This window comes from Salvelinus fontinalis, chromosome 10, assembly GCF_029448725.1.
Source record: "Salvelinus fontinalis isolate EN_2023a chromosome 10, ASM2944872v1, whole genome shotgun sequence".
Lineage (NCBI taxonomy): Eukaryota > Metazoa > Chordata > Actinopteri > Salmoniformes > Salmonidae > Salvelinus > Salvelinus fontinalis.
Window position 1 is genome coordinate 30,428,068 of NC_074674.1, and position 144,179 is coordinate 30,572,246.

Sequence of the window (144,179 nt, forward strand, 5' to 3'; positions counted from 1 at the left end):
ATCGCCGCTGGAACTGTGCTATCGACCTGCTTTCAGACTCTATGCCTCAGCGCAGTCGCGTCTAACCCTGACATCCTGATCTACAAGGCCACCTTGGAGGATCACATTGCCCACGTCCGGGTAGTTCTGTGATGCCTCCTGGAGAACCATCTCTATGTCAAAGCGGAGAAGTGCCAGTTCCATCAGGCCGCTGTCTCCTTCTTGGGATATCGGATCAGCCCGCAGGGAGTGGTTATGGAGGAAAGGAAGGTCGAGGCAGTCAGATCATGGCCAGTCCCAACCACCATAAAAGGACTACAACGATTTTCTACCACCGCTTCATTAAAAACTTCAGCTCCATCGCCTCTCCTCTCACCTCTCTCCTCAAGGGTGGCCCCTGTCATTTGGTGTGGAGTCCTGCAGCTGATGAGGCCTTCCGCCTACTGAAGGGGCGTTTCACCTATGCTGCCCTTCGTGGTGGAGGTGGACGCCTCAGAAGTGGGGCGTCCGTCCACCGGAGGGTCAATGAGGTAACATACCGATTATAGCTTCCCACTAACTACCGGATCTCACCCTCTTTTCACGTTTCCCTCTTCAGGTCTGTAGTTCCTGGTTCCCTGGCTGATGCCGTCTCCCACGACAACCCTCCGTCTCCCCTGGACATTGAGAGAAGCCCCGCCTATGCCGTCAGATCCCTCCTGGACTCTCGACGTCGTGAGGGTCGGCTCCAGTACCTGGTTGACTGGGAGGGGTATGGTCCAGAGGAGCGGTGTTGGGTTCTTGTGGATGACATTCTAGATCCCAACATCATCCGAGATTTCCATCTTCGCCATCCAAATCGGCCCGCTCCTTGCCCTCGGGGCCGTCTCCCAGGCCGGCATCGTCCTGCGGCCGGAGCCGTGCGTCATGGGGGGTACTGTCACGTCTACTCCCGCTCTGGCGCTCTACGTCGTCGGTCTACTAACCACCTGTCCTGGCAACCCATCATTACACACACCTGGCAACCATCATTAGGCACAGCTGCGCCCCATCATTAGGCACACCTTGACTTCATCACTACCCTTTATCTACCAATCTGTTGTATTACCCACCAGTCAGTATTGTTATTGTTTTCTTGTTCAGACACTACTCCTGTTTTTGTATTCACTCTATGCTCCTCAACGACTGCACCTGCTTCCTGACTCCATGCGTCTTCGTTACAGCTGTTATAATTTGCCATGAAGATGAAACAGGTAAATGTATAAAACAGGCAATTGGATCAGAAAGTTATTTGATTTCCATGTTTATTAAGATCTGTAGGCATTAGGACACCTCACAGCTAGTCTGGGTACCAGAGACAGCAACCAGGCTACCTTAGGCTCTGAGACACCTGCTTCATGTTAGTTATGACTATAGTGTTACCAAATATACTAAATAGATGCTTATCTCTAAAGGTTTGATACATACCATGTTACATGTGTGCCAATTACCATTGCCTATAGTGTGTACCTGTAGCTTTTGTTTTACAGTAGTTTGTTTTACAGTAGTATTTCTCCAGAGAAGTAACCAAGATCTCCTCTCTTTCTTCTTACCGTTATATCTGATATGCATTACATAACCCGTTGCCATCTCGTATGTAAAACACGTGTCTTGGTGCCAAGTCACTGGTTAAAGTGTTAATCTTTAACCAGTGTTCAGAGTCTGTCTGCCATAAAGGCCTGTTTGTTAAGTACATCCCCAGTGTTACCAAAATACACAGTCTTACTCTGAAAACTTTTGAAAGGATGTGATAGGGTAACAGAGATCATGGGCCGAACATTAGAAAGGGTTCCATAATCAAACGGCAAAAACATTTATTTGCAGCTATCCAAAACTATTTAAAAAGTGACTTGTCACATTACTAGTAATGTAGCATTAGTCTTTTGTTGATTATTTCATAGCAACAATACAAGTAGAATATAAAGTGTCAGTAATCATTGACGGTTATTATTACATTCATCGTATAGCTGTGTATTAGTCATGGCCAGTCTACAACACCAGTTTCTAGATGGGATATTACAGAAAATGGACCATTACAAAACATGCCCCAAAAAATATGCAAAACCATTAGGTGTATAGCAGACACACGTACACAAATTTGACCCTAGAACAATAAATAAAGTGCAAATGATAAAACGACAGGAAAACAAGAAGAATGCACTTCAAGGTAATAGCATAGACAAAGTTTCTCAACCCCTATCTAAAAGTGTTTTCTCCCATCTGTCAAAGATGTTCTAATGGCTATCAGACAGTTCTCAGTAGTGCTTCTCAGCCTCCATCTTTAGTCAAGCACCTATCTCAAACCTTCAGCTGAACTAAGCTGAACAAATACAAACAAGAACAGTTTTCTGACCATTTTATGTTTGACCATCATTTTAGTATTCTTCTGTCCAGACACGATCATTGAAGAACTGGGATACTGTCTGTTGTAAGACAAAGATGCTTCTGAGCAGACAGTCTTTGAGGGGTGTTTTTGCAGCAGGGGCTGGAGGTTGGGGGCTCAGTAGGTGGTGTCTATAACGTTGCCCTCCATCCGATGTCTGTAGGCCACTCTTGCCTTGTGGGAAAAGTAGACAACTCCTCCTCCAGCACCATCACTGGCATAGGTTGGCGGGGCAAACTGGGGCTCTGTCTCAATGGATGGAACTGGAAGAGAGGAGAGAGGACATAATTAAAAACCCATTAACTTGACATTAATACTGACATTAATCTATCTTGGTAAGTCACATCCCCATATTGTACTACTACTGATGTTGATGAACTGTCAAAGGGTTTTCAGTCCAACATTACATTCCAAATAACATAGTGTTCCGCTTTTTGAAAATAGTGCCTCTGAAAAAACCTAAATAAACAAGCATCCCACTCCAGCAAAAACTGTAGCTGGTGTTCCTACCCTCTTTAGGGACGCAGTCTCTGCTCTTGCCCTTGTCTTTACACCTCTTGTACCAGGGAAAACACTGGAGAACCTTCACACCCATTGGTGCAGCAGCTAGGGGAGCCAGTCTGAAAAGAGAGAACAAGGATTCTGTTATTTAAAAGAAGCATTAACACTAGGTACACCATAACTCAGCAGGATTTGAACAAGAACAATCACTTGAACAATCATATTGCATTATGTGCTCTGTTTCTCACAAAATAAATGACGTGCCTTGTTCAGGGAATGTCCTCCCTATGTCATCCCTCTTCTGAATTGCACAAGCAAAATTGAGTTATTATCCATTTCTAAAACTACACACTCCAAACTTGCCCTAAATGTGTAATTGTGGTTTGGGTGTAGGACTATCATTTTTCTGTTTGAGAGAGAGAGAGACAGTAGCTAAAGGGTATTATCTTCCTTGTCCTTATTTTTTGGGGCCCTGGAGGCGGTGAACCATTTAGATTATTACTTCCAGGTATGACAGAAGACCAAATAGATGCATGTTAAAAACAGGCACTTCATCAAAGGGAGCTTTTATATTATGTAAGTTACCTATTCACAATCAGTGACCCAAATCTCTGTCTGGCTTTGTGCTGGAGACACAGGCCCAAAAAGTCCCATCTAACAGACATAATCTATCCAGTGCCTACTTATACAGTCTCATTCTACTTTTCTGTTTACATTATGCAACTATGTTGTGACAGCAAGAAGTCAATGTCACAGAGCAAATATCGAGTTTATGCATCTTCTTATGAAAGTTGATTTGCAATAGTAAAGTTAGTTGTATCCTAAGCTTCAGGTCTGCTTAGGTCAGTGTTTCTGGTTGTTATAATGCCAGGACGCTTAACATGTCTCTCGGGAATTGTGAGAACAAACCAACAAGCTGATCTAATTATAGATCTGTCTCCTTTACAGTATAGGACTTCTATGTCACCTGCTGGGTAAAAGGTAACCCCAGACATGGTAACCCCAGTCATGGTAAGCCCAGACATGGTAACTAGAGGTCGAACGATTAATCGGAATGGCCGATTAATTAGGGCCGATTTCAAGTTTTCATAACAATCGGATATCGGTATTTTTGGACGCCGATTTTGCCGATTACATTTTTTATTTATTTTATTTTTTACAATTTTAGGGATTCAATCTTTATTTTTTATTTTTTTTACAACTTTAGGGATTCAATCTTGCAAACTTACGGTTAACTAGTCCAACACTCGGTTAACTGCTCCAACGTGTACCTAACCATAAACATCAATGCCTTTCTTAAAATCAATACACAGAACTATATATTTTTAAACCTGCATATTTAGCTAAAAGAAAGGTTAGCAGGCAGTATTAACCAGGTGAAATTGTGTGACTTCTCTTGCGTTCATTGCACGCAGAGTCACGGTATGTGCAACAGTTTGGGCCGCCTGGCTCATTGCGAACTAATTTGCCAGAGTTTTACGTAATTATGACATAACATTGAAGGTTGTGCAATGTAACAGCAATATTTAGACTTAGGGATGCCATCCGTTAAAATACGGAACAGTTCCATATTTATTTATTTTTTATTTTTTTTATTTTTTTTTATTTTTTTTATCCCCTTTTCTCCCCAATTTTCGTGGTATCCAATCGCTAGTAATTACTATCTTGTCTCATCGCTACAACTCCCGTACGGGCTCGGGAGAGACGAAGGTCGAAAGCCATGCGTCCTCCGAAGCACAACCCAAACTAGCCGCACTGCTTCTTTAACACAGCGCGCCTCCAACCCGGAAGCCAGCCGCACCAATGTGTCGGAGGAAACACCGTGCACCTGGCCCCCTTGGTTAGCACGCACTGTGCCCGGCCCGCCACAGGAGTCGCTGGAGCGCGATGAGACAAGGATATCCCTACCGGCCAAACCCACCCTAACCCGGACGACGCTAGCCCAATTGTGCGTCGCCCCACGGACCTCCCGGTCGCGGCCGGCTGCGACAGAGCCTGGGCGCGAACCCAGAGACTCTGGTGGCGCAGTTAGCACTGCGATGCAGTGCCCTAGACCACTGCGCCACCCGGGAGGCCCCACAGTTCCATATTTCACTGAAAGAATAAACGTTTTGTTTTCGAAATGATAGCTTCCGGATTCGACCATATTAATGACTTAAGGCTCGTATTTCTGTGTGTTATTATGTTATAATTAAGTCTATGATTTGATAGAGCAGTCTGACTGAGCGATGCTAGGCACCAGCAGGCTCGTAAGCATTCATTCAAACAGCACTTTCGTGCGTTTTGCCAGCAGCTCTTCGCTGTTTATGACTTCAAGCCTATCAACTCCCGAGATTAGGCTGGTGTAACCGATGTGAAATGGCTAGCTAGTTAGCGGGGTGCGCGCTAATAGCGTTTCAAACGTCACTCGCTCTGAGACTTGGAGTAGTTGTTCCCCTTGCTCGGCATGGGTAACGCTGCTTCGAGGGTGGCTGTTGTTGATGTGTTCCTGGTTCGAGCCCAGGTAGCGGCGAGGAGAGGGATGGAAGCTATACTGTTACACTGGCAATACTAAAGTGCCTATAAGAACATCCAATAGTCAAAGGTATATGAAATAGAAATCATATAGAGAGAAATAGTCCTATAATTCCTATAATAACTACAACCTCAAACTTCTTAACTGGGAATATTGAAGACTCATGTTAAAAGGAACCATCAGCTTTCATATGTTCTCATGTTCTGAGCAAGGAACTTAAATGTTAGCTTTCTTACATGGCACATATTGCACTTTTACTTTCTTCTCCAACACTTTGTTTTTGCATTATTTAAATCTAATTGAACATGTTTAATTATTAATTTGAGGCTAAATTGATTTTATTGAAGTATTATATTAAGTTAAAATAAGTGTTCATTCAGTATTGTTGTAATTGTCATTATTACAAATATAAAAAATAAAAATCGTCCGATTAATCGGTATCGTCTTTTTTTGGTCCTCCAATAATCGGTATCGGCGTTGAAAAATCATAATCAGTCGACCTCTAATGGTAACCCCAGTCATGGTAAGCACAGACATGGTAACCCCAGTCATGGTGACCCATACATGCCCAACTAAGCTGTTATTGCATGTGTAAAAAAGGCCACTACCTAACTTCCCCTCACAGTCCCTTCAGTTTCCCTTAAGTCCCGTTAGTTTGGCTGCTCAGTCTACCTAAGATATCACTTACCCATTATAGCCCTGCAATTCCCAACCAATCAGAGTGCTTGGAAATGCGCATCTGGACTCCGCACCCGCCCACTCAGTGTTATTGTCATCAGAAGGGAGAAGACCCATGTTTCTGAGGACTTTTTGTTGTCCACAGTAACACTAATGTCTAAATGTTGTGCGTGCATCAAAATGTAAGTTGCAGGGGGGTTATTGGGGTTTTTACATGCTGTGTAATAATAGGTAATTACCACTAATTACTTGCTGTTACTTTGATAGCTTTTAGACATATGTTCTACAGTATGGCTGTTACTATTCTTTAATGTCAGAGTTGCCAATACTACTTTGCCTATTGTTTATCATATGTAGTATTATTCCATACTATTAGTGCTATTGCATTGGTTGCACAAGTACTTTTGCAGAAGTGGTTTAATTGTTGTATTGGTAAAGTCTTTTGCATGCACACGCTACCACAGCGTTTTCCATAGTGGCCTTTATTAAGGTGTGTTATTGCGTTGCCATGGGTGAGCTTCTAGAGTCATCTTAGACAGTTCTTGGAGATTGCTCATGCGCAGAATAATTTAGGACCCTGTGGCGCCAGGGCAGAACTGATAAGGTTGTAGATTTGCACACGAGGCTGGAGAGAGGGTGCCATAAATTCTGACCCTTTGTCAATCCAAATTATTGGTTTCTCTCTCTCCAAGAGGGGACTGTTTAAGTTTGTGTTTATATTGATGCTGTCTTTATGGCCCTTTATAGACATGTTATAAGTATAATGCCATTTGCCATTTATTCATGTACATACAGTGCCTTCGGAAAGTATTCAGACCCCTTGACTTTTTCCACATTTTGTTATGTTACAGCATTATTTTAAAATGGATTAAATCGTTTTTTCTCTCATAAATCTACACACAATACCCCATAATGGCAAAGCAAAGTTTTTTTGTTGTTGAAATTCCTGCTAATTTATAATAATAAAAAAAAGAAATATCACATTTACATAAGTATTGAGACCCTTTACTCAGTACTTTGTTGAAGCACCTTTGGCAGCGATTACAGCCTCGTGTCTTCTTGGGTATGACGCTACAAGCTTGGCACACCTGTATTTGGGGAGTTACTCCCATTTTTCTCTGCAGATCCTCTGAAAGGTCTGTCAGGTTAGATGGGGAACGTTGCTGCACAGCTATTTTCAGGTCTCTCCAGAGATGTTAGAACGGGTTCAAGTCCGGGCTCTGGCTGTGCAACTCAAGGATATTCAGAGACTTGTCCCGAAGCCACTCCTGCGTTGTCTTAGTTGTGTGCTTAGGGTCGTTGTCCTGTTGGAAGATGAACCATTGTCCCAGTCTGAGGTCCTGAGTGCTATGGAGCAGGTTTTCATCAAGGATCTCTCTGTACTTTGCTCCGTTCATCTTTGCGTCAATCCTGACTAGTCTCCCAGTCCCTGCCGCTGAAAAACATCCCCACAGCATGATGCTGCCACCTCCATGCTTCACTGTAGGGATGGTGCCAGGTTTCCTCCAGACGTGACGCTTGGCAGTCAGGCCAAAGAGTTCAATCTTGGTTTCATCAGACCAGAGAATCTTGTTTCTCATGGTCTGAGAGTCTTTAGGTGCCTTTTGGCAAACTCCAATTATCATGTGTCTTTTACAGAGGAGTGGCTTCCATCTGGCCACTCTACCATAAAGGCCTGATTGGCAGAGTGCTGCAGAGATGGTTGTCTTTTTGGAATGTTCTCCTATCTCCACAGAGGAACTCTAGAGCTCTGTCAGAGTGACCATCGGGTTCTTGGTCACCTCCCTGACTAAAGCCCTTCTCCCCTGATTGCTCAGTTTGGCCGGGCGGCCAGATCTAGGAAGAGTCTCGGTGGCTTCAAACTTTTTCCATTTAAGAATGATGGAGGCTACTTGATCTTGGGGGACCTTCAATGCTGCAGACATTTTTTGGTACCCTTCCCCAGATCGGTGCCTCGATACAATCCTGTCTCGGAGCTCTACGGACATTTGTGTGCCTTTCCAAATCATGTCCAATCAATTGAATTTTCCACAGGTGGAGGCCAATCAAGTTGTAGAAACATCTCAAGGATGATCAATGGAAACAGGACGCACCGGTGCTCAATTTCGAGTCTCATAGCAAAGGGTCTGAATACTTATGTAAGTAAGGTATTTCAGATTTTTTTTTTTTTATCAATTTGCAAAAATGTCTAAAAACATGTTTTCGCTTTGTCATTGCAGGATATTGTGTGTTGATTGCTGAGGATTTAATAAAAATAAAAAAATCAATTTTAGAATAAGGCTATAAGATAACAAAATGTGGAAAAAGTCAAGGGGTCTGAATACTTTCCGAAGGCACTAATATGTGTATTGCATAGTTATAACCCTTAAATAATACTGTTTACATGTGTGCATATCTTTGTCTTATAGAACCACAACAATAAGATTCCAAGTAAATCACATTACCAGAATCATATAAACATCTTCAAAGGAAACAGCTGTGTCTGTGAGTGGTGGTGACTATCAAAAGTACAGTGATAGGTCTCAACACCATGTTCTAACTGGACAGCACTATAGAGGACAGAACCAAACCAATCAGTTATACAGTGGCTTCCGAAAGTGTTTACCCCCCTTGGCATTTTTCCTATTTTGTTGCCTTACAACCAGGAATTAAAATAGATTTTTGGGGGGTTTGTATCATTTGATTTACACAACATGCCTACCACTTTGAAGATGCAAAATATTTTTTATTGTGAAACAAGCAAAAAATAAGACAAAAAAGCTGAAAACTTGAGCGTGCATAACTATTCACGTCCCCATAGTCAATACTTTGTAGAGACACCTTTTGCAGCAATTACACCTGCCAGTCTCTTGGGGTATGTCTCTATAAGCTTGGCACATCTAGCCACTGGGATTTTTGCCCATTATTCAAGGCAAAACTGCTCCAGCTCATTCAAGTTGGATGGGGTCCACTGGTGTACAGCAATTTTTAAAAGTGTGGGCTTTGACTAGACATTTAAATGTTTCCCCTTAAACCACTCGAGTGTTGCTTTAGCAGTATGCTTAGGGTTATTGTCCTGCTGGAAGGTGAACCTCCATCCCAGTCTCAAATCTCTGGACGACTGAAACAGGATTCCCTCAAGAATTTCCCTGTATTTAGCGCCATCCATCATTCCTTCAATTCTAACCAGTTTCCCAGTCCCTGCCAATGAAAAACATCTCCACAGCATGATGCTGCCACCACCATGCTTCACTGTGGGGATGGTGGCGTTCTCGGGGTGATGAGAGGTGTTGGGTTTGCGCCAGACATAGCGTTTTCCTTAATGGCCAAAAAGCTACATTTTAGTTTAATCTGACCAGAGTACCTTCTTCCATATGTTTGGGGAGTCTCCCACATGCCTTATGCCAAACACCAAACATGTTTGCTTATTTTTTTCTTTAAGCAATGGCTTTTTCTGGTCACTCTTCTGTAAAGCTCAGCTCTGTGGAGTGTACGGCTTAAAGTGGTCCTATGGACAGATACTCCAATCTTCGCTGTGGAGCTTTGCAGCTCCTTCAGGGTTATCTTTGGTCTCTTTGTTGCCTCTCTGATTAATGACCTCCTTGCCTGATCCTTGAGTTTTTGTGGGCGGCCCTCACTTGGCAGGTTTGCTGTGGTGCCATATTCTTTCCATTTTTAAATAATGGATGTAATGGTGCTCCGTAGGATGTTCAAAGTTTCTGATATTTTTTTATAACCCAACCCTGATCTGTACTTCTCCACAACTTTGTCCCTGACCTGTTGGAGAGCTCCTTGGTCTTCATGGTGCCGCTTGCTTGGTGGTGCCCCTTGCTTAGTGGTGTTGCAGACTCTGGGGCCTTTCAGAACAGGTATATATATACTGAGATCATGTGACAGATCATATGACACTTAGATTGCACACATGTGGATTTTATTTAACTAATTATGTGACTTCTGAAGGTAATTTGTTGCACCAGATCTTATTACATGAATTACATAAAATCCCAAACATGAAATCCATTACATGAAATCCATTCAAATTGCAGGTTGTAAAGCAACAAAATAGAAAAAACGCCAAGGGAGATGAATACTTTTGCAAGGCACTGTAAGTATATAGCGGGTGAGGGCATCCACAGCCAACAGCTCAGACGGGAGAGGGCAAACAAGCCAACCGTTTTTACGTGGTCCTTTTAGCCGGATTTAGTGACCAACAGGGTATCATGGTCCTTCATTTCTCCGGATTTAGCGACCAATAGTTTTTACAGCGTGTGTGTTTTCCTACATCCATTTCAGTTTGTGCCCTCAATTCTGACATAATTTTGGCCTAAGGAGGCTACAAAGTGGGTTCCATATCAACGACTTCACATAGGCCAATCAATACAAAACGTTATAACAACACAATACTAAATGTGAAAACTAAATATTGAAAACGCCATGGACGTCTTGGTGCTATTGAATAGTAAAAGTGCTTATAACTCACCTGGAAATTAAAGATCAAAACGGTATGAATTTATATTGTAGTGAGTTTGTTTCCTTAGAATTCTCCTAGAAATTGTATAATTGCTTCCGGTTTGATGTCTCGAGGCAGTCAGAGCTCATTCCCCTGACAAATGATGGTGTATAAGCAACCTGCCTTGTTGCGCGCCTGTCACTCTCCCTTTGATACAGCAAGAGCATGGAAATTTTCCACTGTCGACTCCGCGTCTTTAAATAGCTAATCCTTCAGTGTGTGGCCACAACACAAAACATGCCTCCCTTGCCCTCTGACCCCGCCCCTGCATTTACTGTATGCGTGTGTTGGCAACTTGGCATGGAAGTTAATAGATTTCCAGTGAATTGTTGCTGTGTTCTCTTACAGTGTTGGTGTATGGAAAGCCGATTTAACATATATTCATTGAATATTTGATATCAATAGTTGTATTTTTTTTATACCAATACTTGTATTTTTTATATGAATAATTTGAATTGTTGATATACGATATTCTTGCCTACTTCACCCATATTTTTTTTGATTTGAGCAAAAAAGTAAAGTGTGTAGTTCCAGTAGTCCTAGTTAGCTACACCACTACATGTAATTCACTACTGAAAACACTACCAAGATTTTAGTTTAGTTCTACCACCAACAACAAGCTACTGCAAAATGTAGTTAAAAATGTAAATACATGTATTTCACTACTCCCCAACACTGTTCCCTTATTAACTGTTAAACAAGGACATGGTGATCCAATTGGCAAGGGATGCAATGTTAGTCAGTCAAGATGATGTGTTTACCCACACTATTTAAAACATTTTATTATGCATCTTGTACCTCCACATGGTAAAATATTACATGAAGTGCTTTTATTAAAGGTTGTGTATGCTATTATTATCCTGTCAACCATCAACACAAGGTGACAATAGATGTAACCAACACAATAGTCAACCATAGTTGATCAGTTTTGAAACGTGGCCTTACCTAATCTGACACCCAGTCCAACCTAATTTGACTGATGGGCAGAACACTGACTTTTTGTGACCTTGAGCAGTGAACTTTCAGTAGCGTAAATATTTGTTTTGATTTTCAAACAGCTGACTTAGAGCACAACAGCGGGCAGGGAGAAAATAAGTTGTTTTGTAGTTTATATGAAACTGACATTGCTTTAATAAAAAAAAATCTGTTTTGGATTTTCCATTCAATACTATTCTATTGCCATAATGGGCAGTTAGGATGCCTGGAATATATTCAAAATATTCACAATTACATTACAACAGCTGCTTATTCACAGGTCATGACTATAAACATGACAGAAGTAGATTGTTTTATCTTACTTTAAATGTTTTAATTAGCAAGTTACTCATGTATTTATTACTTTATGACAACTGTTTTTGTTATCCACAAAATATGATTATAGGTTGTCAACAGTTTTCTAAGAATGTCATCATTCTATTCAAGCCAGACAAGTGAATACAAGCAAAGTGTCAGAGACGTGTGTATAGGTGGCAGGGAAGTCAGGCGCAGGAGAGTCAAACGGAGTGTAAAATGGAGTCTTTTAATAAATGTCCAAGGAACATGCTCCATAACACTCATAAGAAAATGAATAATAAACAAATATGGGTACGAAGACCCGTCGCTCACCTATACAAAATAAACACTACACTGACAACAAACAATCTCTGACAAAGACATGAGGGGAAACAGAGGGTTAAATACACAACAGGTAATGGATGGGATTGAAAACAGGTGTGTGGGAAGACAAGACAAAACCAATGGAAAATGAAAAATGGATCGATGATGGCTAGAAGACCGGTGACGTCGACCGCCGAGCACCGCCCGAACAAGGAGAGGCAACGACTTCGGCAGAAGTCGTGACACAAAGCCTTCCAGTTACTGAGTGAAGTGATGCTATAAAAGTGTTTTGATTCTGTATAACATATTTCTATGATGTTCTTACTTGGAATTAATATGTCATTAAAACTTTGATGAAAGAGTCAACATTTGACAGCTGTCATATGGCATCAGAGATAGTAGCCTTGGTAACCCACATTGTTTGTGAGGTGATGTAATGGCAGTTGGAATCTCGTGCTCCACTAGAGGGACATGTTGTCATTTCATGCCAGACAGAAACTGATTCACTTGTAGTTATTTCTATAAGACAAAACACCTTTTCTGATATAATGGAAATATTTTATTCTAAACAAACATAATTTACTAATAGTACAGGATAATTCAACATAAAAAACAAACATAATGACAAATAATTGCAGTGTAGTTACAGTGGTATTTGATAGTACTTCATGTAGCATACTTGTGTTTTTACAGCTTCACCTTTGCTCTCTGCAATCTACAAACCAGTGTATTGTAAGATCCACCTCCACACCACCCCCACCAAAAGACTCATAGGCATATTATAACTGTGTCCATAAACAACATCTCCACGAGTCCACACCTCAACTTTCCCTACTACCCTCATGCCCTGTTCTCTCCCTTCCTTCACATTCCTTCCCTCCCTGCTCAAGGTAGAAGTTGCCTCTATCTACAGATCTAGGATCAGATTACTTGATCCCCAATCCTAACCGTAACCTTAAGAGGCAAGAAAATGTTATCTGACCCTGCATCAGTGGTTAGGGTCAACATATCCCTCCCCTCACACCCACACACTGCCTTTGCCCTCCCCCTCTGAGGCCCCCTGCTGGCCACAGCAGCCTCCTCCACGTTGACGCGAGGCAGGCAGGTTCTTGTAGACGGCCCTGCTGTAGGGGATGAAACAGAGGCCCAGTTGGAGGTGGCGGGCCAGGCGGCAGTAAGCAGCCAGAGCCAGGACCAGGAGAGGGGTGACCAGGATGAAGCCCACCACCAGCAGGGCCACACAGCCACCGTCATCCAGCAGGTCTGAACAGTACAGGGACGTGCCATTGGGTTGCACCTGGGGACGACAGGGAGGAGAGGGAGGAGAAATGGTTAATGGTGTGCAACCAACACAAACACACACACACACACACACACACACACACACACACACACACACACACACACACACACACACACACACACACACACACACACACACACACACACACACACACACACACACACACACACACACACATTTTAAAACTACTCATCATGTGCTCAGGAATGCTCAGGTCAGGACTCATGCTCTCTCTCCCTGTATGTCTCTGACTCTCCCCTCTCTGTCTCTATCTTTTTCTGATACACACAGACTTTCTTCCTGGATGTCAGTCTTACCGTAGAGTGACATAGGAAGCCAAACACGACCATGACCAGCGCTGGGGTCATGATGGTGCCGAACACAATACTGACCAGCGTACTGTTGACCAGGGCAATGATCAGGTTCTGAGCCGTCACCAGTACTGAGCACGCCCAGCAGTCCAGAGAGCCTCTCAGCTCCAGAGTGGCGTCCGTAGCCCCCGCCACACTGCCCGCTACTGAGTACGGGGGTGGCACCACCACCACCCCTGACCCCCCCGTGGGCGACCCTGGCACAGAGGTCACAGAGCCTGTGTGCTGGAGGTGGAACTGCAGTGAAGACAGAGGTTCCCCATTGTTAATGTGATGCAGCTTGGTGATGCCGTTCTCCAGGGTCTGGTTCCTCGGCAGACTCATCCTCCCTAGGCCTTCGGGAAACAAAATGATTAGTGTTATTAATTCAGTAATTTATGTGTCTGTCATACAATTTCATAATCATCATTACTAGTGGTAGTGCAGTTAATAATGGGCCAAGTGATAGCGCAGGCCTGTTACTGCTCTTCTGTTCGGGAGCCTTATAGGGCTTGCAGTTACAGTGCCTTCAGAAAGAACTCACACCCCTTGACTTTTTCCACGTTGTTGTTTTACAAAGTGGGATTCAAATGGATTTAATTGTCATCTTTTGTCAATGATTGTCACGCCCTGACCATAGAGCGACTTTTTATTCTCTATTTTGGTTAGGTCGGGGTGTGACTAGGGTGGGTGATCAAGTGCATTTATTTCTATGTTGGCCTGGTATGGTTCCCAATCAGAGGCAGCTGTTTATACCCCACTGGTTTTTGTGGGATCTTTTTTTCGTGTTGATGCCTGTGAGCTCTACAGAACGTCACATTTCGTTGCTCTTTATTGTGTTTGTTAGTTTCAAATAATAAACATGTGGAACTCTACGTACGCTCCGCCTTGGTCCGAGTATGATTACCACGACGATCGTGACAGAAGATCGCACCACAACAGGACCAAGCAGCGTGCCTTGGATCCCACCACAACAGGACCAAGCAGCGTGCCTTATCTCCTCCCAAGGAGGCTTGGGAGGAGATAAAGGAGGAGAAGACATCCTGGACTTGGGAGGAAATTATGGCTGGAGACAAAAGCTTTCCATGGAAGCAGACGCAGGGAGAGAAGGGAAGACAGCGACGATGCCGGGTTTCGCGGCCACAGAATAAGCCCAAAAGACAGCCCAAATTTTTGGGGGGAGGGGGCACACGGGGTGGTCGGTGCAGCCGAGGAATGAGCCAGAGACCGTCAGGGAGTCGAAGGAGGAACTCGACGAAAGATTCCGGAGAGAGGTGGTGGCGATGAGAGTGCTGCAGAGCGGGCGTGCAGTCCGGTGTCATCTGCACCAGTTTCACGCATCTGGCCTCCAGTGCGCCTCCCCAGTCCGGTAAGTCCTGTGTCTCCTCCACGCACTCGCCCTGAAGTGTGTGTCACCGTTCCGGTACAACTTGTGCTGGTTCTACGCACCAGGTCTCCAGTGCGCATACACAGCCCAGTACGTCCTGTGCCAGTCCCCCGCACTCGCTGTGCGAAGTGTGTCATTGTTCCGGCACCATCTCTGCCAGCTCTATGCACCAGGTCTTCAGTGTGCCTCCACAGCCCAGTACGTCCTGTGCCTCCTCCTCGCACTCTCCTTGAAGTGCGTGTCCCCAGTCCGGTACGTCCTGTGCTTGCTCCTCGCACTCTCCCTCAAGTGCGCCTTCCCAGTCAGGTATGTCCTGTGCCTGCTCTCCGCACTCGCCCTGAAGTGCGTGTCACCAGTCCGGTGCCACCTGTACCGGCCCCACGCATCAGGCCTCCAGTGCGCCTCCCCAGTCCGGTACGTCCTGTGCCTGCTCCTCGCGCTCGCCCTGAGGTGCATGTCACCAGTCCAGTACCACCAGTGCCGGCCCCACACACCAGGCTTCCTGCGACGATCCCCAGTCCAGAGCTTCCGACGACAGTTCCCAGTCCAGAGCTTCCGGCGACGGTTCCCAGTCCAGAGCTTCCGGCGACGGTTCCCAGTCCAGAGCTTCCGGCGACGGTTCCCAGTCCAGAGCTTCCGGCGTCAGTTTCCAGTCCAGAGCTTCCGGTGACGGTCCCCAGTCCAGAGCTTCCGGCGACGATTCCCAGTCCAAAGCTTCCGCGACGGTTCACAGTCCAGCACTTCCGGCGACGTTTCACAGTCCGGAACCCCCAACGACGGTCCACGGTCCGGAACCTCCTGCAACGGTCCACGGTCCAGAACCTCCTGCGACGGTCAGCGGTCCGGAATCTCCAGCTCCAGGGCAGGAGCCTACCTCTGCAACGATGCCCAGTCCAGGCACAGCGTCCAGTCCCGCTCCATGGCAGGAGCCTTCCTCTGCGCCGATGTCCAGTCCAGGCACGGCGTCCAGTCCCGCTCCAAGGCCGGAGTCTTCCTCTGCGCCGGTGCTCAGTCCAGGCACGGCGTTCGGTCCTGCTCCATGGCAGGAGCCTTCCTCTGTGCCGATGTCCAGTCCAGGCACGGCATCCTGTCCCGCTCCATGGCAGGAGCCTTCCTCTGCGCCGATGTCCAGTCCAGGCACGGCGTCCAGTCCCGATCCATGGCAGGAGCCTTCCTCTGCGCCGGTGCCCAGTCCAGGCACGGTGGTAAACTCAGCTCCATGGCCGGAGCCTTCTTCGGCGCCGGTGCCCAGTCCGTGTGCGGCGTACAACCCGGCGTTCTACCTGGCTCCATGGCCAGACCCGTGGTCTGGGCGGGGGCAAAGTACTCAGTGATGTGTTATGTTTAGGGCAAATCCAACAGGGTATTCAGGGCATAAAGTTCCTTTCTTTGCCACATTTTTTTGCAGTTTTACTTTAATGCCTTATTGCAAACAGGATGCATGTTTTATTCTGTACAGGCGTCCTTCTTTTCACTCTGTCAATTAGGTTAGTATTGTGGAGTAACTACAATGTTGTTGATCCATCCTGAGTTTTTCCTATCACAGCCATTAAACTCTTCAACTGTTTTAAAGTCAACATTGACGTCATGGTGAAATCGTTGAGAGGTTTCCATCCTCTCCGGCAACTGAGTTAGGTAGGCCACCTGTATCTTTGTAGTGACTGGGTGTATTGATACACCATCCAAAGTTTAATTAATAACTTCATCATGCTCAAACAGATATTCAATGTCTGCTTTTTTTAAACCCATCTACCAATAGGTGCCCTTCTTTGTGAGGCATTGGAAAACCTCCCTGGTCTTTGTGGTTGAATCTGTGTTTGAAATTCAGTGTTCAACTGAGGGACCTTACAGATAATTAAAACTTCTCACGAGTCACCATCCCGGATCCGGGAGCACCCTCATCAGTAAAAAAGCTGACTAGCATAGCCTAGCATAGCGCCACAAGTAAATACTAGCATCTAAATATCATTAAATCACAAGTCCAAGACACCAGATTAAAGATACACATCTTGTGAATCCAGCCATCATTTCTGATTTTTTAAATGTTTTACAGGGAAGACACAATATGTATTTCTATTAGCTAACCACGATAGCAAAAGACACAACTTTTTTTTCACAACTTTTTTTTCCTGAATAGGTAGCTATCACAAATTCGAACAAATAAAGATATAAATAGTCACTAACCAAGAAACAACTTAATCAGATGACAGTCTGATAACATATTTATTGTATAGCATATGTTTTGTTAGAAAAATGTGCATATTTCAGGTATAAATCATAGTTTTACATTGCAGCCACCATCACAACTCTCACCAAAGCAACTAGAATAATTACAGAGACCAACGTGAATTACCTAAATATGTGTGGGGTACAGAGATGAGGAGGTCATTCAAAAATCATGTTAAACACTATTATTGCACACAGAGTGAGTCCATGCAATTTTGTATATGACTTGTTAAGCACATTTTTACTCCTGAACTAATTTAGGCTTGCCATAACAAAGGGGATGAACACTTATTGACTCAAGACATTTCAGCTTTACATTTTTAATTCATTTGTAAAAATGTTTAAAAACACAATTCCACTTTGACATTATGGGGTATTGTGTGTAGGCCATTTAATCAATTTTAAATTCAGGCTGTAACACAACAAAATGTGGAAAAAGTCAAAGGGTATGAATACTTTCTGAAGGCACTGTACAGTCGTGGCCAAAAGTTTTGAGAGTGACACAAATATTAATTTTCACAAAGTCTGCTGCCTCAGTTTGTATGATGGAAATTTGCATATACTCCAGAATGTTATGAGGAGTGATCAGATGAATTGCAATTAATTTCAAAGTCCCTCTTTGCCATGCAAATGAACTGAATCCCCCAAAAACATTTCCACTGCATTTCAGCCCTGCTACAAAAGGACCAGCAGACATCATGTCAGTGATTCTCTCGTTAACACAGGTGTGAGTGTTGACAAGGACAAGGTTGGAGATCACTCTGTCATGCTGAATGAGTTCAAATAACAGACTGGAAGCTTCAAAAGGAGGGTGGTGCTTGGAATCATTGTTCTTCCTCTGTCAACCATGGTTACCTGCAAGGAAACATGTGCCGTCATCATTGCTTTGCACAAAAAGGGCTTCACAGGCAATGATATTGCTGCCAGTAAGATTGCACCTAAATCAACCATTTATCGGATCATTAAGAACTTCAAGGAGAGCAGTTCAATTGTTGTGAAGAAGGCTTCAGGGCGCCCAAGAAAGTCCAGCAAGCGCCAGGACCGTCTCCTAAAGTTGACTCAGCTGCGGGATCGGGGCACCACCAGTACAGAGCTTGCTCAGGAATGGCAGCAGGCAGGTGTGAGTGCATCTGCACGCACAGTGAGGCGAAGACTTGTGGAGGATGGCCTGGTGTCAAGAAGGGCAGCAAAGAAGCCACTTCTCTCCATGAAAAACATCAGAAAAACGGATATTCTGCAAAAGGTACAGGGGTTGGACTGCTGAGGACTGGGGTAAAGTCATTTTCTCTGATGAATCCCCTTTCCAATTGTTTGGGGCATCCGGGAAAAAAGCTTGTCAGGAGAAGACAAGGTGAGCTCTACTATCAGTCCTGTGTCATGCCAACAGTAAAGCATCCTGAAACCATTCATGTGTGGGGTTGCTTCTCAGCCAAGGGAGTGGGCTCACTCACAATTTTGCCTAAGAACACAGACACAAATAAAGAATGGTACCAACACATCCTCCGAGAGCAACTTCTTCCAACCACCCAGGAACAGTTTGGTGACGAACAATGCCTTTTCCAGCATGATGGAGCACCTTGCCATAAGGCAAAAGTGATAACTAAGTGGCTCGGGGAACAAAACATTGATATTTTGGGTCCATGGCCAGGAAACTCCCCAGACCTTAATCCCATTGAGAACTAGTGGTCATTCCTCAAGAGGCGAGCGGACAAACAAAAACCCACAAATTCTGACAAACTCCAAGCATTGATTATGCAAGAATGGGCTGCCATCAGTCAGGATGTGGCCCAGAAGTTAATTGATAGCATGCCAGGGCGGATTGCAGAGGTCTTGAAAAAGAAGTGTCAACACTGCAAATTTTGACTCTTTGCATCAACTTCATGTAATTGTCAATAAAAGCCTTTGACACTTATGAAATGCTTGTAACTATACTTCAGAATTCCATAGTAACATCTGACAAAAATATCTAAAGACACTGAAGCGGCAAACTTTGTGAAAATTAATATTTGTGTCATTCTCAAAACTTTTGGCCACGACTGTAGATAGATGGGGAGGCTGATAATGGATCCCCTTTACACACAGGAATCTGTTTGGCATGCCCCTATTTCAATAGTAGATTGAAAAAAAGCCTATGAATGTCATTGCGTTAAAGTGAGGGTAGCTAAGTTTCCTAAAGTACAGTGGTGAGAGGTGCAGACAGTAAACACAGATAACTACATAACTCTGGGCGGGAGGAAATGGACTTCCCTTGGCCCCACCCCTAGTCTCCTGGATGACTAAAGACCCAGAACAATGAGACCCCCCCCAACCCCACCCTCTTCAAAACCCCATTCTAAGAAACCTTCTTCCACTAATTTTAAACGTCAACAACCTTTTGTTGATTGGATTTTAACTGAAACCTGATCATTGTAATGGGTTATTTAATTTATTTCACCAAACTTTCATCAATGTTCAGTTGACTTTAGCAGTGGGGTGGGACCTCAGGCACAATGTGTCATATTCACATGTCCTCAGATCACATCTGATACTATAACTGTTGGTATTAAGATGAAGGTAGCATGTGCAGGTATGACCAGCATGTATAACCTCTCATAGAACATCATGGGAAAAAGGGTTCATGGATTGAAATAGTTACTTTCCATTCAGTCTTCATATGAACCAAGCAAAGAAGGGGGTGGATTAAAAACCTTCCAATAAAGTATTTTTATTTCATTTATTTAATTAGGCAAGTCAGTTAACAACAAATTCTTATTAACAATGATGGCCTACCCCGGCCAAACCCTAACTCAGACGACGCTGGGCCAATTGTGCGCCGCCCTATGGGACTCCCAATCACAACCTGTTGTGATACAGCCTGGAATTGAACCAGGGTCTGTAGTGATGCCTCTAGCACTGAGGTGCAGTGCCTTAGACTGCTGCGCCACTCAGGAGCCCAAAAGATTATTAAACGGTCTTGGTAATACAATACAAAATGCTAAACTTCTCATCACACCCAAACTTCAATTGAACATGCTCTAGAAGCATAAACCCTATGAGCTGGAAAAAAGTTGACTATGATCTTTGTTAGGATGTTTAGTTTGAGTTTCCATGTCCCTCCATCCCTGGATTCCCATAATGATTACAATGAGATGTGTTTACTCACTGTGTGATTGGTGGAGCAGTTCTGAGGATTTGTCTCTCTGTCGCTCACCTCTCACACTAACAGTAAGAGAAGATGTGAATACACTCTATTCTTTAACCTGTCTTCCTTCTCTGAGAATGCGCGTCGAGAGAAGAAGAGGTAGGTCTCCACGACATGAACATCCAGATCCTGAGGTCAGACAGAAGACATTGACCAGGTGGAGGTTTATACCCTGATGATGAGAGTTTAGACCTTTGTCATTCTCTGATATATCCTGGTGTTTCTGAAACTCCAGGTATTCAGCAGATGCTTTGTGTCTGCAAAGGTCTCAGTCGGTGTCACTCCCTTTCCCCTTTGCTTTGTGTTAAATTCTACACTCTGCACAGTTAAGGCAAATATTGCTTTTCTGCTTGGCTCTGACTCTTCCTTTCCTGCCGTGCTGTTTCCTCACTTTCATTCCAGTTTGGTTAGTCACTGAGTCTCCCCTCTGTCTCCTGTCTGTCTCCTGTCTGTCTCCCCTCTGTTTCCTATCTGTCTCCTCTCTGCTGGGTGTGTGTCTGTGGGCTGCTGTGGTGCTGGTGGGTACAGAGAGGCAGCTGGGGAGTGTTAGACGTTGGTGATGGTATTTGGAAAGGGCGGGGACACAGGAGGGATTACACTGATAACCCTTGGACCCAGTGGGGAGCGAAGGGGTAGGGAGGGGAGGGAAGGGGGGAGCGAGGGGGTAGGGAGGGGAGAGAAGGGGGAGCGAGGGGGTAGGGAGGGAAGAGAGGGAAGGGAGGAGAGAGGGGGAAAAAGTGTTTATCTGAATAGATAAGGAGACGGGTGAGAGTTGCCAAAACTCTTGCAGTCACTACAACCCCTAACCACTACCTTCTGCTGCAGTTACTACAACCACTACCTCCTGCTGCAGTCACCACAACCACTAACCACTACCTTCTGCTGCAGTCACTACAACCACTAACCACTACCTTCTGCTGCAGTCACTACAACCACTAGCTACTACCTTCTGCTGTAGTCACTACAACCACTAACCACTGCCTTCTGCTGCAGTCACTACAACCACTAACCACTGCCTTCTGCTGCAGTCACTACAACCACTAACCACTGCCTTCTGCTGCAGTCACTACAACCACTAACCACTACCTTCTGCTGCAGTTACTACAACCACTACCTTCTGCTGCAGTTACTATAACCGTTAACCACAACCTTCTGCTGCAGTCACTACAACCACTCACCACTACCTTCTGCTGCAGTCACTACAACCACTAACCACTACCTTCTGCTGGAGTCACTATAACCACTAACCTCCTGCTGCAGTCACTACAACCACTAACCACTACCTTCTGCTGCAGTCACTACAACCCCTAACCACTGCCTTCTGCTGTAGTCACTACAACCTCTAACCACTACCTTCTGCTGTAGTCACTACAACCACTAACCACTACCTTCTGCTGGAGTCACTATAACCACTAACCTCCTGCTGCAGTCACTACAACCTCTAACCACTACCTTCTGCTGCAGTCACTACAACCCCTAACCACTGCCTTCTGCTGTAGTCACTACAACCTCTAACCACTACCTTCTGCTGTAGTCACTACAACCTCTAACCACTGCCTTCTGCTGTAGTCACTACAACCTCTAACCACTACCTTCTGCTGTAGTCACTACAACCTCTAACCACTACCTTCTGCTGCAGTCACTACAACCAACAACCACAACCTTCTGCTGTAGTCACTACAACCACTAACCACTACCTTCTGCTGCAGTCACTACAACCACTCACCACTACATTCTGCTGTAGTCATTACAACCACTAACCACTACCTTCTGCTGCAGTCACTGCAACCACTAACCACTACCTTCTGCTGCAGTCACTAAAACCACTAACCACTACCTTCTGCTGCAGTCACTAAAACCACTCACACTACCTTCTGCTGTAGTCACTACAACCACTAGCCACTACCTTCTGTTGCAGTCACTACAACCACTAACCACTACATTCTGCTGCAGTTACTACAACCACCAGCTACCTTCTGCTGCAGTCACTACAACCACTAACCACTACCTTCTGCTGCAGTTACTACAACCACTAACCACTACCTTCTGCTGTAGTCACTACAACCACTAACCACTACCTTCTGCTGCAGTTACTACAACCAGTAACCACTACCTTCTTCTGCAGTCACTACAACCGTTAACCACTACCTTCTGCTGCAGTCACTACAACCACTAGCTACTATCTTCTGCTCCAGTTACTACAACCACTACCTTCTGCTGTAGTCACTACAACCACTAACCACAACCTTCTGCTGTAGTCACTACAACCACTAACCACAACCTTCTGCTGCAGTCACTACAACCACTAACCACTACCTTCTGCTGCAGTCACTACAACCACTAACCACAACCTTCTGCTGTAGTTACTACAACCACTAACCACAACCTTCTGCTGCAGTCACTACAACCACTAACCACTACCTTCTGCTGCAGTCACTACAACCACTAGCTACTATCTTCTGCTCCAGTTACTACAACCACTACCTTCTGCTGTAGTCACTACAACCACTAACCACAACCTTCTGCTGTAGTCACTACAACCACTAACCACTACATTCTGCTGCAGTTACTACAACCACCAGCTACCTTCTGCTGCAGTCACTACAACCACTAACCACTACCTTCTGCTGCAGTTACTACAACCACTAACCACTACCTTCTGCTGTAGTCACTACAACCACTAACCACTACCTTCTGCTGCAGTTACTACAACCACTACCTTCTGCTGTAGTCACTACAACCACTAACCACAACCTTCTGCTGTAGTCACTACAACCACTAACCACAACCTTCTGCTGCAGTCACTACAACCACTAACCACTATCTTCTGCTGCAGTCACTACAACCACTAGCTACTATCTTCTGCTCCAGTTACTACAACCACTACCTTCTGCTGTAGTCACTACAACCACTAACCACAACCTTCTGCTGCAGTCACTACAACCACTAACCACTATCTTCTGCTGCAGTCACTACAACCTCTAACCACTACCTTCTGCTGTAGTCACTACATCCACTAACCACAACCTTCTGCTGCAGTCACTACAACCACTAACCACTACCTTCTGCTGTAGTCACTACAACCACTAACCACTACCTTCTGCTGCAGTCACTACAACCACTACCTTCTGCTGCAGTCACTACAACCACTAACCACTATCTTCTGCTGCAGTCACTACAACCACTAACCACTACCTTCTGCTGCAGTCACTACAACCACTACCTTCTGCTGCAGTCACTACATCCACTAACCACAACCTTCTGCTGCAGTCACTACAACCACTAACCACTACCTTCTGCTGTAGTCACTACAACCACTAACCACTACCTTCTGCTGCAGTCACTACAACCACTAACCACTATCTTCTGCTGCAGTCACTACAACCACTAACCACTACCTTCTGCTGCAGTCACTACAACCACTAACCACTATCTTCTGCTGCAGTCACTACAACCACTAACCACTACCATCTGCTGTAGTCACTACAACCACTAACCACTACCTTCTGCTGCAGTCACTAAAAATCAAATCAAATCAAGTTTATTTTATATAGCCCTTCGTACATCAGCTAATATCTCGAAGTGCTGTACAGAAACCCAGCCTAAAACCCCAAACAGCAAGCAATGCAGGTGTAGAAGCACGGCGGCTAGGAAAAACTCCCTAGAAAGGCCAAAACCTAGGAAGAAAGCTAGAGCGGAACCAGGCTATGAGGGGTGGCCAGTCCTCTTCTGGCTGTGCCGGGTGGAGATTATAACAGAACATGGCCAAGATGTTCAAATGTACACAAATGACCAGCATGGTCAAATAATAATCAGGAGTAAATCTCAGTTGGCTTTTCATAGCCGATAATTAAGAGTATCTCTACCGCTCCTGCGGTCTCTAGAGAGTTGAAAACAGCAGTTCTGGGACAGGTAGCACGTCCGGTGGACAGGTCAGGGTTCCATAGCCGCAGGCAGAACAGTTGAAACTGGAACAGCAGCAAGGCCAGGTGGACTGGGGACAGCAAGGAGTCATCATGCCCGGTAGTCCTGACGCATGGTCCTAGGGCTCAGGTCCTCCGAGAGAGAAAAAGAAAGAGAGAAGGAGAGAACTAGAGAGAGCATACTTAAATTCACACAGGACACCGGATAAGACAGGAAAAGTACTCCAGATATAACCAACTGACCCTAGCCCCCCGACACAAACTACTACAGCATAAATACTGGAGGCTGAGACAGGAGCGGTCAGGAGACACTGTGGCCCCATCCGATGATACCCCCGGACAGGGCCAAACAGGAAGGATATAACCCCACCCACTTTGCCAAACCACAGCCCCCACACCACTAGAGGGATAACTTCAACCACCAACTTACCATCCTGAGACAAGGCCGAGTATAGCCCACAAAGATTTCCGCCACGGCACAAACCAAGGGGGGCGCCAACCCAGACAGGAAGATCACGTCAGTAACTCAACCCACTCAAGTGACGCACCCCTCCTAGGGACGGCATGAAGGAGCACTAGTAAGCCAGCGACTCAGCCCCTGTAATAGGGTTAGAGGCAGAGAATCCCAGTGGAGAGAGGGGAACCGGCCAGGCAGAGACAGCAAGGGCGGTTCGACCACTACAACCACTAACCACTACCTTCTGCTGCAGTCACTACAACCACTAACCACTACCTTCTGCTGCAGTCACTACAACCACTAACCACTACCTTCTGCTGCAGTTACTACAACCACTAGCTACTACCTTCTGCTGCAGTTAGTACAACCACTAAACACAAGAGAACAAACAGAGTGGAGCATTCTGAACCTAAATGTTGGTAAATGTAAGCATTTCAAATAATGTATTTGTAATATTGTGAGATGGTAATAAGATGGAAAGAGAAAGGGGGATACCTAGTCAATTGTACAACTGAATGCATTCAACTGAAATGTGCATTCCGCATTTAACCCAAACCCTCTGAATCAGAGAGGTGCGGGGGGCTTCCATTATCGACATCCACATCTAATGTACTGTCTCTCCATTGCAAGATAAACCGATACAGAACGTGTATTTTATACTTGCTATACATGTTCGGAACATGGATACATTTTTTCTGGGCTACTTCTTACATAAGACAGATCTGTACATTCCTATCTGATAATGAGTGAGATCTAGAAGATGGGGAGTGAACACACTGACTGCACAAAGATAAGACACACACATTCCCATGGTGCTACAGCAAACAGACCCCAAGACACAACAGAACTAAACAAATGAACAGAGAGCTGTGTAGAAAGTAGGGGCAGTGGCTGGGTCATATAAGACATGGTTGCTTTAAAGGTTGAGAAGGAAAGGGGACTGGCCCTCCTGATGAAGAACAGAACACCAGGTTCAGAAAACAAAGTGGACATGTGGATGGGGAGGAACAAAGTGATGTTACAGGAGAAGGAGAGGATCGCCAGACTGATAAGAGACCAGTGGGGGTTTAGTTCAAAGGGGGAAAATGTGTATTTTCTTTGGGTTTTCCCCCCTGTTTTTTTATCACAGTCAGGGCAAGTGTGTTTATTTACTTATTTCTTCAGAGGGCAGATAGGCGCTCTCTCTGGAGATAGAGGGAGTGATTGGATGAAGGAGGGACTGGAGAAGAAGTAGAAAGAGGGGTGATTAAAAAAAGCCTTTAGGAGTGTGGAAGACCAGCCAGACCAGGAATGTTAGGGGGAAATCCTTAGAGGATTCAGAGAATAATGGAGATATATGTTTTCCCTCTGTTCGATGTGTAGCTGCTATTACCTCAGTGCTGCAGCCCTCCTAGAGGAGTGTGTGTGTGTGTGTGTGTGTGTGTGTGTGTGTGTGTGTGTGTGTGTGTGTGTGTGTGTGTGTGTGTGTGTGTGTGTGTGTGTGTGTGTGTGTGTGTGTGTGTGTGTATCTGTGACTGTGTCTGTGTCAGAGAGAGAAAAAGAGATACAGTGGAACCGAAATAATTGACACCCTTAATAAAGATGAGCAATAATGACTGTATAAAATAAATAATTTAAATATTGAGCTATATTGTATGCTATAAAAATAACAGACAAGGGCCCCAGGACCAGTGAAAGCAAATAGCCCCATAACATCAAAGATCCTCCACCATATTTTACAGTAGGTCTGTGGTTATTGTCTGCTCCTGTATTCTGATTTTGTGGCCAAAGAGCATCATTTTCATGTCATCCAACAAATCTAAATGCCTGAAGTTTGCTAAAATGCATTGACACAGATTGGAAACGGTGTGTTGGTCAGAGGAGGTGAAAACACAGCTCTTCAGCCACACACACCAGTGGTGGGTTTGGCATTGAAATGAGAATGCATAAACAGAGAAGAACCCAATATACCTACTGTAAATGGTGGTGGATCTTTAATGTTATGGGGCGATTTTGGTTCCACTGGTCCTGGGGTTCTTGCTAAGGTCAACGGCATCATGAACTCTACCAAGCTTCTCACAGGAGGCTGAAATTTGGCCTCAAGTGGATCTTCCAGCAAGACAATAACCACAATACACGCATCAAAATCCACAAAGAAATGTTTAAATGGTCACAAAATCTAAATGTTACAATGGGAATCTCAGTCTCTGGACTTGAAACCCATTAAAAACACGTGGTTTGGTTTTAAGAGGATGGTCCATAAGCACAGACAAAAGATATCAAGGACCTATAAAGACTCTGTATGGAGGAATAGTCTAAGATCATCCCAATGTGTTCTCCAAAAGGCTCAGTACTGTTATCCTCGCAAGGTGAGGTATTGAAAGGTATTTAAAACAGGGGTGTCAATCATTTTTACCCCTATATTATTTCGAAAAAATGTGATTACTTGTTAAACAAAATCTCTTTGAGTATAAAATAATAACATTTCCAAATATTTGTGAGCATACAATATAGCTTAGTATTTAAGTTATTTATTTTATACTGTCATTTTTGCTCATCTTTATCAAGGGAGTTAATCATTTTGGGCCCTACTGTATGTGTATGATGAGGAACTAGAGCAGGGGTGTCAAACTCATTCCATGATGGGCCTAGAGCCTTCAGGTTTTGGCTTTTCCTTTCAACTAAGACGACCAGGTGTGGGGAGTTGTGACCTTAATTCATCAGTCAAGTGCAACAGAGGAATGAAAACCTGCAGACACCCGGCCCTCCGTGGAATGAGTTTGACACCTGTGGTTTAGAGGGTTGTTAGAGGAGGAAGGCCAGTCTTCCTATCCTTGGATATTCACTGCTCTATCCATTTGTCTAGGATGAGGTGTCCCTGCATCCTCTTTAAACTAGAGGTGTTTTATTCCCATGCCCTCAACAAAGAAAAAAATGGACATTGGCAAAACACAGCAGGATTAGAGGGGGAGAGATAAATCATTACCAGTATGTTAGTAACATTCTCTTCCTTAGTAACTGGGAGTAAACCCTTTAAAGTTACTCTAAAGTCACTAGTAATCCAAACACTAACATTCTGTGTGTAATGAAGGACATTCTGGTTGATGTACTGTATTAAAACAGGCAAAGTGCAGGAAGAAAATAGTGATATGACAGAAACAATGATGGGTGGCATTAACATCAGCAGGGAATGAAGAGTGGGTAGATTCTAGGGATGAAATAAATCTCCCTTCATAAGATAAGTTATAATCAGCTCAGACATAATACTCAAAAACTATCCAGGCCTCTCATCAAGGCCGCGACACAAATTCGATGACAATAAACCTTTCTCAAAACATTTTATTTTATTGTATCAATAATACTCACAATAATGTCACAGAAAAATCACAGAGTGTTTAAGACAGGTCTGGTCTATGTAAGATATTTTTTATTTTGTTTTAAAACAGCACAGCTTAAAATAAAAACAGTCAGTGGATGAGGAGCAAGATTACAACCTTGAAATTATACTCATGAGGACAGAACACTGAAGGAACCCAAACCTCACTACACATCAGTCTATTTTAAATGTGGCTAAAACTACAACTACTGCCAATCACAAATGCTTCACAATTTTATGAATTTCGTACAATGCAAAAAAGTTGAAAAAGGTATTGTGTTTATCAGTTAGATACAGTACAAAGACATCATTCTATTCATTTACCGGTAATTGTAATGACGCGGTTCTAAGCACCAACCTGTCGGTTGAAGTTATATTCCTTGCCTTATATTCATAGATAATTTATACACAGTTAATGAGGAGGTGACGAGGCAAGAGGGGGTTGAGCACCATGAAAATCCAACCTCCCTCTGTTTGCTCTTCCCCGTCCACCCACAATAGGAAAACTTACAAATATCTGGTGTCCCCAGAGAAGCACCATCAATATGCAATAAATACATTTAAGAAAACAAACATATACAATTATAAATTAAGACACAATTTACAATTCTTCGTTTTCTCTGTAATCCAGAAAAGGAGATAGCAACCAGAAAAGAGGTATAAAACCGGGAGAATGATCCCATTAGAAAAAGAAAAAGGTTAAGGGGATCTTCTTTCGGGCGAATTGTAGCAATCACATCTCTCTCTACCAAACATTATTTAGGATTATTATGCAAAAACTAAAATCACATTAAAACACACCAGATTTCCAACAAAGAGTGAAACCAGATTAGTCCTCTAGTTCTAGTTAACCCGTATTTCAGATATATTTTTACAATTTCTTAAATTAATATTCCTAATGCTTTAGAAAGTTGTGCCTGCATGTTTGATTTTCTAATTTGCTTTCATCTAAATACAGTTCACAAGGCCAATGTGGTGTACTTTTAGGCTGGTAAAACTTTTGAAATATCTAGGTCAGAATAAATACAATGGAAATAGCACCCCAAAGAGTATACAGACAAGAATGACAAATGTCAGCGTTCACCTGAATAGAAAACCAAACCAAAACAATGGGATTTCAATGAGACTATCAGCTACTTTGCTTGTGAAGCAATTCCCCTGCTGTTACCATAGCAACACGGTAAATTCATGGACATAGAATAACTAGATTGGTGTAAAAAAGTTCCATTGGATTTGCATAAAAGTACCTGAATTAATGCACCATATACCGGCTACTTGACGCTTTTGAATCACAGCAGTGTCCGTTTTAAATAAGACCTGATTTCCAGTGCTAACAATGTTCACATTTTCTGTAGTTGTCTGACATGTTTTAACAAATAGTAGTACCAGTCTAGTCATTCTATCTCAAGACTCAAGTCCAATCAGCAGCTGGTAGGAGGGGAAGACAACAGTGAGCTGGAATTCAATTGGCTGATGGCTGATGGCTGATGGCCGATATCTTATTGTGATGTAAACAAAACTGAGTAAACATGGTTGGCTGTTCACCAAGTGTTAGCAGTAGTAGTATTCCTTGAAGACAACGTCTGTGCTGCCACTAAGTAGGAGCTTTGGTTATGGCTGCCAGACAACAGGGAGGATGCCTCACTTGGAGCAGGGTGATGGAGTCTGGAGAGAGAAAGAGGAAGAAAAAGACAGACAGAAAGGGGGGTAAATATGATGGACATAACTTCACAGCACATAGAAAAATTGTGTGTTTGTGTGTGTGTGTGTGTGTGTGTATGTGTATATGTCTCACCACACAGATGCTGTCATAGGTTCTCATCAGCTCCTCCATGCAGTACTGCTCCAGCACCACTACTCCTGCCAGCGAGGGGCTCTTGGACACAGTCCGGGCACAGTCCTCACAGTGCACCATGTAGGTCTTCCTGCTGCCAGACTCACTAGTTACAAACAGCAGGTCAAACACCTCCACCTGCACACAGACACAACACAATCACTCACTGCAGAAATAACCAAAGGCATACACCAACACTCTGTTGGTAAGATGCTCGGGTCATGGTAGTTCATAGCAGGTCTGATACAGGCATACACGACTTACGTCACACTCGTTGCAGTAGTAGGCTGGTTCGTCCTTCACACGGCTCTGATAAGAGATCTTCTTCCCTGCAGCAACCAGCTGGTCTCTCAGAACCTGAATGTGCTTAATGGACTGTAGGAGACAATGTCTGAGAGAGAGAGAGAGAGACAGAGACAGAGAGAGACAGAGAGAGACAGAGAGACAGAGAGGTAAGGTGTAGCAAGAAACAAACATTCATACTAGATAGATGACGAGGGACACACACACACACACACACTTGACCATCTTGTAGGTTTCTTGGTCGGTGATCTTGATAGTGCGGGCTACATTCCAGGTGACATGGATCATCGGAACGATGGACTTGACCTTCTTGACCTCATTCCACTCAAAGCGCTCCAGAGCCACTTGATACTGGTATGCTGCAAGGGCAAAGACGACACACACATACTTTACAGTAGAAAAGCACACAAAAGGATTTTGATATGAATATGACTGAGGTAAAGGATAGTGTAGATGCAGTAGCTGCACTGTGTATGACCCAGCTCCCATTTCCTATCTATGTCCTGCTGGACACTGCTAGTAACTCACAGTTGAGAGGTCCCACGTTCCAGGCGATGTTGTTGCACCAGCCCACAGCCTGCACCCAGTGGACGGACCCTGCGTTGATCCACACCAGGTCACCTGGTCTCTGGATGAAGCGGTACACTGGGATGTTGGAGCGGTACAGGTCCTCCAGAACAGGCCACCAGGACCCAGTCAGGTAGTCTACTCCATACCTGAAGGAGGGAGGAGAGATGGTAACAAAGTGGTGGTTTCTGGTTCAAATCCCCTTTGAGTCACTGTTGTTATGCCTTTCAATGAGTAGAACAGCTCAAAATGCTTAACTAATTTGAAGACAGACCCTCACACGAAAAAACAACCATGACTCACTTCTCACAGAAATTGTTGATGTGCTCCCAGTAGTGTTCATGGACTGCAAACCACTCACAATCTCCCGGCCCAATGTTGATGTTCACAGAGCAAAAGTTATTATTCTCCTGGTGGCCTGAAAACAGACAAATAGAGCTATTTAAGCCAATGGACAGAGGCATGTAATATGCCTATAAACACACACCAATATAACTCAGACACTGACCAGGTGTACGGCTGCCGGGGACCTTCATGTAGAGCTGGACGGTGTTCATGCCCAGGATGGTGTGTCCCACGTGGCTCAGCATGTTTCCATTGTATTCCACACGCATGAAGGCTGGTAGCTTCAGCAGCTCCTGCAGCTGGGGCTTCCACCTGGTAACACATGTCAAACACATGTTAACACTCTACTTCCTCTCTAAGGGTGTCCTTAGCCCTGTCTAAAACAATCAACCACATGTAAAGCTAATCTCACCTCTTAGGATCAGAGATGTCGATGTTGGTGCCGAATTTGATAATCTTCCCAGTTGATTTCGCCTCCGGCCTATAGGAAAGAGGAAGTGTCTTTAATAACGGCAGAACATTTTGTTTTGATTAAAAGTATTGTATTTGATTTCATAAGGAGTCGACTGCACAGTATGCTGTGGATACTATGAGGTGACCTGAGTGTGTTAGCAATAGGGGTAGGGGCAACTTTGGTAGGAGTTGCTTTGCTAGTAACCACAGTAGGGCTGGTTTTGCTGGGGCCAGATGCAGGGTTGGTTGATGGGTCAGAAGACAGAGTCTTCTTCTCTTCTTCTTCTTCCTCATCCTCACTGTCCTTCTCTTCCTGTAGACACATTTAGGCACATGAACTTAGCTGGGCAAAGAGAGGAAGTGGGGGGGGGGGGGGGTATATGTAAGCATTATGTGTTTCTGTGTGTGATATTTGTGTGTGTGTGTTCATCCACAACCTGGAGGCTCTCCTGGAAGCTGGAGGCCTGGTACGCGGCGTACTTGGCGATGGTGGTGTGTGAGCGGCTGCTCTCGCAGGGCCAGGTCTGAGCTGAACCAGTGGCGTCCCAGTTCTCATCAGCAGGCTGCTGTACCTGGGTCCTCACCTCCACAGCATGCTCTGCATTGGCCTCCACCAGAGACTTAGTGGAGAACAGACCCAGGTCTGACAGAGAGGGAGGGAGAGGAAAGAGAGACAAAAGTATAGTGAGTAGATGATAAATTATGTTGCTGTTTTAACTTTTAGCCCTGAGAAAAATAGAAATGGGCAAACTCACTGAGTCGTAGTGATCCAGCCAGGCCTCTGATGACAGTGACAGGGTTCTTGGGGTCGGTACAGAATTGGAGGAGGACTGGGGAGAAGGCATCTCTCTTACTCTCCAACTGGACACAGACACACAGGACAACACAGGAATACATCAACTAGGCATTGCACAAATACAGAACTGATACATGAGTAATGGATATGAGAATGAAGAAGAAAAGAGGGGGGGAAAGAAGAAGAAGATTACTTTATGGTCTATTGTCATAAGACACAGAGCTGCATGTTTTTTTTGCTTAACCCCCCCAAGACACCCACACAGACAGGTTGGTGCATAGGGTCAGCCGCAGTGCAGCGCCCCTAGAATGTGAACTCACATAGATGCTTGGTGTGGGGGGGTTGAGCTTCTCTCGTGGGATGGGTGTGTTGGTGCTAAGGACAGGCTTGACAGAGAAAGCAGGGAGCAGATAGGACTCTCGAAACTTCCCGTTCACCTTCGCCCCCCTAAACAGACAGAGAAAGAGACAAATGAAGTGGGAGAATTCAATAAGATTTAATTTAATACACTTTTCATTGTTTTGTGCCACAACCTCTCTTCCTCCAATGAAATGTCTTGGTAGTAAATATACAGTACCGGTCAAAAGTTTGGACACAACTAATCATTCAAGGGTTTTTCTTTATTTTTGACTATTTTCTACATTTTAGAATAATACTGTGAAGACATCAAAACTATGAAATAACACATATGGAATCATGTAGTAACCAAAAAAGTGTTAAACAAATCAAAATATATTTTATATTTTAGATACTTCAAAGTAGCCACCCTTTGCCTTGATGACAGCTTTGCACACTCTTGGCATTCTCACAACCAGCTTCATGAGGTAGTCACCTGGAATGCATGTCAATTAACAGGTGTGCCTTGTTGAAAGTTAATTTGTGGAATTTCTTTCCTTCTTAATGCGTTTGAGCCAATCTGTTGCGTTGTGACAAGGTAGGGGTAGTATTCAGAAGACAGCCCTACTTGGTAAAAGACCAAGTCATATTATGGCAAGGACAGCTCAAATAAGCAAAGAGAAACGACAGTCCATCATTACTTTAAGACATGAAGGTCAGTCAATATGGAAAATTTCAAGAGCTTTGGAAGTTTCTTCAAGTGCAGTCGCAAAAACCATCAAGCGCTATGATGAAACTGGCTCTCACGAGGACCGCCACAGGAAAGGAAGACCCAGAGTTACCTCTGCTGCAGAGGGTAAGTTCATTACAGTTAACTGCACCTCAGATTGCAGCCCAAATAAATGCTTCACATAGTTCAAGTAACAGACACATCTCAACATCAACTATTCAGAGGAGACTGCGTGAATCAGGCCTTCATGGTTGTATTGCTGCAAAGAAACCACTACTAAAGGACACCAATAAGAAGAAGAGACTTGCTTGGGCCAAGAAACACTAGCAATGGACATTAGACTGGTGGAAATCTGTCCTTTGGTCTAATGAGTCAAATTATACATTTTTGGTTCCAACCTCCGGGTTTTGTGAGACGCAGAGTAGGTGAATGGATGATCTCCGCATGTGTGGTTCCCACCGTGAAGCATGGAGGTGGTGGTGTGATGGTGCTTTGCTGGTGACACTGTCAGTAATTTATTTAGAATTCAAGGCGTACTTAACCAGTATGGCTACCGCAGCATTCTGCAGTGATACGCCATCCCATCTGGTTTGCACTTAGTGGGACTATCATTTGTTTTTCAGCAGGACAATGACCCAACGCACCTCCAGGAGGTGTAAGGGCTATTTGACCTAGAAGGAGAGTGATGGAGTGCTGCATCAGATGACCTGGTCTCCACAATCACCCTACCTCAACCCAATTGACATGGTTTGTAATGAGTTGGACCGAAGAGTGAAGGAAAAGCAGCCAACAAGTGCTCAGCATCTGTGGGAACTACTTCAAGACTTGGAAAATCATTCCTCATGAATCTCGTTGGGAGAATGCTAAGAGTGTGCAAAGCTGTCATCAAGGCAAAGGGTGGCTACTTTGAAGAATCTAAAATCTTAAATATTTTTTGATTTGTTTAACACTTTTTTGGTTACTACATGATTCCATATGTGTTATTTCATAGTTTTGATGTATTCACTATGATTCTACAAGGTAGAAAATTGTAAAAATTAAGAAAAACCCTTGAATGAGTAGGTGTGTCCAAACTTTTGACTGGTACTGTACATCACATGTACCATGTACTCACTTGCAGGACCTGACGACCTCGCTGGCTGTGTGTCTGATGCTGACCTCTCCTAGTGGGATCCTGCGCTCCTCGACCTCGGAGGCGATGAACGTCTCTCGGTTTCCACTCTCCACCTTGATCAGACGGATCTTCAGCTCCTTGGGAGAGCCCATGGACAGAGCCTTCAGCTTGAGGAAATCAGCAGCAGCCAGGGGACAGGGGGTCCTCCTCACTGGGGCAGCAGAGGCAGCCGGGGTGGGGGAAGGGGAGGAGGTGTTGATAAAGCTGGTGGTGGATGCTGTTGCCAATATGTCTGGGTTGCTGCCTGGTGTGGACGTCTTGGTTTGAGGCTCACTGCGCCTCTCATTCTTCATCTCTGTTGATTGTGCCCCCTGCTCAGAGTTTCCTGTGTGCGTCTTGTCTTTCTGTCCCTGGATGTCTTTGCTCTGGAGGCCAAGGTTCCCCTGAATGGGACGGCTCTTCTTAGTGTCTTTGTGCTGCTTGGCTGGGCGACTGGGGTGAGGTGTAGATGAGGACAGCGTTATAGAGGCTGATTTTCTGTCACACTTTTCTTCCACGTTCTTCTTTTCATTTCCTCCACTCCTCTGATGACTGCTGACGCTGTTATCTTGTTTTCTTCTCTTCCTCTTCCCTTCCCCATCTCTGTTTCCATTCGCACCGCTTGGCTCCCTCTTTCTGTCTGTCTGCCTGCGTGCCTCCCTCTGTCCCCGCTCCTCCTTGATGGTGGCAGGCAGCCGGTGTGTGGTGGTCAGTCTAAACTCAGCGCTCAGAGACCCGGTCGTCTCCCCACTGTCTACACCCTTAGTCTTCTCTTTCTTTCTCTCATTCAGAATCTCCTCCAATCTCGCGTGCTTCTGTTTTGTGCGCTCCCCCACGGAGAGCTGTGGTTGGTCGAGGTTTAAAGGAGGGCGGGGTTTGGAAGGCGGATCTGAGGTAGTGTGAGTGGATGATTGGCTAGTGAGTCTTGGGGGCGTGGTGGAGTTGGATGTGGGGGAGGGGTTCTGCTGGTCCTGACAATTGGTTTCTGGATCCATGGCGAGGGATGAAGAGTACTTCACTCCTCCCATGGAGCTAGGAGGAGGACGCCCAAACGGACCGCCGCGATATGTGTACCTCTGGCCCCCCAGGAACGAGGCCAAAGACTTGAAGACATCAGCAACTCCTGTCTGGTGAAGGTGTGGCCGACGGGGAGGCAGAGAGCTGGACGATGTGTCGCCACCACTGTCCTCCTCTTCCTCCTCCTCGTCTTCCTCCACTCCGTTGGGAGTATCAGGCAAGCCATAGAGCTTGGCCAGGTCGCTATGGCGAAGGTCATCAGCACCCCTCCCCTCACCGACACCCTCGGCCTTCTCATTGAGCCCCTCTGAGTTCCCATGGTGGGGTGAGAGGGGCGGGCCGTGGGTTGGGCTGGGCTGCAGGACAGGTCTCCTCATCACTCCTCCCTCCTCTTCCTCTTCCTCACTCAGCGCTGATGCTGGGGAGCCTTGCCAGCTGAGAACAGGGGGGCTGGCAGGGGGGTTGTCTCCCATCTCCTCCACACTGCCCACCCCCGCCGCAGGTTGGAGATCTGGGGCCCGCAGGACCCCGCCTTCTGGACTAACACCCCATATCTCTGTCTGGCTCTGGATGGATCCCCCTGACCCAGCCATAGGGGGAGCTGCTGGGGTTTTGGATGAGAGTGTGGAGGGGGTCAAATCAGCCTTCCTCCCTGGGCTGCATTTAGAATATGTTGAAGGGCTGGTGGGCTGAGGACTGGTATTACGGGTCTTATTGGTCGTGTTGGTGCTGATGTTGTTGTTGGTGGTGGTAGTGTGAGTGGTGGTGAGTGGAGGACAGGCTGGTAGTGGTGAGTCCTTGACTGGGAATTTGGGTTGAGTTGGGTTTGACTTGTTCAGGGTCCCTCCCCTCTCTGACTTTTTGTGTTTGGGTGGATGTGCGGAGGGTGTGGGTTGGCTGGGATGGGCTGCAGGCGGGCCAAAAAGTGGGATTGTCTCTGAGCTATTTGGAGAGCTGTGCTCATGGGACTTTCCACCTCTTTCTTGGGCCTTCTCCCTGTGTATGTGTTTGCCAGGGGTGGATGGTGTCTGGGAGGGTTGGCCTGGCTTCCTTGGCGTCCCTGGAACCATAGATCCAGACTTAGGGGAGGAAGGCCATACTGACAGAGGGAGGGATGATTTACGTAGGGACTTTGAGGATCTCCTCTCTGCTTTTTCCATCTTTTTATCCCTAAGGCTCTTCTCCCTTTTCTCTGTCTTCCTCTCTTCCTCTTTCTTTTTCCTTTCCACTTTGTCCCTCCCCTCTTCTACTTTATGGGTTTTATTCTTTACCCCATCCCCACTTTTCTCTTCTTTTTCCTTTCTCCTTGTCCTCTCCTCCATCTTCCTCTCCATCTTCCTCTTCTGTTCCCTCTTTCCCTCCTCACCTCTTTCTGCTCTCCTTTCCTTATGTTTCCTTTCTGTCTGTTTGTGTCTGTGAGGCTGCAGCTCTGGCCTGTTGCCAGTAGGTCTGTTGTTGTTGACAGTAGGAGAGCTGGGTGGGGTCTGAGGCTCTGAGGCCCTGCTAGGCTTCATCTCTGACCTCTGAGCGCCTGAGCCTAGCCATGTGGGGGAGGCAGAGTGAGGGGGAGGTGTGGGACTGGGCGAGGGTGTCCTTGGTCCCCGTTTGTGGGGTGTGCAAGTGCCAATGTCAGGGCTCCTCTGATTGGGAGGAGGATCTTTCTTCCCACTGGCCTTACTAGGAGTGGTGGAGCTGGAGAGGCCAGAGGGGCTGGAGGAGCTCAGGGTGGTGCAGCATCCATCTCTGTGGTTGCTGTTGCGGTGGGGAGGCTCTGTAGCAGAGGGCTGGGAGGGGGTCTGATCCCTTTGCTGTCTGTGGGAGCGTGGAGCTGGGGGGCTGTGCTGAGGTACTGAGGGGGGTGATGTGGGATGCTGGTGGTGGAGGTGCTGGCTGTAAGGCACACTGGTGCGGTCTGCTGGTGAGGAGGGGTGCTGGGCCTGGTCATCCACCTCCACTCTGGATCCATGGTGGGGGGGTCTTCTGTTGCCACTGGGCTGGGCTGGAGAAGGGTGGCGGGGATAGGAGGAAGGAGGGGGGTCTTGACCATTGAAGAGGGCCTGGGGAACTGGAGAATGGGTAGAATGATGTGTTCTGTATTTGAGACTCCCTAATCCTGACTTGGTGGATTCCTGAAATAACGAGAGAGAGAGGATGGTTCATAGTCTTTAATAAAGCATGGCTTTCTTGAAGTTCATTGGCTGTTAACTGACTTACTTGTAACTCTATAGACAAGCTCCTCCTGTCAGCATGGGTGCGAGGACCAGGTCTGTCATATGATTGTTTCCAGAAGCCTTGTTTGGAAGGGGGGTAGTGGGGTGGTGATTGCTGCTGGTCTGGGCCGGGTAGATGCATTGATCCACGATGAGAGGGCTGGTGAGAGAGAACAGTAATAACAGCCGGTATCCTGGTGATGTATACTTGATCCCTGTCAGAAGGTGGTGCTATTGTATACATTTCACAGCTACACTTAGAGTTGCTTCAAACCACTGTTCCAGGATCAGATAGACACAGTGGTGACACATCATTCAGGGCAGGTGGGGCAGCTTTCTACTCCAAAATGCAGGTGTTTCAGCCTAGCTCAGTGCTTTCTGTGGTGGTGGGGCAGGCCAGCAGAAAATAGGAGCATTGCACCGTGATTGGCTCAGTGTTCTGTCACTCATGGGGACACTACGTCACCAGCCTTGAGTAAGGGTAGACATCGAGAATGTGAGCCCTTTGGGTCCTGCATAGACTTAGATTAGAAATCCCCTTCCAAGAGGGCTCAAGGTCATTGGCCACAGATAAAATGACATCAAATCACATTATATCTACAGTAGCTTGGATTGGACTGATCATGTCAACATCATACTTTCTAAATCTTAGCTAGCAATCATCATCATGAATCAAGTCGACAATCTACTGACAAATCCTTTTAAATCCTTGTCATATGAAGAGAAATAATGAAGAGAAATTATAGATAAAACATATCGGTGCTTATCGGACATAAACATTACACAACAAGTTGGAAATCGTAAATTCAACAATGAGTTGTTTGGAAGGAATCGATGACAGTGGCTAACCGCAAGCATTGCAACTGGGAAGTCAGACTGGAAAATACATTTTGAACTGTCATCCAACTTTTTGGATTGTAAATCTTTCTCTTATGACAAAATTCACCAATGAAGTACCGCCACGCACAACAAAGTGAGTCCAAAAATGTCTTATATTCTGCTGCATAAATTATGTAATATGCCAGGGAGATATGGTCAGCCATATTAGCTATGTTTTAAAAAAAAGTCAGTAAACAAGGCTGAATTAACTGTTTCGCTGCCAGACAAGGCTCCTCTGATAGCCAGGTGTAACAGTGGTAAGGATTCACTCCATGGTGCTGAAAAGAAAGCTCTGCTGTTAGCTTTATGTAGGCCCTAATAGCTTTATGTAGGCCCTAACAGGGATAGCTTTATGTAGGCCCTAACAGTTTGTGGGTACCGCTTGTCACCGTTATAGTGAAATGTATGTATTGTTTAGTATTGTGATGTGTAGTGGCTTTGCTGGCATGCATCAAAACATATGTTTTTTGAGGGGGGGCGGGGGGGGGGGGGGGGGGGGGGTTGCCCCACCTTCCACTCCTGGAAAACACAGACACAGGGAGAACGGCCAAGGAAGAGATGTAATGTCACGATCACTAGTTCAGGTGGCGACTAATCTCCCCTGGGCAGATTCTGTGTGTAGACTGAAGAATCTGACGAGACTCAATGGGATGCGTGAGATAACGAGCTGCAGTAATTTCGGTCTTTGGGTTTTTAATACTGGTTATATGGACGTATCAGGTTGGGCCAAGGCAGTGCTTATTGGCACTGCATAAGCACTGCCTTGGCCCAAAGTATTTTTAAAAGATATGCGAAGAAAAAGATGTAAAAAGATATATACAAGGGACACGGGACACGACAGTGTAGACGTCTTTGTCCTGTCATGTCCCTTGTATATATCTTTTTACATCTTTTTCTTCGCATATCTTTTAAAAATACTTTCTTAAACCTCAACTTCTAAATACTCTCCTGCAACCCGCCTCACCCAATGTGGCGTGGATCTGCTTTTTTCTAAAGTATTTCTATTTACTTCTGATCTGGAATCCATCTACTGAAGATAGCCAGCTAACTGCCTACCAGCTATCAGTTAGCAAACCATTGCTAGCGGTCATCAGCTAACCTTTAGCTCGGAAAGCTCTCGCTAGTTCGAACAACGTGACTAAAACCAGAGCATAACGGACCTATTTCTCTCCATATCCCCGGATTCCTACCGCAAACTCTGAACATTTTCATCTGGATCTTCGCAACTAGCTAACCACAATCCCGGGTGACCACTCCTGGCTAGCGTTTCCATCCCGGAGCAAGCACCAATTAGCATGAAGCTAGCCCGGCTAGGGCTCCTGTGCTACCACTGAAGCCCACTCCTGGGCTACAATATCCGGACCCCTTTACTGCCGGTACGGAGCACGGAACCCCGCCGATCCTCTACGACTGGAATACCGACATAATCTGCCCGAGGACTCCAACAGGCCCCTCAGGCGTGACGCCCGCTGAAGGCCCATTCTGCTAACCTACTAGGCCTGTTAGCTACCTAGAGCTACCTGGAACCCTACTAATTCCACGACTGGTCTATCGACGTCACCGCACGAAGAGGCAAAAACAGACTTCCCCCCCATCGCGACGTCCCCCAAAGGTTAACTTGCCTGCCCCGGTCTGCTAACTGCTAGCTTATCTTGCAGCCAGGAAGCTAGCACCAGTTAGCAAACACAATTCTACAATTCACAACCTCTCTTTCGCCATCGCTATCCGGCTTGGATTCTCTGTCGACACGACCACGTCTGGTCTGCAGACGTGCCCTCAACCGGTGCCCTCAACCGGCCTCCGTCTGAGCAGACCCCCTCCGTCTGAGCAGACCACCCCCCGGGCTACTAACTTTAAACGCGTGCTAGCTTAGTGGAGGACTCACTGCTCCATCTACGGCTGCCCCCTGGACACTATGATCACTTGGCTACATAGCTGATGCCTGCTTGACTGTCCATTAATTCATGGTACTCCATTCTGTTTACTTGTGTTTTATCTGTCGGCTCTGTGCCTTAACTCAGGATCTGTGTGTAGTTAATCCGACCCTCTCTGCCCAGTCGTCGCCATTTTTACCTTCTGTTGCTGTGTTAGCTGACTAGCTGCTGTTATCTCACCTGTTGTTTTAGCTAGCTCTCCCAATCATGACCTGCAATCACTTTATGCCTTATTGTATGTCTCTCTCAAATATCAATATGCCTTGCATACTGTTGTTAAGGCTAGTTATCATTGTTTTGGTTTGCAATGGACCCCGTAGTTCCACTCTCCGTACCTCTGATACCTCCTTTGTCCCACCCCCCACACATGCGGTGACCTCACCCATTGAGACCAGCATGTCCAGAGATACAACCTCTCTTATCATCACCCAGTGCCTGGGCTTGCCTCCGCTGTACCCGTGCCCCACCATACCCTGGTCTGCACATTATGCCCAGAATCTATTCTACCACGCCCATAAATCTGCTCCTTTTATTCCTTGTCCCCAACGCTCTAGGCGACCAGTTTTGATAGCCTTTAGCCGCACCCTCATCCTACTACTCCTCTGTTCCTCGGGTGATGTGGAGGTAAACCCAGGCCCTGCATGTCCCCAGTCACCCTCATTTGTTGACTTCTGTGATCGAAAAAGCCTTGGCCTCATGCATGTCAACATCAGAAGCCTCCTCCCTAAGTTTGCCTTACTCACCGCTTTAGCACACTCTGCCAACCCTGATGTCCTTGCCGTGTCTGAATCCTGGCTTAGGAAGGCCACCAAAAACTCTGAGATTTCCATACCCAACTATAACACTTTCCGTCAAGATAGAACTGCCAAAGGGGGAGGAGTTGCAATCTACTGCAGAGATAGCCTGCAAAGTTCTGTCATACTTTCCAAGTCTATGCCCAAACAGTTCGAACTTCTAATTTTAAAAATTAATCTCTCCAGAAATAAGTCTCTCACTGTTGCCGCCTGCTACCGACCCCCCTCAGCTCCCAGCTGTGCCCTGGACACCATCTGTGAATTGATCGCTCCCCATCTAGCTTCAGAGTTTGTTCTGTTAGGTGACCTAAACTGGGATATGCTTAACACCCCGGCAGTCCTACAATCTAAGCTTGATGCCCTCAATCTCACACAAATCATCAAGGAACCCACCAGGTACAACCCTAAATCCGTAAACATGGGCACCGTAATAGACATTATCCTGACCAACTTGCCCTCCAAATACACCTCTGCTGTCTTCAATCAAGATCTCAGCAATCACTGCCTCATTGCCTGTATCCGCCACGGGTCCACGGTCAAACGACCACCCCTCATCACTGTCAAACGCTCCCTAAAACACTTCTGCGAGCAGGCCTTTCTAATCGACGTGGCCCGGGTACCCTGGAAGGATATTGACCTCATCCCGTCAGTTGAGGATGCCTGGTCATTCTTTAAAAGTTACTTCCTCACCATATTAGACAAGCATGCTCCGTTCAAAAAATGCAGAACCAAGAACAGATATAGCCCTTGGTTCACTCCAGACCTGACTGCCCTCGACCAGCACAAAAACATCCTGTGGCGAACTGCAATAGCATCGAAGAGCCCCCGCGATATGCAACTGTTCAGGGAAGTCAGGAACCAATACACGCAGTCAGTCAGGAAAGCAAAGGCCAGCTTTTTCAAGCAGAAATTAGCTCTAACTCCAAAAAGTTCTGGGATACTGTAAAGTCCATGGAAAACAAGAGCACCTCCTCCCAGCTGCCCACTGCACTGAGGCTAGATAACACGGTCACCACTGATAAGTCCGTGATAATCGAAAACTTCAACAAACATTTCTCAATGGCTGGCCATGCCTTCCACCTGGCGACTCCAACCTTGGCCAACAGCCCCGCCCCCCCCCCCCGCTGCTACTCGCCCAAGCCTCCCCAGCTTCTCCTTTACCCATATCCAGATAGCAGATGTTCTGAAAGAGCTGGAAAACCTGGACCCATACAAATCAGCTGGGCTTGACAATCTGGACCCCCTATTTCTGAAACTGTCCGCCGCCATTGTCGCACCCCTTATTACCAGCCTGTTCAACCTCTCCTTCGTATCATCTGAGATCCCCAAGGATTGGAAAGCTGCCGCTGTCATCCCCCTCTTCAAAGGGGGAGACACCCTGGACCCAAACTGTTACAGACCTATATCCATCCTGCCCTGCCTAGCTAAAGTCTTCGAAAGCCAAGTCAACAAACAGATCACTGACCATCTCGAATCCCACCGTACCTTCTCCGCTGTGCAATCCGGTTTCCGAGCCGGTCACGGGTGCACCTCAGCCACGCTCAAGGTACTAAACGATGTCATAACCGCCATCGATAAAAGACATCACTGTGCAGCCATCTTCATCGACCTGGCCAAGGCTTTCGACTCTGTCAATCACCATATTCTTATCGGCAGACTCAATAGCCTCGGTTTTTCTAATGACTGCCTTGCCTGGTTCACCAACTACTTTGCAGACAGAGTTCAGTGTGTCAAATCGGAGGACATGTTGTCCGGTCCTCTGGCAGTCTCTATGGGGGTACCACAGGGTTCAATTCTCGGGCCGACTCTTTTCTCTGTATACATCAATGATGTTGCTCTTGCTGCGGGCGATTCCCTGATCCACCTCTACGCAGACGACACCATTCTGTACACTTCCGGCCCTTCCCTGGACACTGTGCTATCTAACCTCCAAACGAGCTTCAATGCCATACAACACTCCTTCCGTGGCCTCCAACTGCTCTTAAACGCTAGTAAAACCAAATGCATGCTTTTCAACCGTTCGCTGCCTGCACCCGCACGCCCGACTAGCATCACCACCCTGGACGGTTCCGACCTAGAATATGTGGACATCTATAAGTACCTAGGTGTCTGGCTAGACTGCAAACTCTCCTTCCAGACTCATATCAAACATCTCCAATCCAAAATCAAATCTAGAGTCGGCTATCTATTCCGCAACAAAGCCTCCTTCACTCACGCCGCCAAACTTACCCTAGTAAAACTGACTATCCTACCGATCCTCGACTTCGGCGATGTCATCTACAAAATAGCTTCCAATACTCTACTCAGCAAACTGGATGCAGTTTATCACAGTGCCATCCGTTTTGTTACTAAAGCACCTTATACGACCCACCACTGCGACCTGTATGCCCTAGTCGGCTGGCCCTCGCTACATGTTCGTCGTCAGACCCACTGGCTCCAGGTCATCTACAAGGCTATGCTAGGTAAAGTGCCGCCTTATCTCAGTTCACTGGTCACGATGGCTACACCCACCCGTAGCACGCGCTCCAGCAGGTGTATCTCACTGATCATCCCTAAAGCCAAAACCTCATTTGGACGCCTTTCCTTCCAGTTCTCTGCTGCCTGCGACTGGAACGAATTGCAAAAATCTCTGAAGTTGGAGACTTTTATCTCCCTCAACAACTTTAAAAATCTGCTATCCGAGCAGCTAACCGATCGCTGCAGCTGTACATAGTCCATCTGTAAACTACCCACCCAATTTACCTACCTCACCCCCATACTGCTTTATTTATTTACTTTTCTGCTCTTTTGCACACCAGTATCTCTTCTTGCACATGATCATCTGATGATTTATCACTCCAGTGTTAATCTGCTAAATTGTAATTATTCGATTTATTGCCTACCTGATGCCTTTTGCACACATTGTATATAGATTCTCTTTTTTCTACCATGTTATTGACTTGTTTATTGTTTACTCCATGTGTAACTCTGTGTTGTTGTCTGTTCACACTGCTATGCTTTATCTTGGCCAGGTCGCAGTTGCAAATGAGAACTTGTTCTCAACTAGCCTACAAGGTTAAATAAAGGTGAAATAAAAAAATAAAATTAAACTGCTTCGCTTCGAGTGCCTTGCACGAGTACCCACATGGATCCTTTTGCTAGGGTGGAGACTTCGATTTTGTTTATTTTTGTATTCTACCCCCTTTTCCTCCCCAATGTCAATCTTGTCTCATCGGGCTCGGGAGGCGAAAGTTGAGTCATGCGTCCTGGAAACATGACCCGCCAAACTGCGCTTCTTAACACCCTCCCGCTTAATCCAGAAGCCAGCCACACCAAAGTGTCGGAGCAAACACCGTTCAACTGACGACCGAGTTCAGCCTGCATGTGCCCAGCCCGCCACAAGGAGTCGCTAGAGCGCGATGAGCCAAGTAAAGCCCCCGGCCAAATCCTCCCTAACCCGGATGACTCTGGGCCAATTGTGCGCCGCCCTATGGGACTCCCGATCACTGCCGGTTGTGATACAGCCCGGGTTCGGTCTTAGACCACTGCGCTACTCGGGAGGCCCAGAACTCTTGATTTCTAATACGTATAGACCAAGAAGTTAATCACACAGCTGACCAAATTAACATATTACGGAAGATTTTACTTCTGGGTTAACAGAGAATAGGTGGTGACTGACCTGCTCAGGACCAGAGCTCCTGCTCCTTTTGGCAAGGCAGTCTTCCCTGGGAGGGAGGGGATCCTGTGAGGGTGGGGAGCGGTGTTGAAGTTGGTCACGGTGGTGGTTGTGATGGTGGGAGGCCTGGCGCTTCCATAGTCCTAGTTCCTGGTCCATCATCCTGCCTGGGAAGGCCCTGGAGTGATCTGAAGGTGCCCACCTCTCTGCTGGGGAGTGCAGGTCTCTTGGGGGGTCTCTGGGCAGTTGGTGCTGGTGGGGACCCCCATACTGGGAGAGACAATTATCATTATTAAAGTCATGCAATCAATCATTAAAACAATGTAATATATTTAAGCAATAAGGCACGAGGGGGTGTGGTATATGGCCAATGTACCGCGGATAAGGGCTGTTCTTAAGCACGACGCAACGCGGAGTGTCTGGATACAGCCCTTAACCGTGGTATATTGGCCATATGCCACAAACCCCTGAGGTGCCTTATTGCTATTATAAACTGGTTACCAACGTACACTACCGTTCAAAAGTTTGGGGTCACTTAAAATAACATCAAAATGATCAGAAATACAGTGTAGACATTGTTAATTAGTAGAAAGAGGAGGAAGGGAAGCGCTACTAAGGTACACTATAGTATATTTTGGTAGACAGAAGGTGCTCTTTGGTAAAAGGGGTAAATTGGTCATCAAAAAGAAAGGAGGACCAAGGCACTCTTCATATAATTAATTAAAATGCCTTTATTAGTATGGCATGTTCAATAGAAACAAAGTTGTTTAAAAACCGACGCGTTTCGGCTGCATGGCCTTCGTCAGGGAGTAAAAAAAAAGGAATACAATGTCCTCTTTTGAACAGCTTTTCCAATTAGCCCTAATTGGAAGAGGGAGTGGTTACAAAATTGATTGGACACACCTAGTAAGCAATACTATACACATTAAAAGGTGAAATACTGTAGCTATGTTATCATAAAAATACAACTCCAAGCTAAAAGTATCAGAACACTAAAAGGTAGTTCTAACCTTAAATATGAGAACACTAAATGAATGTTAATGTTGTAATTTACTATTGTAGCTGGAAACGGCAGATTTTTTTATGAAATAGTTACATAGCTACACGTTGTGTTAGCTAATCCAAATGTATCATTTTAAAAGGCTAATTGATCATTAGAAAACCCTTTTGCAATTATGTTAGCACAGCTGAAAATTGTGTTATGATTAAAGAAGCAATAAAACTGCCTTCTTTAGACTAGTTGAGTATCTGGAGCATTAGAATTTGTGGGTTCGATTACAGGCTCAAAATGGCCAGAAACAAATAACTTTCTTCTGAAACTCGTCAGTCTATTCAAGTTCTGAGAAATGAAGGCTATTCCATGCGATAAATTGCCAAGAAACTGAAGATCTCGTACAACGATGTGTACTACTCCCTTCACAGAACAGCTCAAACTGGCTCTAACCAGAATAGAAAGAGGACTGGGAAGCCCCGGTGCACAACTGAGCAAGAGGAAAATTACATTAGAGTGTCTAGTTTGAGAAACAGATGCCTCACAAGTCCTCAACTGGCAGCTTCAATAAATAGTACCCGCAAAACACCCATCTCAATGTCATCAGTGAAGAGGCGACTCCGGAATGCTGGCCTTCTAGACAGAGTTGCAAAGAAAAAGCTATATCTCAGATTGGCCAGTAAAAAGAAAAGATTAAGATAGGCAAAAGAACACAGACACTGGACAGAGGACAGAGGAAGACTGGAAAAAAGTGTTATGGACAGACTAATCTAAGTTTGAGGTGTTCAGATCACAAAGAAGAACATTCGTGAGACGCAGAAAAAATGAAAAGATGCTGGAGGAGTGCTTGACGCCATCTGTCAAGCATGGTGGAGGCAATGGGATGGTCTGGGGGTGCTTTGGTGGTGGTAAAGTGGGAGATTTGTACAGGTTAAAAGGGATCTTGAAGAAAGAAGGCTATTACTCCATTTTGCAACGCCATGAAATACCCTGTGGACGGCGCCTAATTGGTGCCAATTTCCTCCTACAACAGGAGGAAATTGGTGCCAATTTCCTCCTACAACCAAAAGCACAGTGCCAAACTATGCAAGAACTATTTAGGGAAGAAGCAGTCAGCTGGTATTCTGTCTATATTGGAGTGGCCAGCACAGTCAACGGATCTCAACCCTATTGAGTTGTTGTGGGAGCAGCTTGACCGTATGGTACGTAAGAAGTGCCCATCAAGCCAATCCAACTTGTGGGAGGTGCTTCAGGAAGCATGGGGTGAAATCTCTTCAGATTACCTCAACAAATTGACAAATAGAATGTCGAAGGTCTGCAAGGCTGTAATTGCTGCAAATGGAGGATTCTTTGACGAAAGCAAAGTTTGAAGGACACAATTATTATTTCAATTAAAAATCATTATTTATAACCTTGTCAACGTCTTGACTATATTTCCTATTTATTTTGCAACTCATTTCATGTATGTTTTAATAGAAAACAAGGACATTTCGAAGGGACCCCAAACTTTTGAACGGTAGTCTAATTAGAGCAGTAAAAATACATGTTTTGTCATACCGGTGGTATGTGGTCTGATATACAACGGCTGTCAGCCAATCAGCATTCAGGGCTCGAATCGCCCAGTTTATAAAAAGAGTTATGTACAGTATTTATAGAGTGCTGCCCTCTTCCCATCTCACCCTGGTAGGCTGGTTTTTGTAGGAGTCCCAGCTGGTGAAGGGTTCCTCAGGTCCTGCTTGGTAGCCCCCTTGGTTGCGACCATGGTTGTGAAATGACCGTGGAGAGTCCTGGTGCCAGCCATGGGTCTCATAAGCCTGGTCCTTCTGGTCCCAGGGTCGTGGTGCTAATCTCTGGTCCTGCTGAGGGCCCCTTCCCTGGGCATGGAAGGGTGGCCTGCCCCCCCTATGTTCCAGAGAGAAAGAAGGAATCACTACATTAAGGTGACTGTGGACTTTCTACACACAATGTAAGATCTGAACGATTGAGATGTTTCACTCACCTGTCTGAATAAATCTTGTTTAGGTGGTGAGATTGGTTGATTCCTCCATTGAACCTACAGTAGAGAAAGGAGGGTTACCATTGGCTACGCACAGACTACAGAACAGGAAGAAGGGTTGTGATTGGGTCAGTAGGCAGTGGTGCAAGAAGAGAGCTCACCTATTTGGAGCGCCCCAGGGGCGACTGTTGACGCGGGCCCATGTTCCTCTGGAAGGTCCTCCAGCAGGGTAGGAGTCCCTGGTGTTACGGTCAGAATACTGCTCTGCTGGGTGATACATCCAGCCTGGGAAAGGACAAGCACACACTTAACACACACCATGCATACATAATATACACCCACACAACTGCTTTAGGAACTTCAGGGAACAGATTTTCAGAAGTTAATAATTGGAAATAGTATATCTATAAACACAGCAATGAATCTACATAATAATGGGTTAAGATAGAACATGAGAAAACATACATGAACACACACTTTAATATACAAGCAAGACGAATGGTTGCCATGGATACAAACAGTAAAAAAACAACTGTAAAATAAACAATAACGTACAATTGTTTTTTCCTACTAGCACTGACTTTATTGAGAAAAAATGTACTTACTAGCTGTGATATGTGGTATGTGGTTGTCTCACCTAGCTATCTTAAAATGAATATACTAACTGTAAGACGCTCTGGATAAGTGTCTGCTAAATGAATAAAATGTACTATACACAGAGGTAGAAATACCCCCCACACTTGGTCTGTGTCTGTAAAGCCCTCCACTATAAAACTGAGGGTTACACAACCTGTCTGTCTTTATTTTACTAACTCTAATTCACAACCTAGAGAGAGAGAGAAAAAGGGTGAGAGACTGTTCAGTGTTCAGTTGCTAAACTACAAAATAATGTTCAGTTTCTAAACCACAAAAACAACATGTAGAAATCAACCACTAGCCACATCATGCTTGACATTCACAGTCTCTGTACAGAGTCTCTACACCAGGGGTACTCAACTCTTACCCTACGATGTCCGGAGCCTGCTGGTTTTCTGTTCTACCTAATATTTAATTGCATACACCTGGTGTCCCAGGTTTAAAGCAGTCCCTGATTAGAGGGGAACAATGGAAAAATGCAGTGCAACTGGCTTCGAGGTCCAGAGTTGAGTTTGAGGGCTCTACACTGTCAATGGTGGGAAAAGCACCCAATTGTCATACTTGAGTAAAAGTAAAGATACCTTAATAAAAAAAGTGAAAGCAACCCTATAAAATACTAATTGAGTAAAAGTCTAAATGTATTTGGTTTTAAATATACTTAAGTATCAAAAGTAAAAGTATAAATCATTTCAAATTTCAAAAACCAAACGGTACGTTTTTTTTTTTTTTTTCAATTTACAGATAGCCAGCGGCAAACTCCAATACGCATAATTTACAAACAAAGAATTTGTGTTTATTGAGTCCGCCAGATCAGAGGCAGTAAGAATGACCAGGGGTGTTGCCTTGATAAGTGCGTGAAAAGCATAAAAAATGTAACGAGCATTCAAAATGTAACGAGTACTTTTGCGTGTCAGGGAAAATGCATGGAGTAAAAAGTACATAATTTTCTTTAGGAATGTAGCGAAGTAAAAGTAAAAGTAGTCGAAAATATAAATAGTAATTGTGGAAGGACCAAGCTAACCCGTCGTCAGCCAACGACAAAGCCCAGGATGTGGAAACGTACCAATCTACATGGGAGCTGTTAAAAGGGGACGAAGAGGACCGGAAGGACTCTGCCAAGCCCGTTCCCCGACTAACCCCGGCATGTCCGCCACCAAAACAACCGAACCCACTCCGGAAGAGGGAGAAGTCACACAACAGGGTCGGTGCTATAAATGCCAGTCGCCGGACCATTACGACCCACAATGTCCCAGAAAGGACGAGTCCATGGCCACTGAGTCAGCGCTGGCCGTCCCTGCGCATCCTGGTCCGAGAGGGCAGGATTACCCCTGTTGGTTAGCAGAAATAGCCCCAGCCCCAAAGATTCCGGTTCGAATAGAAGGACGAGACGTGGTAGCCATTCTCGACTTGGGAAGTATGGTTACGTTAGTGGAGGAGCAGGTGACCATAGCAACACTGCTACCAGACAAAGTAGCCGTGTCCTGTATCCATGGAGACACCCACTATTACCCCACCGTGAGTCTGTCCATTCTCACCCAAAAAGGAAGGTGTACAGTCAGTGCGGGGAAAGTACCCCAGCTGAAAGTTCCATTATTGATCGGGAGAGACTGTCCCCTATATAAGGAGCTTCGGCAGGTGACGTTACGCACCGGACAAAGGGGATCAGGTCTTCCTATCACACTCCAAGAGCCGGGCCACCGCAGGGGGGCAGGAATGCAGAGAAAGAACAAAACCAAGTCCAAGCCTGAAGTGGTAGTCCTACAAGGAAACCTAGCCTTAGCCTCGTCCTCTGGAGCAGAGGAATAAATACAGACACAATGCCTCCGACAGGAAACCTCCGAAGAAGACACCTGCGAAGGGTTATACACAACGAAGGAAGGAGCCACCAGAGGCTAAGGGGTATATTTGAAGCCCCATCAAAGGAAGGAACATAGAAATGATTTTCCACCGGCACCCCCGACGGGGATGGGGAACAACCTCCACACCCCTCTACCGAGGTCGACCTGCCCCAAGAATTAAAGGGATAGTTTGGTACCTCTCAGCATAGAGACCCAGACCTACGGGATGCCATGAGGAAGATGAAGGTGATCGACGGGAGGAATGTCGACGGATCAGGTGAGCCCTCTCTTCCCTACTATGCAATCAGGAGGGGCCTCTCGTGCAACAAAGGGGGGGAAAACAGGAATGACTAATGGTGCCTAGGCCTAGGAGGACACCTGACATGGGACAAAATGATCAACAGAATCATGCAGAGGTTCTATTGGCTCCGTGTCACCCGAGATGTGGCCAGATATTGTAGGACGTGTGATCAATGTCAGCGTACGGCCCCATGGCCACATCTGCGTAATCCTTTGATTCCTCTACCCATTATAGAGACTCCCCCCTCCCGAAATTCCACCAGAGGACATGAGTACATCCTGGTCGTAGATCACGCTACCAAGTTCCCAGAGGCCATACTCCTTCGCAACATGTCGTCAAAGGGAATTGCCAAGGAATTGTTTATGCGTTTCTCCCGTGTGGGCCTTCCCAATACGATTCTAACCGGCCTTGGGAACCCCGTTCATGTCCTGGTTGATGAAGGACTTGTGTCGGTTATGCCAGGTTCAACAGATACACACAAGCATATTCCACCCGCAGACAGACGGTTTGTGCGAACGCCTGAACAAAACGATTAAAAGCATGTTGAGAAGAGTGGTGTCCAGAGACGGGAAAAACTGGGACATGCTTCTGCCCCACTTAATGTTTGCCCTGCGAGAAGTACCCCAGGCATCCACTGGGTTCTCCCCATTCTAATTGCTCTATGGCAGGCCATGTCGAGGGATCCTCGACTTAGCCAAGGAGACCTGGGAGGCCGAACCATGCATGTTCCGGTTGACGATAGAACATGTTACATGTCGGCAGTCTGGCCCATAGTAAAGGAGCATATCGATAAGGTGCAACGGACTCAAGGACGGGTCTACGATAAGTCAAGCGACACCCAGGGTGTTAACAGTGGGAGACAAAGTGATGGTACTCGTGCCCACGGCCGAACACCACTTGCTGGAGCAGTGGAGGGGGTCCTATGAGGTAACGGAAAGGGTCTCACCGGTCAATTACCTCATCAAGCAACCGGACAGGAGGAAGAAGGTCCAACTCTATCATATCAACCTGCTGAAGAAGTACCATGGGAGAGAGGATGGTGTGACTTTGATGGCCGTGGAGGACAAGGAAAAAGAGGAGGCCCTGCTACAGGTGCGCCGGTCGAACTCTCCTGCCGGAGCAGTCGAGACAACTAGACAAGCTGATTATGCAATTCGGCAGGGTATTCTCACCCTTTCCAGGACAAACAGATGTCCTGTTTCATCATATCCACACTGATAACGGGATATTATCGCTGTTTCATCCCTGGATATGCAACCATTGCCAACCCCCTCACAAACCTCATCAAGAAAAACCTGCCAAACCGGTTAGTGTGGAAGGACGAGACGGAAGACGCCTTCCAGTTGCTAAAAGATAGCATGTGCTCTGATCCCGTCCCGCAGGCTCATGACTTCTCCCAAGAGTTCATTGTGCAGGTAGACGCCTCAGATACGGGGCTTGGCGCCATCTTAGCGTAGGGTGAAGGCGAAGCAGAGAGTCCTATTCTCTTCATAAGTAGGAAGCTCAGTGATCAGGAACAGAGATATGCTACCGTAGAGAAAGAGGCCCTAGCCATTAAGTGGGCCCTCGATTATCTCCAGTACTACCTACTCGGGCGTAGGTTTGCCCTCGTTACTGACCATGCTCCCCTCACGTGGATGGCCGGTAAGAGAAACAATAACAACAGAATAGCCAGATGGTTTCTTGCTTTACAACCGTGCTCTTTCCATGTCTTCCACAGGGCTGGATCGAGGAACGGGAATTCGGACGCGCTGGCCCGACGTGACCAAGACAGTGTGTCTGGTGCCCGACCCTCCAGTCCGGTCCTGAGGGGGGAGGTATGTGGAAGGACCACCAGAGGGCAGGCTGCTCCTACAGCCCGGCATGTGAGTCAAGGTGATCAGAGGCAATTAAGCACAGCTGATGGTACTAATGAGCTATTCCCTTTCCCCTACAAGAGAGAGGAGGGAACCGGCAGGGGGGGAGAAAGAAAAGAGTGTTTGCTTCTCCAAGGGAGAGGACGTACCTTTCGGAAGGGAGACGAACGGGACAAACTACCTCTTGGGAATGGCCACCACGGATCCGGACCACCACCCGAAGGGACCTCTCCATGGACGGATCGTTAAGGCGGTGACACACCCATGATTTGTGTTATAGTTTAAAGATACTCTCCTTATATTCCTTGTTCTTGTAAAGAAGATTTGTGTTTTCCTTGGAAGATAATCCTTGATTGTGTTGGAGTGTTTAAGAAGAAAGAAATACCTCAATAGAGAACTTTGTTCAATTAAGAAAACCTGTTCCTGACTCGTTTATTCCACCTTTCCGCTTTAGAGCAACCTCAAGGTACTTGGTCCGCTTACATAATGTAAAGTATAGATACCCCAAAAATATACTTAAGTAAAAGTAATTTTACTTAAGTAATTTACACCACTGTACATGTTAATGCACCTCCAACACTGCACTACAACTCCCTACAATGGTACACATTATAACTGCTATCGCCCACACGCCTACTTACCTTTAGGCACTGGTCCAAGATCAGCTTTACTTAAATAACAACAAAGAAATGCATTGCAGCTACACACACACAACACTATCCTCTCCTCTCTCCTTTTCTGTTTCACTTTCTATCCGTGTCTGCCTCCTAATCTGCTGGAACAGTAGTTTGTTTGGGGTGAGCAAGCAGGCAGTTTATCACCAGTCAACCAGACCTGCACCCTGCATCCAGCCCCTCTCTGATCACCAACTCCCAGCAGCAACTGCAGCCTGTGGCCATCCACTGATAAAGGCCTGCCTGCCTGGTTCTCTGAAGAGGACGGATCATAGCAACCGCTTTAGTCTCCAACCATTCTAGTCTGGGCATAAAGAAGGCCACAGAGATAGCAGGGAGGGAGAGAGAAAAGGGGGCAGAGCTGATTTGCAATTTATAGATGGACTATGCATGGGTGAGACAGCAACAGAAATGGAGAACGTGTGTGTGTATGAATGTACTTTATCTGACAGTGAAAAAGGACTTTCCCATTTTTCCCACCATTTTCCCACCTTTATTTAACCAGGTAGGCCAGTTGAGAACAAGTTCTCATTTACAACTGCGACCTGGCCAAGATAGAGCAAACAGTGCGACACAAACACAGAGTTACACATGGGATAAACAAACATACAGTCAATAACACAATAGAAAAGTCAATATACAGTGTGTGCAAATATAGTAAGATTATGAAGGTAAGGCAATAAATAGGCCATAGTGGTGAAATAATTACAATTTAGCAATTAAACACTGGAGATGTGCAGAAGATGCATGTGCAAGAAGAGATACGGGGGTGCAAAGGAGCAAAATAAATAACAATATGGGGATGAGGTATTTGGGTGGGCTATTTACAGATGGGTTATGTACAGGTGCAATGATCGGTAAGCTGCTCTGACAGCTGATGCTTAAAGTTAGAGAGGGTCTTCAGCTTCTGTGATTTTTGCAATTCGTTCCAGTCATTGGCAGCAGAGAACTGGAAGGAAATGCGACCAAAGGAGAAGTTGGCTTTGGGGGTGACCAGTGAAATATACCTGCTGGAGCGCGTGCTACGGGTGGGTGCTGCTATGGTGACCAGTGAGCTGAGATAAGGTGGGGCTTAACCTAGCAAAGACTTATAGATGACCTGGAGCCAGTGAGTTTTAGTGACGAATATGAAGCCAGGGCCAGCCAACGAGAGCATACAGGTCGCAGTGGTGGGTAGTATATGGGGCTTTGGTGACAAAACGGATGGCACTGTGATAGACTACATCCGATTTGCTGAGTAGAGTGTTGGAGGCTATTTTGTAAATGACATCGCCGAAGTCAAGGATCAGTAGGATAGTCAGTTTTATGAGGGTATGTTCGGCAGCATGAGTGAAGGATGTTTTGTTGCGAAATAGGAAGCCGTTTCCTGATTTAATTTTGGATTGGAGATGCTTAATGTGAGTCTGGAAGGAGAGTTTACAGTCTAACCAAACACCTAGGTATTTGTAGTTGTCCACATATTCTAAGTCAGAACCGTGCAGAATAGTGATGCTAGACGGGCGGGCGGGTGCGGGCAGCGATCGGTTGAAGAGCATGCATTTAATTTTACATGCATTTAACCTGTTGAGGATGGGGGCGCTGTTGAGACTATTTATGCTAATTGGGTAATTTTTGAAACGGCTTCCCACAAAATACTTGATCGTACAATATGCATATTATTATTATTATTGGATAGAAAACAGTCTATAGTTTCTATAGGAGTTGAAATTTTGTCTCTAAGTGGAACAGAGCCCATTCTACAGCAATTTCCCTGACATGGAGTCAGATTTCAGAAATGTTGGCCACTGTTCTGAAGTCAGTTAAAAGGGCACTGTTATTGCTATGACTATACGGACACTTCTTACGTCTTCCCCTGGATGCCTTTACGTGATGACGATTCCAATGGGGTCGATTGCGCATTCACAGGCCCTACAAATTAAAAAACCCTGTAGCTAGCAAGTCTTTTCTTGGTGCGTAACGCGCGTGGAGGACACCGACCGCTCCTGTTCCAAGCATTAGTTTAGCCTGTTATATTTCTCCGGTCATCTTTTCACTCGTTATAGGAGTTAAAAACATCATAAGGTAGTTAATTTAAAGCGTTTTATAGCAATTTATATCCGTTTAGTGCGATTTTGGGACATTTATTTTTGAAACGATGTGAATAGCTGGGCACGCTTTTCAGTTCATCCCGAACGCAGTTGGCATTTCCACATGGCAAGAGGACAGCTTTCCACCAAAAGACGATTACTCCCAAGAAAGGATCCTTTGCCCAAGATACTGATGGAAGAACAGCTCAAAGTAGGACATTTTTATTATGATAAATCGTGTTTCTGTCGAAACATTTTAGTGGCTTAGGACACCATGTTTTTTGACGTAGCTTCGCTTGGCGCAAACTGTATTGAAAAGTAAGGATAAATTAAAAAATGTAATTCCGCAATTGTATTAAGAATTAAATTGTCTATCAATCCCTGTCCACCCTATATTTTTTAGTCACGTTTATGAGTATTTATGTATAAGAGTAGATCACTGTCTAAGTGGCGCAAGGACATTTTCTGACCAGCTGAGCTACATTTCACATTGTCAAACCATGATTTTGGTGGCTAAATATAAACGTTTTCGATCAAACTCTATATGGAATGTGTAATATGATGTTACAGGAGTGTCATCTGAAGAATTCTGAGAAGGTTAGTGAAAAAATTAATATATTTTTGGCGATGTTGACGTTATCGCTCACTTTGGCTAGAATCAATGCTGGGCTGCTATGTGCTATGTGCTATGCTAATATAACGATTTATTGTGTTTTCGCTGTAAGACACTTAGAAAATCTGAAATATTGTCTGTATTCACAGGATCTGTGTCTTTCGATTCGTGTATGCTGTGTATTTTTACGAAATGTTTGATGATTAGTAAGTAGGTAAACACGTTGCTCTAAGTAGTTTTTCTATTCCATTTGTGACGGTGGGTGCAATTGTAACCTATGCCATCTACCTGAAATATGCACTTTTTTCTAACAAAACCTATCCCATACCATAAATATGTTATCAGACTGTCATCTGATGAGTTTTTTTGTTGGTTAGGGGCTATAAATATCTTAGTTTAGCCGAATTGGTGATGGCTACTGGTGTTGGTGGACAAATAAAAGATGGTGGATTATGCTAATGTGTTTTTAGGTAATAGATGTACATCTTTACATATTGTGTCTTCCCTGTAAAACATTTTAAAAATCGGACATGTTGACTGGATTCACAAGATCTGTGTCTTTCATTAGCTGTATTGGACTTTAATGTGTGAAAGTTAAATATTTAAAAAAAAATTTTTTTTGAATTTCGCGGCACTGGTTTTTCAGTGGGGGGGGGGGGGGGGGTGTGCCGCTAGCGCCACGCTGATCCTAGACAGGTTAAGAGCAGTTGGAGGCCACGGAAGGAGTGTTGTATGGCATTGAAGCTCTATGATGTTATTATGTTTATAATAATGATAATACTACTCTGTACTAAAGTACAATCCAAACCCACATGCACATAAGGAAAGACACCTCTTATATGTTCCATATGGACAGATGTACATTGCAAGTTATTACATGCCCTAAATTATCTCTCTGTAATAAATTGTGGTTTGCAAACCAGCTCCATTCCATTCAGCTGTTTGGTACAGTAGTTGCAGTGACAAGGGAAAACAAGGCCAGCCAGCTATGTGTGGCCATGCCCATGTCTGACCTACCTTTGAATGAGTCTCTCCTTTCTCTCTCTTAATCCTCATCCTTCTCTCTTATCCCTAGATACTATGATGCTAAACTGATACGCCAGTTTCGCCTGTTAGGGTTTCACTACTTTTCTTATACACTGAATAAATAACTTCAAGCGCTGTCCATCCATAGGATCTGCTCAATTAATACAATTGTGTGTGCGAGTGTGTGTGTATGCTTGCATGCGTGTGTGTGTTTGGAATCAAGTCAAATTGAGGTAAACATGCCGCCTTATTTTCAGTAAAACCTAATATTTCTGACCCAGGGGACTGGCCTGTGACCCAGTGAATCAGAGTAAACACACATTGTACTCATTGTGTAAAGCAGCCAAAAACACTAATTCCTTCTTTCCCTCTCCACTGCTCCTTCACTTGTCTGGTCACTCAATCAGCCACACCCCTCCCCCATCCTCTGTGCACTTCATTCTGATGAATGGACAATCGCTCTTTCAAACAGGGGTTATGGATGGGGGGGGGGGGGACTGCTCAAAGTAGCCCTTGTGCATAGAGTTGTACGGTTTGTTAAACTCTGAAATCAATGGTTTTTGTTTGACATACATTTTAAAGTGAAAGATCTGAGTCAAAGTGTAATTCCGTTACCGTCGAATTGACCAAAGCGATATAGACTTTAGGTAGAACAAGAATTCAGAACATTTTATGGGACAAAGTTAGCAAATATATGGTCAGAGATGTTTGTGAGGGCTGCAACTATGCATTATAATATCTTGATTCTATAGTGTTCTTCCAAGTTACATATCCAATAATCTAGCACTTCTAGAGATCTATGCTCCATGGATGCATGCTTCACCATAATGTATGTCAGATCTAGTAAGTCTACAGGTACATGTCTGGCTCCAGGCTTGTGCCATTAATGAATTAGGACAACAAAGGAGGACAGGTGAGAGGGGCTTCAAGAGTGGTAACATGATATCAGCCCTGTGTGTGTTTTTTTGTGTAAAAAGAAAAATGTAACCTACATTTAACTAGGCAAGTTAGTTTAGAACAAATTCTTATTTACAATGACGGGCTACCGGGGAACTGCCTTGTTCAGGGGCAGAACGACATATTTTTACCTTGTCAGCTCAGGGATTCGATCCAGCAACCTTTTGGTTACTGGCCCAATGCTCTAACCACTAGGCTACCTGCTGCCCCAATGTTTGTCCATGGAGTGTGTGTGTGCACGTGTGTGCATACGTGCGCATGTGCGTGTGTGTGTGTGTGTGTGTGTGTGTGAGACCGCAGAGGGATTATAGTATGTCAGCACACAGGAAATCTCTCTAATTCAGGGGGTGATAGGGTGTAGGGAAAAAATAGCTATTTTTACATCCTCCTTGAGTCCACAGGCAGAGAATAGACTTTTGCTTACTCATCTACTGTAGCTCTCAATATACAGCAAACACGGTATACACACATACACTAACCCTCTCTCCACAGATACCAGTATGCAGCACTGTGCTTTGTCTCGCACACAAACATTATGCACACACACACACACACACACACACACACACACACACACACACACACACACACACACACACACACACACACACACACACACACACACACACACACACACATACACACACACACACACACACACACACACACACACACACACACACACACTTAGAATAATAAAGAATGTATTGTTCATGCAAAATACATGATAGATAGACCGCCCATACAGTGTATATACAAAAGTATGTGGACACCCCTTCAAATTAGTGGATTTCGACTATTTCAGCCACACCTGTTGCTAACAGTTGAATAAAATCGAGCACAGAGCCATACACTCTCCATAGACAAACATTGGCAGTAGAATGGCCTTACAAAAGAGCTCAGTGACTTTCAACATGGCACTGTCATAGGATGCCACCTTTCCAACAAGTCAGTCCGTCAAATGTCTGCCCTGCTAAAGCTGCCCCGGTCAACTGTAAGTGCTGTTATTGTGAAGTGGAAACCTTTAGAAGCAACAACGGCTCAGCCGCGAAATGGTAGGCCACACAAGCTCACAGAATGGGACCGCCCAGTGCTGAAGAGCGTAGCGTGTAAAAATTGTCTGTCCTCGGTTGCAACACTCACTACGGAGTACAGCGTCAGCACAATAACTGTTTGTCTGGAGCGTCATGAAATGTGACGCGTTTCAGGAAACTAGGTGCATGTCGCGGGTCACTACTTCACTTTCTTTTTAACCAAAATGTGTTTTTTGGCAGAAATGCCTTCTGGAACATATGAACTTTCATATGCCTTATAAACAGACTTGTATGCCATCTGTAAATACGAATAATATTGTTCAATTACGAGCCTAGTTGGTTTAGCCACAGAAAAAGACAACAATCTTCCCGCTAGCCATGATTGGCTGAAATAATGAATGGGCTGGACATGCCGAGAGATTAGTTCAGATTGGTCTGCCATATAACACACTTCTGTCTATTTGAGCTGATCAGACCAATGTGTAGGTAATCCTGTCTAACACAGCTTTTTTTTTAAAGTATTGCATAGTAGAACTGTATAAGTGTTGCTCTCCACTTTCTGGAGGACCAAGTTTTGAAATCAGTGGAATTAGAGCTAAGGAGACGGAGAAAACAACTGTCTCTGGATTACATCTTCAAACTAAGGGCAGCCGTGGCATTTGTGACAGGGAGAGGCGTCCATCCATGGTGTATAAGGGTAAGTTAGTCTAGCAAGCTACATTGTCAGATATTAGACATTTCTAATTTTGACAGAAAGTTGTTTTCATTTCAAGTTAGTGTACTGTTAGCTAGCTAGCTAACGTTAGCTGGCTGGCTCACAAGCTAACATTACATGTATGATCTTATTATTCGTATCTCAGAGCCATTTGCTTTGCTAGTTATAGCCTAATGCTAGCTAGCTAACATTGAACCTGGTTGGTTAGCTACATGCAGATTAATGCAGGGTAGTAACATTATCAATTGGGATTATGGTTCATTGTTGACCTAGCAAGCTAGCTACATGTCTTAACAAAAGACACCACTATGCAAGTAACCATTTCGATAGACTGTCACTGCGACAACTGTTGATCGACGTAGCTGGTAAATTTGCTCTGGCTATCTACTCCGATTTCAGAGCACTCTTATCTGAGTGTGCCAGAGTGCAGAATAACTGATGAATTTACGAATGCTCAACACCCGTTGAATATGGCCGGTGTCAGTAAACGTTGGCAAAAAAGCGTAAATTGCTGCCAGTAGCACAGTTGCAGTCACCAACACTCTGGATAACATAAAAACAGCCTAACCAGCTCTGCAAGGGCGAGTAAAAAGGTCAGGTAGCTGTTCTCTCATTTGTATCTGGAATATTGTTAGACTGTTGTTGTTAGGACAGAACGCTCGGATCAACCCTTAAAGAGATGGGTGGGGCTAAAGCTTAAGAGGGTGTAAACGATGCTGAATGTTGTACCAAAACATTCAAAGGCCCTTTTCTCAAAAGTGAGGTTATAAATTTATAAACTTTCGAAGCAGAATTACTTTCCCATTGTTCCTAAAATGCAGTGTATGATAAACCATTTTGTATCTCTGTGTCTCTGATTTTATCCAATGCAAAAAACACAATTTCAAATTTTGCTACATAAGACCAAATCAAGTCGGTTGGTCACAAACGGGTTTCCATGGCCGAGCAGCCTTACACAAGACCAAAAACACCATGTGCAATGCCAAGCGTCGGCTGGAGTGGTGTAAAGCTCACCGCCATTGGACTCTGGAGCAGTGGAAACACGTTCTCTGGAGTGATGAATCACGCTTCACCATCTGGCAGTCCGATGGACAAATCTGAGTTTGGCAGATGCCAGGAGAAAGCTACCTGCCCCAATGCATAGCGCCAACTGTAAAGTATGGTGGAGGAGAAATAATGGTCTGGGGCTGTTTTTCATGTTTCGGGCTAGGCCCCTTAGTTCCAGTGAAGGCAAATCTTCACGCTACAGCATACCATGACATTCTAGACGATTCCGTGCTTCCAACTTTGTGGCAACAGTTTGGGGAAGGCCCTTTTCTGTTTCAGTATGATAATGCCTCTGTGCACAAAGCAAGGTCCGTACATAAATGGTTTGTCGAGATTGGTGTGGAAGAACTTGACTGGCCAGGACAGAGCCCTGACCTCAACCCCATCAAACACCTTTGGGTTGAATTGGAACACCGACTGCGAGCCAGACCTGATCACCCAACATCAGTGCCCAACCTCACTAATGCTTTTGTGGCTGAATGGAAGCAAGTCCCCGCAGCAATGTTCTAACATCTAGTGGAAAGCCTTCCCAGAAGAGTGGAGGCTGTTATAGCAGCACAGGAGGGGACCAACTCCATATTAATGCCCATGATTTTGGAATGAGATGTTCAACAAGCAGGTGTCCACATACTTTTGGTCATGTAGTGTATCTCATCTCTGTCTAGTTCACATCACACACACAATACAGTATACAGAGTTGCAATGGTCAGCGTGTCTCTAGTGCTGCGTGCCTGGTGCCTGAGATCACCATAGCAATCAATAATGATTCCATTTCCTCCACAAATGCCTCTATCTGTACCCTCCCACTACGATTCTACCCCAAGCTGTGTCTCACACATGACCTCTAACACACACATGCAGGAAGTATGTTTCCAATGCACAGAGAGGGAGTAGAAGGAGAGTCAGAGAGAGACAGCGAGAGAGAGAATGGGCATTTCATAAGACAAATGGAGAACTGTACTGTATAGCTGAGTGAGTGGAGGGTGGAGGAAGGGGGTGGCTCCACATTTCATCTTTAGTATCTCCAGCAGCACAACGAGAGGGACAGTCAGTCAGTCAGTCGCTTCAGTCTGCAGCCCTCCATCTGTCTCTGTCACCAAGAAGACTGGTGTCTCCATCCATGACACTCTGTCACCAGAGAAATCACTCACCTCAAACCTGACTATATCTCCATGGTAACCGGTGTCTCTGTCACCAGAGAAATGCATATCCCTCTCCGGGGCAACCTCGGTCTCTTACTGTGACCCCCTGCCAGTGTGTGTATGTGAGAGAGGAGAAGGAGCATTCAAGTCTTACCTTGCTGCTGAGTGCTGTGAGAGAGAGAGAGAGAGAGGGAGAGACAGTCTCTCTGGTCCCAGCTGTGTGAAGATGCCACTCACTCAGGGAGAGCGAGACAGCAGCCCACTTCAGCTTCAGCCTGACGTCCCGTTAAGCAGAACGGGCATCCACTACCTCTGCTAGCCGGCACACACATACACGCACAGGAGAGAGGGAGGAGAAACCACTGTCAGGTAGGACACAGATGTGAGGACATGAAAGGGGTTATTGTCTGAAAATAAGGTATGTATTGCCATTCCATTCTTCCATCTTGTCATTCCTCTCTTGTCCTCCCCTCTCCCCCCTCTCTTTCCCTCTTTCTCTCTCGCCCCTCTCTGTCACAAACACTGTTTTCTCTGGCGTTTCTCCCCTCAGTAGACAGACAAAGAAAGGGAAGGAATGGCTCAGTAGAGAAGGCAGAGAGGAAGAGAGAGAGAAGCGAGAGTGAGGATTGCCCTGCCCCCTTTGACCAACCAGTCGGATTTCATTTATTTTTGCCTTCCTTTCTCTGGCCACTCCCATAACGCCTCATCACATCTCCTATTCCAGCCCCATTCAACAAGACTGATTCCTGTCTACCTCACTCCTTCTCTCATTCTATCTCTCCACATGTATGCCTCTCTCTCTCTCTCTCTCTCTCTCTCTCTCTCTCTCTCTCTCTCTCTCTCTCGCTCTCTCTCTCTCTCTCTCTCTCTCTCTCTCTCTCTCCACATGTCTGCCTCTCTCTCTCCACATGTATGCCTCTCTCGCTCTCTCTCTCTCTCTCTCTCTCTCTCTCTCTCTCTCTCTCTCCACATGTCTGTCTTTCTCTCTCTCCACATGTCTGCCTCTCTCTCTCTCCACGTCTGCCTCTCTCTCTCTACATGTCTGCCTCTCTCTCTCCACATGTATGCCTCTCTCTCTCTCTCTCTCTCTCCACATGTCTGTCTCTCTCTCTCTCTCTCTACATGTCTCTCTCTCTCTCTCTCCACATGTATGCCTCTCTCTCTCTCTCTCTACATGTCTGCCTCTCTCTCTCCACATGTATGCCTCTCTCTCTCTCTCCACATGTCTGTCTCTCACTCTCTCTCTCTCTCTCTCCACATGTCTGTCTCTCTCTCTCTCCACATGTCTGCCTCTCTCTCTCCACATGTCTGCCTCTCTCTCTCTCTCTCTCTACATGTCTGCCTCTCACTCTCTCTCTCTCTCTCTCCACATGTCTGTCTCTCTCTCTCTCCACATGTCTGCCTCTCTCTCTCCACATGTCTGCCTCTCTCTCTCCACATGTATGCCTCTCTCTCTCGCTCCACATGTCTGTCTCTCACTCTCTCTCTCTCTCTCTCCACATGTCTGTCTCTCTCTCTCTCCACATGTCTGCCTCTCTCTCTCCACATGTATGCCTCTCTCTCTCTCTCTCTCTACATGTCTGCCTCTCACTCTCTCTCCACATGTCTGTCTCTCACTCTCTCTCTCTCTCTCTCCACATGTCTGTCTCTCTCTCTCTCCACATGTCTGCCTCTCTCTCTCCACATGTCTGCCTCTCTCTCTCTCCACATGTATGCCTCTCTCTCTCTCTCTCCACATGTCTGCCTCTCTCTCTCCACATGTATGCCTCTCTCTCTCTCTCTCTCTACATGTCTGCCTCTCACTCTCTCTCCACATGTCTGTCTCTCACTCTCTCTCTCTCTCTCTCCACATGTCTGTCTCTCTCTCTCTCCACATGTCTGCCTCTCTCTCTCCACATGTCTGCCTCTCTCTCTCTCCACATGTATGCCTCTCTCTCTCTCTCTCCACATGTCTGTCTCTCTCTCTCTCCACATGTCTGCCTCTCTCTCTCCACATGTCTGCCTCTCTCTATCCACATGTATGCCTCTCTCTCTCTCTCTCTCCACATGTCTGTCTCTCTCTCTCTCCACATGTCTGCCTCTCTCTCTCCACATGTCTGCCTCTCTCTATCCACATGTATGCCTCTCTCTCTCTCTCTCTCCACATGTCTGTCTTTCTCTCTCTCCACATGTCTGCCTCTCTCTCTCTCCACATGTCTGCCTCTCTCTATCCACATGTATGCCTCTCTCTCTCCACATGTATGCCTCTCTCTCTCTCTCTCTCCACATGTATGCCTCTCTCTCTCTCTCTCTACATGTCTCTCTCTCTCTCTCCACATGTATGCCTCTCTCTCTCTCTCTCTCCACATGTCTGCCTCTCTCTCTCCACATGTATGCCTCTCTCGCTCTCTCTCTCTCTCTCTCTCTCTCTCTCTCTCTCTCTCTCTCTCTCTCTCCACATGTCTGTCTTTCTCTCTCTCCACATGTCTGCCTCTCTCTCTCTCCACGTCTGCCTCTCTCTCTCTACATGTCTGCCTCTCTCTCTCCACATGTATGCCTCTCTCTCTCTCTCTCTCCACATGTCTGTCTCTCTCTCTCTCTCTCTACATGTCTCTCTCTCTCTCTCTCCACATGTATGCCTCTCTCTCTCTCTCTCTACATGTCTGCCTCTCTCTCTCCACATGTATGCCTCTCTCTCTCTCTCTCCACATGTCTGTCTCTCTCTATCCACATGTCTGTCTCTCTCTCTACATGTCTGCCTCTCTCACTCTCTCTCTCGTCCTGTATCCTTGGCAACAAATGATATAATTTACCCCAGAGTCAAGATCAAGACTCTGCCTTACAGAGACACCTTTCCTTCACTGTGTGCTTGTGTGTGTGTGTGTGTGTGTGTGTGTGTGTGTGTGTGTGTGTGTGTGTGTGTCTGTGAGGGCTGCACCTGACTGTCTGCATCCCTCTGCTATTTGTGTGTGTGTGTGTGTGTGTGTGTGTGTGTGTGTGTGTGTGTGTGTGTGTGTGTGTGTGTGTGTGTGTGTACATTTGTGTATGTTTGTGCATGCATACACCAGTTTCTAGGGAAATTAAAGCATAAGGAAGGTTTGTATGCTCTGGCGTCTGACTTGTTTTTCAATTAGCATGTGGATTTGAGTGCAGAGGGAGTGTGATTGTGCATCTTTCTGACACTCTCTCTCTGTGTGTGTGTGTGTGTGTGTGTGTGTGTGTGTGTGTGTGTGTGTGTGTGTGTGTGTGTGTGTGTGTGTGTGTGTGTGTGTGTGTGTGTGTGTGTGTGTGTGTGTGTGTGTGTGTGTGTGTGTAAATGGCCCTTGAGATATATGAGTGTCAATGTTATTATGACATTCCCATTATTATTACCCATTCATTAGTTCAGATGTCGTTATGTGGGTTGTGTTATGTGGGTTGTGTTATGTGGGTTATGAAAAGGGAAAAACATCTAAAATCTGTTATTAATTGCATCTCTTTTTAACATCTGGAAAGATAAACATCTAAGAGGATAAGTCGCCTCTAAACTGTGATGTGGGCCTTTAGATGTTTATAAAGAACTGAAGATCCCCCGCTGCTGCAAGAAGCCCTGCTCCACTGACTTATTATTCAATCACACTACTAAACAAGTTACATTCCTTTCCTGAATAACCTTGTTCTTAGTCAACTCCTCCTCCTCCACTATCTATATTTTCCCTCTCCTCCATCCCTTCCCTTCTCTCCTCTCTTCCTATCTCCTCTCTCAAGTCAGGTGCCAGCTCCAGGGGTGAGACTGACCCTCCCACTCCTTCAGAATGAGTTTATACTAGAAGACATGTTGGCCTCAGTGACCAACCAGCCATGGTGCAGAATAACACTGAGCACAATAGACATCTGCCAATGGAAGTCATATGCTTACAATTCTCCTATTTTAGTTGCCTCAATAGACAATAGTCTCAAAGTTTGCAAAAATGTTGAGGTTAAAGCAAAATGTCTTTGCACTATCAAACCCTGGCTTTGAACTTTTCTGTAAATGACTCAAGAACAGTAGTGTCCCTCAACCAAAGAGGCAGAGACAACTGATTCTAATACAGCAACAATCCTCACCATGTTACGCTACACTGACACACTGAACAATGTGTTTGTATCAGCCTGCTGGTGGCATAGCAACCCAATGCAGATGTGTTCCCTCTGTGTGGGTGAACATGGCGGAGCCTCTACAGTCAGTGCAGGAATCACAATGATACTATCTTATATGGGGGGATGAGCTGCACCACCACACCACACCTGGCTCTGATCACACCTACACAAATAGAACAAAGTGAAAGAGAGGGAACTGGGAAAGTGAGGGCTTTCTCTTCTCAGTACTTAGGGTCGCAACATTCTGGTAACGTTCTCAAATTGCCCAGGTTTTCCAGATATCCTGGTTGTAGGATTTCCTGCTGATCGGGAATCTTCCAACTGGGATTTCTGAAAAACCTGGGAATTTTGGAAAATGTACTGAAATTTTGTACCCCTACTTCTCAGTCAGACCTATAATACATAACTACACAATTCACCCTGAAATACAGACGGACATGGTAGCAAACAGACAAACTGACACATACACCTTCAACACCACAAACACTGATGTGTATGTAGCCTACTGTAGGTAATCCATGTTTTTAAGACAATGTAAAGGCTGATGCTGACCTGAGTTGACACAAAGCAGAAAGCATGAGATGAATATAAATTGCTTTTCTAAAAATAACTTTCTACAGCTTTGCTCTCTGTCCCCTTCTTTCCCACATCTACCTTCTCCTTCTCTCCAAAATGGAGGCTTCTTCCTCTGTATGCTCCAGAAAGCACAGACCTCAGAGGGGTACTGGAATGTACCACTGCAGGCTTGGAACAGGGGGGACGGAGGTGAGCGTCTTTTTTTACCAACAGAACAGGTGGCAACAACACCAACAGACCAGGTGGCATTTCAAAGACGACAACAGTGAAGGAGTGTGTGTGTGGTTGTGTGTTAGTGAGCGTGTCTGTGTATGTGTGTGTGTTAACGTGTGTCAGAGAAAGTGTGTCTGAGCGAGTACATCCAAAGGGCTGGTTGTCATGGTGACAATCACTAGGAACATGCATTGGCAGGGCAGGCACTGTATGATCTGTGACACTGCAGGGGGTGGAGGGGCTGTGTCCTCAGACAGCCGTCACACTGACCTCTAACCTCAGCCTACTGACCTCTAACCCCAGCCTCTAATAACAAATACAAACATTTACCACTAAATTCCTGCAATGAAACACAAACACCCACACAAATCTGACCACCTGGAACCTATTTGGGAGGAAATTAAAACAGACAGCTGGTGTGTGTGCTGAACATTAACCTCATAATAGAATCACCATGGTCAAGTGGTTGGGTGTACTGGTTGGTAACCAGTTGTGGACACAGAAGAAATGCATCCTGATGCCCAGAGTGTGTGCTAGGTTGTTAGTATCCACATGGGTGAGTTGTTGTGATTTAACGAGGGGGAAGAAGGCTATTCTTTACTCATTCTATTTGCAGCCACCAGAGGAGAGTGAGTCACTGTACTGTATAAATACTGCACTAAATGTGGGTCAACGATGCCCAACCATTTTTAGCACAAGGAAGACACCAGCGTCTTCAGCCCACTATCAGGCTCCCTGTCTGGGCTGTGCACACTAGGAAAACCCCTGGCAAGCTTGAATCTAAAAGGCCTGCATTGTCATTAAACTTCTGAACAATACACTGGGTATATCCAATTCATTTTAACCCCATAACATCTTTTAGCAATAAACTGGCAAGCAGCACTCCCTATTGGAAAGCTTTCTATTGACACTATGTTAATCACCTCCAGCACGGGAATATAAGGTTACTATCTCTGTTTTACTACCGTGTCACAGCAACCAAACACACTCATCAACACAGACCAAAAACACTGTTGCTATAAAGTGCAAGTCGATGCCTGAGTCTAAACAGAGGCTTAGAGACAAATCAGCTGACTGTGTTTATGTACAGTGTGTGTGTGGGCCTGTGTGCATATGCATGTGTGTGGGTGTGCATGTGTGTGTGTGTGTGTGTGTGTGTGTGTGTGTGTGTGTGTGTGTGTGTGTGTGTGTGTGTGTGTGTGCATGCTTAACTGTGCTGCACAATCTGCAGACATAGACAGAATACAGTATGTACACATCAAGCTACAGTTTGTGCATTGTGCTGTAGTCAGATATGAACACAGACTTACAGACATGTCCCAACACACAAACACCAATAGACGTACTATAACAATATTTGCAAAAAGGCATACACAATTGCACACCTACTGTACACACACACATACACACATTTCTTGTTTTACCTGTTATTTCCTTTGTTTTCACCCCTTGGCTCCTCTCCCTTTTCCTCTGTCCTCCTCCTCGTCTCCCCCAATCCTCTCCTCTTTCTCTCGTCCCTCTCCTCTTCTCCTGGTTTCCTCTCCTCTCTGATGCTCAGGCTCTAACACCAGACTGATCCACGTGCAGAGACCAGAGGGGCGGGGCCACACACCGCCATTTAATTCACACCAGCCAATGAGGAAGGAGGGTCTCCTGTCAATCATCCAACATTAAAAGGAGGAGGGGACAAAGACAAGTTAATTTTGCATGTCCCGGTGCCCCGGGTGGGAGAAGTTTGTTCATTTTAGACCATTCCATTGGTCCTTAACTGAAATCTCCTCCCACCCGAGGCACCGGGACATGCAAAACGAACCTCACCAATGAAAGATAGAGGGTGTGTGTGTGTATTTGGAATAAAGCCAACAGAACTAGAAGCTATTTTTAAACCACCACAATGTGGTAGCAAAGACTCCATTTTCTCTCTGGCAGATATTCCCCAAATCATACAGCATCCTCCATACTCAGTAATGACAACTGTAAAGCTTTCCATCAATACATTTATTTAAAGAAGTGACAGCAATGCTCCTACTGTCCCCTTACTGTATTCAAGTGTTGGAATCAGTTGTATTGTGCTCCAATCAGAGGGACTAACTCTCTCCTTTCATACTGTATGAGACAAGCACTTTATTATTCATTATTATTCAGAGTGACTTACAGTAGTAAGGCCATACATTTTAATACTGGTCATCCATTGGCATTGAACCCACAACCCTGTTGTTGCAAGAACCTGCAAGAATTCTCAACCAACTGAGCCACACAGGACCCCTTTTTCTCCCAAACATAAGATTCACATGCACTGAATCTTGTCTCGAATACTGTGTGAGCTCACAAAACCTTCAGTGCAAAAGCGCCACAAGAGAGCAATAAAGTGCCATGGGAAGCTAATGACTGGGATTTCAATTATGTCAGAGGGTAAGACATTACATATGTCACGATAAATCATTTGCAGACAATATATTGGAGGAATATAGAGTCATACTGGCAAAGTAGGAGGCTGCAGAGACTGTCCTCTGATGGCTGTGTAAAAATGTATGTCTGTGTGATTATTGCGGAGAGAGGTGATTATGTGCGTGGCTCTGGCAGACAGACATTGGAATGAGGGATGACCAATAAGCCGTTAGAGGGCGGCTGACCAGGCCAGCAGCACTGGACCCACAGGATGTCAGGTGACTTCTACATGGTCCGGGGGAGGCGGGGCAGGGGGCACTGGGTTTATGTAGGGAGGGTCTTGGTTACATGACTCACAGCGCATACTCTCTAGAGCTGCCTCTCACTGGCCCCTTCTCCTCACCTCACCCATAATCAACCAATACACCAGAGACACAGAGAGAGTAAGAGTAGTAGATAGACACAACTTCTGAAGGACAGAGAGACAGAGGGAGAGTCAGTGAAAAACACAGAAGGAGCTAGAGAGAGGAGAGAGGAGAGAGAGACGGCGAGAGAGAGAAGAGAGAGCGCGCGAGAGAGAGAGAGAAGAGAGAGCGAGAGAGAGAGAGAGAGAGAGCGTAGATTCCAATGAGTCCAGCTGACTCCCCTTAGCAACAGCCCCAATGCTGTCTCTACCCTATTGGCCAGCCATCTACTCACAGCACAACCCCAAGTGGGCATATCAGCCAATCAGCAGGCCTTGCCGCAGAGCTGGATTTCATTTTCACCATGGAAACTGAACATTACACTCTCCATGTGTGAGTCGTGTAACATGGACCCTCATCCTGGCACTCACACATACACACAGCTTGAATGTTATGTGTCCCTTTCGACCACTTGGTCATCTTGAAAAGCAAATCCAGTGGCTACTTATTTGTATACACTATACATGCTGCATATAGCATAGTGGCTGCCGTGCTGTGGCTGCATAATGTTGATGGTGAAATGCTGTGCATTCAGACACAGTATTATGAATCTGTGGAGGTGAATATATTGTAGTAATTGAAGATTCGATACTTGTAGCAAGAGATGATTTGTGAATGCAAATGAGAGCTTGCTTCATTTACTCTCATGGATTTGTTTATTTTGGTCATCAATGCTAAAGGATGCAAATAGTGTCTGTGTGTGTACACAGGAATGTGGATCACACAATCATAGACTATTTGAGTAATATTCATAATTTGGTTGAGCTATCTCTTCAAAGGGATACTGCAAGATTCCAAGATGCAGGTAGTTTTCTACTTACCCAGAGTCAGAAGAACTCATGTATACCATTTTTATGTCTCTGCGAGCAGTTTGGAGATGATTGAAGTTAGGATATCGTTAGCTTAGCGCAATAGCTGGAAGTCTACCGGTACAGTAGCCAGCTCCTCTCAAAAGCAGAGAAATATACCTTCAAACTACTCCAAAGCAGTGTGGTTGGTCATTTATCGTCTTACAAAGCTATACTCAGTAATCAATATTTTATTAATATGTTAATGTTTAATCCTGGCTCTTCATCACTTTGTGGTTTATGTGTCGGTCTCTACTTGCCTGACTACCCAAACTCCTTGCTCTGGCCAAACGCTACATGACGCACATGGATGTTAGTTTCTTCTCTGCAATGAGTCTGGATCTGACTACATCTGATAGTTTCTAGAATGAAAATCCATTTTAGTGTCACATCTGCTCCTGCAACGCCCTCTACTGCTCATCCTGTGTCTCCTTGATCTGCTGCCACTCCCCCAGTACTCTCTCCCTCTTCCTCTCTATGTGTGTGTGTGTGATTGTGTGGGCGGAGACAGGTGTGCTGGAGTCAGAGCAGATCCTCACCAGCTGCAACCTGTTCCATAATCAAGACCTCTACAAATACTCAGCCCTGCCACTTCCACGCTGCCAGATCGTAATCTCTGCTCAGTCAGTCTACGTTTCTAGCCTTTTGATACTATTCAGATCCTGTTGTGCCTGTTTTCCTTGCCAGACACTGTTTTCCTCTCTGCTGCAGTTCTGCCCGCTCTGACTCTGTTCCCTGTCTCCAGTCCCACGTCTCGTCATCCTGCTACTCTGTCCTGGATTCCCCACTCTACTACTCCCTTGGATTCCCTTCTAGACCTGCATACCCTGTCTCAACCCCTCTTGCCTCAGCCTCCGCACCTGGTTTCCAGCAACCTGCTTCCCCTGACCTGCACTCCATCTCCCCCCTGTGTGTCAATAAATACCTTTTGGTTACTTAATCTCAGATTCTCGGCTGAGTCTGCTCTTTGGTTCCACTCCCCATAACATTTAGAGTGTCTGATTGGTCCCAGAAACTGTTGGGTTGGGCCAGAGCCAGAACACAGGTGGGTAAAGGGGCATTTTTTAAAATTGTCATTGGCTTTGATACTGATTAGTTTAAAAAAAGACTCATTTTGACACATCACCATAAACGACTTCAATGATGGAAGTCGCAGACTGAAGTATGTAGCGAACGATATAGAAGCGGAAGAATTCCGTTTGAGTCGTCAGGCAAGGTCTCTATCCCTCTAGTGGTCTATGCCAATCATAATACTCTCGTATTCCCGCAAAAGACTAGTTCCACAAATCGCTGACTCCTTAGCTGGGGTGTGATATTGAAGGAGTTTCCCATTGAAATCCGTCATGTCCATGGTAAAGAACTTGGTGGTTGATTGTCTATCGAGGGTGGGCAGACAATATAAATTATATCCAGCCAGTGAGACCTGGCGAGCATTTGTTTGGCTGCATGTTTTGCCATATCGGATATTGCGCTCGTCCCGAGGGAATAAGTATATAAGGAAATAATAGTATATATAAGGAAGTAATAGGAAAATACAGTGCCATTGGAAAGTACTCAGACCCCTTGATTTTTTTCCACATTTGTTATGTTACAGCCTTATTCTAAAATGGATAAACTAAATAAAAATCCTCAGCAATCTACACACAATACCCCATTATGATAAAGCGAAAACAGGTTTTTACAAATGTATTAAAATGGCCCTTTGCTATGAGATTCGAAATTGAGCTTAGATGCATCCTGTTTCCATTGATCATCCTTGATATGTTTCTACAACATGATTGGAGTCCATCTGTGATAAATTCAATTGATTGACATGATTTGGAAAGGCACACGCCTGTCTATATAAGGTCCCACAGTTGACGGTGCATGTCAGAGCAAAAACCAAGCCATGAGGTCGAAGGAATTATCTGTAGAGCTCCGAGACAGGATTGTGTTGCAGCACAGATCCGGGGAAGGGTATCAAAACATTTCTGCAGCATTGAAGGTCCCCAAGAACAAGTGGCCTCAATCATTCTTAAATGGAAGAAGTTTGGAACCACCAAGACTCTTCCTAGAGCTGGCCGCCCGGCCAAACTGAGCAATCGGGGGAAAAGGGCCTTGTTCAGGGAGGTGACCAAGAACCAAATGGTCACTCTGACAGAGCTCTAGGGTTCCTCTGTGGAGATCGCAGAACCTTCCAGAAGGACAACCATCTCTACAGTACTCCACCAAACAGGCCTTTATGGTAAAGTGGCCAGAAGGAAGCCACACCTCAGTAAAAGGCACCTGACAGCCTGCTTGGTGTTTGTCAAAAGGCACCCATAGACTCTCAGACCATGAGAAACAAGATTCTCTGGTCTGATGAAACCAAGACTGAACTCTTTGGCCTGAATGCCCAGCATCACGTCTAGAGGAAACCTGGCACCAACCTTACGGTGAAGCATGGTGGTGGCAGAATCATGCTGTGGGGATGTTTTTCAGTGGCAGAGCCTGGGAGACTAGTCAGGATCGAGGCAAAGATGAAAGGAGCAAAGTACAGAGAGATCCTTGATGAAAACCTGCTCCAGAGCTCTCAGGGCCTCAGACTGGGGTGAAGGTTCACCTTCCAACAGGACAACGACCCTAAGCACACAGCCAAGACAATGCAGGAGTGGCTTCGGGAAAAGTCTCTGAATGTCCTTGAGTGGCCCAGCCATAGCCTGTATTTAAACCTGAAAATAGCTGTGCAGCGACGCTCCCCATCCAACCTGACAGAGCTTGAGAGGACCTGCAGAGATGAATGGGAGAAACTCCCCAAATACAGATGTGCCAAGCTTGCAGCGTCCTACCCAAGAAGACTTGAGGCTGTAATCGGTGCCAAATATGCTTCAACAAAGTACTGAGTAAAGGGTCTGAATACTTATGTAAATGTAATTTTCAGTTTTTAATATTAATAAATTAGCAAAAATTTCGAAACCTGCTTTTGCTTTGTCATTATGGGGTACTGTGTGTAGATTGATGAGGGAAAAATTATTATTTATTTAATACATTTTAGAATAAAATAGATCAGTGACACAAAATATTAATTTAAATCATTTTAATTTCATGCTGTAACACAACAAAGGCACTGTATAAAAAGTGAAATGTTCCCTCTGTTTCAAATCTTCTGAGCTTTACTTAAAAAAACGAAACAAATGTAATTCATAAATTATGTATATGCAGTGCCTTTCAAAATTATTCATACCCCTTGACTTTTCCACATTTTGTTGTGTTACAGCCTGAACTTAAAATTGATTCAATTAAGATTTTGTGTCACTGATCTACACACAATACCCTATAATGTCAAAGTGGAGTTATGTTTTTGGAAATGTTTACAAATTAATAAAAAATTAAAAGCTGAAATGTCTTGAGTCAAGAAGTATTCAACTTTTTTTATGGCAAGCCTAAATAAATAAACAAGTACAAATGTGCTTAACAAGTCACATAATAAGTTGCATGGACTATGTGTGCAATAATAGTGTTAAACATGATTTTCAATAAGTACCCCATCTCTGTACATCACACACAATTATCTGTAAGGTCCCTCAGTCGAGACAGTGAATTTCAAGCACAGATTCAACCACAAAGACAAGGGAGATTTTCCAAATGGAGGAAACCAACTGGTAGATGGGTAAAAAAAGCATACATTGAATATCCGTTTGTTTGCACATGGTGCAGTTATTAGGAAGGAAACCGTTTAGGGATTTCACCATGAGGCCAATGTGTAACGTTCGTCGTCGGAATGAGACCAAAGGGCAGCGTGGAAAGTGTTCATGATTTAATGTTCACAAAAACAACATGACAAAAGGAGAAAACGAAGGCGCACAGTTCTGTCAGGGAAACAACCTAAACAGAAAACAACACCCCACAAAACCCAAACGGAAAATGACAATTTATATATGATCCCCAATCAGAGACAACGATAGACAGCTGCCTCTGATTGGGAACCACACTCGGCAAAACAAAAAAGAAATAGAAAACATAGATTTTCCCACCCGAGTCACACCCTGACCAAACCAAACATAGAGAATAAATAAGGATCTCTAAGGTCAGGGCGTGACACAATGGTCACCTTAAAACAGTTAGAGTTTAATGGTTTTGATAGCCCATCTGTAAATAGCCCACCCAACTAACTCATCCCCATATTGTTATTTATTTTTGTTCTTTTCCACCCCAGTATCTCTATATCTGCACATCTATAACTCCAGTGTTAATGCTAAATTGTAATTATTTCGCCTCTATGGCCGATTTCTTGCCTTACCTCCCTAATCTTACTACATTTGCACACACTGTATGTACATTTTTCTATTGTGTTATTGACTGTACGTTTGTTATCCCATGTGTAACTCTATGTTGCTGTTTTTGTCGCACTGCTTTGCTTTATCTTGGCCAGGTCGCAGTTGTAAATGAGAACTTGTTCTCAACTGGGCATACCTGGTTAATTAAATAAAGATGAAATAAAAAAATTTAAGAAATAAAAATAAAAACAGAAGATAACTGAGGACGGATGAACAGCATTGCAGTTACTCCACAATACTAACAGAGTCAAAAGAAGGAAGCCTGTACAGAATAAAAATATTCCTAAACATGCATCCTGTTTTCAAAAAGGCACTAAATTAATATTGCAAAAAATGTGGCAAAGAAATTAACGTTTTGTCCTGAATACAAAGCGTTATGTTGGGGCAAATCCAACACAAGACATCCCTGAGTACCACTCTTCATATTTTCAAGCATGGTGGTGTCTGCATCATGTTATGGGTATGCTTGTCATCGGTAAGGACTAGGGAGTTTTTTTTAGGATAAAAAGAAACAGAATAGAGCTAAGCACAGGCACAATTATAGAGGAAAACTTGGTTCAATCTGCTTTCCAACAGACATTGGGAGACAAATTCATCTTTCAGCAGGGCAATTACCGAAAACACAAGGCCAAATATACACTGGAGTTGCTTACAAAGACGACACTGAATATTCCTGAGTGGATTAGTTACAGTTTTGGCTTAAATCGGCATTCAAATCTATGGAAAGACTTGAAGACGGCTGTCAACCAACAATCAACTTGACAGAGTTTAAAGATGTATTTTAAGAATAATGGGGAATATTGTACAATCCAGGTGTGCAAAGCTTAGAGACTTACACAGAAAGACTCACAGCTTTAATCGTGCCAAGGGTGACTCTAACATGCATTGACTCAGGGAGTTGAATACTTATCTAATCAAGATACACATATATACAAAAGTCTGTGGACACCCCTTCAAATTGGGGGATTCGGCTATTTCAGCCACACCGTTGCTGACAGGTGTATAAAATCGAGCACACCGCCATGCAATCTCCATAGACAATTGGCAGTAGAGCTCAGTGACTTTCAACTTGGCACCGTCATAGGATGCTACCTTTCCAGCAAGTCAGTTCGTCAAATTTCTTCCCTGCTAGAGCTGCCCCGGTCAGCTGTAAGTTCTGTTATTGTGAAGTGGAACTGTCTAGGATCAAGAACGGGTCAGCCGCAAAGTGGTAGGCCACAGATGTTCACAGAACGGGACTGCCGAGTGCTGAAGTGCGCAGCTCGTAAAAATAGTCTGTCCTCGGTTGCAACACTCACTACCAAGTTCCAAACTGCCTCTGGAAGCAACGTCAGCACAAGAACTGTTCGTCGGGAGCTTCATGAAATTGGTATCCATGGCCGAGCAGCCGCACATAAGCCTAAGATACCATGCGCAATGCCAAGCGTTGGCTGGAGTGGTGTAAAGCTCGCCGCCATTGGACTCTGGAGCATTGGAAACATTTTCTCTGTAGTGATGAATCACGCTTCACCATCTGGCGAATCTGGGATTAGCGGCTGCCAGGAGAACGCTACCTGCCCCAATGCATAGTGCCAACTGTAAACGTTTGGTGGAGGAGGAATAATGGTCTGGGGCTGTTTTTCAAATCTTAATGCTACAGCATACAATGACATTCTAGATGATTCTGTGCTTCCAACTTTGTGGCAATAGTTTGGGGAAGGCCCTTAATTGTTTCAGCATGACAATGCCCCGGTGCACAAAGCAATGTCCATAGAGAGAAAGAAATGGTTTGTTGAGATCGGTGTGGAAGAACTTGACTGGGCTGCACAGAGCTCTGACTTCAACCCCATCGAACACCTTTGGGAGGAATTGGAACGCCGACTGCGAGTCAGGCCTAATCGCTCAACATATGTGCCCGACCTCACTAATGCTCTTGTATTTCCTGCGCCACTGACTTGTTGCAGTAGAAATCTTCATCCAAATCAAGGTTAGTGATTGCTGTTCTGATGTCCATATGCTATTTTCGGTCATAGGAAATGATGGCGGAAACATTATGTTCAAAAGTTAAGATCAGCGCAAAAAAAACACCAAATACCATCTATCCATTGCAGCACCATTCTATGAAGCACGTTGGCGCGCACTGACTGGAGTCACCTAATTAGTCAGGGTGTTTCACCTGTGCAGGCCCAGCTGGTATTTAAGACCTGCTGGCCTACCACATCAGTTGGAGAGGAGACGATTTACAGCTTTTCCACTTTAGGTAGCTAAACAAAGCCAGAGTCTGGTGTTTTCCACTGTTTAGTTTGGTCCATATTCTTTGTTACTCCCTATCCTAAGTTTGAGTGGGTTTTTCCTTCAGTTTATCTTTTCTGAGACACATTTAGTGGGCACCCATGGTGGCTGTCTTTTAGGACCCCTTTGCTAGTTGTTTTGCCAACTTTAATTATTTTTTTTCAGAAACCCTTATAAAACCCCTTCTTGTTTTGTTTGTTTGTAGAAGGGACCCTTTTGTTAGTTCCCTTTTCTTCTGAGCGATGACATTTTAGGTTTGTCTTTGGGGATAGAGATTGCAACGTTGCATCTGTCTCAATAGTGCTGCCCATGCGCTTACAGACGCCATAACGTGATCTCTATAAATCTATGCGACAACAGGGAAAGAATGAGGAAGTGGATAGAATCTAATTTCTTATGATTCAACAGGGAAAGAATGAGGAAGTGGATAGAATCTAATTTCTTATGATTCAACAGGGAAAGAATGAGGAAGTGGATAGAATCTAATTTCTTATGATTCAACAGGGAAAGAATGAGGAAGTGGATAGAATCTAATTTCTTATGATTCAACAGGGAAAGAATGAGGAAGTGGATAGAATCTCATTTCTTATGATTATCAGTCAAATGAACAAATGTATAAAATATTGATTACTATGTATAGCTTTGTAAGACTATAAATGACTAACCACCCAGCTTTGAAGTAGTTAGAAGGTCTATTTCCCTGCTTTTGAGAGGAGCTGGCTTGGAGACTTCCAGTAATTGTGCTAAAGTAACGATATGCTAAATTCAATAATCTCTAAACTGCACGCAGAGACAAACTCATGAATACCATTTTTATCTGACTCTGGGTAAAACATTTTTTAAAGACTTAAATCTCTAAATCTCGCAGTATCACTTTAACTTGTGATAATACACCCCTTTCCATTGGCTTAGCAGATTTGGACACCTACCTCATCCTGAAGGATATTGGCTTCGTTTGACAATCATCTTCTGCAAGTCAATCAAACCATGACTTCCATTGGCTACAGCTGACACTTCATCTTCTGTCCTCTTCTCCTATGACACACCCTGTCCAAGGTGTGGATGCATCGCTCTCTGCTATTGGCCAACAGAACGCACTACTCGATTGTAGGTGTCTTATAGGGTGTATACAAAAGCTGAGACATTTTTCACCTCTCATTACCTGCCACCCACTGTCAAGAGAAATTAAAAACCTATTAGCATGTCTCAATAGCATGCAACTGACTAGCAGGGCTTCAAAATTCTGGTTCTGGAGTGCCCAAAACACTTCTGGTTTTCATCCACTCTTTCTAATCAGGGACTATTTCAGACCTGGGACACGCAGTGACAGCAATTAACTTCCAGGTAGAAACAAAACGCAGAAGTGTTCTGCCCTTCAGGACCAGGATTGGGCAGGCCTGGGTCACTAGAGCAAACATTGCATTGTTCATTTAATCAGAGAGTAACACATAGAGAGATGGGTCGTGTTCAGGAGGGCACAATGGCAGAAGCCTCATGTCTGTTCCATGCCCTGCTGATCACCACCCTGGAGTCCATTTGATATGACAAACATACAGAGAAGTACTAGATTGACACCTGGTTAGAATTCCCCTGACTGAACATACACTATCTACCAACTGGTCAATGACCAGTGACTGAGAAATGTAGTTAAGTTACAACTATTAATTGAGAAAAAAAATGTCATAATCTAAATCAGACAATAATCTATAATATATTATTTACACTAAACAGACCTAGATGTAACTGTATGAAAATGAACTGTAGACCTCGACACAAAAGTAGGTCGTTATATCCATGTACAGATATCCCCACCTTGTGGACAACAATCCATATTGCATCACAGAAACGAAAGGTAAAAATGGGAATGTTTCATTGTGTGTGTGTGTATGTGTGTGTGTGTGTGTGTGTGTGTGTGTGTGTGTGTGTGTGTGTGTGTGTGTGTGTGTGTGTGTGTGTGTGTGTGTGTGTGTGTGTGTGTGTGTGTGTGTGTGTCAATTCTGTATTTCCCAATTCCCGCTGCAACTTCAAGTGATATTTAACGGTGATAACATTTTCCTAACGAAATGGACATATTGAGAATGGTAATGAATTCATATTATTGGGTAAGTAATAGCCAACTAATTAATTGAAGAAAAAAAATATACACCATCAGTAGCATGCATGGAAATGTCCTCTAGTTCTCTTTTTGGGGTGTACATTACAAACATAATTAGCCTCATTTACGTTTAAAACTACAGGATGATAACACAGTATCTTAGACTAAAATGTGTAGGCGTTATAGGCTAAATTGAAATTGATGTAACTTTAATGAAAGGGCTACATTTTATAGACTAATTGTAGATCCCGATATACAGTAAATCCCTTACATTTTAATACATGTATATTTTAGTCATTTAGCAGACGCTCTTATTCCTTCTCATGCATTGTCCTTTTAACATTATGGGTGAATTGATTGACCGTTGGCTTTTCAACCGCATTATGTAAGCTTTTCAACAATCAAGTTATGGATCAGAGAGATTTTTAATGATAGTAATTGCTAGACAAGGTTAGTCGCGTAAATAATATACAAATAGCCTACAAACCAAGTGAAGCTGTTCCTTGCGCTTACCTCTGAGAAATGAAGAAAGAAATAATTTCGAGAAGCAGAACACATGTAATGCACTCAATACGCACGCCTCTGTCTATGACGCAGCATTTTCCCACCCCTCCGGTCCTCCGTGGACGATACCGCTCGCGACACAGTGCACCATCACTCTTTATGAAATAGAAGACAAGTGCCACGGAATTTGAATAAGACGTGCGGTAATAAGCCCTGTGTGGTGCTACACGTGTCCACAGTGGAGGCAAAGTTAGAGAACTTATATTATATTTATGAATCACCTTTTACAGTTGTCACTAAGGGCTTTACAGCAACTGGGCCGAGATCCCAAAGCAGCAGTGGCAAGGAAAAACTCAGAAGACGACAAAACATGGAAAGGAACCATGAAAGGAGGCTCATTCAGATAGTTGAAGAAATGTACTAACTTTTAAAAGGGTACTATAACACCCAAAGGTTCTAGATAGGGCAATGAAGCCACACAAAATATAGATTTTATTACAGCGATTTAAGATTAAAATTGCACAACAGGTCCATAGCTGGTGGACTTGGAATTACTTTGAAAAGGGGAGTATCAAGTTTTCAAAAAAACAAATGCAACATTCCATTGTCAAGTACATGTATCTCAAAAGGCACAGCAATCTAAAGGGATGAATATCAAAGCAGCGTTTGTACAGAAAGTGGCAAGTCAAATCCAAGGACTTTCAAACACTTTTTCAAGCACAAATATTTATTTTCAAGGATCATCAATTTGTAATAGTTCCTGTTCCTGTACCCAAGAAAGCAAATGTAACTGAACTAATTGACTATCGCCCCGTAGCACTCACTTCTGTCATGAAGTGCTTTGAGAGGGTAGTTAAGGATCATATCACCTTTACCTTACCTGACACCCTAGACCCAATTCAATTTGCTTACCGCCCCAATAGATCCACAAACTATGCATTTGCCATCGCATTGCACACTGCCCTATCCCATCTGGACAAGAGGAATAACTACGTAAGAATGCTGTTCATTGACTATAGTACCCTCCAAGCTCATCATTAAGCTCGGGGCCCTGGGTCTGAACCCCGCCCTGTGCAACTGGGTCCTGGACTTCCTGACGGGCAGCCTCCAGGTGGTGAAGGTAGGAAACAACACCTCCACTTCACTGATCCTCAGCACAGGGGCCCCACAAGGGTGCATGCTGAGCCCCCTCCTGTACGCCCTGTTCACCCATGAATGCGCACGCACGCCTCCAACTCAAGACGACACAACAGTAGTAGGCCCGATTACCAACAGTGACAAGACAGCCTACAGGGAGGAGGTGAGGGCCTTGGGAGAGTGGTGCCAGGAAAATAACCTCAACGTCAACAAAACGCAGGAGCTGATCGTGGATTTCAGGAAACAGCAGAGATAGCATGCCCCTATCCACATCGACGAGACCACAGTGGAGAAGATGAAAAGCTTCAAGGTCCTTGGCATACACATCACTGACAATCTGAAATGGCCCACTCACACAGACAGTGTGGTGAAGAAGGCGCAACAGTGCCTCTTCAACCTCAGGAGGCTGAAGAAATTTGTCTTGGCCCCTAAAACCCTCACAAACAGTTATGGAAACTGCACCGCAGGGCAATCCAGAGGGTGCCCGACACCTACAGCACCCGATGTCACAGGAAGGCCAAAAAGATCATCAAGGACATCAACCACCTGAGTCACTGTACACCCCCTATCATCCAGAAGGCAAGGTCAGTACAGGTGCATCAACGCTGGGACCGAGAGACTGAAAACCAGCTTCTAGGCCATCAGACAGTTAAATAGCCATCACTAGCCGGCTACCTCCCAGTTACTCAACTCTGCACCTTAGAGGCTGCTGCCCTATATACAAAGACATGAAATCACTGGCCACTTTAATAATGGAACACCAGTCATTTTAATAATGTTGACATACTGCTTTACTCATCTCATATGTATATACTGTATTCTATTCTACTGTATTTTAGTCAATGCCCCTCTGACATTGCTCGTCCTAATATTTCTATATTTCTTAATTCCATTCCTTGACTTTTAAATCAATCAATCAATCAATTTTATTTTATATAGCCCTTCGTACATCAGATAATATCTCGAAGTGCTGTACAGAAACCCAGCCTAAAACCCCAAACAGCTAGAATGCAGGTGTAGAAGCACGGTGGCTAGGAAAAACTCCCTAGAAAGGCCAAAACCTAGGAAGAAACCTAGAGAGGAACCAGGCTATGAGGGGTGGCCAGTCCTCTTCTGGCTGTGCCGGGTGGAGATTATAACAGAACTATGCCAAGATGTTCAAAAATGTTCATAAGTGACAAGCATGGTCAAATAATAATCATGAATAATTTTCAGTTGGCTTTTCATAGCTGATCATTAAGAGTTGAAAAACAACAGGTCTGGGACAGGTGGCGGTTCCATAACCGCAGGCAGAACAGCTGAAACTGGAATAGCAGCAAGGCCAGGCGGACTGGGGACAGCAAGGAGTCACCACGGGCGGCAGTCCCGACGCATGGTCCTAGGGCCCAGGTCCTCCGAGAGAAAGAAAGAGAGAAGGAGAAAATTAGAGAGAGCCAAGATTTTCAAAATGTTCATAAATGACAAGCATGGTCAAATAATAATCAGGAATAAATCTCAGTTGGCTTTTCATAGCCGATCATTAAGAGTTGAAAACAGCAGGTCTGGGACAGGTAGGGGTTCCATAACCGCAGGCAGAAGAGTTGAAACTGGAATAGCAGCAAGGCCAGGCGGACTGGGGGCAGCAAGGAGTCACCACGGCCGGTAGTCCCGACGTATGGTCCTAGGGCTCAGGTCCTCCGAGAGAAAGAGAGAAAGAGAAAATTAGAGAGAGCCAAGATTTTCAAAATGTTCATAAATGACAAGCATGGTCAAATAATAATCAGGAATAAATCTCAGTTGGCTTTTCATAGCCGATCATTAAGAGTTGAAAACAGCAGGTCTGGGACAGGTAGGGGTTCCATAACCGCAGGCAGTAGAGTTGAAACTGGAATAGCAGCAAGGCCAGGCGGACTGGGGGCAGCAAGGAGTCACCACGGCCGGTAGTCCCGACGTATGGTCCTAGGGCTCAGGTCCTCCGAGAGAAAGAGAGAAAGAGAAAATTAGAGAGAGCCAAGATTTTCAAAATGTTCATAAATGACAAGCATGGTCAAATAATGATCAGGAATAAATCTCAGTTGGCTTTTCATAGCCGATCATTAAGAGTTGAAAACAGCAGGTCTGGGACAGGTAGGGGTTTCGTAACCGCAGGCAGAAACAGTTGAAACTGGAATAGCAGCAAGGCCGGGCGGACTGGGGACAGCAAGGTGTCAGCATGCCCGGTAGTCGTGACGTATGGTCCTAGGGCTCAGGTTCTCAGAGAGAAAGAGAGAACGAGAGAATTAGAGAGAGCATACTTAAATTCACACAGGACACTGGATAAGACAGGAGAAGTACTCCAGGTATAACCAACTGACCCCAGCCCCCCGACACATAAACTACTGCAGCATAAATACTGGAGGCTGAGACAGGAGCGGTCAGGAGACACTGTGGCCCCATCCGAAGAAACCCCCGGACAGGGCCAAACAGGAAGGATATAACCCCACCCACTCTGCCAAAGCACAGCCCCCACACCACTAGAGGGATATCCTCAACCACCAACTTACAATCCTGAGACAAGGCCGAGTATAGCCCACAAAGGTCTCCACCACAGCACAACCAAGGGGGGGCGCCAACCCAGACAGGAAGTTCACGTCAGTAACTCAACCCACTCAAGTGACGCACCCCTCCTAGGGACGGCATGAAAGAGCACCAGCAAGCCAGTGACTCAGCCCCAGTAACAGGGTTAGAGGCAGAGAATCCCAGTGGAGAGAGGGGAACCGGCCCTGGAGAGACAGCAAGGGCGGTTCGTTGCTCCAGAGCCTTTCCGTTCACCTTCACACTCCTGGGCCAGACTACACTCAATCATATGACCTACTGAAGAGATAAGTCTTCAGTAAAGACTTAAAGGTTGAGACCGAGTCTGCGTCTCTCACATGGGTAGGCAGACTGTTCCATAAAAATGGAGATCTAAAGGAGAAAGCCCTGCCTCCAGCTGTTTGCTTAGAAATTTTAGGGACAATTAGGAGGCCTGCGTCTTGTGACCGTAGCGTACGTGTAGGTATGTACGGCAGGACCAACTCGGAAAGATAGGTAGGAGCAAGCCCATGTAACGCTTTATAGGTTAACAGTAAAACCTTGAAATCAGCCCTTGCCTTAACAGGAAGCCAGTGTAGGGAAGCTAGCACTGGAGTAATATGATCAAATTTCTTGGTTCTAGTCAGGATTCTAGCAGCCGTATTTAGCACTAACTGAAGTTTATTTAGTGCTTTATCCGGGTAGCCGGAAAGTAGAGCATTGCAGTAGTCTAACCTAGAAGTAACAAATGCATGGATTAATTTTTCTGCATCATTTTTGGACAGAAAATGTCTGATTTTTGCAATGTTACGTAGATGGAAAAAAGTTGTCCTTGAAACAGTCTTGATATGTTCGTCAAAAGAGAGATCAGGGTCAAGAGTAACGCCGAGGTCCTTCACAGTTTTATTTGAGACGACTTTACAACCATCAAGATGAATTGTCAGATTTAACAGAAGATCTCTTTGTTTCTTGGGACCTAGAACAAGCATCTCTGTTTTGTCCGAGTTTAAAAGTAGAAAGTTTTCAGCCATCCACTTCCTTATGTCTGAAACACAGGCTTCTAGCGAGGGCAATTTTGGGGCTTCACCATGTTTCATTGAAATGTACAGCTGTGTGTCATCCGCATAGCAGTGAAAGTTAACATTATGTTTTCGAATAACATCCCCAAGAGGTAAAATATATAGTGAAAACAATAGTGGTCCTAAAACGGAACCTTGAGGAACACCGAAATGTACAGTTGATTTGTCAGAGGACAGACCATTCACAGAGACAAACTGATATCTTTCCGACAGGTAAGATCTAAACCAGGCCAGAACTTGTCCGTGTAGACCAATTTGGGTTTCCAGTCTCTCCAAAAGAATGTGGTGATCGATGGTGTCAAAGGCAGCACTAAGGTCTAGTAGCACGAGGACAGATGCAGAGCCTCGGTCTGACGCCATTAAAAGGTCATTTACCACCTTCACAAGTGCAGTCTCAGTGCTATGATGGGGTCTAAAACCAGACTGAAGCATTTCGTATACATTGTTTGTCTTCAGAAAGGCAGTGAGTTGCTGCGCAACAGCTTTTTCTAAAATTTTTGAGAGGAATGGAAGATTCGATATAGGCCGATAGTTTTTTATATTTTCCGGGTCAAGGTTTGGCTTTTTCAAGAGAGGCTTTATCACTGCCACTTTTAGTGAGTTTGGTACACATCCGGGGGATAGAGAGGTGTTTATTATGTTCAACATAGGAGGGCCAAGCACAGGAAGCAGCTCCTTCAGCAGTTTAGTAGGAATAGGATCCAGTATGCAGCTTGAAGGTTTAGAGGCCATGATTATTTTCATCATTGTGTCAAGAGATATAGTACTAAAACACTTAAGTGTCTCTCCCGATCCCAGGCCCTCGCAGAGCTGTGCAGATCCAGGACAGCTAAGCCCTGGAGGAATACGCAGATTCAAAGAGGAGTCCGTAATTTGCTTTCTAATGGTCATGATCTTTTCCTCAAAGAAGTTCATGAATTTATTACTGCTGAAGTGAAAGCCATCCTCTCTTGGGGAATGCTGCTTTTTAGTTAGCTTTGCAACAGTATCAAAAAGAAATTTTGGATTGTTCTTATTTTCCTCGATTAAGTTGGAAAAGTAGGATGATCAAGCAGCAGTGAGGGCTCTTCGGTACTGCACGGTACTGTCTTTCCAAGCTAGTCGGAAGACTTCCAGTTTTGTGTGGCGCCATTTCCGTTCCAATTTCCTGGAAGCTTGCTTCAAAGCTCGGGTATTTTCTGTATACCAGGGAGCTAGTTTCTTATGACAAATGTTTTTCGTTTTTAGGGGTGCAACTACATCTAGGGTATTGCGCAAGGTTAAATTGAGTTCCTCAGTTAAGTGGTTAACTGATTTTTGTCCTCTGACGTCCTTGGGTAGGCAGAAGGAGTCTGGAAGGGCATCAAGGAATTTTTGTGTTGTCTGAGAATTTATAGCACGACTTTTGATGCTCCTTGGTTGGGGTCTGAGCAGATTATTTGTTGCGATTGCAAACGTAATAAAATGGTGGTCCGATAGTCCAGGATTATGTGGAAAAACATTAAGATCTACAACATTTATTCCATGGGACAAAACTAGGTCCAGAGTATGACTGTGGCAGTGAGTAGGTCCAGAGACATGTTGGACAAAACCCACTGAGTCGATGATGGCTCCGAAAGACTTTTGGAGTGGGTCTGTGGACTTCTCCATGTGAATATTAAAATCACCAAAAATTAGAATATGATCTGCTATGACTACAAGGTCTGATAGGAATTCAGGAAACTCAGAGAGGAACGCTGTATATGGCCCAGGAGGCCTGTAAACAGTAGCTATAAAAAGTGATTGAGTAGGCTGCATAGATTTCATGACTAGAAGCTCAAAAGACAAAAACGCCATTTTTTTTTTGTAAATTGAAATTTGCTATCGTAGATGTTAGCAACACCTCCGCCTTTGCGGGATGCACGGGGGATATGGTCACTAGTGTAACCAGGAGGTGAGGCCTCATTTAACACAGTAAATTCATCAGGCTTAAGCCATGTTTCAGTCAGGCCAATCACATCAAGATTATGATCAGTGATTAGTTCATTGACTATGACTGCCTTTGAAGTGAGGGATCTAACATTAAGTAACCCTATTTTGAGATGTGAGGTATCACGATCTCTTTCAATAATGGCAGGAATGGAGGAGGTCTTTATCCTAATAAGATTGCTAAGGCGAACACCGCCATGTTTAGTTTTGCCCAACCTAGGTCGAGGCACAGACACAGTCTCAATGGGTATGGCTGAGCTGACTACACTGACTGTGCTATTGGCAGACTCCAATAGCACAGTCAGTCTAGTGTGAGGGGTTATATTGTATTGTTGTGAATTGTTAGATACTATGGCACTGTTGGAGCTAGGAACACAAGCATTTCACTACAGCCGCAATAACATCTGCTAAATATGTGTATGTGGCAAATAAAATTTGATTTTGATTTTATTATACAATTGTTTCAAGTCACCACCAGATGGCAGTTGTCGTGTCTTTGGCTATGCCGGATTAATTGATATGACATGCTATTCTACAAAATGATTTCTCTGTAATTAATATTACCTGATTGAGCTAATCATGTAAACGTAATTAACTAGAAAGTTGAGGCACCACGAAAGACTGTTTATAGAGCTGTTATCTTCCGAATAAACTCTTAAAGACCTAGTAATATTTTACATCAATAGCAGTCAATATTAATCGTCACCTTATTTCAGTCTCTACTGAAAGTTGTAAATTCTTGGTTATCTTCACGAACCCTGGCTAACAAGTTGAATCAGCAATACAAAATTGGGTTGAATTATTTATTTACTAAATACCTAACTAATCACACATAATTACATATACACAGAATGAATCATACCTTGATTACAAATTATGTCATAAAGGAAAACGTCCCTAGCGGACGGAACAGATATGACAGCTGATTACACAAAGAAAAGGGGGCTGGGTTTGAGTGAAAGAGCGGGAAGACTGAAGAACAAAGGGAGAAGCTATCTCTCTATCGGGCCGTAGGCAGCTACTCTATCGTAAATACAGAATCTTATGCAATCTAAATTACCTCCCATTTGGAAAAGGAAAATGCTATAAATATTTACTCTGAGCTGCGCTTCAATAGGTTGGTGGTAGATGGAAGGTCGTGTTGCCCAACAGAGTCCTTTGTCCTTTGAAGAGTGTCTCTGGTGGTGAACGGGAAACGTTGTAGTGCTGTCGTTGTGTGGTAGACGGGATACTCTGTCTGTCCTCTCCTAGCACACGTTTACAGCGGCCGCTGCTAACTCAACAGCTAGGAGGTATCATTTCCGTAGCGAATAAGAGTTCAAAGTTCATACCATTCGCAACCAAAGCTCACACTGAGGTTGGCTTCATTCTGTAGTTATTATCTGAATCCTTCTGACATCGGACCGTCATCCTAATGTACCCGGAACAGGAGGTTACATTTTCGTCAAGGGCATATATAGTGGAGGGAGAGAAGGGTGTGTTTCATAGTTTATAACCCCTGTCTCTTCACAGGGGCGGGCCACTGATTGAGCAGAGCTCTAAGCTTATGAAACCCCAATTCTCTCATTTGGAACCTAACATTACATTTAATCTTTTCACAAATAGTTTCATTTAAATTGCATTTAAATTGCACAACAATTCCATGTGAATCTGATAACTATAATGTGTAGACTTTCCCAGATACAGTTTATGTCGTCCTGTCATCAGTCATAATGTCTCAGATGACAATCGAACTGACATCATATTCATTAAGTACCAACGCATATTTTCAACTGGTTCTATTACCGAAATATGGTTCCTTTCCCTTCACTTGTTTGATGTTCACAGACTCTCTATGTTTAACAAAGGCTATTCAAGAGTCCCTCAGTAGAGTCAGAGAGAGAGGGAAGGGAGAAAGGTATTTATGGGGGGAGGGGGGGGGTCATAAACCTTACCCACAGGCCAACGTCATGATACAGTCTATCGCCAAAACCTAAAAACAAATGTACTATTCATCACTACCTTACAAGTTCTATTCAATAATATGTGTTTCACTACTTATTTACTGCATACATGAGCGATAAGTCAGAACTAATGCTGTTGACGAATTTCCTTATATGAACTGTAACTCAGTAAAATCTTAGAAATTGTTGCATGTTGCATTTATATTTTTGTCCAGTGTACATGCTATTAAATTGTCTTTATATTGAAAATGTTATAGTTCACAAAAGTTTTGGTCCCACAGGCTGTCCCAACACATAATGACAATGAAGTGAATTATGATGGTGTAAAAGGCCCTTAGTTTACTAAAAAATATTGTATTCTATACCCATTTGAAGATAAAAACGTTATTAATGTGTTAGATAAGGTTCAAGACTCTCTCAGGGGAACCTATTTATATTTTAGGATAGCCCACATGGGTCCCGGACCCGAAGTTTAGGAACCACTGTACTACTAACCTCTCTCCCTGCTTGCTTCAATGCTTCCTCTCTCTGTCTAACTCTTTTGCCTTCTTCATTGCAGACTGACTCACCACTGTCTCTCACTACTCTCTATAAAGAACATTTATTTTGTTATGAGAACTTATAGTAAGTAGCCCATGTTTTGATTAAAGCTAGCTTAATTTCAGTTAACTGCTCCTGCAAAGGTCAGGCTCTGTTCAACGTTAGCTTCTAACTTCATTTTTTTTAAAGCGACTATTTACCAGTTGTACATGTTTAATCTCTCCGCCTAGGTCGTGGGCAAAGTTTCCCGTCGGACAGGACAGAGTGGTGAGTGAATGCGCTGCTAACAAGGCAAATACGGGGGAGCAGGAGAACATAACGAACATACATAAATTATTCATGATTCCACTAGTTCGCAGATGTAGGTGCGATTATAACTCCGATCAAGAAGCCTTCTGATCGTTGATCAATGGTGTGAACGCAATAAGTGGGTACACGATAATGAACCAAATAAAAAGGTGAGTAAACGGCATTTAATTCATCCCTGGATGGGTCTGGCAAAACCAATTAATAAACCTCAATATCCCCCCCAGGCAGGTTTGAATCTACATTTGCCAGACATTTTATCTGTCAATGTGACGTTTGGCGACGCCTAATCAGTCAGTTCTGTACCTGCCTGGCTGAGTGGCAGTGTGGGTGGAATGAGCGGGATCTCCTGGCAACCACATCGCGAAACACGTGAGGAAATAAAAGTCGGCAGTCTGCCTGGAAATTAATTTGCAAGAGCAATACATTTTTCATATTAACATATTTGATCATTTTCTGTTCTCCACTCATTTTAATTCAAGTACTTTTCAAGTACCAACTTCATAAAATGTCAGATTTTCAATGTATTGCAGTACTTAAATTTCAGAGTGCCAAATTCAAGTACTTTAAGCGCATTGTGCGAACCCTGCCAAAGGTCTAAAAGACTAAAATGTTCATGCAATAAATAAGGCCTTTGTATAAATACAAAACAAAACACAAGAAAAGCATTTGCTGGCTGTCTTCAAGTCGCACACAGCCATAAAACAAGTTGAACTTAGAATACTCCCAATTAGCACTTACAAACACACCAAGACTGAAAAAGAATTGTCAGCAAATCAAATCAAATCAAGTTTATTTTATATAGCCGTTCGTACATCAGCTAATATCTCGAAGTGCTGTACAGAAACCCAGCCTAAAACCCCAAACAGCAAGCAATGCAGGTGTAGAAGCACGGTGGCTAGGAAAAACTCCCTAGAAAGGCCAAAACCTAGGAAGAAACCTAGAGAGGAACCAGGCTATGAGGGGTGGCCAGTCCTCTTCTGGCTGTGCCGGGTGGAGATTATAACAGAACATGGCCAAGATGTTCAAAATGTTCATACGTGACAAGCATGGTCAAATATTAATCAGGAATAAATGTCAGTTGGCTTTTCATAGCCGATCATTAAGAGTTGAAAACAGCAGGTCTGGGACAGGTAGGGGTTCCATACTTGAATGTTATTTCTCAGACTATGGCTGGTGACTTGGACAGACACAGCTGCAATTCTGTTTCTGTGAAATTCTAATTTGGGAAGAAGGCCATCCTCTACTCAGTTTTCTCTCCTCCATGACCAGGAAACTGATAAGTGGTCGAGGAGAATATCATTTCAGTTAGTAGGTGAATTAAAGAGTGTCCTCCGCACAGAGTTAGATAGAGAAATCATCATTATATCGGTCCCATTATGGCATCTGTGTGCGCACTGGCAGGTCATGTCAATTTTCTTCATATTTTGTGTTTGATAAATGCATACATATTATTTTGGTGATTTTTCCACCACCTGCATTTCTGGAGTACAGAACACATTCTTGTGTCATTCAAGAATAGATGGCGACATTAAAGCTATTTGCAAACCATAGCACCCAATTTGAAGAAGAAGACAATGCTGTGATCATTGGCTGATTGCTCCCATTCCATAGGAATCTCCACCCAGTTGACTACTTTAAAAATGGTGGAAGCCCTCAATGGCAATGTCCATGCTATAACAGGTTACATAGAGGGTGCTAATTGTTGGCTATTCATTTTCCAACTGACTTGCCAAAATAAAAATTAGCTGGCTCATTATACCAGTCACTCAAATTCAACAATTTCCATTTCTATCTCAAGGTCAATTCATTCAAATGGTATTCAGGTCACTTCACTTTGAAGGCATTGCACATATTCCCTTATTCACAAGATAGATGTATTTAAGTATTTCAGATGTATTTTTCCTCTATAGAAGTATTACACACAAACCCTGTCACACCACATCGCTTATACCCTTTTCAATTGTCCATCCAATTGAAACTCAATTCAAATTCAACATGCCATAGTCCATTAAGGAGTACATAGAGAAAGCCTAGGTACTCCTGATTTAAAAAACTGTAGAAGCAAAACAGGGTTTTCAAATAACCTGAAAATGCCAACTGTAATTATTAGTATTCAAATTTCCTTCATAGAAGTTTGTATCCATGAATACACATCATACCATAATCTTGACATGACAACAGTGAATGCTCAGTAAAGACATACATACATCTTGTTACAGCCCAGCCAGCAGGACATAACTGTCTAAAGTATCACTACTCTCTAAAGCAATAGTCTGAGAGCGCATTTGATTGTCCAAGGAGGACTGTGCTCAGGGATAAGTGGAACAGTCACTTTTGAGGAAATTAGTTTAGCCTAATAATGGCCTCATTTGCATTATGTAACATGTGAGTGTGATTTAGCAGCGGAGGTCAAGAAGCTAGCCGTGGGCTATTCTAGTAAGATACCGAGACCCCATTTGCTGGCTGCCTGGAGGGCTGCCATCGTCATGGCAGTGTGTGGAGGGAGAATACCAAATGCTTCAGGAAATGAGAGAAACAGCCTCTTCAGCATAGAGACACACTCTTGACCTCCAGCACAGAGGGAGGATCCACCACACATACACAGGCAAACAACTCATACATAGGGAGAAGAGACATTGATGAAGTCAACATACAGAACCTCATGTAACATGTTATCCAACCTGAGCATGTTACATGCACCCCCCCCCCCCCCCCACACACACACAGCCTCCCCTCAAATATATTCACAGCACACTGCATATATTCACATTCCCACAGGTATGCTCTACTAAGCACAGTATACTTATACAGCAGATAGATATATTATGGATGGTCATAATGTGGTTGATAATGTGAAATAACATTTCTGAAAACAAAATTCCACTTTGACATTGTGGGGTATTGTGTGTAGATCAGTGACACAACATCAATTCAGGCTGTACAAAATATGGAAAAAGTCAAGGGGTGTGAATACTTTCTGAAGGCCCTGGATTTACCTGTCATGTGGTGCTCATTCTAAACACCAGGAGGCAATATTACACTTTGAGTAGACGGTAGTTGGCCCGTGAGGGAAAGTTTGTGGCATCCTCAATTTGAAAGTTTATGCCTCTTAGAAAGAGATTATCACAGAAACCAGTAGAAACCCATTATTGTCGCTCCTTCATCCTCCTCATCATCAGCAACATCATCATCATCAATCATCATCATCCTTCTGTTATTATGACCCAGTGTGTCTTGTTACATCTCTCTTGCAGGTATGAATGCGGCAGGTATTTTTTTCCACGAGCGTTGCCTCATTGTTTTTAGAACGCTTTTACAGCTTCCCTTAAATATCCTCTTACCCCAGTAGCACAAAGAGAACACATGAAAGTTATGGCTGAATTAGACAGTAGATCCAATCATCGAATACACCAATTATAGCGCAAAGTCACTTAGGGCTGTTAGTTAGGACAGGAATTTGAACCCTCGCTGGGCTTGGGTTCTGGAAAGAACTCTCTGACTGTCTCTGTCTGCTGTGGTTGTTGTTGAGATCACAGACTTTATGTTGCTCTTGTGAAAGGTCTTGCTGCTGATTGGTAGGAACATTTCCTGGAAACCCTTATGTACCATGCTAAACACTGAAGCAAATACACATGATTTCTATTCGAGTCTCAACCACTGCGTTGAATAACAAAGTGTTCTTAAATTGACAATATTTTCATCTTCTTTCTCTCATCTTCACAGCTCTCTGACCCTGGCTAGGGAGATGATCATGTCCATGTTGTTTCCAAGCTGCTGACTTGTGCAACATTTTGACAGAACATGATATCTTGTGATGTGTTGTGAAATGAATTATGCTCAACTGCCAAAACATCATTGTGTAGTAGAGCATTCATGAATAATGAGAAATGTATGAATATGAATGTGCACTTCCACATGTCAATACAGAGTGTACCTTTCCTGTAGACATTCATGTGTCCATACCAGTTGAGAAGGTCAAGCCCAGGCTTCATGGTGCTCTGTGTGGTCAACATTTCCAAGGCTACAGCTCCATGGTGATTTGAAACTCATGCTGGAACTCGCCTGGATCCAAGGCTCCTAACAGAGCAACAGCTAGAGCCAAGGGTCCTTCCTAACAGACCTGCTGTGGGTTTGGTAGACAAGACGAGTGCCTGCCCTTGAATGAGCCTGCTGTAAAACCAACATTTGGGCTGAATAGATAGGAAAGGAAATGCTTGATGTGCACAACTGCCTCCCTGGATCAGGCTCATTGGACCAGTTACCATATGAATGCAGCTGCTGCAGGCTGCCATCCACCTAGAGACACACTCGGGCTCCCGCTCCCCTAAACAATTTTTCCAAGCCAATTACTGACACTCTCTGCAGGCTGAGGGACGACTCCTCTGCTCTCCAACAGCACTTATTTCTATTCAGCCCTTTATCAGCCTGGATATGAGTAGCAGACGCACCGGGATTTGGATGATTGTCTTAAACCATCTTAAATATTCCATCTGCGACGTAGGGGCAGCATCCCATTTGTGAGTGGCCAGGATTGCATCAGACATATCTATATGGGGGGGCCACAGCCTCTCTAATTCGGCCTTCGGGGGGGATAATCCAACAAATCCCAGTTATTGAAACCTCAGCAAATATTAACCCTCTTAGACAGGAAATGAAAAGACAGAAATCAATTGGAGGATGTCAGAAAAGTAGATGGGCACATACAAACAGAGACACAGAAACAGACACCGGGGCAAGCAGAGAAAGAGATTGGCAGATGTCAGGGAAAGGCAAATACTGGGAGAAATATTGAAATGAAAAGCGACTGGGGAGAGAGAGTGTGACAGTCGATTATGTCCAGTGCCAGGTTTATTTGGAGCTGACGTTTGGTATTGATTTCCTTGCCGGGCCCGGGCCTGCCTGCGCTGGCATCCAGAGAAACTGCAGCGGATTGGAAACAGCCGGGAGCCAGGGCTTTAGAGGAGCTCTCCACATCCAAACACTTAACTCTCTCCACATCAAACCCACTGCACAGCACACTCATACACTCTTTCAGCTCCACACACAGATGTTCAATTCCCACAGCTATACGCCCCACTCAGAAACACACAAAGATATTTGTCCTCTGCATCAAAAACAGGTTTTTAACTCCTTTTATCAAAAAGGAGAGATGTTTAGTATGCAAGACATCGGCCAGGTGATTTGCATACTGTGTGTTTGTGTTGGAGAGAGGGAGGCCCGCTCAATGTACTGTATAGCTATCCAGTTTTAATTCACTACAGTATAATCCCTGTGAAAGGGTCAAATGCCCCTGTGTGGGTTAATATGAATCAGAAAGAGTTGCAGTTACCCCCATTTAATGATCCAATGTGAGTCCATCCAAGTGTAATTATTAGGGATTTGGATTGGGGTTAAGCTCAGCCCAAAGAAATGTATTATTTTTCTCTGTCTCTACCCAACTCTGGGATTACTGCCTTACAGAATGCCTGGCCTCATACAGTCTCCCTCTCTCTAAGACATCACCACAGGCTGCCACCAGGTTGAATTAGCCTAGCCAGAGATCTGTATATGGTTCTCCGCCCAAACAATAGGAGATGTTGTCCCAAAGGCGAGAAGGCAGGCCTGCATTTTAAGCCCAGAGAAACGCATTGTGCTTATTTTGGATACATTTTGGAGAGATAACCATTCTCACTTCGCCTCTTCCTCTCTGGCCTAGCTAGGGGTCCTGCAGGTCTGTGGATGGCTGCCATCTTAGTCAAAATGTGATGCAGGTCTGTGCATGAGAGTGTGAGAGCATGTGTGTGTGTGTGTTTGTTTGTTGGTGTGGTGTATGATTTATGTATGTGAATGTATGACTGTGTATTTGTGTTTTTATGTTGGTAGTACAACATCCTTTAGGCTTTTAGGATTAGAGGAGGTTGTCAGGTTATCAAGTTGGTGCGAAGAAAACCAAGCCCAAAGCGAGGAATAAGGATACAGACAGTCCGCCCGGCCTTGCTGCTATTCCAGTTTCAACTGTTTCTGCCTGCGGTTACGAAACCCCTACCTGTCCCAGACCTGCTGTTTTCAACTCTTAATGATCGGCTATGAAAAGCCAACTGAAAATTATTCATGATTATTATTTGACCATGCTTGTCACTTATGAACATTTTTGAACATCTTGGCATAGTTCTGTTATAATCTCCACCCGGCACAGCCAGAAGAGGACTGGCCACCCCTCATAGCCTGGTTCCTCTCTAGGTTTCTTCCTAGGTTTTGGCCTTTCTAGGGAGTTTTTCCTAGCCACCGTGCTTCTACACCTGCATTCTAGCTGTTTGGGGTTTTAGGCTGGGTTTCTGTACAGCACTTCGAGATATTATCTGATGTATGAAGGGCTATATAAAATAAAATTGATTGATTGATTGATTGAAAGGTGAACGAGAGATGGATGAAGGAGAATGATGAATAAGGGCTGTGCATAAAATGAGGAATGGCGATAAGGGATTGAGAGATATAGAGAGAGATAGGAATATAGAAAACATGTTCACCCGCCATGTGTTTGGTAGCTCACTAGCGATAACACAACCCATCCCATGAAATATTCCTGGAACCAGTGGTGACCCGTCATTCAGGGCAACCCCACCTGTTTTGAGCCCCACATTTTTAGTGTTTTTCCTTTTCTTTTGTCATTAATACGTGTCACATATCAGTTTGGAAACAATGTAAACAAAATCATCATTGAGTTAATAAAGCTGCATACAAACATGGTCTCTTTTTTACTTTCTTTCCAAAATGCAGATGTTTCAGCCTAGCTCAGTGCTTTCTGTGGGGGTGAGGCAGCCAGCAGAAATTACGGAGCGTAGGTGTTCTCTACTTGTGCCATGATTAGCTCAGTGTTCTGTCACTCGCGTGGACAGTACATCACCACCAAGTCTATGGGTAGACCTTGAAAATTCAAGGCCCTTTGGTGCTGCCATAGAGCTACATTAAAAGTGCCCATTCAAGAAGGCTCAAGGTCATTGGCCACAGATAAAATGAGGTCAAATCAAATATCTACAGTAGCTTTGATTGGACTGATCATGTCAACATCATACTTTCTAAATCTTAGCATCATGAATCAAGTCGACAATCTACTGACAAATCCTTTTTAATCCTTGTCTTATGAAGAGAAATAATGAAGAGAAATTATAGATAAAACGTATCGGTGCTCATCGGCCATTGGACATAAACATTACACAACAAGTTGGAAATCGCAAATTCAACAATGAGTGGTTTGGAAGGAGTCAGTGACAGTGGCTAACTGCAAGCATCGCAAAGCAATCACTAGCCTTCTATTCAGTGGAGTGGCTGTGTGGTCCCTAATCTTGGATTAAGTGTCAATTTTCCAAGTTTAAAATCATACAAATTCAGAATTGGCCATCCTGTCAGAACTGTGAAAACTTCAGTGAGTTCAAGACAACTGGGAATTCTGGAAAAAACGAGCTCGAGTTTTGAACGGTCATCCAACTCGGAATTGTAAGTAGGGAACTTGGGCCTCTTTCTAGAGCTACGACCTGAAGATCAATGACGTCATCATGAATCAACCTTGTTTTTTTCAGAGTTCCCAGTTGTCTTGAAAGCACCATAAATCCAGAGAATGCCAGGCTTTGATGACAAAATTTGCCCATAAAGGCCCGCCGTGCCACGTTCTTGTTCAAGTGAGCACAGCACAACAAGGCGAGGTCAAAAATGTCTTGTATGCTGCTGCATGAATGATGTAATATGCCATGGAGATATATATACTGTAGCTAAGAAAGTAATACTAAGTGTATGTTGTGTAGTAAGCTGTTAGTAGCCCATGTGCCTCACCCTAATAATTTGGTGTATTACCCCTCTTAATTTTGCCTACTGTTCTGACTTGGTGGTGGATATGTAGCCTATAACCTGTTTTAGAGAAATCATCAAATTTTGTAAGCGCTTTCATTGTCTGCCTTTATGCCCCCTTTATTTATCCTACGGTTCTGACTTGGTGTACAGGGAGAACACTGTAAGAATGGCCAATGTTCTGAGTTCTGTCACTGTACATTTCAAAAGTGATAAACAAATAGTTATATTGACTACGTCCGTCCGAGCTCATTAATGTTTTAATCGAAATTATGGATTGCCTCTTATCTGCTTGTCGTCCCCTTATGCCATAGTTTGTACATCTCAATTGACATTAGAAACCACATTTGTTTAAGCAAGTCAGCCGTATCAGCTATGTTTTTTTAAAGTCAGTAAATGAGGCTGAATAAACTGTTTCGCTGCCAGACAAGGCTTTCCTGATAGCCAGGTGTAGCAGTGGTAAGGTGTTGGGACTCTGCTGTTGGGACAGCTTTATGTATGCTCTAACAGTTTGTGGGCACCATTTGTCACCGTTATAGTGCAATTCATGTATTGTTTAGTGTTGTGTTGTGTGGTGGCTTTGCTGGCATGCATCCCACTTTTATTTTTTGTTTTTGCCCCACCAAGATTTACATGCTAAAATCGCCACTGCGTGGAACGTAGCTGGTAGCCATGTAGGCAACCTCTAACTTGGGGGAAATCAACACTTGTTGTTGTCTCCAGTTCCTTATCTTAGAATTTCTGCATCAATGAACACAATCTATTATTTAAACTCCAAAAAGTGCATCACAGTACAGCATGTTACTAGTATATTCCTTGAACCGCAGGGCAACTTTAGGTCTGGTGTTTAAGAACAAAGGGTATCCATTCTCTTTATTCTACACAAATGGCACTATACTGTGAGAATGCTGATATCATATCTTCCTGTTATAGTAATAGAGAGATGATTATAGAGGGAACAAGTCATGATGAAGAGAGATCACATTCCAAAATCAAAACAACCTCACAAACCACAAACTTTTCATTTTCAGAAGAAAATCTAATATGTTCAGAACTTTAATATTTTTAAGATGTAGTATAAGCTACTACAGTTTTATGGACCAAGTAATGTTTAAAAAACTCAACAATAATTCATCATGAAACCCCTGTGTAATTGCAGAAATCAAATTAACCAATTACACTTTACTGACTTACAAAAAAGGAATCAATCACACACACACGCACACACATGCACGTGTTACTAGTTCTGTCATTGTTGAAATACGGAAGTTTGGCGTGTCTTTGACTGTTTTCGGCCCATGCAACAGTAGAGGACAAAGCCTTGATGTTTGGGCGAGTGTTGTTTGAGGACAGGTGATCAGAGAGACTCTGACAGGATGGATGCAGCGGCAGGGCACTGCACCCCTGTTCAGGTCCCACTGGCTGTGTGGACACATGACACGCCTCAGCCATCTCATCCAATTCACTCCGATTCAATTGGAAAATTCCTCTTGATTCAAAGCAGACGGACGTGGTGTTTTTGCCAAAGCGTTTACACGATTAACGGGTACAACAAACAGAAAAGGGAGCGTGTGTTACGAATCCCGCCGAGGATGGTGCCTCTTCCCGTTCGGGCGGCGCTCAGCGGTCGTCGTCTCCGGTCTACTAGCTGCCACCAATCCCCTTTTCTGTTTTCCTTTGAGTTTGTCTAATTTGTTTCACCTGTTGTGTGTTTAGGTTAGGGGTTATTTAAACCCAGTTTGCCCGCTGTCTTTTGTGCGGGCTTGTTTTTCTGTTACGTGTTGGTGGTGTTCAGGAGTGGATTTCTATGTACATTTTCCCTTGGACAATATTCTTTACGCGCCCTGTGTTTTGTGTGGCGTCGCCGTATTATATGTTATTTCTAGAAGGAAATAAACATCCACTTGTTAAGGATATTCCTGCTCTCTGCACCTGACTCTTTTATTCCACCACTGGAATTGTTACAGCGTGTCTTTGCACATCAAAGATGCAACTCAACATATCTTTCTGAGAGTTTTCATCCTGCTAGTCTGTCAACTGCCAGCCTCCGGGCCCTGACTGAAGCTTCACAGTGACTGAGCACCCTTTGAGTGTTGAATGACTTTGGGATGTATCCAGTATTGGGGAGTAGTGCACTACATGTAGTTCAACTAGTAATTTAAGGAAGCGAACGTTATTTATAATAAGGGTTACATGGAGAAAATCGGACCTCTATGAAATGAAAACAGATGGCCCTCCCTTCAGCTAAAAATATTTGACCTAAACCCTCCCTGAACGCTTGAAAACAAAATAATTGACCCTACCCTTTACCCAAGATAATAACTAAAACAAAGTGGATAGCAGAGAACATGTTTACTGTCACTTCTTTAACAGACCAGAGCCTTAGATATGCAGTTTTATAAATTGTTCTTCCTCCTGTAAGTATTACATGGCAAAGCAGGAATTTTGATAGCACACACGGCTGTGGGCCAGAAGGTTATGGGTTCGCAGACCACCGTGGACAAGAGTACGTGTGGAAAGACCTCATTTCTAGTAAAAGCATTGCATGAATCTATCATCATATTTGGAGGCCTGATAAAAAGTAGTATCTCATAATAATGTCATGCAATTCTACGTCATTTGAAAAGCTGTCTGGGTTTCAACATCTTCCTTTGTTGAGAAAGTGAATAGCTTCATCAATTGATATTGACAGAATTAGATTAATACCCAATTAAAGTCAGCCTCTGGATGTCAAAGAAACGAAACAATGATATCCCGATATGCATCGGAGTCACGTCTTTCCCAGGTATTTTTGCCTACAGCTTGTTTCTAGCATAAAGAATCGCAGATCAAAGTGCTGTTGTAGATTACTTTATATAATCGGATCCGTTTTATTTTCTTCGAAATCTTACGCTAACTAGGGGTAGGCCTGTGCTTTTTGCCATTTTTTAAAATAAAAGGTAGACATATGGCATACCCTCTCATACCCTGTCATACCCCTCTAATTTGAGTCTTGGTTTTAACTTAACAGCCCTTCACAGACAAATGTATGGATATACTGTAGCAGCATTCTAATTTCGTCTGTCAAACAGGTAGGCCTACCTCTTACTTCTTAAATAGGAAGAAACAGGCTCCAACACAAAGCCCTCTTGTTGTTAGCAAAGTCTAATTCAAATGAAGATGGTTCAAATGAATTATGCCAACTGGAATTTGCCTACTTTCAGCACAATGAACTTTCCATTTCTGATTGATTGTGCCGTGGATGCTGTATCAAGTTTCAGCACGACAATGTAAGTTACTCAAATCTGATTTATTGTGAGGTCAATAACGCTGATAAATATATCATGGGCAAGAACCATATTAATCAATTATAGTAGTAGCAAGCTGAACAGAACATAGGCTATAGTCTAGACTGTTCTGGACTAGGCCTAATAAATGAACAAATTCTGTAGAAACCTTTGACTTTCCTCCTGAACTGACATCTTAGGCCTACACAGTACAACCATTGGTTAAACAGCACACAACATGTTTTGATCAGCAACAGCAGAGCAGGCCGGGGCTCAGGGTGGGAATATCCCTTGCAGTGTGTAATGCAGCCTAGATATATTTACTCCATCCCAGCAGCTCTCTTAGAAATATAACTTTGCTCTGTGCTTCTCCGAGAATGCACTTCTTAGCCTATAGGCTATGGATCATTTGATTGAGACCACACTAAATAGCCTATAGGCACACTTGATATAGCCCCAGCTGAGAATCAGAGATGAGGGGTGGTATCGGGCACACATCGATATATAGGCTAATAAGCAACTAATTATAAAACAATGAGAAATATTTAAATTGAATAATTGACCCTCCCCTGGACTAGATTTAAAAAATATTAAACCCTCCCCTTGACTGACTTTGAGAAAGCATGACCCACCATTTTCCTCCAGGTAACCATTCCATACATTTCGATCTGTCCCTAACTACATTTTACAGTAGTTTGGAGGTAGCTTTAACTACATTTTACAGTAGTTTGGAGGTAGCTTTAACTACATTTTACAGTAGTTTGGAGGTTGTTTTAACTACATTTTACAGTAGTTTGGAGGTAGCTTTAACTACATTTTACAGTAGTTTGGAGGTTGTTTTAACCACATTGAAATGTTGGTACTGTTTTCAGTAGTTCATTACTTTTCTGCTATCTAGCGATGTAGCTAACTACTGGAACTACAGACTACTTGTTTGTAAAAATAAAATAAAATATGGGTGAAGTAGACAAGAATTTCCTTTCTTTTTCGGCATCAGACCAGCCTAATGCTCACCTGAAACATAGTTTGGTAACACTTTATTTGGATAGTCCATCTGTAGATGCTCTGTCTACAGACTAATCGATAACATTTGAACTAACTATCTACAAACCCTAACCCCAGCTCTAACCCTAACCTTAACCCTTATCCTAAGCCTAAACATAACACTTACCCTAGCCATAACCCCAACCCTTATTCTCAACCTAACCCTAACCATAACCTCAGCAAGCAGTTTCTTAGCAACAGATCATTTGTTGACCAACCAAATAAAGTGTGACCCATATTTTTTGTGTTTAATAGACTAAATTACACATTCTGTCAATATCTGACTCCAGTGATCTGTTCTTGCAATTTGTAATCTTTGACATTTCAGATTTAGGAATGATAATTTCAAACGTAGTAGTTTCAAAGTAACTTTAGTGTACGTTTACTTTTTCCAGTTTGAAGTAATTGGTATCTTGGTAAACTATATTTTCATAGTAGTTTCCCCTCTATGTTTTTAAGCCTTCAGTGGGGAAGTTGGAGAGCTACTCTGCCTACTGTGTACACAGTACACCTGTGATACAAGTCAGTATTAGTGTCACGTTCTGACCTTAGTTCCTTTGTTTTGTCTTTTGTTTTAGTATGGTCAGGGCGTGAGTTGGGTGGGTTGTCTATGTTAGTTTTTCTATGATTTTCTATTTCTGTGTTTGGTCTGATATGGTTCTCAATCAGAGGCAGCTGTCAATCGTTGTCCCTGATTGGGAACCATATTTAGGTAGCCTGTTTTCTGTTGGGTTTTGTGGGTGTTATTTTCAGTCTTTGTGTGTCTGCACCAGATAGAACTGTTTTCACTTTGTTGTTTTGTATTTTGAAGTGTTTCATTGTCTCACTTTCATTAAATAAGATGAACACTTACCACGCTGCACCTTGGTCCTCTCTTTCTCCCGATGACAACCGTTACAGAACCACCCACCAAAAAAGGACCAAGCAGCGTGGTATCGGGCAGCAGCGATCTCAGGACTCCTGGACATGGGAGGAAATTCTGGACGGTAAGGGACCCTGGGTACAAGCTGGAGAATATCACCGCCCTCGTGAAGAGCTGGAGGCAGCTAAAGCCGAAAGGCGGTGGTATGAGGAGGCAGCACGAAAGCGCGGCTGGAAGCCAGAGAGGCAGCCCCAAAAATGTATTGGGGGGAACACGGGGAGTGTGGCTAAGCCAGGTAGGAGACCTGAGCCAACTCCCCATGCTTACCTTGGAGAGAGAGGGACCGGGCAGGCACCATATTATGCCGTGAGGCGCACGGTGTCCCCGGTGAGCAGGCATAGCCCGGTGCGGTACATAGCAGCGCCTAGTATCGGCCAGGCTAGAGTGGGCATCGAGCCAGGTGCCATGAAGCCGGCTCAACGCATCTGGTCTCCAGTGCGTCTCCTCGGGCTGGGGTACATGGCACCAGCCCTACGCATGGTGTCCCCACCTCGCCGCACTGGCTTGGCTACGGGGAGCATTCAGCCAGGTAGGGTTGAGCAGGTTCGGTGCTCCAGACCTGCAGTGCGCCTCCATGGTCCGGTCTATCCGGTGCCACCTCCACGCACCAGCCCTCCGGTGGCAGCCCCCCGCACCAGGCTGTCTCTCTGTCTCCTCACTCCAGGGTCTCCCGTCTGTCCAGCGCCGCCTGAGCTGCCCGTCTGTCCAGCGCCGCCTGAGCTGCCCGTCTGTCCAGCGCTGCCTGAGCTGCCCGTCTGTCCAGCGCCGCCTGAGCTGCCCGTCTGTCCAGCGCCGCCTGAGCCGCCCGTCTGTCCTGAGCTGCCAGAGCCGTCCGTCAGTCAGGAGCCGCCAGAGCCGTCCGTCAGTCAGGAGCCGCCAGAGCCGTCCGTCAGTCAGGAGCCGCCAGAGCCACCCGCCAGTCAGGAGCCGCCAGAGCCGTCCGCCAGTCAGGAGCCGCCAGAGCCGTCCGCCAGTCAGGAGCTGCCAGAGCCGTCCTTCAGTCCGGAGCTGCCCCTTCAGTCCAGAGCTGCCCGTCAGTCCGGAGCTGCCCGTCAGTCCGGAGCTGCCCGTCAGTCCGGAGCTGCCCGTCAGTCCGGAGCTGCCCGTCAGTCCGGAGCTGCCCCTCGGTCCGTAGCTGCCCCTCGGTCCGGAGCTGCCCCTCGGTCCGGAGCTGCCCCTCGGTCCGGAGCTGCCCCTCGGTCCGGAGCTGCCCTTCGGTCCGGAGCTGCCCCTCAGTCCGGAGCTGCCCCTCAGTCCGGAGCTGCCCCTCAGTCCGGAGCTGCCCCTCAGTCCAGAGGCGCCCCTCAGTCCAGAGGCGCCCCTCAGTCCATTGGGGCCCTTTAATAGGGGTGCCAGTCCTAGGTCGGCGGTGAGGGTCGCCGTTCCTAGGAGGCCACAGAAGCGGACTAAGACTATGGTGGAGTGGGGTCCACGTCCAGCGCCAGAGCCGCCACCGCGGACAGATGCCCACCCAGACCCTCCCCTATAGGTTCAGGTTTTGCGGCCGGAGTCCGCACCTTTGGGGGGGGGGGGGGGGGGGGGGGGTACTGTCACGTTCTGACCTTAGTACCTTTGTTTTGTCTTTTGTTTTAGTATGGTCAGGGCGTGAGTTGGGTGGGTTGTCTATGTTAGTTTTTCTATGATTTTCTATTTCTGTGTTTGGCCTGATTTGGTTCTCAATCAGAGGCAGCTGTCAATCGCTGTCCCTGATTGGGAACCATATTTAGGTAGCCTGTTTTCTGTTGGGTTTTGTGGGTGGTTATTTTCAGTCTTTGTGTGTCTGCAGCAGATAGAACTGTTTCGGTTTTCACTTTGTTGTTTTGTATTTTGAAGTGTTCACTTTCATTAAATAAGATGAACACTTACCACGCTGCACCTTGATCCTCTCTTTCTCCCGACGACAACTGTTACAATTAGACATCCAACCATGTCTGAGGATGTCGGGATATGACGTGGAAACTGGCCACTAGGGGCCAACAGTGAGCGCTGTAGGTTTGGGTTTTGTTAGGGTTTTGTGGATGGGATGGTGTATGAGCCATCAGTATGTGACACTGATTCTAAAGGTTGCATATTTGAATCCAGCGATAGAAAGTTGTTTTAGCTATTTTAAGCTTATCCCAAACCTTAACCATTACTGTAACCATTCAGAGTTAATGCCTAACCTTAAGAATTGTGAGTTAATGCCTAAACTTAAACTTCAACACTTACACATTTGAGGTTCGAAAACTTAGACATTTGACGTTTGGGAAACATGGATGTACGTCTAATTTTGACTTGAGACTGTGAGAGCTTGTAGACACAGAGAGTAAGAAAGGCTGATACATACAGAGAGCAAACGATTCAGTGGAGGGTTAATTGATAAAGCCAATGAAGCTGTCATAGTGAGAGAGGAAGAAGGATACACTCCATTAGTTGACTGGCAGGCATTTCACGAACAGCATGATGATTCATTTCTTGGAACGAGATTGGAAACATCTGGACACCATAAAGTATGATCTCTTTGAGGACTCAGGTGTTAGTGGGAGAGTCAATATGTCAATTTACAGTCTGATCAGAAACATTGAGCTAGTTATTACCATTGTCAGATTTTAAGATGCATACATTTCCATGTAAAAGAACACACGTTCTCATTCATCCCCCTCCTCTCCCCTGTAACTATTCCCCAGGTCGTTGCTGCAAATGAGAACGTGTTCTCAGTCAACTTACCTGGTAAAATAACGGTAAAATAAAAAATAAAATAAATAAAAATGAGCAGCAACATGTGAGGTTCATAGGATCACATCGAATTTGGTGCCAAATGAAAGCTAAGAGTCTATATAATTTGTTTTATGAAGGGGCAATTCTATGTCAAACAAATATACTCTTAGTTTCACTCTAGTACTCTACTCATGCAAAGGAGGATATTACATTTTTTTACATTTGTGTACCTATTTAGCATACATCACAATGAAACGTCACTTGTCCATAATTATGCATTTCTGTATAGTACAGATCAGGGACCCATGATGTCACTATGTTACCGTTATTCTGTGATCAGGTGTTAATCCACTTCACTTACAGTAGTTCAAGGAAAATGACAACTTTGCATGTGTTATTTGTTACATTATTAGCCCAGAATTTTGTTTGTGTTATTACATAAAGGTGGGAATAACTTTTGGATATCAGAGTGGTGGTAACTCACCAGCATTAGCAGCATTACAATCAGCAATACGACTTTCCCGAATCGGATCCTTCGTTTGTGTCACGCCCTGACCATAGTTTGCTTTGTATGTTTCTATGTTTTGTTTGGTCAGGGTGTGATCTGAGTGGGCATTCTATGTTGTATGTCTGGTTTGTCTGTTTCTGTGTTTGGCCTGATATGGTTCTCAATCAGAGGCAGGTGTTAGTCGTTGTCTCTGATTGGGAAACATATTTAGGTAGCCTGTTTTGTCATTGTGGGTTGTGGGTGATTGTCTATGTTAGTTGCTTGTGTCAGCACATTTCTTATATAGCTTCACGTTCGTTGTTCATTTATTGTTTTGTATAGTTTGTTCAGTGTTCTCTGTTTATTAAATTTCATGATGAACACATACCACGCTGCATATTGGTCCTCCGATCCTTCAAACTTCTCCTCCTCAGATGAGGAGGACGACGAGCGTGACAGTTTGTACCCCCCAGTGCAATTGAACTGATTCCAGAGGCTGTTCCAAAACACCGCCAGCGGAGAAGAGTGCACACCACCCACCGCTTCTCAGTATATTACTCGCTAATGTTCAGTCTCTGGATAAGAAAGTTGACGAGCTCAGGGCGAGGATTTCCTTCCAGAGATATATCAGGGAGTGTAACATACTCTGTTTCACGGAAACTCTGGATATACTGTCCGTACAGCCAGTTGGGTTCTCAGTTCATTGCACAGACAGGAATACATTTTTCTCCAGGAAGAAGAAGGGCAGGGGTGTATGTTTCATGATTAACTACTCATGGCGTGATTATGATAACATACAGGAACTCAAGTCCTTTTGTTCATCCGACCTAGAATACCTCACAATCAAATGCTGACCGTATTATCTCCCAAGAAAATATTCTTCAGTTATAGTCACAGCCGTGTATATTCCCCCTCAAGCCTATACCATGACAGCCTCAAAGAACTTCACTGGACTTTAAGCAAACTGGAAACCACATTTTCTGAGGTCGCATTTATTGTAGCTGGGGATTTTAACAAAGCAAATCTGAGGAAAACGCTATCGAAGTTCTATCAACACATTGACTGTAGTACTCGCGCTGCTAAAACACTCGACCACTGCTACTCCAACTTCCGGGATGCCTACAATGCCCTCCCCCGCCCTCCCATCGGCAAATCTGATAGACAGAAACTCAAACAGGAAGTACCCAGAAGGACAATTCAAACAGGAAGGACAATTCAACGCTGCTCTGACCAATCAGAATCCACGCTTTCAAGATTGTTTTGATCACACGGACTGGGATATGTTCCGAGTAGCCTCCAAGAATAACATTGACGAATACGCTGTTACGGTGACTGAGTTTATCAGGAAGTGTATAGGAGATGTTGTGAAAACCTGTTTTTGCTTCATCATTATGGGGTATTGTGTGTATATTGATGAGGATAAAAAAATAAATAAGGCTGTGACAAAAGGTGTAAAAGTCAAGGTGTCTGAATACTTTCCGAAAACAAAAGTATGTAGACACCCCTTAAAATTAGTGGATTTTTAGTGGATTCGGCTATTTCAGCCACACCCTTTGCTGACAGGTATATAAAACCGAGCACACAACCATGCAATCTGCATAGACAAACTTTAGCACTAGAATGGCCTTACTGAAGAGCTCAGTGACTTTCAATGTGGCACCGTCATAGGATGCCACCTTTCCAACAAGTCAGTTCATCAAATTTCTGCCCTGCTAGAGCTGCCCTGGTCAGTTGTATGTGCTGTTATTGTGTTGTCCTCCGTTGCAACTGTCACTACCGAGTTCCAAACTGCCCCTGGAAGCAACATCAGCACAATAACTGTTCATTGGGTGCTTCATAATGGGTTTCCGTGGGCAAGCAGCCGCACACAAGCCTAAGATCACCATGCGCAATGCCAAGTGTCGGCTGGAGTGGTGTAACGCCCGCTGCCATCGGACTCTGGAGCAGAGGACACGCATTCTCTGGAGTGATGAATCACGTTTCACCATCTGGCAGTCTGATGGACGAACCTGGGTTTGGCGGATGCCAGGAGAATGCTACCTGCCCAAATGCAGTGCCAACTGTAAAGTTTAGTGGAGGAGGAATAATGGTCTGGTGCTGTTTTTCAAGGTTCGGGCTAGGCCCCTTAGTTCCAGTGAAGGAAAATCTTAACGCTACAGCCTACAATGACATTCTATACGATTCTGTGCTTTCAACTTTGTGGCAATAGTTTGGGGAAGGCCCTGTCATGTTTCAGCATGACCCCTTTGCACAAAGTAAGGTCCATACAGAAATGTTTGTAGAGATCAGTGTGAAAGAACTTGACTGGCCTGCACAGAGCACTGACCTCAGTCCCCTCGAACACCTTTGGAATGAATTGTAACGCCGACTGCGAGCCAGGCCTAATCGCCCAACATCAGTGCCTGACCTCACTAATGCTCTTGCGACTGAATGGAAGCAAGTTTTTATTTATATTTATTTATTTAACCAGATAGGCTGGTTGAGAACAAGTTCTAATTTACAACTGCGACCTGACCAAGATAAAGCAAAGCAGTGCGACACAAACAACAACACAGAGTTACACATGGAATAAACAAACATAGTCAATAATACAATAGAAAAAGTCTATATACAGTGTGTGCAAATGAGGTAGGAGAAGGGAGGTAAGGCAATAAATAGACCATAGTTGTCACGTTCATGGAAATGAGCGGACCAAAGCGCAGCGTGCATAGAGTTCCACATGTTTATTTAAATGAAACTCACCAACAAAAACAATAAACAGCAAACGAGACGTAACGACTGGAGTGCTCACAGGCACTACACAAAAACAAGATCCCACAAACTAAAGGTGGAAAAAAGGCTGTCTAAGTATGATCCCCAATCAGAGACAACAATAGACAGCTGCCTCTGATTGGGAACCATACCCGGCAAACAAAGAATTAGGAAAACTAGAATGCCCATACAAATCACACCCCGACCTAACCAAATAGAGAAATAAAAAGTCTCTCTAAGGTCAGAGCGTGACAATAGTGGCGAAATAATTACAATTTAGCAATTAAACACTGGAGTGATAGATGTGCAGAAGATGAATGTGCAAGTAGAGATACTGGGGTACAAAGGAGCAAAATAAATAAATAACAATATGGGGATGAGGTAGTTTGATGCGCTATTTACAGATGGTCTATGTACAGGTGCAGTGATCTGTGATCTGCTCTGACAGCTGGTGCTTAAAGTTAGTGAGGGAGAGATGACTCTCCAGCTTCAGTGATTTTTGCAGTTTGTTCCAGTCATTGGCAGCAGAGAACTGGAAGGAAAGGCGGCCAAAGGAGGTGTTGGCTTTGGGGGTGACCAGTGAAATATACCTGCTGGAGCGCGTGCTACGGGTGGGTGCTGCTATGGTGACCAGTGAGCTGAGATAAGGTGGGGCTTAACCTAGCAAAGACTTAAAAATGACCTGGAGCCAGTGAGTTTTAGTGACGAATATGAAGCAAGGGCCAGCCAACGAGAGCATACAGGTCGCAGTGGTGGGTAGTATATGGGGCTTTGGTGACAAAACGGATGGCACTGTGATAGACTACATCCGATTTGCTGAGTAGAGTGTTGGAGGCTATTTTGTAAATGACATCGCCGAAGTCAAGGATCAGTAGGATAGTCAGTTTTATGAGGGTATGTTCGGCAGCATGAGTGAAGGATGTTTTGTTGCGAAATAGGAAGCCCTTTCCTGATTTAATTTTGGATTGGAGATGCTTAATGTGAGTCTGGAAAGAGAGTTTACAGTCTAACCAAACACCTAGGTATTTGTAGTTGTCCACATATTCTAAGTCAGAACCGTCCAGAGTAGTGATGCTGGATGGGCGGTCAGGTGCAGGCAGCGATTGGTTGAAGAGCATGCATTTCATTTTACTTGTATTTAAGAGCAGTTGGAGGCCCCGGAAGGAGAGTTCTATGTCATTGAGGTTAGTTAACACAGTGTCCAAAAAAGGGCCAGATGTATACAGAATGGTTTCGTCTGCGTAGAGGTGGATCAGAGATTCACCAGCAGCAAGAGCGACATCATTGATGTAGACAGAGAAGAGAGTCAGCCCGAGGATTGAACCCTGTGGCACCCCCATAGAGACTGCCAGAGGTCCGGACAACAGGCCCTCCGATTTGACACACTGAACTCTGTCTGAGAAGTAGTTGGCGCGGCAGTCATTTGAGAAACCAAGGCTGTTGAGTCTGCCGATAAGAATGTGGTGATTGACAGAGTCGAAAGCCTTGGCCAGGTCGATGAATACAGTATTGTCTGCACAGTATTGTCTCTTATCGATGGCGGTTATGATATTGTTTAGGACCTTGAGCGTGGCTGAGGTGGACCCATGGCCAGCTCGGAAACCAGATTGCATAGTGGAGAAGATACGGTGGGATTCGAAATGGTCGGTGATCTGTTTGTTAACTTGGCTTTCGAAGACCTTAGAAAGGCAGGGTAGGATAGATATAGGTCTGTAACAGTTTGGGTCTAGAGTGTCTCTCCCTTTGAAGAGGGTGATGACCACGGGAGCTTTCCAATCTATGGGAACCTCAGACGATTCGAACGAGAGGTTGAACAGGCTAGTAATAGGGGTTGCATTAATTTTGGCGGATCATTTTAGAAAGAGAGGGTCCAGATTGTCTAGCCCGGCTGATTTGTAGGGGTCCAGATTTTGCAGCTCTTTCAGAACATCAGCTATCTGGATTTGGATGAAGGAGAAATGGGGAGGCTTGGGCAAGTTGCTGTGGGGGGTGCAGGGCTGTTGACCGGGGTAGGGGTAGCCAGGTGGAAAGCATGGCCAGCTGTAAAGAAATGCTTATTGAAATTCTCAATTATCGTGGATTTATCGGTGGTGACAGTGTTTCCTAGCCTCAGTGCAGTGGGCAGCTGGGAGGAGGTGCAGTGGGCAGTAGGCCATTGCATGAGTGTGTGTAAGGGTGTATGACTGTGTGTTTGCAGGCATGTAGTGTATTCCCCTGGTGTTATTCATGTTGACACAAGGGAGTGTGTTTAGGAGCCTAGCTGTAGTGGGGGTCCCCGGCAATCTCACAAAATCAATTCCCATTTATACATCTCCCTGTATATCTGTAGAGGGGAGAGTAAGCCAGTCACTATGAGGCCCTGTGGAAATCTCTCTTCGGCAAACAGAGGAGGATAAGTGGCCTGAAAACTACTAACACCATCAATACTAAATACATGACCACCCACATATGGTGACTCATATAGTCTGAGGCTTCTTTGATCCGATGGATCTAGTTCAGTGATTTGTTCTTGTGTTTTCATCTGTTACGTAATAGCAGATACTGTGATAGATATTCATGTTTTGAGCCAAGTCAGCCTACATGTATACGGCAACACAGCAATACGATATCATAGCTATTGTGTTTTTAAGTTCTTTAAATCCTCTGACTTTGTGGTGCGGTTGCATAAACAATAGCTGTTAATCTGTTTAAGAGTAAACAAATCAGCCGTAGGAAGATGATTTCCAGGATCCAGTGCAGTTGTTGTTATAGGGCTTACACTGGCTTGGCTGGTGTAATTGGATAGCCAGAGAGAAGATGGTGCTCAACTTTGTAATTACGGAAAAACAAGCGCAAGTTTTTTAATTGGGGAGAAAATAAGAGGAGAAAACCTGATGAGAGAAGTAGGTGTCTGAAATCATTATTTCAGAGAGAGGCTGACAAGGCTTAGAGACAGGGAGACGATGCAGTCTGAGAGTAAATGAACACAGGAACCATTACAGATGTCTCTGACCTTCTGCATACTTTGTGTTAGCTTTTTCATGTATTGTGTAATTGATGTGTATATAGATATGCAGAGTTCATGATTGTTTATTGATGTGTTCAAGGATCAACTGAAAAAGAGACTGTGGCCTCAGCCTGAATCCCTGGCTTAATAAAGGTGAAATAAAAAAAACTACTCTCTGCATACTGTGTCTCCTTCCTCATCAGATGGAATAAAGACTACATGGTTTAAAAACATCCTCTGACAGACTACCCATCTGGAGGAGAGAGGAAAGCAGATAAGAGGAGAGGAGAGAGCTCCTCTCTCCTCTCCTCTTATCTGCTTTCCTCTCCTCTCTCCTCTCCTCTTATCTGCTTTCCTCTCTCCTCCAGAAGAGTAGGAGAGGGGAGGAGGGGATGGGAGGAGAGGAGAGAAGGAGAGGGGATGGGGGAGAGGGGAGAGGAGAGGAGAAGGAGAGGGGATGGGAGGAGAGGAGAGGAGCGGAGAGGGTTTGCGAGTAGAGGAGACAGGAGAAGGAAAGGGGATGGAAGGAGAGAAGGGATGGGAGGAGAGGAGAGAAGGGATGGGAGGAGAGGAGAGAGGTCAAGGAGAGCGGATGGGAGGAGAGAAGAGAAGGAGAGGGGATGTGAGGAGAGGAGAGAGGAGAAGGAGAGGGGATGGGATGGGAGGAGAGGAGAGAAGAGGAAGAGAGGGGATGGGAGGAGGAGAATAGAAGAGAAGGAAAGGGGATGGGAGGAGAGGAGAGAGGAGAAGGAGAGGGGTTGGGAGGAGAGGAGAAGGAGAGGGGATGGGAGGAGAGGAGAGAAGAAGAGGGGATGGGAGGAGAGGAGAGGGGATAAGGAGAGGGGATGGGAGGAGAGAGGAGAAGAGAAGAGAATGAGAGGGGATGGGATGGGAGGAGAGGAGAGAGGAGAAGGAGAGGAGATGGGAGGAGAGGAGAAGGAGAGGGGATGGGAGGAGAGAGAGGAGAAGAGAAGAGAATGAGAGGGGATGGGAGGAGAGGAGAGAGGAGAAGGAGAGGAGATGGGAGGAGAGGAGGAGAGGGGATGGGAGGAGAGGAGAGAGGAGAAGGAGAGGAGATGGGAGGAGAGGAAAAGGAGAGGGGATGGGAGGAGAGGAGAGGGTCAGTGTAGCAGACTGAAATATGGTCAATACTTGTGACCCAGCCCACAGCCCAATAGCAGCTGGCTAATGTTGATGTAATATGCAGACATCTCTGGAGGGGAACTGGTGAGTGGGTTTCTGGTGCTGATGCAAACAGTTAAAAAAGCTTTTTGCTTTCATTTGGGCTTCGTATGAACTCAAATAAACTCATTTTAAAGTTTATATTCTAAATCCATATACAACATTTTTTTTTTTTAAATGGGCCAAAAATCTCTCAGTTTACCCACAAACCCCTCTCCCTTTTGTGTTTATATTACATAAAACAAATGGAGCTTCATCAGACGCCAGCCCAATTTAGGGATAATCTGAGTAAATATTACAAATGAAAGTAAACATCCTGAGGCAGTATGAACCTGCTCTCCTCAGAGACCCATCCCACTGAAACAATGAAATGACATTGAACCAACGTGGAATAGAAGTTGAATTGACATCTGTGCCCTCTGGGATAGTATTACAAGACAAATCAAATCAAAAGCTATTAGTCACATGTGCCGAATACAACAGGTGTAGACCTTACAGTGAAATGCTTACTTACGAGCCCATAACCAACAGTACAGTTTCAAAAAATATGGATAAAAATAAGAGATGAAAGTAACAAGTAATTAAAGAGCAGCAGTAAAAATGAACAGTATATACAGTGGGGTGCCGGTACAGAGTCAATGTGTGGGGCACCGGTTAGTTGAGGTGGTATGTACATGGAGGTAGAGTTAATTAAAGTGACTATGCATAGATGACAACAGAGAGTGGCAGTGGTGTGGAGGGGGGGGACAATGCAAATAGTCTAGATGACTAGATGTTCAGGAGTCTTATGGCTTGGGAGTAGAAGCTGTTTAGAAGTCCCTTGGACCTAGATTTGGCGCTGCGGTACCACTTGCCATGTGGTAGCAGAGAGAACATTCTATGACTAGGGTGGCTGGAGTCTTTGACAATTTTTAGGGCCTTACTCTGATACCGCCTGGTATAGAGGTCCTGGATGGCAAGAAGGGCCCCAGTCTGGGCCGTTCGCACTACCCTCTGTAGTGCCTTGCTGTCGGAGGCCGAGCAGTTGCCATACCAGGCAGTGATGCAACCAGTCAGGATGCTCTAGATGTTGCAGCTTTAGAACCTTTTGAGGATCTGAGGACCCATGCCAAATCTTTTCAGTCTCCTGAGGGGGAATATATTTTGTCGTGCCCTCTTCACGACTGTCTTGGTGTGTTTGTACCATTCTAGTTTGTTGGTGATGTGGACACCAAGGAACTTGAAGCTCTCAACCTGCTCCACTACAGCCCCATCGATGAGAATGGGGGCGTGCTCGGGCCTCCTTTTCCTGTAGTCCACAATCATCTCCTTAGTCTTGGTTACGTTGAGGGATAGGTTGTTATTCTGGCACCACCCGGCCAGGTCTCTGACCTCCTCCCTATAGGCTGTCTCGTCATTGTCCGTGATCAGACCTACCTTCCATCAGCAAGGGCATTGAAGATGAAACGTGGCTGGGTCTTTCAGCATGACAATGATCCCAAACACACCGCCCGGGCAACGAAGGAGTTGCTTCATAAGAAGCATTTCAAGGTCCTGGAGTGGCCTAGCCAGTCTCCAGATCCCAATCCCATAGAAAATCGAAGGAGGGAGTTGAAAGTCCGTGTTGCCCAGCAACAGCCCCAAAACATCACTGCTCTAGAGGAGATCTGCATGGAGGAATGGGCCAAAATACCAACAACAGTGTGTGAAAACCTTGTGAAGACTTACAGAAAACGTTTGACCTCTGTCATTGCCAACAAAGGGTATATAACAAAGTATTGAGATAAACTTTTGTTATTGACCAAATACTTATTTTCCACCATAATTTGCAAATAAATAAATTAAAAATCCTACATGTGTTTTGATGTGATTTTCTGGAATTTATTTTCTCATTTTGTCTGTCATAGTTAAAGTGTACCTATGATGAAAATTACAGGCCTCTCTCATCTTTTTAAGTGGGAGAACTTGCACAATTGGTGGCTGACTAAATACTTTTTTGCCCCACTGTAGGTGGTCCAGAGTTTTTTCCCTCCGGTTGCACATTTAACATGCTGATAGAAATTTGGTAAAACTGATTTAAGTTTGCTACTAGAAGCGCAGCCTCTGGTTGAGCTTTTTCTTGTTTGCTTATGGCATAATACAGCTCATTCAATGCTATCTTAGTGCCAGCCTCTGACTGTGGTGGTATGTAAACAGCTACAAATAATATAGATGAAAACTCTCTCGGGAGGTAGTGTGGTCTGAGAAACTCTACCTCAGGCGAGCAATAGCTCGAGACTTCCTTAGATATCGTGCACCAGTTGTTGTTTACAAAAATACATAAACCACCGCCCCTTGTCTTACCAGACGCCGCTGTTCTATCCTGCCAGTACATCCTATATCCAGCCAGCTGTATGTTGATATTGTCGTCGTTCAGCCACGACTCCGTGAAGCACAAGATGTTACAGTTTTTAATGTCCCGTTGGTAGTTTAATTTTCCCAGTAACTCGTCCATTTTATTGTCCAAAGATTGCATGTTTGCTAGCAGAATTGAGGGAAGTGGGGATTTATTCGATCGTCTCCGACTTCTAAGAAGGCAGCCTGCTCTCTGAGCTCTCTTTCTCCGCCTCCTCTTCACGCAGATCACTGGGGTCGGCGCCTGTTCCCGAGGGAGCTGTATGTCCTTCGTGTCGGGCTCGTCAGAGTCGTGAAAGAAGAAAAAGGATTCTGATAGTCCGTGGTGAGTAATCTCAGTCCTGATGTCTAGAAGTTATGTTCGGTCATAAGAGACGGTAGCGGCAACATTATGTACAAAATAAGTAAAAGAATAAGTTACAAACAACACAGATAAACGAACAAAAAAACACAATCGGTTGGAGGCACGTAAAACGTCTGCCTTCTGGCGCCATCTTACTCACAGTAGGTCATCACAGTTCTAATTATCTTTAAAGTGTTTCAAGGCTCTTACTGTAACCATGGCACTAATGTTGTCCCTTGAAGAGGTAATCAGACACTAGTCTGAATTTCTGTCTATTGTATACCTGTTTCACCTTTCACAGCTGTGGCTTTTTCGCAGTGCAACCCTTCCCCAGGCCGAAGGGAACTTTTTTATGGCTCAGGAAATAAAACAAATGACATGGAAATCCTCTTGAGGACGAGCGTATTTCATAACAGAAGCCTTGATGTGGCACCCATCAGAGAGGTACAGTTCCTCCTGTGGGATTTCATCAAAGCTGCTCCATCCTGTCGCAGAAACACAGTCTGTGTTCATTGTTGAACGCATATCTAACTATTTTCATGAAGGCTCTTTGATGATTACTGTGGCGATTGATGATCACTGTCAGGATGGATGACCACTATGGGAATTGATGACCACTGTGTGGATGGATGACCACTGTGGGGCTGATGACCACTGTGGGAATTGATGACCACTGTGGGAATTGATGACCACTGTGGGGATTGATGACCACTGTGGGGATTGATGACCACTGTGTGGATGGATGACCACTGTGGGGCTGATGACCACTGTGGGAATTGATGACCACTGTGGGGCTGATGACCACTGTGGGAATTGATGACCACTGTGGGGATTGATGACCACTGTGGGGCTGATGACCACTGTGGGAATTGATGACCACTGTGGGAATTGATGACCACTGTGGGGCTGATGACCACTGTGGGAATTGATGACCACTGTGGGAATTGATGACCACTGTGGGGCTGATGACCACTGTGGGAATTGATGACCACTGTGGGGCTGATGACCACTGTGGGAATTGATGACCACTGTGGGAATTGATGACCACTGTGGGGCTGATGACCACTGTGGGGATTGATGACCACTGTGGGGATGGATGACCACTGTGGGGATGGATGACCACTGTGGGGATTGATGACCACTGTGTGGATGGATGACCACTGTGGGGATTGATGACCACTGTGGGGATGGATGACCACTGTGGGGCTGATGACCACTGTGGGAATTGATGACCACTGTGGGGATTGATGACCACTGTGGGGATGGATGACCACTGTGGGGATGGATGACCACTGTGGGGATGGATGACCACTGTGGGGATGGATGACCACTGTGGGGATTGATGACCACTGTGGGGCTGATGACCACTGTGGGAATTGATGACCACTGTGGGGATTGATGACCACTGTGGGGATGGATGACCACTGTGGGGATTGATGACCACTGTGTGGATGGATGACCACTGTGGGGCTGATGACCACTGTGGGAATTGATGACCACTGTGGGGATTGATGACCACTGTGGGGATGGATGACCACTGTGGGAATTGATGACCACTGTGGGGATTGATGATCACTGTGGGGATGGATGACCACTGTGGGAATTGATGACCACTGTGGGGATGGATGACCACTGTGGGGCTGATGACCACTGTGGGAATTGATGACCACTGTGGGAATTGATGACCACTGTGGGGATGGATGACCACTGTGGGAATTGATGACCACTGTGGGGATGGATGACCACTGTGGGAATTGATGACCACTGTGGGGATTGATGATCACTGTGGGGATGGATGACCACTGTGGGGATGGATGACCACTGTGGGAATTGATGACCACTGTGGGGATTGATGACCACTGTGGGGATGGATGACCACTGTGGGGATGGATGACCACTGTGGGGATGGATGACCACTGTGGGGATGGATGACCACTGTGGGGATTGATGACCACTGTGGGGCTGATGACCACTGTGGGAATTGATGACCACTGTGGGGATTGATGACCACTGTGGGGATGGATGACCACTGTGGGGATTGATGACCACTGTGTGGATGGATGACCACTGTGGGGCTGATGACCACTGTGGGAATTGATGACCACTGTGGGGATTGATGACCACTGTGGGGATGGATGACCACTGTGGGAATTGATGACCACTGTGGGGATTGATGATCACTGTGGGGATGGATGACCACTGTGGGAATTGATGACCACTGTGGGGATGGATGACCACTGTGGGGCTGATGACCACTGTGGGAATTGATGACCACTGTGGGAATTGATGACCACTGTGGGGATGGATGACCACTGTGGGAATTGATGACCACTGTGGGGATGGATGACCACTGTGGGAATTGATGACCACTGTGGGGATTGATGATCACTGTGGGGATGGATGACCACTGTGGGGATGGATGACCACTGTGGGAATTGATGACCACTGTGGGGATTGATGACCACTGTGGGGATGGATGACCACTGTGGGAATTGATGACCACTGTGGGGATTGATGATCACTGTGGGGATGGATGACCACTGTGGGAATTGATGACCACTGTGGGGATGGATGACCACTGTGGGGCTGATGACCACTGTGGGAATTGATGACCACTGTGGGAATTGATGACCACTGTGGGGATGGATGACCACTGTGGGGATGGATGACCACTGTGGGGATGGATGACCACTGTGGGGATGGATGACCACTGTGGGGATTGATGACCACTGTGGGGATGGATGACCACTGTGGGAATTGATGACCACTGTGGGGATGGATGACCACTGTGGGAATTGATGACCACTGTGGGGATTGATGATCACTGTGGGGATGGATGACCACTGTGGGGATGGATGACCACTGTGGGAATTGATGACCACTGTGGGGATTGATGACCACTGTGGGGATGGATGACCACTGTGGGAATTGATGACCACTGTGGGGATTGATGATCACTGTGGGGATGGATGACCACTGTGGGAATTGATGATCACTGTGGGGATGGATGACCACTGTGGGAATTGATGACCACTGTGGGGATTGATGACCACTGTGGGAATTGATGACCACTGTGGGAATTGATGACCACTGTGGGGATGGATGACCACTGTGGGAATTGATGACCACTGTGGGGATGGATGACCACTGTGGGAATTGATGACCACTGTGGGGATTGATGATCACTGTGGGGATGGATGACCACTGTGGGGATGGATGACCACTGTGGGAATTGATGACCACTGTGGGAATTGATGACCACTGTGGGAATTGATGACCACTGTGGGGATGGATGACCACTGTGGGGCTGATGACCACTGTGGGAATTGATGACCACTGTGGGAATTGATGACCACTGTGGGGATGGATGACCACTGTGGGGATGGATGACCACTGTGGGGATGGATGACCACTGTGGGGATGGATGACCACTGTGGGGATTGATGACCACTGTGGGGCTGATGACCACTGTGGGGATTGATCACCACTGTGGGGATGGATGACCACTGTGGGGATTGATGACCACTGTGGGGATGGATCACCACTGTGGGGATGGATGATCACTGTGGGGATGGATGACCACTGTGGGAATTGATGACCACTGTGGGGATTGATGACCACTGTGGGGATTGATGATCACTGTCAGGATGGATGACCACCGTGGGAATTGATGACCACTGTGGGGATTGATGACCACTGTGGGGATTGATGACCACTGTGGGGATTGATCACCACTGTGGGGATGGATGACCACTGTGGGAATTGTTGACCACTGTGGGGATTGATGATCACTGTGGGGATTGAGATTCACAGTGCCTCTTTCTGCTTTCACACAACCCATCATATCTCATTTAACAGTTGATAAATGTCTAAATATGTGAACGAGACCCCTGTACAGGGCTCATACGTTCTTAGAAAAAAGGGTTCCAAATGGGTTCTTTGGCTGTCCCCATAGGAGAACCCTTTTTTGTTCCAGGTAGAACTATTTTGGATTCCATGTAGAACCCTCTGTGGAAAGCATTCTACATGGAACCCAAAATGGTTTTACCTGTAATCAAAGGGGTTCTACCTGGAACCAAAAATGGTTCTTCAAAAGGTTCTCCTATGGGAACAGCCGAAGAACCCTTTCAGGTTCTAGATAGCACCTTTTTTTCTAAGAATGTAGGACTCCCTCGTAGAAGACCAGGCTACTCTAAGCAAGTATTACCCATCCTTCTCACCCTTCTCATCCACCAACTCCCTCTTTCCCTTTTTCATTTCAAAACCCATTTTTCAAACAAGTCTGCTGAGATCGTTCATATTTCAAAGTCCCTTTTTCAAAAGCTTCAGTTGTGTTTCATCCCTGCAGCTCTTTCCTAAAGGCGACGGAGAGATGGGCTGGTGAGGGGTAAGGAAGGGGAGCTGCTAGCCCCACAGCAGACACACACTGAGGCTGGGCCCCTATGGACCCCCGGGTGACTTGCATGCTCAAACACCTCCCTCTCCCAGCACGGGACCAGCCACAGCATCAGTTTCACTCTCCCATGTCCCATCTCCCAGTACTCAGTGGTGGTGTGGTGTTAGGATTCATCCCTAAATGTGTGTGATTTCACATGAGAGAGATTGTGTGTGTGCGTATGTGTGTGAGAGAATGAGACTGTGTGTGTGTGTTGGTGTATTTTCAAAGCATCCGATGAAAAAGACTAAAACATTTTTAATAAAATATGTCATTTCTAGGGACAGCTCTTCTTTTTTCTCCAAAAGGCACAGTGACTGGCCTGTTTAAATTATTCATGTACACAAGGAAGAGAGTCAGTGGGAGAGACAGATACAAAGAGACCAGAGGAGGCTGGTAGGAGGAGCTACTGTGCATTCAGAAAGTATTCAGACCCCTTGACTTTTTACACATTTTGTTACGTTACAGCCTTATTATAAAATGTATTAAATAGTGTTTTCCCCCTCATCAATCTACACACAATGCCCCATAATTGCAAAGCAAAAACAGTTTTTTGGAAAATGTATTCAGACCCTTTAGTCAGGACTTTATTGATACACCTTTGGCAGCGATTACAGCCTCTAGTCTTCATGGGTATGGCGCTACAAGCTTGGCACACCTGTATTTGGGGAGATTCTCCCATTCTTCTCTGCAGATCCTCTCAAGATCTGTCAGGTTGGATGGGGAGCGTCACTGCACAGCTATTTACAGATCTCTCCAGAGATGTTAGACCGGGTTCAAGTCAAGGCTGTGGCTGGCCCACTCAAGGACATTCAGAGACTTGTCCTGAAGCCACTCATGCGTTTTCTTGTCTGTGTGCATAGGGTCGTTGTCCCGTTGGAAGGTGAACCTTCGCCCCAGTCTAAGGTCCTGAGCGCTCTGGAGGAGGTTTTAATCAAGGATCTCTCGGTACTTTGCTCTGTTCATCTTTCCCTCGATCCTGACTAGTCTCCCAGTCCCTGCCACTGAAAAACATCCCCACAACATGATGCTGCCACCACCATGCTTCACCGTAGTGATGGTGCCAGGTTTCCTCTAGACGTGACGCTTGGCATTCAGGCCAAAGAGTTCAATCTTGGTTTCATCAGAGCAGAGAATCTTGTTTCTCATGGTCTGTGAGTCTTTAGGTGCCTTTTGGCAAACTCCAAGCGTCATGTGCCTTTTACTGAGGAGTGGCTTCCGTCTGGCCACTCTACCATAAAAGCCTGATTGGGGGAGTGCTGCAGAGATGGTTGTCCTACTGGAAGGTTCTCCCATCTCCACAGAGGAGCTCTGTCAGAGTGACCATCATTTTCTTGGTCCCTCCCTGACTAAGGCCCTTCTACCCTGATTGCTCAGTTTGACTGGGTGGCCAGCTCTTGGAAGAGTCTTGGTGGTTCCAATCTTCTTCCATTTAAGAATGATTGAGGCCACTGTGCTCTTGGGGACCTTCAATGCTGTAGAATCTCTATGGACAATTCCTTCAACTTCATGCTTTGGTTTTTGCTCTGAAATTCAGTCAACTGTGGGACCTTAAATAGACAGGTGTGTGCCTATTCAAATCATGTCCAATCAATATAATTTACCACAGTGTCACAAGCCGGCTCATAGCCTGTGACAAATGAGAGGACACGAACAACAGGTATAGGCCAATTCAAAAGTGTTCTTTATTATTAAGCAAACTATTAACTTAAACTAAGAAATAGGAATGAGGTGTGGATGTATCATAATGTAAGGTGTATGTAAAGTGCATGGGTGCATGAATATGTGTGTGTGAACATGACTGAGTGGAAACTATGCAAAACTAAAAAGGAACAAACAAATCATGAGCATACCTGGAGGAGCAGAGAGAGAGAGAGAGCAAGAGTGATTAGTGACAGCTTTATACCCTGAGCCCAGGTGGCTCCAATCACTAACGACCCTCCTCTGCCTGCAGGAGGAACCGCCCCCTGCACTGCAGAGGAGGAGCCGTGACAACAGGTCGACTCCAATCAAGTTGTAGAAACATCTCAAAGATGATCAATGGAAACAGGATGCAGTTCAATTTCGAGTCTTAAAGCAAAGGGTCTGAATTTTTAATACATTTCCCCCCAAAAAACTGTTCTCGCTTTGTCATTATGGGGTATTGTGTGTAGATTGATGAGAAAATAAACGACTGAATCCATTTCAGAATAAGGCTGTAACGTAACAAAATGTGGAAAAAGTCAAGGGGTCCGAATGCACTGTATAGGAGGATGGGCTCATTGTATTGGCTGGAATGGAATTAATGGAACCATTCCATTTATTCCATTCCATCCATATGGTATGCAACACCTCAGTGAGGTCATATGGTATGCAACACCTCAGTGAGGTCATATGGTATGCAACACCTCAGTGAGGTCATATGGTATGCAACACCTCAGTGAGGTCATATGGAGTGTTTGGATATTCAAATCCAACCTGGAAACATTTATTCTGTGTCTCTTGTGTTCTATTAATATACTTCTCCTAATAATCTATAATTCATACCCATGTGACACCTCAGAAATCACACATATAAATGAATAATGCATAGCTGAATGGGGGGTTAGAGAGGAAAAATCTGTCCTCATGTTATACATACCAATGTCAGATGAGGTACTCATAGATGCACAGTCACGCACACACACACACACACACGCACACACATACACAGACACACACACACACCTAAATACCCACGCAGCATACATACAGATATACACACACACTCTTCCTGCGTCCTTTGAAACAAAACGCCCTGAAACAACACTGTAATATTTTCTCTGCAATCTCAACAATGTTTTCTTCTCATTCGAGTCACTATGACCAAAATCCTTATGGACACATTTGACATCAGCATTCACAAAATGATGCTTGATTTAATAGGTCCGTACAGCCAGACCAGATCTGTGTCTGCTGGGGATTGACTCAACCACCGTCCAAATCTGGATCTGCCAGCATCCACTTCAGCACATCCAGCACAAATCTGATATATTCTCAGCTGTCACTTCGCTTTAGCTAAAATGGAGCCTCGTGCATATTGTTGCCCTTTAATGTTGTTTCTCACATAGTCTTCCTCTGCAGTGCTTTTCATGATCATCACCATTACTCTTTACAGGATTGTAGAGCAGAACCACTTCCTGACTGCTAGTTGCGTAATGATGTTTAACAAGGCATGGCCTTTGGTGTTGTGCGAGGATGTCAAGCACTGACACTCTACATTTGACAAGTAACGTTGACCTTTCTGTAGGAGTCAGTAAATGGTGAAAAAAGCCTATGAAGAGTCCTAACAGGCTGATTAGTAACCATAAACCAGGTGCTGGTTTAATTGGCCCCATTAGTACTGGGGACAGACCTCCAATTGGTCCGATTAATCCAGAGGCTAAATCTCTTCATGTTGCAGAGAAGTGTGTAATTGGTTGCAATGAGCCGGGGGCGGGCATTGTGATGCCTGGCTGGGTCTAGTGCAGTCTTCTTCTTTTTTCTTCCTTCTCTGCCAGTGTGCTGGTCGTCAGACCCCATCATACTTTTGGACTCCTTAGGGGCCACACTCATTGTACTCATCACCCTATGAATCAGTTATTTCATAACACACATGCACGCACGCACACACACACACACACACACACACACACACACACACACACACACACACACACACACACACACACACACACACACACACACACACACACATGGACACATGCGCATACACACACACACAGTTTTTCTCTTCTATCCTTGTGGGGACCTAAAATTGATTTCCATTCAAAATCCTATTTTCCCTAACCACTAACCGTAACCCTAAATCTAACACTAAACCTAACCACTAACCCCTTACCATTACCCTAATTCTAACCCTAACCCTAACCCCTAAGCCTAAAATAGCCTTGTCCTCATGGGGACATGGGAATTGTTCCCACGAGTGAGATTCTTTCCTTGTTTTACTATTCTTGTAGGGACTCTGGGGGGTTTTAGGCCCCCACAAGGATAGAAGAACAAGACCACACACACACACACACACACACACACACACACACACACACACACACACACACACACACACACACACACAGTTTTGGTGTACATGCTGCTTCTACTAATTGGCTTCATAGCAGTGTAATTCCATTAACACAAGAACTGTACTATATGGAGGAGCACTCTAATGTCTCTACAAATGTGCTCTCAGTGAACCGAGATGCCAGAGGAGATACTAATAATCATTGACTGGCTGAAAGCTCTAGTCTTTCCCCATGCCCCTTTTCCTCTCTCTTTTAACCCCAAGATAAAACAGCCTACTGCTTGTCGTGGTAATTTCCTGTATTACTCAATAATGAGAGAGCCAACCACACACAAGTCAGAGTTATATGATAAATTCCATCTTTAATAATATATGAGCTTCACCATAGCCCTTTTTGACTCTCAGATCAATTCAGTGTCTATAAATTAATTCTCTGAGAGTCTCTACAAAACAATTCTTAGTATCATTTATAGCCAAGATACACCCCTCTCAAATTACAAAGAACCTTTTACTTGAAAGAGGAGTATCCCATAGCTAGATAGCACTATTTTAAAATTATCGTTCAGTTTGGTCTCCTAAGACGAGGTTTCAATCTCATGCTTGGTACCAAAACATTACCTCATCCAATGGCATATATCAATTGTCAATTCTAGATACTCCCATCTCAAATACACCCCCTCCTGGATAAGCTCAGAAAAGACAGTGAGCCTCTTAGGTCATATACTAGGTCAAGATAAGGGCAACATCAGAGGGGTAATACAATGTGTCCAGACACTGCCATACTCCTTCCCCCAATGAGAAAAGTAGGGAGTGACTGGCGTACAGACGTTGTATGAGATAACTAACTGGTTCCCCATTAATAACGCCATCCTTTCACATGGTTTAGGAATAGTTACAGACACATTCCCATAAGAAGACAATGTTCCATTCTGTCCTCCTCCCCTTCTGATATTCTACGTAGCACCACATGGTTTAACAGATACATATGAAGACAAGCCTGACCTCTCCCCTCTCTGGGCCCCAAGTGACTCAGCCCTAGCTGAGAAGGGAAAATGCACTGCCAACCCTATAGTCCAAAGGGAACCATTCTAATGACAAGTATCTCACAAGCATATGATGAAAATAACATCTTATCTATCTATGTTACCTAACTAATTCTGATTCAGCGACGACATGCTGCTCAGTCTCAGCCACACACCCTCTAAACACAAACAGCCTTTGAAATACATCCGACAGCCGACTCTTCCTCCAGAACAATATAGCCGCGGTGCCTCCATAATGATGCTAAATGAACTGTGGGCATGGTTGTATGATGTGCACTCCGATTTGCATGTGAATCTCCTCCTGTCTGTGTTAATTGTTCAGGAGACTCTAATTACTGAAGCTATATCAATTATAGAGAACTGAACAGGTGGACGCTGCTTTGTTGATGCTAAGAAATTAGTTTCTACTGAATTGACAGTGTGTGACAGAGCAAGAAAGAGAGGGAGAAAAGAGAGGAGAGAAAGATGATTACACAGTATGAGTGAGAGTGTGTGTTTACATAGTGTATATGTATGTGTGTTCAGTAAGTCTTTGCTTTCAATCTGGCATGTGTAGTGGTTGTGTTTCTCTCTATAATAAAAGCCTGAATATGTATACAGTGGAAATAAATACAGTAGGTTTTATACGATATCACTTTCTTCTAAGAGATGGTTCAATGCTTTTGAAATTGTATTTTCATATTAGCAGGATACCTCTTTCCTCCTCAACAGGTATTGTTTGTTGGAGCTCATCCTCAAAGAATCTCTTTCACATACTGTACAGGCAGGCCGAGGGCATGGCAACGGTGTGTCTGTGTGTATGTGTGTGTGTGTTGGCGGGTGACAGCGAGCGAGTGTGCATACATGGCTGTGTGTATTTATGTGTGTGTGTGTGTGTTACTGGGTTATTGAGTTGGCTTCAGTCACTGTGTAATGTGTCTGTCACCACCAGTAGAACTAGAGGACACATATTGACATCCACCTCCCCCGCTTCCTCCCTCTTTCTCTCGCCTGTCTGCTACTTGTATTGTTGTGTGGAGAAGCACTGCAAAGAAATGAACACTTTCCCTCCATGCAATGTATTCTCTCTCTTTTATTCCTCTCTGCTTTGTTAAGTTAATTCTCTCTCTCTCTCTCTCTCTCTCTCTCTCTCTCTCTCTCTCTCTCTCTCTCTCCTCGCTCTCTCTCTCGCTCTCTCTCTCGCTCTCTCTCTCGCTCTCTCTCTCTCTCTCTCTCTCTCTCTCAGCCCTGTGAGAAATGCAAAGGCTTTTTTTCTGCCCAACAGTAAATAATCACTCTAGAGTGTGAGATAAGGAGAGCAAAGAAGTGAAGCAGAGAGAAAATGTCATTTCTTTCTTTTCCAATATTGTCTCTCTCTTTCTCTCTCTTCTCTCTCTTTCAGGACTTGTTTAACTATCTGTGTGAGACATCTCCAGTCTCTGGGTGTAATAGAAACTTTAGTGAAGTGCTTTAGGTCACAGTTTTGTCTGCATCTCTTGCCACTGTACTAAATCCTGCAACTGTACTAAATCCTCTGGAGGTGTTGTACGTTTTAAGGCCAAAGCACCACCATTACTTGAAGATAGGTACAATGATTTAGAGACCATGAATAACCAATATATACAGGAAATTACTGTGGGGTTGAAGCAAAGTGCAGAGCAGTGGGAATACAGTTGTTCCAAGGGGCTGAGAGAGACTGACAGAGAAAGAGATATAGACAGACAGACAGACACAGCAACAGACAGATCTACCTAGACAGGCCCATCCGGCAAATAGTCAGACTCATCTACTATAGACAAAGACACATTCAAAAACAGGGCAGAAATAAACCTGTGTGTCTGTTCCTGTCTCTCTGCCTTGGGCTGCTTTGGTGGTCAACGGACTCCATGCCAATCACCCCCACAAGGATGATTTGTCTCATCAAACATTAAAAATGTTCACTCAGACTGGACATCTCCAGCCTGCAGCAGTGTAACAAACACAGCCCCTTCAGTAATCGAAAAACAACCTATCAGAAAATTGAGTGAGAGAGAGAGAGAGAGAGAGAGAGAGAGAGAGAGAGAGAGAGAGAGAGAGAGAGAGAGAGAGAGAGAGAGAGAGAGAGAGAGAGAGAGAGGCTGAAGAGGCTGAAGAGGCTGAAGAGGTGGACCTGAAGAGATGAAGAGATGGCTTTGTTTTGTTGTACGTATTTAACTGGTGTTTTCTAATTGTGAGTCCTGTCTCTCTCCCTCTCGACCCCTCTGTCTCACACTCTTCATCACCCCCTACCAATTTTCCTCTCAGACTGATAGACAGACACATCTGGTTGCCAAGGTTACCAAGCTTTTGTCTATGCCATTGCCAGGTGACCGGCTGTCATAGAATCCGAACGGCTGCCGGTTGAGCGGCTGATATAAATCTCTCAGTTTCTTTCTTGGCCTTTTCTGTCTCTTTTCTGTCTCTCTATCTCTCTCTGTCATTCACTCTTTATGTCCCTATCTCCCTCACAGTGCCTGCCAATCTCTCTCTGTTTTTGTGACTTATGCCTGAAACCTATTTTGAAAGCTGTGGGTAAAACTCGATGCTCTTACACACAATTGTGTATCAATGATTTGGTAGGGGAGTGAGGTAAGTTGAGCCATTTTTTTTGGCTCATCACCCTTTCAAGGGAAATAGAGTATTATTTCCAATAAAAGATATCTACATAGACTAAATGACCAAAAATATGTGTACACCTGCTCGTCGAAAATCTCATTCCAAAATCATGGACATTAATATGGAGCTGCTCCCCCCTTTGCTGCTATAACAGCCTCCAATCTTCTGGGAAGGCTTTCCACTAGATGTTGGAACATTGCTGTGGGAACTTGATACCATTCAGCCACAAGAACATTAGTGAGGTTGGGCACTGATGTTGGGAGATTAGGCCTGGCTCGCAGTCTGCGTTGTAATTCATCCCTGTAATTCAGACCACTGACACTCCAAGTTCCAGGATGCATACAATGGCCTCCCCCGCCCTCCCCTTGGCAAATCAGATCATGACTCCATTTTGCTCATCCCTTCCTATAGGCAAAAACTCAAATAAGAAGTACCCGTGCTAAGGTCTATTCAACACTGGTATGACCAATCGAAATCCATGGAAGTGTATAGCGAATGTTGTTCCCACTGTGACTATTAAAACCTACCTAAATTAGAAATCGTGGATAGATGGCAGCATCTGCGCAAAACTGATAGTGCGAACCACCGCATTTAACCATGGAAAGGTGACTGTGAATATGGTTGAATACAAACAGTGTTTGTTATTCCCTCCCTAAGGCAATCAAACAGGCAGAACGTCAGTACAGAGACAAGGGTGGAGTTGCAATTCATCGGCTCAGACATGAGACGTATGTGGCAGGGTGTACAGACAATCATGGATTACAAAGGGAAAACTAGCCACGTCACGGACACTGACGTCTTGCTCCAGGCCAAACTAAACTCGTTCTTTGACCGCTTTGAGGATAACACAGTACCACCATCGCCACCCGCTCCCAAGGACTGTGGGCTCTTGTTCTCCGTGGCTGACGTTAGTAAGACATTTAAACATGTTAACTCTTGCAAGGCTGCCGGCCCAGAAGGCATCCCTAGCCTCGTCCTCAGAGCATGCGTAGACCAGCAGGCTGGTGTCACGACTTCCACCGAAGGTGGTCCCTCTCCTTGTTCGGGCGGTGCTCGGAGGTCGGCGTCACCAGCCTACTAGCCATCACCAATCCGTTTTTCTTTTTCCGTTTGTTTTGTCTTTGGTTCATTCACACCTGGTTTTCATTCACACCTGGTTTTCATTTGCTTTAATTTCTGTGTGTATATTTACCCCTGTTTAGGTTTGTGCGGGATTATTTCCATGTTACTCGTTGAGGTTTTCCTCAGTTTATTCACGTGTGTACAGAGTTGTAGGAAAGTAAGGAGCGTTGTTTTTTCTTATTCCGTGAGTGACTGTGTGTTCCTATGTCTTGGGCGTTTATTGGTATTGTACCTGACCCATTTTTGGACTTACCTATTAAAGACGCTGCTTTGACATCTCTGCTCTCCTGCGCTTGACTACCTTAGCTACCTCAGTACAAAGTCGCAGAGAAAGCGTTTCCACTGCTCTAGAGTCCAATGGCGGCGAGCTTTACACCACTCCAGGAATTTGACGAACTGAGTTGTTGGAAAGGTGGCATCCTATGACGGTGCCATGTTGAAAGTCATTGAGCTCTTCAGTAAGGCCATTCTACTGCTAATGTTTGTCTATGGAGATTACATGGCTGTGTGCTCGATTTTTTACACCTGTCAGCAATGGGTGTGGCTGAAATAGCTGAATCCACTCATTTAAATGGTTGTCCACATACTTTTGTATAATGTATATTTCAGGATGTTGTGTATCACTGGAAATAATCAGAATTCATGTAAACATTACAGTTTTGAAAACATAGCTTGTCCAGGAAAAGTGGTCTCTTGGCACAACTTACCCCGGGTATTGGGTAAGTTGAACCACGGGACAGGGTAAGTTGAACCACGGGACAGGGTAAGTTGAGCCACGGGACAGGGTAAGTTGAGCCACGGGACAGGGTAAGTTGAACCACGGGACAGGGTAAGTTGAACCACGGGACAGGGTAAGTTGAACCACGGGACAGGGTAAGTTGAACCACGGGACAGGGTAAGTTGAACCACGGGACAGGGTAAGTTGAACCACGGGACAGGGTAAGTTGAACCACGGGACAGGGTAAGTTGAACCACGGGACAGGGTAAGTTGAACCACGGGACAGGGTAAGTTGAGCCACGGGACAGGGTAAGTTGAACCACGGGACAGGGTAAGTTGAACCACGGGACAGGGTAAGTTGAACCACGGGACAGGGTAAGTTGAACCACGGGACAGGGTAAGTTGAACCACGGGACAGGGTAAGTTGAACCACGGGACAGGGTAAGTTGAACCACGGGACAGGGTAAGTTGAACCACGGGACAGGGTAAGTTGAACCACGGGACAGGGTAAGTTGAACCACGGGACAGGGTAAGTTGAACCACGGGACAGGGTAAGTTGAACCACGGGACAGGGTAAGTTGAGCCACGGGACAGGGTAAGTTGAACCACGGGACAGGGTAAGTTGAACCACGGGACAGGGTAAGTTGAACCACGGGACAGGGTAAGTTGAACCACGGGACAGGGTAAGTTGAACCACGGGACAGGGTAAGTTGAACCACGGGACAGGGTAAGTTGAACCACGGGACAGGGTAAGTTGAATCACGGGACAGGGTAAGTTGAACCACGGGACAGGGTAAGTTGAACCACGGGACAGGGTAAGTTAAGCCACCTTCTGTACTGAATGAAATATTGGCACTACCTTTTTAAAACCATTTCTATCTTTATCTCCCAAACACAATTCAATACAATCACAATCACTTTTTTTGTCTTTTAATACTTTTAAGGATCTTTCAACACAGGCTTAACACCTAAGAAACGCTTAACACTTAAAAAAATGTTTTAACATATGCCAGGCCCTGTTGCTACCTCATATTCCAGAAATAATGCCTTGCATTACGCTTGGGAGGAAAACACTTCAATTTGCTCAACTTGCCATTGGCTAAACAATTGGCTCAACTTACCCCATGGCCATTGGCTGCAAAGGATGCACTTTCATGCTAGGTTTAGGACTTCATATTGAAGCTTATAGAGATCCCAGCTGATGTATAGAACAATCTTAAAATGATCTACTTTGGTTTAGAAGCAAGCATCATGAAACCTCTAACACAATACATTCATTTGACTTGGTGAAAAAACATTTAGAGTACCTAACTTGCTTAGCACTTCTCCCATGTGGTTTCTTCCGTCACAGATTCCATGAAAATGATGACCTCTTCCGAAATATTTGTTCAAATGATTCATTTTGTGTATGGTTTCCCAGAAACAAGGGTGGCTCAGCTTACCTCTTTGGCTCAATTTACCTCAATCTCCCCTACATCAGTGGAGGCTGCTGAGGAGTCGACAGTTCATAATAATGGCTGGAACGGAGCAAATGGAATGGCATCAAACCATGTGTTTGATGTATTTGATACCATTCCACCAACTCTGCTCCAGCCATTACCACTAGCCTGTTCTCCCCAATTAATGTTCCACCAACCTCATGTGCCCTACATCTACAGTATATGACACTAGGGGCTATTTTAACAAATCTAACACATTTGGCAATCTAAGCACCGGGCGCTATAGGTTCTTACGGCTACCGAGTGGTCTAAGGCACTGCATCTTAGTGCTAAAGGCGTCACTACAGACCCTCGTTCGATTCCAGGCTGTATCACAACCGGCCGTGATTGGGAGTCCCATCCAACGGCACACAATTGGCCCAATGTCGTCTGGGTTCGGGTTTGGCCATGGTAGGCCGTCATTGTAAATAAGAATTTGTTCTTAACTGACTTGCCTAGTTGAATAAAAAAAGGTTCAGGAGTGTGTCAGATTTTCTTTTGCTATTTTCACAAGCATAATTATCAGTGAAGATGCTGGCGTTGGCGGAAAGATCTGGGTTTTGATGATTAAACAAGAGGTGGGTGGGTCGAGGCTTGGCCCCTCACTTGCCAATCAGATAGTGCTCCATGCCAAAATATGTGGTTGCTTCAAGTTGTGTATATAAGGTATTTTATGTATTGGAATGATCAGCAATTCCATTGATAGTCTGTTATAGTTTGTTACACAGTTTACATAAACAAAATAACACAATGTAAACCTATCCAATCTTTGCTAAATATGTTAACTTGAACCTGTTTGCAATCCACATTGTTCTAAGTAATTGCATGGCTCCATGTTGAAATATATAGATATAATTCACACTGATATAGGAGCTAGGCCTACTGCATTATGGAAATTCCAAATGTTGTAAATAAGCCAGATTAAATTAACTAAAAAGAGAGTGAATAATTCGACTCAAATTCTAAACAAAATGAAACAACAAGTTGTTTTAAATAGGCTATGTCTAAATACACTTCCTGGCACCATAATTGCTTCCCGTGGACATATATGATTAAAACCCTATGGAGGGTTTAACACACATCAACACTTTTCACAGTAGCTTGAAACAGATCCAATATAAATAGAAAGGGAGAATGTCCAACCACCGTTCTACTGCTCCTCAATAGGCCTAGGGGTTCTGAGCAGAATCAGAACCATTTTATAGATCAGATCGCGTTCACACATCTCCAGAAGTTGCTTTGCAAGCGCGCCACGGACGTTGTCACCATAAAACCAGGGAGGTGAATCATTCTAAAAAGCTTGGTTGTAATACAATTAAACAAAAATAAGAAAAACAAATAATTAAACAACAACAACAATAATAAATAAATAAGTGAACCAGCATTCGTTAAAGCAGGCCTAATGGAGTGCTTGGGTTTTGAACATGTGCTTGGGAAAACACGGGACATGTATGGCTAAAATAATGTGGGCCTGCTTAAAATGCATAGATGAACATGTGAGTTCATCGTTATACTCCTCTCAAACTTGATATTTTAATAAAGCTTTGGTGATTAAGATATATTTCCAAACGGTTTCAGGAGCCAAACCCTTTCTGGACAGTCTTGACTAGTTCGCGATTGCTTTGGGCAGACAAAAACAAAACCTTCATTGAGAGGAGGGGAGGCTATGCTTGTTTTTCTTAGCAAAATAAACTAAATGGTAAAAAACATTCGTTTTTATGTTTCTAAATAGGCACCAAAAGCACATTAGGCTACTCTAGTTCCATGCGCATATGGGCATTGTGCGTCAAGGCTGGATAGGCTGCGTTTTCGCTGTCAAACTGCGTTAGCGATAAAACCAGCAGTTGGTTGGTCTTAAATATCTCTATCAGAGTTGCCAGAAATTAGCACTTTGGATTAATTTTTTAAGGACACACCGCAAAAATATTTCCACCCGTCCATCTGAGCGCTAGCGAGCTGATATAAGACAGGTAGATTGCCAAACCTGAGGGCTGGAAAGTGCCAATTTAACACTAGCGCCGCCATAACGCCACCCGAAAATAGAGCCCTAATTGTGTGAATCCAGGTTTGACATTGTGCGTAATTTTGTAGGGCGACAAATGACAGTAGCAGTACCAAACAAAGACAGCAGGGGGATGTAAAGAACTGCAAAGAAAGGCCATCACAGCAAAACCACAATCATACACACACACACACACACACACACACACACACACACACACACACACACACACACACACACACACACACACACACACACACACACACACACACACACACACACACACACACACACACACACACACACACACACACACACACACACACACACACACACACACAGGCGCATTGACGCAGGTCCTAGGTGGCTGCACTGAGTATGAGTGTGGAGGGATGGCTGCCCTTCAGTTGACACAGTTTAGTGGTGTGCTGAGCTCAGTTGGGCACATTTGGCTAATTCTGCTGATGGGCCATGGGGAGAGACAGAGAGCACAACATTCTAGCTGAGTGAACTGGGTTAGAACAGAATGTAGGGCAAACTCCCAAACCATTTCTGCCACACACACGCACGCACGCATGCGCACACGCACGCACGCACGCACGCACGCACGCACGCACGCACGCACGCACGCACGCACACACACACACACACACACACACACACACACACACACACACACACACACACACACACACACACACACACACACACAGACACAGACACAGACACACTCAATCCCAATCCCAATGTTTTTGCCTGTGGTGCCCAGGCAAAAACACAAACATGGACCAGACACACAACTACACACATACAGTATATGCAAATAATGAATTCAAGCTTTTCTCGCTCTCATTTACATAAGTATAAGTATTTTCTTATCGTCCCACAAACAAAACACATACTAGCATCTCTTTTTGTTCAAGAGTCATATAGGGAGAAAATAACAGACATCTTTTAATAGAACCAGTGACACAGAGGAAGAAGGTGAGAGAGAGGAGATGGAGGGAGTGACAGAGGAAAGAGAGATGCAGGCAGTAGAGGAAGGTGAGAGAGATGAAGGGAGTGACAGAGGAAAGAGAGATGCAGACAGCAGAGGAAGGTGAGAGAGATGGAGGGAGTGACAGAGGAAAGAGAGATGCAGACAGCAGAGGAAGAAGGTGAGAGAGAGATGGAGGGAGTGACAGAGGAAAGAGAGATGCAGACAGCAGAGGAAGAAGGTGAGAGAGAGATGGAGGGAGTGACAGAGGAAAGAGAGATGCAGACAGCAGAGGAAGAAGGTGAGAGAGATGAAGGGAGTGACAGAGGAAAGAGAGATGCAGGCAGTAGAGGAAGAAGGTGAGAGAGATGGAGGGAGTGACAGAGGAAAGAGAGATGCAGACAGCAGAGGAAGAAGGTGAGAGAGAGATGGAGGGAGTGACAGAGGAAAGAGAGATGCAGACAGCAGAGGAAGAAGGTGAGAGAGATGAAGGGAGTGACAGAGGAAAGAGAGATGCAGACAGCAGAGGAAGAAGGTGAGAGAGATGGAGGGAGTGACAGAGGAAAGAGAGATGCAGACAGCAGAGGAAGGTGAGAGAGATGAAGGGAGTGACAGAGGAAAGAGAGATGCAGGCAGTAGAGGAAGGTGAGAGAGAGATGAAGGGAGTGACAGAGGAAAGAGAGATGCAGACAGCAGAGGAAGGTGAGAGAGAGATGGAGGGAGTGACAGAGGAAAGAGAGATGCAGACAGCAGAGGAAGAAGGTGAGAGAGATGAAGGGAGTGACAGAGGAAAGAGAGATGCAGACAGCAGAGGAAGAAGGTGAGAGAGAGATGGAGGGAGTGACAGAGGAAAGAGAGATGCAGACAGCAGAGGAAGAAGGTGAGAGAGATGAAGGGAGTGACAGAGGAAAGAGAGATGCAGACAGCAGAGGAAGAAGGTGAGAGAGATGAAGGGAGTGACAGAGGAAAGAGAGATGCAGACAGCAGAGGAAGAAGGTGAGAGAGATGAAGGGAGTGACAGAGGAAAGAGAGATGCAGGCAGTAGAGGAAGGTGAGAGAGATGAAGGGAGTGACAGAGGAAAGAGAGATGCAGGCAGTAGAGGAAGGTGAGAGAGATGAAGGGAGTGACAGAGGAAAGAGAGATGCAGACAGCAGAGGAAGAAGGTGAGAGAGATGAAGGGAGTGACAGAGGAAAGAGAGATGCAGACAGCAGAGGAAGAAGGTGAGAGAGATGAAGGGAGTGACAGAGGAAAGAGAGATGCAGACAGCAGAGGAAGAAGGTGAGAGAGATGAAGGGAGTGACAGAGGAAAGAGAGATGCAGACAGCAGAGGAAGAAGGTGAGAGAGAGATGGAGGGAGTGACAGAGGAAAGAGAGATGCAGACAGCAGAGGAAGGTGAGAGAGATGAAGGGAGTGACAGAGGAAAGAGAGATGCAGACAGCAGAGGAAGAAGGTGAGAGAGAGATGGAGGGAGTGACAGAGGAAAGAGAGATGCAGACAGCAGAGGAAGAAGGTGAGAGAGATGAAGGGAGTGACAGAGGAAAGAGAGATGCAGGCAGTAGAGGAAGGTGAGAGAGATGAAGGGAGTGACAGAGGAAAGAGAGATGCAGACAGCAGAGGAAGAAGGTGAGAGAGAGATGGAGGGAGTGACAGAGGAAAGAGAGATGCAGACAGCAGAGGAAGAAGGTGAGAGAGAGATGGAGGGAGTGACAGAGGAAAGAGAGATGCAGACAGCAGAGGAAGGTGAGAGAGAGATGGAGGGAGTGACAGAGGAAAGAGAGATGCAGACAGCAGAGGAAGAAGGTGAGAGAGAGATGGAGGGAGTGACAGAGGAAAGAGAGATGCAGGCAGCAGAGGAAGAAGGTGAGAGAGATGAAGGGAGTGACAGAGGAAAGAGAGATGCAGACAGCAGAGGAAGGTGAGAGAGAGATGAAGGGAGTGACAGAGGAAAGAGAGATGCAGACAGCAGAGGAGGAAGGTGAGAGAGATGAAGGGAGTGACAGAGGAAAGAGAGATGCAGACAGCAGAGGAAGGTGAGAGAGAGATGAAGGGAGTGACAGAGGAAAGAGAGATGCAGACAGCAGAGGAAGAAGGTGAGAGAGATGAAGGGAGTGACAGAGGAAAGAGAGATGCAGACAGCAGAGGAAGGTGAGAGAGAGATGAAGGGAGTGACAGAGGAAAGAGAGATGCAGACAGCAGAGGAGGAAGGTGAGAGAGATGAAGGGAGTGACAGAGGAAAGAGAGATGCAGACAGCAGAGGAAGGTGAGAGAGAGATGAAGGGAGTGACAGAGGAAAGAGAGATGCAGACAGCAGAGGAAGAAGGTGAGAGAGAGATGGAGGGAGTGACAGAGGAAAGAGAGATGCAGACAGCAGAGGAAGAAGGTGAGAGAGATGAAGGGAGTGACAGAGGAAAGAGAGATGCAGACAGCAGAGGAGGAAGGTGAGAGAGAGATGGAGGGAGTGACAGAGGAAAGAGAGATGCAGACAGCAGAGGAAGGTGAGAGAGAGATGGAGGGAGTGACAGAGGAAAGAGAGATGCAGACAGCAGAGGAAGAAGGTGAGAGAGATGAAGGGAGTGACAGAGGAAAGAGAGATGCAGACAGCAGAGGAGGAAGGTGAGAGAGAGATGGAGGGAGTGACAGAGGAAAGAGAGATGCAGACAGCAGAGGAAGGTGAGAGAGAGATTGAGGGAGTGACAGAGGAAAGAGAGATGCAGACAGCAGAGGAGGAAGGTGAGAGAGATGAAGGGAGTGACAGAGGAAAGAGAGATGCAGACAGCAGAGGAAGAAGGTGAGAGAGATGAAGGGAGTGACAGAGGAAAGAGAGATGCAGACAGCAGAGGAAGGTGAGAGAGAGATGGAGGGAGTGACAGAGGAAAGAGAGATGCAGACAGCAGAGGAAGAAGGTGAGAGAGATGAAGGGAGTGACAGAGGAAAGAGAGATGCAGGCAGTAGAGGAAGGTGAGAGAGATGAAGGGAGTGACAGAGGAAAGAGAGATGCAGACAGCAGAGGAAGAAGGTGAGAGAGATGAAGGGAGTGACAGAGGAAAGAGAGATGCAGACAGCAGAGGAAGAAGGTGAGAGAGAGATGGAGGGAGTGACAGAGGAAAGAGAGATGCAGACAGCAGAGGAAGAAGGTGAGAGAGATGAAGGGAGTGACAGAGGAAAGAGAGATGCAGGCAGTAGAGGAAGGTGAGAGAGATGAAGGGAGTGACAGAGGAAAGAGAGATGCAGACAGCAGAGGAAGAAGGTGAGAGAGAGATGGAGGGAGTGACAGAGGAAAGAGAGATGCAGACAGCAGAGGAAGAAGGTGAGAGAGAGATGGAGGGAGTGACAGAGGAAAGAGAGATGCAGACAGCAGAGGAAGGTGAGAGAGAGATGGAGGGAGTGACAGAGGAAAGAGAGATGCAGACAGCAGAGGAAGAAGGTGAGAGAGAGATGGAGGGAGTGACAGAGGAAAGAGAGATGCAGACAGCAGAGGAAGAAGGTGAGAGAGATGAAGGGAGTGACAGAGGAAAGAGAGATGCAGGCAGTAGAGGAAGGTGAGAGAGATGAAGGGAGTGACAGAGGAAAGAGAGATGCAGACAGCAGAGGAGGAAGGTGAGAGAGAGATGGAGGGAGTGACAGAGGAAAGAGAGATGCAGACAGCAGAGGAAGAAGGTGAGAGAGATGAAGGGAGTGACAGAGGAAAGAGAGATGCAGACAGCAGAGGAAGAAGGTGAGAGAGATGAAGGGAGTGACAGAGGAAAGAGAGATGCAGGCAGTAGAGGAAGGTGAGAGAGATGAAGGGAGTGACAGAGGAAAGAGAGATGCAGACAGCAGAGGAAGAAGGTGAGAGAGATGAAGGGAGTGACAGAGGAAAGAGAGATGCAGACAGCAGAGGAAGGTGAGAGAGAGATGGAGGGAGTGACAGAGGAAAGAGAGATGCAGACAGCAGAGGAAGAAGGTGAGAGAGATGAAGGGAGTGACAGAGGAAAGAGAGATGCAGACAGCAGAGGAGGAAGGTGAGAGAGAGATGGAGGGAGTGACAGAGGAAAGAGAGATGCAGACAGCAGAGGAAGGTGAGAGAGAGATTGAGGGAGTGACAGAGGAAAGAGAGATGCAGACAGCAGAGGAGGAAGGTGAGAGAGATGAAGGGAGTGACAGAGGAAAGAGAGATGCAGACAGTAGAGGAAGGTGAGAGAGATGAAGGGAGTGACAGAGGAAAGAGAGATGCAGACAGCAGAGGAAGAAGGTGAGAGAGATGAAGGGAGTGACAGAGGAAAGAGAGATGCAGACAGCAGAGGAAGGTGAGAGAGAGATGGAGGGAGTGACAGAGGAAAGAGAGATGCAGACAGCAGAGGAAGAAGGTGAGAGAGATGAAGGGAGTGACAGAGGAAAGAGAGATGCAGACAGCAGAGGAAGAAGGTGAGAGAGAGATGGAGGGAGTGACAGAGGAAAGAGAGATGCAGACAGCAGAGGAAGAAGGTGAGAGAGAGATGGAGGGAGTGACAGAGGAAAGAGAGATGCAGACAGCAGAGGAAGGTGAGAGAGAGATGGAGGGAGTGACAGAGGAAAGAGAGATGCAGACAGCAGAGGAAGAAGGTGAGAGAGAGATTGAGGGAGTGACAGAGGAAAGAGAGATGCAGACAGCAGAGGAAGAAGGTGAGAGAGAGATGGAGGGAGTGACAGAGGAAAGAGAGATGCAGACAGCAGAGGAAGAAGGTGAGAGAGATGAAGGGAGTGACAGAGGAAAGAGAGATGCAGACAGCAGAGGAGGAAGGTGAGAGAGAGATGGAGGGAGTGACAGAGGAAAGAGAGATGCAGACAGCAGAGGAAGAAGGTGAGAGAGATGAAGGGAGTGACAGAGGAAAGAGAGATGCAGACAGCAGAGGAAGAAGGTGAGAGAGATGAAGGGAGTGACAGAGGAAAGAGAGATGCAGGCAGTAGAGGAAGGTGAGAGAGATGAAGGGAGTGACAGAGGAAAGAGAGATGCAGACAGCAGAGGAAGAAGGTGAGAGAGATGAAGGGAGTGACAGAGGAAAGAGAGATGCAGACAGCAGAGGAAGAAGGTGAGAAAGATGAAGGGAGTGACAGAGGAAAGAGAGATGCAGACAGCAGAGGAAGAAGGTGAGAGAGATGAAGGGAGTGACAGAGGAAAGAGAGATGCAGACAGCAGAGGAGGAAGGTGAGAGAGAGATGGAGGGAGTGACAGAGGAAAGAGAGATGCAGACAGCAGAGGAAGGTGAGAGAGAGATGGAGGGAGTGACAGAGGAAAGAGAGATGCAGACAGCAGAGGAGGAAGGTGAGAGAGATGAAGGGAGTGACAGAGGAAAGAGAGATGCAGGCAGTAGAGGAAGGTGAGAGAGATGAAGGGAGTGACAGAGGAAAGAGAGATGCAGACAGCAGAGGAAGGTGAGAGAGATGGAGGGAGTGACAGAGGAAAGAGAGATGCAGACAGCAGAGGAGGAAGGTGAGAGAGAGATTGAGGGAGTGACAGAGGAAAGAGAGATGCAGACAGCAGAGGAGGAAGGTGAGAGAGAGATGGAGGGAGTGACAGAGGAAAGAGAGATGCAGGCAGTAGAGGAAGAAGGTGAGAGAGAGATGGAGGGAGTGACAGAGGAAAGAGAGATGCAAACAGCAGAGGAAGAAGGTGAGAGAGAGATTGAGGGAGTGACAGAGGAAAGAGAGATGCAGACAGCAGAGGAAGAAGGTGAGAGAGAGATGGAGGGAGTGACAGAGGAAAGAGAGATGCAGACAGCAGAGGAAGGTGAGAGAGAGATGGAGGGAGTGACAGAGGAAAGAGAGATGCAGACAGCAGAGGAAGAAGGTGAGAGAGAGATTGAGGGAGTGACAGAGGAAAGAGAGATGCAGACAGCAGAGGAAGAAGGTGAGAGAGAGATGGAGGGAGTGACAGAGGAAAGAGAGATGCAGACAGCAGAGGAAGAAGGTGAGAGAGAGATGGAGGGAGTGACAGAGGAAAGAGAGATGCAGACAGCAGAGGAAGAAGGTGAGAGAGAGATGAAGGGAGTGACAGAGGAAAGAGAGATGCAGACAGCAGAGGAAGGTGAGAGAGATGGAGGGAGTGACAGAGGAAAGAGAGATGCAGACAGCAGAGGAAGGTGAGAGAGAGATGGAGGGAGTGACAGAGGAAAGAGAGATGCAGACAGCAGAGGAAGAAGGTGAGAGAGATGAAGGGAGTGACAGAGGAAAGAGAGATGCAGACAGCAGAGGAAGGTGAGAGAGATGAAGGGAGTGACAGAGGAAAGAGAGATGCAGACAGCAGAGGAAGGTGAGAGAGAGATGGAGGGAGTGACAGAGGAAAGAGAGATGCAGACAGCAGAGGAGGAAGGTGAGAGAGATGAAGGGAGTGACAGAGGAAAGAGAGATGCAGACAGCAGAGGAAGAAGGTGAGAGAGATGGAGGGAGTGACAGAGGAAAGAGAGATGCAGACAGCAGAGGAAGAAGGTGAGAGAGATGAAGGGAGTGACAGAGGAAAGAGAGATGCAGGCAGTAGAGGAAGGTGAGAGAGATGAAGGGAGTGACAGAGGAAAGAGAGATGCAGACAGCAGAGGAGGAAGGTGAGAGAGAGATGGAGGGAGTGACAGAGGAAAGAGAGATGCAGACAGCAGAGGAAGAAGGTGAGAGAGATGAAGGGAGTGACAGAGGAAAGAGAGATGCAGACAGCAGAGGAAGAAGGTGAGAGAGATGAAGGGAGTGACAGAGGAAAGAGAGATGCAGGCAGTAGAGGAAGGTGAGAGAGATGAAGGGAGTGACAGAGGAAAGAGAGATGCAGACAGCAGAGGAAGAAGGTGAGAGAGATGAAGGGAGTGACAGAGGATAGAGAGATGCAGACAGCAGAGGAAGGTGAGAGAGATGAAGGGAGTGACAGAGGAAAGAGAGATGCAGGCAGTAGAGGAAGGTGAGAGAGAGATGAAGGGAGTGACAGAGGAAAGAGAGATGCAGACAGCAGAGGAAGGTGAGAGAGAGATGGAGGGAGTGACAGAGGAAAGAGAGATGCAGACAGCAGAGGAAGAAGGTGAGAGAGATGAAGGGAGTGACAGAGGAAAGAGAGATGCAGGCAGTAGAGGAAGGTGAGAGAGATGAAGGGAGTGACAGAGGAAAGAGAGATGCAGACAGCAGAGGAAGAAGGTGAGAGAGATGAAGGGAGTGACAGAGGAAAGAGAGATGCAGACAGCAGAGGAAGAAGGTGAGAGAGATGAAGGGAGTGACAGAGGAAAGAGAGATGCAGGCAGTAGAGGAAGGTGAGAGAGATGAAGGGAGTGACAGAGGAAAGAGAGATGCAGACAGCAGAGGAAGAAGGTGAGAGAGAGATTGAGGGAGTGACAGAGGAAAGAGAGATGCAGACAGCAGAGGAAGAAGGTGAGAGAGATGAAGGGAGTGACAGAGGAAAGAGAGATGCAGACAGCAGAGGAGGAAGGTGAGAGAGAGATGGAGGGAGTGACAGAGGAAAGAGAGATGCAGACAGCAGAGGAAGGTGAGAGAGAGATGGAGGGAGTGACAGAGGAAAGAGAGATGCAGACAGCAGAGGAGGAAGGTGAGAGAGATGAAGGGAGTGACAGAGGAAAGAGAGATGCAGGCAGTAGAGGAAGGTGAGAGAGATGAAGGGAGTGACAGAGGAAAGAGAGATGCAGACAGCAGAGGAAGGTGAGAGAGATGGAGGGAGTGACAGAGGAAAGAGAGATGCAGACAGCAGAGGAGGAAGGTGAGAGAGAGATTGAGGGAGTGACAGAGGAAAGAGAGATGCAGACAGCAGAGGAGGAAGGTGAGAGAGAGATGGAGGGAGTGACAGAGGAAAGAGAGATGCAGGCAGTAGAGGAAGAAGGTGAGAGAGAGATGGAGGGAGTGACAGAGGAAAGAGAGATGCAGACAGCAGAGGAAGAAGGTGAGAGAGAGATGGAGGGAGTGACAGAGGAAAGAGAGATGCAGGCAGTAGAGGAAGGTGAGAGAGATGGAGGGAGTGACAGAGGAAAGAGAGATGCAGACAGCAGAGGAAGAAGGTGAGAGAGAGATGGAGGGAGTGACAGAGGAAAGAGAGATGCAGACAGCAGAGCATGCTAGACATGATGGGGGATGATAGGAAAGAGAGTGATAGGAAGATATGGTGGCCTTCCCAGACACATGAAGGAGGCTTGAGAGAGATGTCCAGTGAAAGAAAGCTTTGTCATAGGAAGTGATACATCAACACACAGTCAGACACAAACATACACACAAGCACACTGACATGCACGCATGCACCCACACACAGCTTGTAAAAAGGGAATATACATGGCATAACACTTGGAAGAGATTAGAGGAGAGGAGAAAGGAGGAACGTGTGTCAATCTGATGAGTGCAATTACTGCTCAGTCTGAAGCTGTGGCTCACACAGCAGAGACAAAGACAGAGACAGAGACAGAGCAGACAAGGTTAATGAGGTCACAGGTCAGCCTTAATTAAATCAATTGTAAGACTGCATTAAAAGTACAGTAGAAAGCTGAACAGAGATTGCCTGATTGACTTATTACCTCTAAGGATGGAAGAGAAGAGAGAGAGAGAGAAAGAGAGCGCGCGTGTGTGTGTGTGTGTGTGTGTGTGTGTGTGTGTGTGTGTGTGTGTGTGTGTGTGTGTGTGTGTGTGTGTGTGTGTGTGTGTGTGTGTGTGTGTGTGTGTGTGTGTGTGAGTGTGTGAGCGAGAGAGAGAGAGTCAGAGAAGGAGAGACAGAGCGAGAAGACTGCATACAGGAGAGAGAGAGGGGGTGAAGACTGTATACAGGAGAGAGAGAGAAAGAGGGAGAAGACTGCGTACAGGAGAGAGAGAGAGGGAGAAGACTGTATACAGGAGAGAGAGAGAGGGAGAAGACTGTATACAGGAGAGAGAGAGAGGGAGAATAATGCATACAGGAGAGAGAGGGAGAAGACTGCGTACAAGAGAGAGAGAGAGGGAGAAGACTGCATACAGGAGAGAGAGAGGGAGAAGACTGCATACAGGAGAGAGAGAGGGAGAAGACTGCATACAAGAGAGAGAGGGAGAAGACTGCATGAAGGAGAGAGAGAGGGGGAGAAGACCGCATACAAGAGAGAGAGAGGGAGAAGACTGCGTACAAGAGAGAGAGAGGGAGAAGACTGCATACAGGAGAGAGAGAGAGAGGGAGAAGACTGCATACAGGAGAGAGAGAGAGAGAGGGAGAAGACTGCGTACAAGAGAGAGAGAGGGAGAAGACTGCATACAGGAGAGAGAGAGAGGGAGAAGACTGCATAAAGGAGAGAGAGAGACGGAGAAGACTGCGTACAGGAGAGAGAGAGAGAGGGAGAAGACTGCATACAGGAGAGAGAGAGGGAGAAGACTCCATACAGGAGAGAGAGAGAGGGAGAAGACTGCATACAGGAGAGAGAGAGAGAGGGAGAAAACTGCATACAGGAGAGAGAGAGAGAGAGAGGGAGAAGACTGCGTACAAGAGAGAGAGGGAGAAGACTGCATACAGGAGAGAGAGAGGGAGAAGACTGCATACAGAAGAGAGAGAGAGAGAGAGGGAGAAGACTGCGTACAGGAGAGAGAGAGGGAGAAGACTGCATACAGGAGAGAGAGAGAGAGAGAGGGAGAAGACTGCGTACAAGAGAGAGAGAGAGGGAGAAGACTGCGTACAGGAGAGAGAGAGAGGGAGAAGACTGCATACAGGAGAGAGAGAGAGAGAGAGAGAGAGAGAGAGAGAGAGAGAGAGAGGGAGAAGACTGCATACAGGAGAGAGAGAGGGAGAAGACTGCATACAGGAGAGAGAGAGAGAGAGGGAGAAGACTGCATACAAGAGAGAGAGAGGGAGAAGACTGCATACAGGAGAGAGAGAGAGAGGGAGAAGACTGCATACAGGAGAGAGAGAGAGAGGGAGAAGACTGCATACAGGAGAGAGAGAGAGATAGGGAGAAGACTGCGTACAAGAGAGAGAGAGGGAGAAGACTGCATACAGGAGAGAGAGAGACGGAGAAGACTGCGTACAGGAGAGAGAGAGGGGGTGAAGACTGTATACAGGAGAGAGAGAGAGAGGGAGAAGACTGCGTACAGGAGAGAGAGAGAGGGAGAAGACTGTATACAGGAGAGAGAGAGGGAGAAGACTGCATACAGGAGAGAGAGAGGGAGAAGACTGCATACAAGAGAGAGAGAGGGAGAAGACTGCATGCAGGAGAGAGAGAGGGGGAGAAGACCGCATACAAGAGAGAGAGAGGGAGAAGACTGCGTACAAGAGAGAGAGAGGGAGAAGACTGCATACAGGAGAGAGAGAGACGGAGAAGACTGCGTACAGGAGAGAGAGAGGGGGTGAAGACTGTATACAGGAGAGAGAGAGAGAGGGAGAAGACTGCGTACAGGAGAGAGAGAGAGGGAGAAGACTGTATACAGGAGAGAGAGAGAGGGAGAAGACTGTATACAGG

At 45.3% G+C, this 144,179-nt stretch overlaps 3 protein-coding genes and 1 long non-coding RNA gene across 6 annotated transcripts; 1 reads left to right on the forward strand and 3 right to left on the reverse strand.

Moving 5' to 3' along the window:
• Positions 1 to 1,245: 1,245 nt before the first annotated feature.
• Positions 1,246 to 10,757, reverse strand: LOC129863995 (uncharacterized). The gene is made up of 3 exons (XR_008761037.1): positions 10,534 to 10,757; positions 2,891 to 3,000; positions 1,246 to 2,643 (listed from the first exon to the last, which is right to left on the reverse strand). It is a non-coding gene; the product is annotated as an uncharacterized LOC129863995 (long non-coding RNA).
• A 1,346-nt stretch (positions 10,758 to 12,103) lies between these two features.
• Positions 12,104 to 21,110, reverse strand: LOC129863996 (transmembrane protein 88-like). Its single transcript, XM_055936507.1, has 3 exons — positions 20,568 to 21,110; positions 13,780 to 14,168; positions 12,104 to 13,456 (listed from the first exon to the last, which is right to left on the reverse strand). The coding sequence occupies exons 2-3, from the start codon at positions 14,155 to 14,157 to the stop codon at positions 13,178 to 13,180; spliced, it is 657 nt and encodes a 218-aa protein (XP_055792482.1). The 5' UTR covers positions 14,158 to 14,168; positions 20,568 to 21,110; the 3' UTR covers positions 12,104 to 13,177.
• Positions 21,111 to 28,290: 7,180 nt separating this feature from the next.
• Positions 28,291 to 68,689, reverse strand: LOC129863997 (lysine-specific demethylase 6B-like). Of its 3 annotated transcripts, none has more exons than XM_055936509.1 (19): positions 68,551 to 68,689; positions 48,496 to 48,619; positions 48,338 to 48,391; positions 48,018 to 48,240; positions 45,351 to 45,617; positions 38,090 to 38,245; positions 34,820 to 38,004; positions 32,960 to 33,086; positions 32,599 to 32,704; positions 32,281 to 32,486; positions 31,990 to 32,156; positions 31,803 to 31,871; positions 31,554 to 31,702; positions 31,349 to 31,463; positions 31,007 to 31,194; positions 30,696 to 30,837; positions 30,440 to 30,566; positions 30,137 to 30,313; positions 28,291 to 30,006 (listed from the first exon to the last, which is right to left on the reverse strand). In XM_055936509.1, exons 2-19 carry the CDS (start codon positions 48,612 to 48,614, stop codon positions 29,983 to 29,985), a joined length of 5,601 nt encoding a protein of 1,866 aa, XP_055792484.1. In that variant the 5' UTR covers positions 48,615 to 48,619; positions 68,551 to 68,689; the 3' UTR covers positions 28,291 to 29,982. The 3 variants fall into 3 exon arrangements, with proteins under 3 accessions (XP_055792484.1, XP_055792483.1, XP_055792486.1); XM_055936508.1 differs by lacking the exon at positions 68,551 to 68,689 and adding an exon at positions 62,394 to 62,485; XM_055936511.1 differs by lacking the exon at positions 68,551 to 68,689 and adding an exon at positions 53,607 to 53,710.
• LOC129863998 (uncharacterized) lies at positions 62,554 to 68,774 on the forward strand. Its single transcript, XM_055936512.1, has 2 exons — positions 62,554 to 67,102; positions 68,685 to 68,774. The coding sequence occupies exon 1, from the start codon at positions 63,152 to 63,154 to the stop codon at positions 65,024 to 65,026; it is 1,875 nt and encodes a 624-aa protein (XP_055792487.1). The 5' UTR covers positions 62,554 to 63,151; the 3' UTR covers positions 65,027 to 67,102; positions 68,685 to 68,774.
• Positions 68,775 to 144,179: the final 75,405 nt, after the last annotated feature.

Excerpts from the sequence above, each read along its gene's own strand:
- LOC129863997 (XM_055936509.1), bottom strand. The coding sequence starts at position 48,614 with ATGTATCACCCAGCAGAGCAGTATTCTGACCGTAACACCAGGGACTCC. Across the intron at positions 48,241-48,337 it reads AACAAGATTTATTCAGACAG|GGGGGGCAGGCCACCCTTCC; the intron begins GTGAGTGAAACA and ends TCTGGAACATAG. Across the intron at positions 32,157-32,280 it reads GCTTCCAGGAGAGCCTCCAG|GAAGAGAAGGACAGTGAGGA; the intron begins GTTGTGGATGAA and ends ATGTGTCTACAG.
- LOC129863998 (XM_055936512.1), top strand. The coding sequence starts at position 63,152 with ATGCCTCTCTCGCTCTCTCTCTCTCTCTCTCTCTCTCTCTCTCTCTCT.
- LOC129863996 (XM_055936507.1), bottom strand. The coding sequence starts at position 14,157 with ATGAGTCTGCCGAGGAACCAGACCCTGGAGAACGGCATCACCAAGCTG. Across the intron at positions 13,457-13,779 it reads GCTTCCTATGTCACTCTACG|GTGCAACCCAATGGCACGTC; the intron begins GTAAGACTGACA and ends TGTCGTCCCCAG.